Source organism: Impatiens glandulifera, chromosome 2, assembly GCF_907164915.1.
Source record: "Impatiens glandulifera chromosome 2, dImpGla2.1, whole genome shotgun sequence".
Taxonomy (NCBI): domain Eukaryota; kingdom Viridiplantae; phylum Streptophyta; class Magnoliopsida; order Ericales; family Balsaminaceae; genus Impatiens; species Impatiens glandulifera.
In genome coordinates, this window is record NC_061863.1 from 50,430,396 (window position 1) to 50,571,397 (window position 141,002).

General features: G+C 32.1%; 18 protein-coding genes and 1 non-coding gene across 23 annotated transcripts; 11 read left to right on the forward strand and 8 right to left on the reverse strand.

The window, feature by feature from the left end:
- The first annotated feature begins 4,297 nt into the window (after positions 1-4,297).
- LOC124927275 (aconitate hydratase, cytoplasmic-like) lies at positions 4,298-11,642 on the forward strand. The gene is made up of 20 exons (XM_047467665.1): positions 4,298-4,770; positions 5,007-5,111; positions 5,194-5,354; positions 5,428-5,520; positions 5,970-6,155; positions 6,325-6,486; positions 7,043-7,187; positions 7,644-7,786; positions 7,867-7,923; positions 8,023-8,102; positions 8,182-8,257; positions 8,555-8,740; positions 8,879-8,946; positions 9,031-9,149; positions 9,256-9,377; positions 10,060-10,158; positions 10,243-10,722; positions 10,810-10,908; positions 11,003-11,245; positions 11,322-11,642. Exons 1-20 carry the CDS (start codon positions 4,470-4,472, stop codon positions 11,388-11,390), a joined length of 2,994 nt encoding a protein of 997 aa, XP_047323621.1. The 5' UTR covers positions 4,298-4,469; the 3' UTR covers positions 11,391-11,642.
- A 1,087-nt stretch (positions 11,643-12,729) lies between these two features.
- On the forward strand, positions 12,730-14,582 carry LOC124926929 (HMG1/2-like protein). Of its 2 annotated transcripts, XM_047467261.1 has the most exons (7): positions 12,730-12,857; positions 12,975-13,082; positions 13,183-13,240; positions 13,553-13,597; positions 13,785-13,865; positions 13,966-14,055; positions 14,395-14,575. In XM_047467261.1, exons 1-6 carry the CDS (start codon positions 12,808-12,810, stop codon positions 14,053-14,055), a joined length of 432 nt encoding a protein of 143 aa, XP_047323217.1. In that variant the 5' UTR covers positions 12,730-12,807; the 3' UTR covers positions 14,395-14,575. The 2 variants fall into 2 exon arrangements, with proteins under 2 accessions (XP_047323217.1, XP_047323219.1); XM_047467263.1 differs by lacking the exon at positions 13,553-13,597 and having other exon boundaries at positions 12,755-12,857; positions 14,395-14,582.
- A 121-nt stretch (positions 14,583-14,703) lies between these two features.
- On the reverse strand, positions 14,704-15,645 carry LOC124926930. The gene is made up of 3 exons (XM_047467264.1): positions 15,473-15,645; positions 15,156-15,235; positions 14,704-14,982 (listed from the first exon to the last, which is right to left on the reverse strand). The coding sequence occupies exons 1-3, from the start codon at positions 15,605-15,607 to the stop codon at positions 14,913-14,915; spliced, it is 285 nt and encodes a 94-aa protein (XP_047323220.1). The 5' UTR covers positions 15,608-15,645; the 3' UTR covers positions 14,704-14,912.
- A 2,384-nt stretch (positions 15,646-18,029) lies between these two features.
- On the reverse strand, positions 18,030-19,632 carry LOC124926427 (cathepsin B-like protease 2). Its single transcript, XM_047466653.1, has 8 exons — positions 19,543-19,632; positions 19,294-19,450; positions 19,172-19,176; positions 19,008-19,082; positions 18,790-18,915; positions 18,490-18,708; positions 18,286-18,399; positions 18,030-18,125 (listed from the first exon to the last, which is right to left on the reverse strand). The coding sequence occupies exons 1-8, from the start codon at positions 19,567-19,569 to the stop codon at positions 18,054-18,056; spliced, it is 795 nt and encodes a 264-aa protein (XP_047322609.1). The 5' UTR covers positions 19,570-19,632; the 3' UTR covers positions 18,030-18,053.
- A 2,070-nt stretch (positions 19,633-21,702) lies between these two features.
- On the forward strand, positions 21,703-23,047 carry LOC124926908 (sigma intracellular receptor 2-like). The gene is made up of 2 exons (XM_047467232.1): positions 21,703-22,146; positions 22,694-23,047. Exons 1-2 carry the CDS (start codon positions 21,820-21,822, stop codon positions 22,868-22,870), a joined length of 504 nt encoding a protein of 167 aa, XP_047323188.1. The 5' UTR covers positions 21,703-21,819; the 3' UTR covers positions 22,871-23,047.
- A 763-nt stretch (positions 23,048-23,810) lies between these two features.
- LOC124927660 (delta-1-pyrroline-5-carboxylate synthase-like) lies at positions 23,811-28,711 on the forward strand. Its single transcript, XM_047468116.1, has 19 exons — positions 23,811-23,917; positions 24,726-24,797; positions 24,904-25,007; positions 25,088-25,190; positions 25,281-25,442; positions 25,546-25,823; positions 25,912-26,230; positions 26,513-26,590; positions 26,668-26,757; positions 26,843-26,929; positions 27,007-27,093; positions 27,169-27,265; positions 27,335-27,438; positions 27,521-27,596; positions 27,736-27,886; positions 27,974-28,042; positions 28,175-28,241; positions 28,331-28,401; positions 28,541-28,711. Exons 1-19 carry the CDS (start codon positions 23,867-23,869, stop codon positions 28,623-28,625), a joined length of 2,151 nt encoding a protein of 716 aa, XP_047324072.1. The 5' UTR covers positions 23,811-23,866; the 3' UTR covers positions 28,626-28,711.
- Positions 28,712-45,143: 16,432 nt separating this feature from the next.
- On the reverse strand, positions 45,144-49,066 carry LOC124925693 (peroxisome biogenesis protein 22-like). Its single transcript, XM_047465764.1, has 8 exons — positions 48,790-49,066; positions 48,199-48,435; positions 48,056-48,103; positions 47,518-47,574; positions 47,119-47,220; positions 45,882-45,947; positions 45,660-45,761; positions 45,144-45,563 (listed from the first exon to the last, which is right to left on the reverse strand). The coding sequence occupies exons 1-8, from the start codon at positions 48,892-48,894 to the stop codon at positions 45,459-45,461; spliced, it is 822 nt and encodes a 273-aa protein (XP_047321720.1). The 5' UTR covers positions 48,895-49,066; the 3' UTR covers positions 45,144-45,458.
- Positions 49,067-50,598: 1,532 nt separating this feature from the next.
- On the forward strand, positions 50,599-51,653 carry LOC124924848. The gene is made up of 2 exons (XM_047464837.1): positions 50,599-50,865; positions 51,048-51,653. The coding sequence occupies exons 1-2, from the start codon at positions 50,752-50,754 to the stop codon at positions 51,651-51,653; spliced, it is 720 nt and encodes a 239-aa protein (XP_047320793.1). The 5' UTR covers positions 50,599-50,751.
- Positions 51,654-51,689: 36 nt separating this feature from the next.
- Positions 51,690-53,785, forward strand: LOC124925691 (formin-like protein 3). The gene is made up of 4 exons (XM_047465763.1): positions 51,690-52,095; positions 52,164-52,363; positions 52,432-52,667; positions 52,750-53,785. Exons 1-4 carry the CDS (start codon positions 51,749-51,751, stop codon positions 53,698-53,700), a joined length of 1,734 nt encoding a protein of 577 aa, XP_047321719.1. The 5' UTR covers positions 51,690-51,748; the 3' UTR covers positions 53,701-53,785.
- A 625-nt stretch (positions 53,786-54,410) lies between these two features.
- Positions 54,411-54,483, forward strand: TRNAK-UUU. Its single transcript has one exon. It is a non-coding gene; the product is annotated as a tRNA-Lys (tRNA).
- A 7,175-nt stretch (positions 54,484-61,658) lies between these two features.
- On the forward strand, positions 61,659-63,197 carry LOC124923831 (STOREKEEPER protein-like). The gene has a single exon (XM_047463809.1). It carries the CDS (start codon positions 61,749-61,751, stop codon positions 63,012-63,014), a length of 1,266 nt encoding a protein of 421 aa, XP_047319765.1. The 5' UTR covers positions 61,659-61,748; the 3' UTR covers positions 63,015-63,197.
- A 294-nt stretch (positions 63,198-63,491) lies between these two features.
- On the reverse strand, positions 63,492-78,332 carry LOC124923870 (histone-lysine N-methyltransferase ATXR3-like). 4 transcript variants are annotated; one of them, XM_047463851.1, is made up of 20 exons: positions 78,100-78,332; positions 75,563-77,985; positions 75,378-75,434; positions 71,201-72,385; positions 70,717-71,066; positions 70,035-70,541; positions 69,850-69,950; positions 68,050-69,091; positions 67,850-67,921; positions 67,430-67,540; positions 67,264-67,364; positions 66,136-66,235; positions 65,951-66,046; positions 65,353-65,520; positions 65,142-65,267; positions 64,980-65,033; positions 64,591-64,838; positions 64,394-64,502; positions 63,997-64,302; positions 63,492-63,914 (listed from the first exon to the last, which is right to left on the reverse strand). In XM_047463851.1, the coding sequence occupies exons 2-20, from the start codon at positions 77,778-77,780 to the stop codon at positions 63,729-63,731; spliced, it is 7,137 nt and encodes a 2,378-aa protein (XP_047319807.1). In that variant the 5' UTR covers positions 77,781-77,985; positions 78,100-78,332; the 3' UTR covers positions 63,492-63,728. The 4 variants fall into 4 exon arrangements, with proteins under 4 accessions (XP_047319807.1, XP_047319808.1, XP_047319809.1 ...); XM_047463852.1 differs by having other exon boundaries at positions 75,563-77,047; positions 77,129-78,332; XM_047463853.1 differs by having other exon boundaries at positions 71,201-71,623; positions 71,705-72,385; positions 75,563-78,332.
- A 9,241-nt stretch (positions 78,333-87,573) lies between these two features.
- On the forward strand, positions 87,574-88,633 carry LOC124926587. Its single transcript, XM_047466837.1, has one exon. It carries the CDS (start codon positions 87,769-87,771, stop codon positions 88,444-88,446), a length of 678 nt encoding a protein of 225 aa, XP_047322793.1. The 5' UTR covers positions 87,574-87,768; the 3' UTR covers positions 88,447-88,633.
- Positions 88,634-101,111: 12,478 nt separating this feature from the next.
- On the forward strand, positions 101,112-101,968 carry LOC124924849 (transcription factor WER-like). Its single transcript, XM_047464838.1, has 3 exons — positions 101,112-101,244; positions 101,337-101,466; positions 101,554-101,968. The coding sequence occupies exons 1-3, from the start codon at positions 101,112-101,114 to the stop codon at positions 101,966-101,968; spliced, it is 678 nt and encodes a 225-aa protein (XP_047320794.1).
- A 15,613-nt stretch (positions 101,969-117,581) lies between these two features.
- Positions 117,582-119,060, forward strand: LOC124927910 (transcription factor LRL2-like). Its single transcript, XM_047468414.1, has 6 exons — positions 117,582-117,669; positions 117,757-117,894; positions 118,128-118,193; positions 118,471-118,536; positions 118,620-118,679; positions 118,763-119,060. The coding sequence occupies exons 1-6, from the start codon at positions 117,604-117,606 to the stop codon at positions 118,904-118,906; spliced, it is 540 nt and encodes a 179-aa protein (XP_047324370.1). The 5' UTR covers positions 117,582-117,603; the 3' UTR covers positions 118,907-119,060.
- A 1,073-nt stretch (positions 119,061-120,133) lies between these two features.
- LOC124926376 (uncharacterized GPI-anchored protein At4g28100) lies at positions 120,134-121,483 on the reverse strand. Its single transcript, XM_047466585.1, has 2 exons — positions 120,682-121,483; positions 120,134-120,591 (listed from the first exon to the last, which is right to left on the reverse strand). The coding sequence occupies exons 1-2, from the start codon at positions 121,300-121,302 to the stop codon at positions 120,271-120,273; spliced, it is 942 nt and encodes a 313-aa protein (XP_047322541.1). The 5' UTR covers positions 121,303-121,483; the 3' UTR covers positions 120,134-120,270.
- A 6,221-nt stretch (positions 121,484-127,704) lies between these two features.
- LOC124926986 (external alternative NAD(P)H-ubiquinone oxidoreductase B1, mitochondrial-like) lies at positions 127,705-131,632 on the reverse strand. Its single transcript, XM_047467320.1, has 10 exons — positions 131,469-131,632; positions 129,872-130,163; positions 129,573-129,779; positions 129,234-129,484; positions 128,939-129,158; positions 128,761-128,865; positions 128,428-128,691; positions 128,219-128,340; positions 128,024-128,143; positions 127,705-127,938 (listed from the first exon to the last, which is right to left on the reverse strand). The coding sequence occupies exons 1-10, from the start codon at positions 131,546-131,548 to the stop codon at positions 127,851-127,853; spliced, it is 1,749 nt and encodes a 582-aa protein (XP_047323276.1). The 5' UTR covers positions 131,549-131,632; the 3' UTR covers positions 127,705-127,850.
- Positions 131,633-133,203: 1,571 nt separating this feature from the next.
- Positions 133,204-135,453, reverse strand: LOC124925573. The gene is made up of 2 exons (XM_047465610.1): positions 134,983-135,453; positions 133,204-134,055 (listed from the first exon to the last, which is right to left on the reverse strand). Exons 1-2 carry the CDS (start codon positions 135,371-135,373, stop codon positions 133,367-133,369), a joined length of 1,080 nt encoding a protein of 359 aa, XP_047321566.1. The 5' UTR covers positions 135,374-135,453; the 3' UTR covers positions 133,204-133,366.
- A 3,215-nt stretch (positions 135,454-138,668) lies between these two features.
- On the reverse strand, positions 138,669-140,216 carry LOC124926784 (putative uncharacterized protein DDB_G0290989). Its single transcript, XM_047467081.1, has 2 exons — positions 139,874-140,216; positions 138,669-139,800 (listed from the first exon to the last, which is right to left on the reverse strand). Exons 1-2 carry the CDS (start codon positions 140,069-140,071, stop codon positions 138,712-138,714), a joined length of 1,287 nt encoding a protein of 428 aa, XP_047323037.1. The 5' UTR covers positions 140,072-140,216; the 3' UTR covers positions 138,669-138,711.
- Positions 140,217-141,002: the final 786 nt, after the last annotated feature.

The window sequence follows — 141,002 nt, forward strand, 5'->3', positions numbered from 1 at the left end:
ATAAAACCCACTTTTTATCCCAAAACCCAAACATTTTATCAACCATCAAATCAAATAATTTTATCATTTAAATATTAAAATTACCCTATAATTTTATCTTCTCTCTAAACCATCATTCTCTCACCTACACCATATCTTCTAAAGTCAAAAGGCAAATTAGTCTTTAAATTTTAAAAACCAGTTTTTTCCTAATTTTTATCAAATAAGAATCTTTTTGGATAAAACCCAGACAAAATCCAAAAAACCACCCTTCATCAAACATGGCTTAGTTAGTTTTAAATGTGATAAAATATAAATTTATATTCAAGTGAGAAACCTAATCATATTTATAAAATAAGTCATTACTATTGTACCAATACTTTTAAACAATTCTCCTTTTTTCACTCTTTTTTACCATATATAATATTAGTTATTTGCAATCATAAATAAATAAACTATACTTTATACTAAAGAAAAAAAAGTTTAGATCTATACCTACATATTCCTTCTTGTCTTAATTTACTATTATATTAACATACACAACACACTTCAATTTAAGGTGTTCTAAATAAGAATTAAACCCGTGATCAGGACATACTTCAATTTAAAATGTTTTAAATGAGAACTGAACATGTGACATTTGATCTTTTAATAATCACTCTTAACATTTTAACTTAAGACATTTTAAATGAGAATTAAACTAGTGACATTTGATCTCTTAAAAACCACTCTTAGACGTTTTAAATGATAATTAAAATTATGATATTTGTTCTCATAAGAATCCATCAACCTTGTGTTAAATTTAGTACACTAATTTAGTTTTTAATAAAATTGATACTTAGGTTTAACACATCCTATTTAAATATAAGTTAATTATATGATATGATGTATTATATTAGTCATTAGTGTTACCTTTTGGGTGTATGAATATTAGATAAAGTATATTTGGGTGTCCTTTGAGAATTGAACAATTTGTGTTCTATGCTAATATATGACTTTTTGAGTGCCTCAAATGTTAAGGCACTATGACCAATTTATCTCATTCTCAAGAGTCAACCCATAAAGAATAATATACAGCAACCACTAACAATGATGCCTGTTGCCACTTGAATAGATGTGAGGTCCAATTCTTGGATATTTTATTTATAGTGGTTGGTTGCAAAACAAAAATAAAACTTTTTTTTTTGAGTATTATAAAATAATTTTGTTTGAAATGTTGAATTGTGTTTGTTTCTCTTTTGATTTTGATGTAATTTAATTTGTTTGGTTTAATTTTTTTTAAATGTATTAAGAGATTATATATATAATTACACTAATTAGCTCAATTCACAAAAATATTCAATATCATGTCTTTAAATAAAAGTGGAACTGATGAGAGTTTCATTATAATTTCTTAAATTAAAAAAGAAAAATAATAATTATATATATACATATATAATTAATGTTATTGAAGATTAATATTTTTTTAAATAATTATTTTATTATAAAAAATAAGAATTATTTAAGCTTAACATAAAATAAAATAAAAATAAAATACATTAAAAATAAACAAAGGAGAAAAATAAAGACTAAAATAAGAGAAAAAAAACCTTAATGATTAACTATTACAAAAGTTATAAAAAATGATAAACAACTCTTCAACCAAATCAATAAAAGAACTCTTCAACCAACTCAATAAGTTTTAGGAACGAATTTCATAAAATATTATAATAATAACATTATTAATGGTACAGATCGATCAAATAGATTACTTAAAATAATTCGAATCTTTTATAGTAATTTTCTTTTAATAATGTTAAAATGAAACAAATATTTGGTGATTAATGTTCAAATATTTTAATTTTTCTTATGTAGAGAACCCAAATTTATACTTTTCATATTCTACCACACCACACTTTGACCGAACTTTAAATGTTTGAAAAACATATAAATTTTTATTTGTAAAAAAGCTATTAAATTTTAAAAAATTACAAAAATTACTTCATTTAAATTAATATTTAATTAATGACTTAACAAAAATAATTTTTGAAAATAATTTTTTGAATATTTTTAGTTCAAACTTATATCTTCAAGTGAATTTGATTTTGTTTTTTTTAATAAATTATAAAATATGAACTCAAGTTAGTTCAAGGTAAAAGTAGATGTGTCTATGTTTAAAATAGTAAATATTATGAAGTTCGATTTTCATTTTAATGTTTAAAATTAAAGTTGGTATAAATTTTAAATAAAAAAAATTTGAGGCAGCCGCGAAAGGCTAAAGCAATTAGGGTTTCAGCCAATGTTGACTTCCTCTTTATGGAAAGAAGAGGTGTGCTTGAATATAAAAGTATAACTTGATTGATTCATTATAAATATTATTCTGTATTTTGGAAGATTCATAAATTAAATGTGTTAATACATTTTATTGATAGATTTATATAAAGTAGGACTATGACGTTTGAGTTTGTGTTAGTTCCTCAATTCAAAAAATATATAAAATTAATCCCAATTAGTTATTTAGTTATTGAAAATAATATTTTTTTTATAAGTAATTAATTCGGATTATTTTTAATAAAATATAAATAATATAAAAAACATTTAAATAATTAAATGTGAATTATATCTTAAATAATATGATAAATTTAAAAAAAAAATCAATAAAATCCCCAACAATCAAACATTTTTTTTTATAATAACTCAAAGACAAACCAATTTAAATTTTACAAAGAAGGGAATGATTTAAGAATTGATAAAGAATTACATAATTTTTTTTATCAAGTAATAATCTACCATATATATATATATGTCTAAAATAAAAAAAAATCATATAAATTACAAAAGAATATATATTATATAACTTAAAAATGAAAGATAAAATTCAATAATTTTTATTTAAAAAAATAAAAACAATTTAAGATATGAAAACATCTCATTTTAATAGAGAGATAATGTATTTTAAACATTTTCCCATTGTTGTTGAATCTCTTCGAGATTGAAAGGGTCTGGGGGAATATCCATATGATGATATGAAGAAAAGTGATACAAACAAAGATGATAATATGGTGGAAAATTTCAGAAATTTTTTGGTGTCCAAATGACACAACGAAGTCTCTATTTATAGATCTCGAAAAATAAAAAATAATGATATATATATATATATTTTTGATCAATTATTATGCAAAAGTGTATTTAAAAAAGAAAAAAACAAAAAAGTAAACATCAGCGTTGCCACTTGGCACGTTGTGATTGGGCCACATCAATTTTGGTCCCGTATCAAAATTTGATACTCATATTTTAACACTTAATTTTGATACTCTGCTGCACCATTTGATATTATTTTAACACCCATTTGATACTTTATTTGACACGCTACTATGGGATAGTCTTAGAGTTTAAGAGCAATAAGAAATAAGAAGAGATACTAACCATAATTAGGAAAATTTACATGCGATACAAACGAATAAGAATAAAAACAAAATAAATTAAAAAATTCTAATAATATTTATTCAATGTTTAAAATTATTAAAATAAAAAATATAAGGCTCTCATTCCACATTTTATTTATTTCTATAAAACAACTTATTTCTCACATGTTTCATCACATATTTTTTCCGAATGAATCTCTCATCTCGTGACTTTACACTTTCACTCTGTCAATCAAATATTTGATTCATATTTTTTAATAATTAGCATCGTGACCTCACACTTTGGTCAATCAAATATTTGATTCATATTTGTTTAACCACTTTCAAATGACTAATATTCCTCGACAAATCACATCTCAATCACACTTGGTTAAAAGTTGTACCTGTTTTGTTAGGTTGTAAGTTTAAAACATACAAATAACATTTTTAATTTTATTTTTAATCGTTTTAAGTTTATGGGCGGGTCAACTCACAATCCGACCCAAATATTCATTTACTCTCACATAAATATCCAAATTAACCACAACTCTCGACCCGGTAATCCGGAAATTTTAAAAATTAAGCATCATTATATATATATATATATATATAGATGTTAGAGCCTGTTAGGCGTCAAATTCTACACCTAATTAAGTGCGTTTACGGGCTACATTATTTAATTAGTTGTCCCATTTTTTTTTTAACTTAATATGAATAAAAGTTTTTCAAAAAATTATTTTTGAATAGTCTCTTTAAAATAAAGACCAACGAATAATAATAATAATAATAATAATAAAAAAGCTAAAAAGGCGGGTCTGCAAACCCTTTCTATTGGTGCACGACTTGTGGTGTTTCATTTTGCTTTTTCACTGTTTTTTTTTTCTTTTTTTTCTTCCGATTACAGCATTCAAATATATATAGAGTCTACACTACAGGAACAAACCACAAGAAATACGAAAAGCCGAGTCAAAGCTCCGCACCGTTCTTCGATCTCATTCTCCAGATTGATTTCGACAAGCATTTCTACCTGTAAATCGATCTTCTTTCTTGTTTATCGATTCTCCGTTCCATATTATACTGAACTCATATGAATGCTTGATCGTCGCCATGTTTAAATCCGTTTACTCATCGTCTGCCCTCCGCCGGGCGTCAAGGACTGGAATCTCTTCATCGTCTTCGTTTTCTTCCGGTTCTGGAGCGGTAGCTTCTTCAACCGCCACTCATTCATCTCCAGCCGTCACCAATCAGTTCCGATCTTTTACCTTTTCTTCTGCCCGGCGTCATGTCAGATGCTTATCCCCGCGTTGGAGTCATGGAGTTGATTCTAGATCTCCGATGAGCCTCACTTCTCAGATCAGGGGTACCGCCCTTGCTTCTGCCCGCTTCGAACGGATGATCGCTACTAAGGGTACTGTTTCTCTCTTACGATCTTTCCTCGTCTAGTTGCAAAAGTATACTGCTAATCTGCTGTGTCTAATGTCTGTCTCTTGAATAATATTACTAGTCTCATCATATATTCTGTTTTGATCTCTTTCTCAAATGATATCCTTTCTGTGTGGTTTTCAATATCCGGACTTTACATCTAGTAAACTTATTTCGGCATCATATATATTGGTTTCTTACAGTTTCTCTCCACGTTTACAGCGTCGGAGAATGCTTTCAAGTCGATATTGACCAGTCTTCCCAAGCCTGGAGGTGGCGAATTCGGGAAATTCTATAGCTTGCCAGCCCTGAATGACCCAAGGATTGGTAAATATCTATGGGATGTATTTAGCACCTCACAGTTTTTTTTGTGCACATGACTTATGTATTCTTGTGTTGGTCTATACAGATAAGTTGCCATACTCTATTAGGATTCTACTGGAATCAGCAATTCGTAATTGTGACAACTTTCAAGTGACAAAGGAAGATGTTGAGAAGATAATTGATTGGGAAAAAAGTGCTCCAAAACAAGTTGAAATTCCCTTTAAGCCTGCACGTGTTCTCCTCCAGGTATATCAATGTTGTGCTTGTATAAAGCTTAACATGAAGCTTATAATTTCTTAAATATGTTGTTTCGTGACAGGATTTTACTGGTGTGCCAGCTGTAGTTGATCTTGCTTGTATGCGTGATGCCATGAACAAACTTGGTAGTGACTCAGAGAAAATCAATCCTTTGGTGAGTGCTAGATTTTACTCCATGAGTATGGTTAATTATAGTCATTGATAATTTCATTTTAATTAGATACGTATTGAAGATTTGTGATGACTCGAAACCAATTGTATTTAAAAAGAGTATTCAAATTTACTATGCCTCCAAAGAGAACCTTTCATGTTGCTTGTTGTCACTGTTATCTTTCTATAATCATGAAATAGAAGAAGTAAAGAAAAACAACTGAGTCAATATTTCAAAGAACTTCAACTGTTCCTTTTGGTAAAAAGCTAGAGTTTCCAGAAATTTTCTGAAATATGCAATTGTCTACTACATATACCAGTTCAATTTTACAAGATCAAGAGAGTTTATTTTCGTTGACATATACCTCTGCTATTAAGCTAATATACACGGAATTCCTGAGATAGTTTCCTCACATTTCATTTGTTTATTTCATCTACTTGTGGTATCTGCAGGTTCCGGTCGATCTTGTTATTGATCATTCAGTTCAAGTTGATGTTGCAAGGTCAGAAAATGCCGTGCAGGCCAATATGGAGCTAGAGTTCAAAAGGAACAAAGAAAGATTTGCTTTTCTTAAGTGGGGATCAAATGCTTTCCAAAACATGCTTGTTGTTCCTCCAGGCTCGGGGATTGTGCATCAGGTCTCGGACTGTGACAATATTGATCTTGTTTATTACAGCACCTTAGCATTTTAGACTTGTATCTCTATTTTCCTTTTGGGTTCAGATTTCCTGAAAACTATTTGTGCGGTGTTATTGATGTGCGTGACATCTTGCTATCATCTCAACAACCTTAACTATATTTTGACAGGTGAATCTCGAATATCTTGGGCGTGTTGTCTTTAATTCTGATGGCTTGTTATACCCAGATAGTGTGGTGGGTACAGATTCCCACACTACAATGATTGACGGGTTAGGAGTTGCTGGCTGGGGAGTGGGAGGTATTGAAGCAGAAGCAGCAATGCTTGGCCAGGTATAAAGATGATTGCTTCACTAAGTAGATGGTTGTGCCTTTTGAATTTACCAAGGCATTTGTTTGAGACTTGACTGATTTTAACTCCGTGCCTTTACAATATATGACAAAAATCAACATCAAATATTTAATCTAGTGTTGCTTACTCTTGCCTTCATCTTTAAGTATGTAAATGCTGAAGGAGGAATTGCACATCATTGTTTTGAAGCAAGAATGTCTTGTCTTCCATCATCTTACTTTTGCTGAGAAGTCACATCATCTCATAACCTTTGCATTTATGACACATCACACACTAAAACACATGTCTATATTGAACTAGTTTAGAAGTCACACATCCCTTATGAAGTTCTAGTCAATCCATAATCTGTATCTCCTCTACCCTCTGAATGCCTCATTAGCATCTTAATTGTTCAAGTCATTGACCGGTTTCCTTTACAGACACTGGATGCTACTGCTTCAGAAGCATATTCTGTGAACATTAATTTGTCAATTGTTTGAGAAGAAAAAACATGTGTACTATTCCTGTTTCTATGTGCTAAAAGTTTTATTATGACAGCCAATGAGTATGGTATTACCTGGTGTGGTTGGGTTCAATATGTCTGGAGCTTTGCGGGATGGTGTCACAGCTACTGACTTGGTTTTGACAGTGACCCAAATGTTAAGGAAGCATGGAGTTGTTGGCAAATTTGTGGAATTTTATGGTAATGACTTAGAACACTATGCATTTTTTCTTTCTTTCTTTCTTTCTATACTTCTACCTTGGCTGAATTATAGAATGACCATCTAGTGCCATGCGAAGTAAGTCGTGTGTTTCCTCACAACCCAACGCATTATACAACCATATATTAGTTTCTGCATTTGAAGTTGTTGCATCCTAGTAAACTTAATTGGAGTCACCGATCCAATGATGTCTATGTATTGAGTGTTTTCTAAATTTCATATGCTGCCTTTTGAGTTCTGGTTTAAGAAATTAGGAGTTATCCTTTGGTTAAGAATTAAGATCACAGTAGGAGTCCACGCTTAATTTCTTTGAGAAAGCCACAAAGAAGCATTTCCTTTCAGTGCTAGTTAGTTCGTAGTACCTGATTCTGTATGCAGACGATGCATTGTTGTCTCATCTATATTATGTGTAGGATGATATGCCTGTTTGTGTGCAGGGGATGGTGTTGGTAAGATTTCATTGGCTGACAGGGCTACCATTGCCAATATGTCTCCTGAGTATGGTGCTACAATGGGGTTCTTTCCTGTTGATAAAGTCACTTTGCAATATCTAAAACTGACTGGGAGAAGCGATGAAACTGTGAGTGCAAACATCCATTCCTTATGATTCTGATGACAGCTTTCATTTGATGATGTGGTATATTTATTATTAAAATTCAGGTAGCAATGATTGAAGCATATTTACGTGCAAACAATATGTTTGTAGACTATAATGAGGTACATAATCTACTCTCCTTTCTGGTAATATTTTATTTTGTAAATTCTGACGTTGATGGATTGCTTTCTCTAATATTCTAATGTTTCTGTACAATTTAGCCTCAACAAGAAAAAGTGTACTCGTCTTATCTACAACTAAACCTTGATGATGTTGAACCCTGTATATCTGGTCCTAAGAGGTGTGTGTATATTCTACTTGAATATAATGCTGAGAATTTTGTTCGTTCCTTCTAACTCTAGCTTGCTTTACGTTCACAGGCCTCATGACCGCGTTCCACTCAAAGATATGAAGTCCGATTGGCATTCTTGCCTAGAAAGCAAAGTTGGATTCAAGGTAGCTTCTTTCTTTTGGATTTTGATAATTGAAAGAAAAGAATGGACACATTTTCTTTATTACCTTTGTGAGCTTTATTTTTTGCCACATTACAGGAACATGCATTAGAGAGGAAATACATGAGATATATATTGCTTTTATCAAGTACAATATTGTGTCTATAATGCAAACTTTGATATTGGAATTTTGTTTTGTTGCTAATATGGATCTGAAATGCTTGCTTATGTGGCCTTTGTTATTCTTGTTTATTGATACAAATTCTGACGAAAGCATTCATAACCTTGAAATGTTATGCAGGGTTTTGCTGTTCCAAAAGAGGCACGGGATAAGGTTGCTAAATTCTCATTTAATGGGCAGCCTGCTGAGCTCAAGCATGGTAGTGTTGTAATTGCTGCTATAACGAGTTGCACAAACACATCAAATCCTAGTGTCATGCTTGGTGCTGGTCTTGTTGCCAAAAAGGCTTCTGAACTGGGACTGAAGGTTAGCTGATCTTAACAATCAACTCTATTGGATTTCACACCAAATTTGAACTTCTTATGCTCAACTTTCTTCATTCTGCTTATATTACAAAGGCTGATTAGGTATTGTATATGTTTGCACGTATGATTCTTTTGCCAGGTGAAGCCATGGGTAAAGACAAGTCTTGCCCCAGGTTCTGGTGTTGTAACAAAATATTTGCTCCAAAGGTTGTGTGAATTATGATAAGTCATCACCGTATTAGTCTTTTGTTTATTAGTAGACTCAATGCCTGCATATATTCTTTCATCCAGTGGACTGCAGAAGTACTTGAATGAGCAAGGATTCAATATTGTGGGGTATGGCTGCACAACATGTATAGGAAATTCTGGGGAGTTGCATGAATCAGTTGGTTCCGCAATAACAAAAAATGGTTGTTCTCTGACTATGTCTGGAGTCTCTATTCATGACCAAACTAAAAATTCCTCTCTTTAGTCTTATGTCCTTCTAATTTCGTTTATTCTATCTATCTTTAACAGACATTGTAGCAGCTGCTGTTCTCTCTGGGAACAGGAATTTTGAGGGTCGTGTTCATGCACTTACAAGAGCCAATTATCTTGCTTCACCTCCTCTAGTAGTTGCTTATGCCCTGGCTGGAACTGTAAGTGATGCAAGTAAATTTCCATGGGTTTATCTATGATTGGGTTGAAAATCAGTTCTTTGTGTTTTTGACATCTTCCCCAAAGGAATGGCTACATGACGTGAGATGAATATCTAAATACTTGTCTAATTGATCAGCTTTCATAGTTTCTTCTGTAAAGAGATTGAGGCTGTAGTATTCAGATAGTTAACCATGTCTTCCTTAGTGGATACTAGCCTCTCTATGGGAGATGAGACTTTTGTTGACCCATAATTCAGAATTAATAAGAGGACTCTTTAGTGAGATGGAAAAATGTCCAAAATAAAGGGAATCTATTTAACTTATCATCTCAACAACAATTTAAATATCAGTTAGGCCTTCAGGCCTTGGATTCCATGAATTAATGTCCTATTGCAGGACCAATTCATTATGGCCTTAGTCATTTGAAATATAGCTTGGAGATATAAGCTCCTTTTATCTAGTTATTAAGTAATGCTTGTTAATTATCTGTTAAACATGAATGCCGGGCCAATTTATTCTGGCATCTGTTATTTGAAAGGCCGGTTGTGTTAGCTCTTATTCATATAAGGATGGTTCTTAAGTATAGAGCTTCATTGTTTTCTTAGATCTTGTGTTCTAAATGAATTATTTATCAGTGCTTTTGTATTATTATCAGCATGTTTTATTGGTTGGTTTATGTTAGGTTGATATTGACTTCAAGACTGAGCCTATTGGAGTTGGAAAGGATGGCAAAGATGTCTATCTTAGTGAGATCTGGCCATCTTCACAAGAGATAGCCGATGTAAGATGAAGACAATGCTTCTAAACCTATTTCTTTGTCTATTTCATTAATTGAAAGCTAAATGATCCTCCCCGTGCTGTTTAGGCTCTTCAAACTTCTGTCGTGCCTGAAATGTTCAAAAGCACTTATGAATCTATCACAAAGGGGAATACCATGTGGAACCAGCTATCAGTTCCAACTTCTAAACTGTATTCATGGGATCCAAATTCTACCTACATTCATGAACCACCGTACTTCAAGAACATGACAATGGACCCTCCCGGGCCAATTTCAGTGAAGGATGCCTACTGTTTATTGAACTTTGGTGACAGTATTACGACCGACCACATTTCTCCAGCGGGAAGCATTCACAAGGACAGTCCAGCTGCTAAATATCTTCTGGAGCGTGGGGTGGAAAGGGAGAACTTCAATTCATATGGAAGTCGTCGTGGGAATGATGAAATCATGGCAAGAGGAACTTTTGCAAATATTCGTCTTGTCAACAAGTTGTTGAATGGGGAAGTTGGTCCTCAGACGATCCATATTCCCACAGGAGAGAAGCTTTACATATTTGATGCTGCAACTGTGAGTTAAATATGTTTTTCTTTAATTATGTGGTATACTGTTTGTTCACCCATGAAGCTTAATTATGAATTGATTTTGTCCCTCCAGAGGTACAAGACCTCCGGACAAGATACCATAGTTTTGGCTGGAGCTGAGTATGGAAGTGGAAGCTCTCGTGATTGGGCTGCTAAGGGACCCATGTTGCTGGTTAGTCAGTTTTGGAAATTACAAATAGAAATAATCTGCTTGTTGTCCATTATTTTTTTTTCAATCCTAGTAATTTCTGGAATTGAATAAACAGGGAGTTAAGGCAGTTATAGCAAAGAGTTTCGAGAGGATCCATCGCAGCAATCTAGTTGGGATGGGCATCGTTCCACTCTGCTTCAAGGCTGGTGAAGATGCAGACACTCTCGGATTGACTGGTCAGGAACGTTTCACCATTGATCTTCCCACCAAAGCTAGTGAGATCAGGCCCGGTCAAGATGTCGTTGTGAGAACCGACAATGGGAAGAGTTTCACCTGCACGGTTCGCTTTGATACTGAGGTATGTAATTTTGTGTTTCCAAGAAATCTGTTAGCTAAGTCCTGAAATAAGTAATTAAACAAACTTGCATCTGCAGGTGGAATTGGCTTATTTCGACCATGGTGGTATTCTGCCTTACGTTATCAGGCAATTGAGTAAGCAGTGAGAGAACAACAACCAATAGTTTGAGGTTTTTAATACCGAGGACAATAAAGGATGTAGATTATGCATTCTTACACTTTGAGAAATGTGGGGTACTGTTGATTTGTACTTCCCCATTCCAAACAGTCTTTACCAGCAACAACTGGAAGACAAAGATTGAGCCAATAAACTTCATTTTCCATTTCTACTCTCAATTCTATAGCAACTATTGTTTGAACTTTGAAGGCATAATTTAAATGTTACATTTATTGCCCACTATCGCTAAATTATTACTTGGTTCTTGGAATTGAATTGAATTCCTTGTTGATATGATTGTGTGATGTTTGTAGAATAGTCTTAGTTCATAATAGTGGTGCGATATATGTTGGTTTTCCTCTTAACACATCTCGAGAACTATTTATGAATACTTGAATAGTGTTAAGAAACGGATAATGAACTCGTTTGGCACTTTCAATTGAAACGGGTCAAACAGGCAGTGCTAACCGTGTTGTGTTGATTTATGTCAATTTGTAATGTTTTTTTTTATGGTATAGGAGTTATTACAATGTATAATTATTGTCACATGCTTTTTTGTTTCTTTATTTAACTTTTTTGTCTTTGTATTTTTAAACATTTTTTGGTTGAAAGAAAACTTTATTTTAAGATCTATGCTCTTGTAATTTATGTCATATTTATCTAAAATATTTGAACTTGTAGATTTTTAAACTGTTGTGCAACACATCACATTGGTTTAAATAATAATTATTTAAAATTTATCCTTTCCAAAACAATTGAGTATAATTTGTTTTATCACTCAACTATGAGTTTTCCAACATAATGCGATTGTTTGTTAGTATAAATATGATACAAATTATTAAATCATGGATACATTAAGGGCCAAACACACACCTCAGTAGTCCAAGGACTATATCAATAAATTCTTAACCATTTTTGTGAAAAGACTAATCTCTCAAAGATAGAGTACAACTAAAATCACTGTATATTTTTTTTAAATGTTAGCACAATCCATAATAATATAAGCTCCCATTTTTTTATTTAAGAACTTCTGAATATTTTGACTTCTTATACAAAATTCTTCATATTTAAACTATTTTAATTGATTAATAGTATAAAAATAAAACATTAGTAATTTCTCAACTATGTCTACATTATTATGTTTAAATAAAATAAATGTATGTTATATATTACTTTTTTTTTTAAAAAAAATCAATAATTTTGGTAATGAAAAGTGTGACTCGTGAACGGTTATCACTCCGTTAGTTAGCTTCCTGCACACTCCATCCTTCTTTCCCGCCAGATTATAAACCGCCTCTCTCTCTCCTTCCCCATTATAACAACATGCATTTTTGACTCTTTAGTTTGATCTCTCTCACTCTCTCTCTCTCTTCAGTTACAGCAGCAGTTCGAGAAGCTAGTTCACCATGAGAGCACCAACAGCCGGCTCCGTTGCTCATAAGAAGCTTGATTCATCGTAATTACTAGTTTCTCTTATTCAACGCTACCTCTTGATCGTTTATCCAGTTTTCATTGTACTGATTTGTGATTTTCTGTTGTTTCCGTTTCGTTCTGCTTAATTTGCTATATGAAGGTTGGTGAAGAAACTCAAAGCTGATACAGGCATGAAGAAGGAGAAGGTCAAAAAGAAGAAGGATTCTGGAGCTCCAAAGCGTCCTCCGTCTGCCTTCTTCGTCTTCATGTGAGTCTGTACAGACTGTACTTGTTGAGTTTGTTCTATTCTTTCTGTATTTTTTGTTAGTTGTATTGATTGCGATGTTCTTGTGGCGACTAAATCCTAGGGATGACTTTAGGAAGACATACAAGGAGAATTTTCCAGAAAACAAGTCTGTTGCAAATGTGAGACAAGAAATTCTCATCTAGCTTTTGATTTTGAGTTCTCTCAATTGAGTACATGATAGAAAATGCAGCAAAACTAACTGATGACAGTCAGTTCTTAAATTCTTTCAGCGCTTCCCTGTTTCTTTTGAGAAAAAATCTTAGTATCAAAATATCACTACATGCTAGCTAGTTCTTCTTCTATTCTACATTTATTCAGGTTATATATGCCTCAAATTCCTAATGCTTGTAAGTCTAAAGTAAATTTCGTTTGATTTGTCGTTGTACAACAAAGTCCATACATATCTCACATCTGAGATCTGTGTCCTTCAGGTGACAAAAGCTGGCGGTGCCAAATGGAAAACAATGTCTGAACCTGTAAGATCCGATCTTATAAACTAGCTAGTGAAGTTTGAAGAAACAATAATGACAGTTCAATAAATTGGTGAAAGTTGATTAGATAGTAGCTAGTTAGTTCACTGCCTTCTTGTAACTAAGTTGATTAGATACAATAATCATGTATGCATACATGTTTAGTTCTTTATCTTCTACTCTCACAAAATAGGACAAAGCTACATACATTGCAACTGCAGCTAAGAAGAAGGTAGAGTATGACAAACTGAAGGAAGAGTTCAACAGGAAACAGGTCTCTATTCTGTTGAATTCATTCTACAACCAATAGAATTACATTAATATTCTACTTACTCTGATGAGGTTTCTGCTCAACTACATCTTTGAACTTTCAGACTAGCAGCAACATGAATGTTATATCTGAGGATTATTCAAGATCAACTTCTGAGGTCAGCAATGAGATTGAGCAGGAAGGCAGCTCTTAGGTATATCTTCTTACCTTGATCTTTATACTCAAATGATACATCACATAAATTTAGGCCACTGTAGGTGCCAACATTTCATGCTAAAGCAATGAGCCTGCAGTTTATTGCTCTATATGATCATGTGAATCGAAAAGACTTGTATACAACTAATTTTAATTTGGCATAAACCTCTTACATTATTACATATAACAAATTAGGTCGATAATCTGAATCTGATTCTAATAGGCTACATAGATATTGAACTCCTGTAGTAGGGGAAGCCCTGCGGTTGGAGCCTGTTAGGCTAAATATATCTAGGTGCCTGAACTTGTTGCTAAATATTTTGGTATGATGGTGCAGGAAGAGACTGAAAGGCTTGGAATTATGGTTCAAAGGAAATTCCTACTTATATACCTGTCTTGCATAGTATAGTGCTAGTGGTTTTAACCTTTTGCATGTTGAGGGGGAAAAACCTTATTTCTAAGGTTTAGTTTAATTGTACTTTGCTGTGTAGGTTGTGTTTAGAGTTTACACTATGGTGACATTAGTCCAGTGTGAATTTGATTGAGACAAAGCTTAAGCAAAATGCAACATTTACTTGGTATTGAAATTTGAAACCAGCAAGCATGGCTTACCAATTTGATCTATCTGGAATAGCAATCAATAATGATGATGCAAAAAACAGATTGAATTCATGTAGTTGTTGTCTAGATGATTCCAGAGATGTAATTAGATCAGGAGTTAGGGGAGACACATTCTTTATTGACAATTCAAGGTCCAAATCATAATAATAAACCGAAGAAGAAGAAGAAGAAAAACATCCCCTCTTATAAAAATTGAAAAGCTAGGATCCAGTTATAGAACTTTGGAATGTGGTATTATTCAAGTTTGACTTCCCTTGTTGGTGGATCGTACTCCAAATAGTAGAATGGTTCAATTGGTTCTTCCCTGCAACAACAACAAGTTAAGATAATTAATTGGATTTCTTATAAGAAAGATGAAGCTGATCAATTAATTGTCTGTAGATGGTGTACAAACAAAGAAAGAGAGTTAAAATTATCTGTTTTCCACTAATTGAAAAATGAAATTTGACAGCTTGCAAAATTGGGAAGAGAACATACCCGGGTTTGGAACGCATACATTGATAGAACAACTTGAAAGGCCCAGGTACGGTCTTGAATGGGTTGCCCTCAAAGCAAGCCTATTATTATTATTATTATGCAACAAGTAATCAAATAACCTGATTATCAAAGTCACGACATTCATTGGATTCTCAAATTTAAAACTAAAATCAAAGGAAAGTCAAGAAGACTGTTGTCTTTATTATTAACTGAGATCTCCAGACTGAAAACCCAAAGTTAAAATCCCTAATTTTCTGGTAGTTGATAGATTGAAATAATAGCGACAAAATTGGATAAAAAGATGAATGATTTATAACCTGGATGACATCTTCAGCTCGATCGTTGCATCTGTGGGCCTTTGGTTCTCGTCCCTCCGGCGTTCCCCATGGACTTTCTCTCCTAGGTACGGGTCTCGTACTACTACTACTGCTTGTGTTGCTGCCGCTGCTCATTTTTTTTTCCCTCTCTATGAGCCTGCCGCGAGAGTGCGATCTCAATTGGAGTAAAATACCCGGGGAATTTGAGGAAATGACCCTAAAGAGGGGTCAAATTATGTTTGGTGCGAGCCCATGTTTTTTATAGCGCTGGTGACCCTTAAAAAATTTTCTGCCGAAAATACCCCTATTGCGTCACGCACCCTCCAGTTGCGTGACGCACCTGAGGGCATTGTGAAAAGTCCACAATGCCCTTACTATATAATTAAAAAAATTACAGTTTTTCTCAGTTCTTTCTTTCTTGTTCTCTCTCTTCACTTCTCATTCTTCCATTCTCTTCCTTCTCTCTAAAAAGACGACTCCCGACGACGAACTCCGACGACGACCCCCGACGAAGACGTCGGAATCCCAACGAAGGAGATGTCCGCTACTACTGGTATTCTTCCTCCTTCTTTTATTTCTTTCGCATTGTTTTGTTAGGGTTTAGGGATTGGAGATTGATTAGATAAATGTCACCGGCGGCGGCGAAATACGGGTACGTCACGTAGGTGCGTCACGCAGGTGCGTCACGCAGGTGCGTCACGCAGGTGCGTCACGCAGGTGCGTCACGCAGGTGCGTCACGCAGTTTGGATATTTGTTTGGTTTTTCTCCAAAATCAATGGAGCCCAATCTATGATGTAACTGCTATACTTACCTCCATCCAGGTATGGGTTTGTTTGATTTTGAAGTTGGAACTAACTAAACCAAGCTCACACTAAAAAATACAAAAAGTTATACCTAATTAGTTACATTGCTAACAACAACATGAGTCATGGATAGCATCTGATCAAAATTACATCAAAACTTATAAGGGTTCTATTTTTTCTGCAGTCGTTGCTTTGTGACCCGAACCCAAACTCACTTGGCAACTCAGAAGCGGCAAGGATGTTCAGTGAAAACAAATGCGAGTACAATATGAAAGTAAGGGAGGTTGTTGAGCAGAGTTGGACTGCAGACTACTTCTTTCCGAGGTGGTAGGGTGGTTTGTCCCTATAATAGAGATACTGAGATTTTATTAGAACTTGAAAATGTTTTAACACTTTGTGAACTCTTGAATGGTGAACTACCAACAACATCACATATTTTCTTGGGTTCATTTTAGGGTATTCAGTTTCAGACAAATCTTGTGCATATATTGTTGATGATCCCCTCTGCCTATTAAGGTTGATTGCTTCAATTCTGCTACTCATTATTGTACTGAATTCTGCTTATATCAGTTTTAGTGTTTGTGCCTTTTATGTTGGAATGAGATATTCTACTACAAATTTTAACTTCAAATAATAACAATTTAACTATCTTGGACTCTGTTAAAATTTATTTGTAAACTTTTATATTGTAAAGCATTACATTTACCTCAAATCACAACTTCTGGTTCACAAATCACAATTTATTTGTAACTATCCAGACTTGTTTAACCCTCTATAACTTGAAACTAAACCATTAAATCATTTCGTTCAAAATTCAAAGATTTACCTCAATCATACTTCTCTTATCAAATAACAAATAAAAAAAAATAATTTACTTTTCTGCTATTTCTCCAATTATCGTGACTATGATTGTGATCGAGATAAATAAATTAAATGCTTGAACCAACTTAAATGAAGAATAATCTATAACAAATGTGTTGTATATATACATAGTACAGAGTTTACAGCAAAACTCAAATTGGCACAACATATAAGACAATTCTAACAAAAAAAAAGATTTGTTCATCGTACTCGAGGCTGCTGCCGGTGGGCTGGTGATGGAGAGGCAGCAGAATGTGTCGTATTCATGGGCGAGCAATGATGCGTTTTTGGTGGTAAGTTACTTTTCGAGTCATTAGCAGTTCGAGTTTTGGATGTGTTTTTCAAGGACTGGATCTCTTCTAAGGTGGCTAAAACCAGTGACATTTTTGGGCGTACTTTAGGCTCTGATTTTAGACACTGCAGAGCAAGGTTAGCAGCCATAAAGGCTCCCTTTTGAGGATATTGTCCTTCTAATTTTGTGTCCATAATCCTGAAGTAGTGAACAATTGTTCATCAATCCAACCTTTGAATACATAACCGAATCCACCTTCGCCAAAAAGACTGTCAGGGCGAAAGTTTCTGGTGGCGTTCCTTAGCTCGTTATATGAGAATGCCTTAGCATGAGTTGATGAAAGGATTTCACTCTCTGATCTTGGAGATGGGATAATCATATCATTGTTTTCTCTGCAACAAGATGGGACTGTAATATTGTTCATAAAAACAAACAAACAAACCAATTGATTAAACCTCAAAAACAAATTATTATTATTATTTGGATCCTAAAAACAAACAAACAAACAAATAAATAAATTTCCTTTCTTGGACGCTGTTAGAGGTTATACCAAATCAAGAAACTACATAAAAGATTTCCAGATAACTAAAGATAAATACCATAATCAGGAACATTCTTAGGCTTTCAACTAAAACCAAGTAACCAACAAACAGAACTCACATCTCCCCAGCCTGTGTTCCATTGATTTGCTAGAAGCTGCAAATTATTAAGAAAGAGTTCAATTATTGCAATGAAAATCTAGGAATCGGAAAATTAGCATAAATTTAGGCTCATTCTTCCAAATTTTGTGATTTTATCCTATTCATAACACTAATTCAATGACATTTCATTCCAAATACAAAAGAAGAACATTTACCCAATAGTCTTCCCCATCAGCAGAAGTTCCCCATCCAATCAGCTTCACAGCATGACCACCCATAACATCACCCGTTATGTGTTTGTAAACTCCTGATTTGTAGTGCGCAAAATCCTGCATCCACGAAAGAAAGCAAATAAGCTTGTAGCAACATTACAACAAAAGTAAATCCTGATAATTTGAATTTCCTCCTTTCTAGTTTACCTCATAAACAGTGAAGGCAACTTCTACTGGTCCGTTCTTGTAAACTTCTGCCATAATACTGTGTGGGTCTGAACCGACTCTGTATGCGCTGACACTGAAGTGCTTTGATTTCTTCCAGAGCATGTTTGTGTTTACACACTTTCTCGAACACTTGGGAGTGTCATATGCAGGTTCACATCCCGGGTGGGAGCAACCAGTACTATCGAAATAAGGGTCACACTGCCAACAACAAAAATGATTAAAAAAAGACTATAGATAAGTTCTAGAACATTCCAGTGCACAGTAGGGGATAATCTCAACCTCTTCTGTGACAACACCATGATGCTTAAAGTATCTCCAAGCATAAATAGGATAACCGCCATCACAACCGCTACCGCACAAAAATCCACAGCAAGCAAGAATATCATTCACAGAGAGTGATATATTCTGTAATGAAGTAAAGTTCAGTTATATAAGATGATGATATAACGACTAAAACATAAACAAACTTTTCAAGATTGTCTGTGACAAAAAATCACCATGTTGTATTGGATACAAAAACGATCAGATAGGGATTCAACAGCACCAAAAGCCCAACAAGAACCACAATGACCCTATATATTAACAAGGAAGAACTCATTATTCAGTTGAAAAATCCACCAAATTTAATTGAGGAAAGCAAATAAGTAGTGTTTCTCATTACCTGATCTTTATATTGGAACAGTGCAGCAGTTATCACCACAATTGAGACAAGAGAAACATTAGAATGAATGCTTATAGAAAAGAAAAACATAATTTGGTAAAAAGACAATATAAGTGAACTACCAAGAATTCTTCCAATTGTGTGACATTGAGGCCAAGCTGTTCTAGCATCAAATTCAGCTGGCAAATCTGAAGTTCTTGGATGAACAACAATTGGAATTCCCCTAAAAGCATGTGCAGGTGTAGGTTTCACACCAAGAAGACGCTTAAATTGGCTAACCTAAAATAATAGTTGACATGATTAGAAAGGAATACATTCATAAATTGAGTTGGCAAATAAAGCACAATCTAAACTAAGCCCATAAAACTCACTGTGAAATTATAAAATTTAGGATTCATGTCCGCTTTCCAGCCAGCCTTAGGATTTCCATTAATCAGTTCTATGATCGGCTCCTGAACAACCACAAAGATTCAAGATTCCTGCGTGACGCACCCTGCGTGACGCACCCTGCGTGACGCACCCTGCGTGACGCACCCTGCGTGACGCACCCTGCGTGACGCATCCAACCAACCAACCTGCATTCAACGAATCAGGGCGAATCAATGATGTTCTGTAAAAGAAATCAACACAAACAATCATATGTAAAGGAAATCAACACAAACAATCATATGTAAACGAAATCAACACAAAATATAAACGAATATAGTGGAAATTTTATCTTCGGTCGTCGTCGTTCGCCGTTGGAAGTTCTTCGCAGCTATAGGCCATTGAATATGGTGGAATGGTCCACGGTGCCTCTTCGATCGGTTCTTCAGCGATGAAAAAGAGAGAAAGTCTTCTCCGCCACCATTAGGGTTCACGGCGGAGAAGAAAGGGAAGAATGGATGAGAGAGAAAATGAAACGAAAATGAAAAAAAAATTAAGTCTTTATAGGGTTCAGGGTGCGTCACGCATCTGGAGGGTGCGTGACGCATGGGTAAAATGGTCATTAAAAAATTTGGGGGTCACCAGCGCTATAAAAATTAGTGGCCCGCACCATCGGCTATTAGCCCCCTTTTTGGGGTCATTTCCTCAAATTTCCCAAATACCCCCTCCCCTATCAAAAATAATTATATATTTTTTTTATCTCTCTCCAAAATATAAAATGAACCATTTAAAAACAATTTTGAGAAAATAATAGTTATTTTTTTTATTTGATTAAAAACATATATAACTTTGAGCTCAAAGTTTGTAAAAATATATACATTTTAATTAAATCAGAAATAATATTTTTTTTTTTAAAATGGTTAAAACCATTTTATTAAAATTTTAAAAATAAATCAAAACCAAACAAACCTTAGCTATGATTAAGGATGACAATAAAGAACTATAAAAAACTTATTAGTATTATTAATAAATTCTAAAAAAATCAGAAATTAAAAAAAACAAAGACTACATTCAAATCTAACCGTCTCAACTTATAATTTTTGCATTCCATCCGTTTTCATTGAGAGGTTTTCTTTCATTTTCTCTGACGATGAAATGAGATTCTATTGAAAAGGATGATGAGTATTGTTGTTTCTCATTTTAAATCCTCTCTTTGTACGAGCTCGTTCTGATTTGATAAAAATAATTGTTTTTGAGAATTTTAGGGTTTTAACTTTGTTATTTTCAACTTGAATTTTTGTGTTCTTGTCTTTATTATCTCCGGCTTCAGCCTCAGACTCCATATCGGTTTTGGAATCTTTTTTATCAGCTTTGTAATTCTGGGTGTTTTTCTCTTGAATTTTCTCAACAACAACCTGATGTTCATCTTATATTTCCATCTTGATCATTTGCATTATAGCAAATTTTCTTTTCCTCCTCACCTTAATTCCTTTTACTTTCATTTCTTCGTTACTTTCTTTTTTCCTAGAATTCTTCTTGTTTTCTTCTGACTGTGTTTTATCTTTCAGTTTAGCTTTTTCGTTTCCTTCTATAAACTAATTTTAAGTTACTCAACATTGAGACTTTTTATTTGGGTCATTTAGAATTATGGATTAATTTTTTTAAACCTCACAATTTAAGGTATTTGCTTACTTGTTTATATCAAATTAGATTTTGTATCATTTATAAATAGATAAAAAAAATATCACTAATTCAACTACCTAATTTTAGGTATTTTGATTACTGATTCTCTAAAATTTGGTATACAAACCTTCAATTCGTTGAAATTCGGTAGTTAAATTAGTGATATAAATATTTTATTTATTTATAAATACAAAGTAGATAATAAGTTAACGAAGTTTGAAACCGTTAAAGACAAAATTTTGTTAATATAACTTTAAGAATTCTTTAAGGGTGCCATTTTAAAATTTTGAACCAGCTTAAATATGAAAAATATTTTTATGTTTTTGTTTAGTTCAAATTTAAAAACTCATATACATGTATAAGTTTAATCATTAACAAATATAAAAGGGTAAAGAAGAAATAATATAGAAAAAGAAGAGGAAATAAAGGGAAAATGTGGGGGCTATAATAATGTTGAATTTGAGAGGTCTCCCCCCAATTAGATCCCAAAAATTGGTTTGGTTTGGTTTGAAGAGAGAAAGAAAGAAAAAAGAGATCCATAATTTTGGTTTGGTTTGGTTAGAGAGAAAGAAAGAAAGAAAGAAAGAAAGAAAGAGAGGATGGGGGCCATAGTTACTACTATTGTAGATGTAATACTGTTGTTATTCTTCACGATCATCGCTGTGGCAGCGCCTCTCCTCGACGCCCAGACTTTTCTATCGCCGCACTACTTCCCTGAGATTCTCGTCGACTTTAAACTCTGGTATGCCCGTGAATTCGGCGATTATTTGGTCGTCGATAAGCCCCATTTCTTTGTCGGCCTTGTTTGGCTCGAGCTCTTCCTTCAGTGGCCTCTGGCGCTCGCCAATATCTATGGCATTCTTGCTGGCAAATCCTGGTTGCACACCACCTGTTTGATCTATGGTGTCTCCACTTTCACTTCCATGGTACTACTACTACTACTACTACTACACTCTTCTCTCAATTTTTGTTTATTGTCTGGGTATTCAATTATAATTACAATTATCTGTTGGTGAATGATATAATGATATTACAGTAGTAGATTCATGTGTTGCATAAAGGCAATGGATTGGACTGACTTTGTAGCTTGAATAACACTGAAAAGTAACACTCACTTAGGCCTTGTTTGAATAACTACCCGGGTTGTTTCAGATAATCCCGTTTGTTTGATGGAGATGGTTTAGAATAATAACCTAGGACAAACAAAGACATTAGTAGAGGAATAAGGGATAAATAATATTTAAGGAATGAATAGAGTTTTCAAGAATGATGTTATATGTGTTTGTTTGTTTGTTCTTCACAGAATGTATTTTCTTAAATTATTACCCCATATGTTCAGTAATTTACTTTTATGCAAAACCCTCAATCATATATCTCTATTAATTATTATTAGGGTTTTTAGTTAGATATCTCTTCAGTGATTGTGATTTGTGATTGTGATTGTGATTGAAGTTTAATTATAATATTTTTCAGGTTGCTATACTGTCTGAAATAGTTGGTTCTCCAAAGTCATCAGATAAGCTAATAAAGACATATGCCCCTTTCATTGGATTTGCGACTCTAGCCATCTTGAGGGGCCTATTTTCACAACCTATCAAGAGCACCATAATTGGAAGAAGACCTTTTCTCAATAGGAAAAAGAAAGCTTGATGATGTTTAATGTTTGTTTGTTTGTATGCAAACTTTTTTCAATACATATAATATAGTAATTAAACTTGCAGTATAATTGCCATGCCCGATGACAACTTTTTAATTAATCTCTGTATGTATGACATTGTTGATCATTTACATTGTTGTTTTCTTGATATTAATTATATATTAATAAACCCCCCTTACTTTAATTTAAAGCTTTAATAATAATAATAAAAATTAAATATTCTTATTTTGAATGTAGAAAATTATTAACATACTTTACACCAATTCTTAAACAACAATCTTTCTACTTAGTGAAAATTATAATTATCAATAGATCTTTTATACAATACTCTTTATTATAATTCATTTTTATTAAACCAATCATTTGTATAGATAGAGTTTGTATCATAACAAAAAAAAAAAATAGAATAGAATGATCATAAAATACTAAAACCGATTCTTTGATCCTATTTTGTTAACTTGAGAAAAACATCTGTTTAATAATAAAAGTCAATTCAACCTTGACTCCTATTGTTAAGCATGAAAAATTGGATCTGAAAACAAATTTAACCAAATTAATAGAAAACCCAGTCAACCTTGTTTAAGTTTGTTTGTTTGTTTGATGATTGATGTTGGCTTTTAAAAAAAAAATACATATTTTTATCCTCTCATTAAAATTATTCACCAAAACAAATATCTATATTTATATGAATATATCATAATGTTAATAATAATAATAATACATGAAAGTGAATCGACCATTCAATAATTGAAAAACTCAAAGCAAGCTCATTAATGTTAAAATTATATATAATTATTTTTGTTGAGGAAGCCAAGTCAAAACTGAAGAGATTATATACACGTGTACATACATGATGAAACTTAGTCAATCCTAATTAAGCTATAATTATTATTATTGTTAAATCTGCATTTATGACATCTCGCTCACTCACTGTTTACCTTTATTATTCCTTAGCAAAACCTCCTGACTCATAAACAGATTCTTTCACCATGGATTCTGCTCGTAGCTTACTCAACAACGTTAAACGTGTCGTCATTAAGGTATATAATTAAGGTTCCTATTCATTCTTCACCCTTCCAATGTTATTATGTACAACCACCTTCGTTCACTGTCTGTCTCTATATATTTTATCTTGTATTCATTCATTGATTTGATCACCTTAAACCATTGGACAACTGATATAATTGCGATTAACAAGTAATATCAAGGTTGATTGCAGATCGCATTCTGTTTAACGTTGGCTTTTATATGGCATTTTGAATCATTTTGATAATGTAAGACGAATTGGATGTATCATATACATTGAGTCGATCTAGAATTCAACTATACAATCAAACAAATTCAATTAAGAAAACACAAACATAATAATAAATTCAAATAAATTGTTTTATTAAATTAAGACCGAAGGAATCAAGTTTGGTACATGCGTCATTATTTGAATAGACCCATAATATATCATTTTTTTATTATCTCAAAATCATAGATCCAATTGATCAATTTTTTTCGGTATAACATATTAAACATATATATATGAGAGAGTTTGATGTGCAGCATTTGTATTTGTAGCTCCTTTGATAAATAACTTTAACAATATATATATATATATATATATATATATATATATATATATATATATATATATATATATATATATATATATATATATATATATATATATATATATATGTATGTTGGGTGATTAACAGTTATTTGGAGATCGATGAATGTACCTACCAAAAAAATTTATTAGACTAAAACTTTTACATATAAATTAATTATTTCAGTTACAGCAAATTACAAGCAGATAAATTTTCAATTTCTATTATAATTTTCTAATCGAAACAACAGATGGGGACAGCAATCGTGACACGGGACGATGGACGACTGGCCATCGGCCGAGTAGGTGCTATCTTTGAGCAGGTATTGAGACTATTATTATTATTATGTAAATGTTGATGTCAAAATCTTCATCAATGTACAAGTAGGGGAACTTTTGATGTTTAAACCATTTTCAATATTTCATCAGATTGAAGAGCTCAGTTCTCAAGGATTTGAGATCATCTTAGTGTCCTCAGGTGCTGTCGGAGCTGGCCGCCAAAGGCTTCGATATAGAAGATTGGTCCATAGCAGGTGGTTTTCCAAATATATGTGTCTGTCCCACATTAACTAAACACAACATAAGATTACCTACTTTGTCCTGTCTCGTGTAGTTTTGCGGATCTCCAAAAACCACAGCTTGAGATAGACGGGAAGGCATGTGCGGCTGTTGGGCAGAACGGGCTTATGGCGGTTTATGACAATTTATTCAGCCAGGTCAGTACTCTAGCTGCTGCTGCTGCTATATTTGGAAGTGTCGTATTCATGTAAGGCTCACATTTAAGTTTGTTTGTTTGATTTGGGCAGCTGGACATGACCTCTTCTCAGCTTCTGGTGACCGATATTGACTTCAAGGATCCAGATTTCAGAGAACAGCTTTCTGAAACAGTTGACACTTTACTAGCGTTGAAAAGCATTCCCATTTTCAATGAAAACGACGCTATAAGTACTAGGAGAGCTCCTTACACTGTAACTACTCATCGATGAACTACCTGAATTGTTTGAATTCCAAACATCCAAATGCATTGTTCTTTTATATAGACATTTGAAGCTTAATGGTGTGAACATGCAGGATTCTTCTGGTATATTCTGGGACAACGACAGTTTGGCTGCCTTACTGGCCCTGGAATTGAAAGCCGACCTACTTCTTCTACTGACGGATGTGGATGGCCTTTACAGCGGTCCACCTAATGATCCGAATTCTAAGCTGATCCATACTTACGTTAAGCAAAAGCACGAAGGGGAAATCACGTTTGGGGATAAATCCAGAGTGGGAAGAGGAGGCATGCATGCGAAAGTCAAAGCTGCCATCAATACTGCTCTTTCGGGTACCCCTGTTATTATTGCCAGGTACAAACATACACATACATTCATACATGCATGCAAAAGTTTTTCCATATATATGTTTTAGCTGAATCTGCATCGATCTCTTTGGAAGTGGCTTTGTGCCGCAGAATATCACAAAGGCAATAAACGGGGAATGTGTTGGCACTCTCTTTCATGAAGAAGCGCATTTGTGGGTTCCTGACGTTAATGATGTTAATGGTCGAGAGATGGCTGTTGCAGCTCATGAGTGTTCTAGAAAGCTTCGGGGATTATCTTCAGAAGAGAGAAGGAAACTTCTGTTAGATATAGCTGATGCCTTGGAGGCAAATGAAAGCTTAATCAATGCGGAGAATCAAGTAGATGTTTACACTGCTGAGACACGCTGTTATGACAAGTCGCTGACATCGTGTTTGATCCTGAAACCTGGGAAGGTGAGTATTTTAACACTGCACAATAATGTTTGGCCCATTTTTCTTACATCATAAACTACATGTGAGATTTTTGAGCTTCGAGGTTGAGGTTGAGATCTCAAGTTCGATTCTTCCTACTAAAACACCTTATGATGTACTGGCTCCTCGAGAAAAAAACAAAAAAAAACTATGGTCTAAAAAAGGACTAGATGATCCTTCTTCTCCATATGTGTTTAACAAGAAGAAGATTTTTACTTACAGTTGTGTTCTCACATGGAGGCTTCTTTGTATTATTGTATACAGGTATCTGCCCTAGCAAAATCTATACGAGTGATTGCTGACATGGAAGAACCAATAGGCTGCATATTGCGGAAGATGGAGGTGAGGAGGGATTTTGCATTATCTCATGCGAAATCATTTGGTATTTCTAAAAAATTAAATTGTGGATCTTTTTGCAGCTTGCAGATGGACTCATCTTGGAGAAGAAAACACATCCTTTGGGAGTTCTACTAGTCATCTTTGAGTCTCGACCAGATGTGTTAGTACAGGTGAAGAAGACTCACTCAACCTTCTCTTCTGTCTCCTTAATTAATCTATCTCAGATGATAAGGAGAAATTATAATGGTTGGACAGATTGCTTCACTGGCAATCAAGAGTGGAAATGGACTACTGTTGAAAGGTGGGAAAGAAGCTAACCATACAAATGCAATCTTACACAAGGTTTGATTTCATTCCTATTTGTCGATTTTGTTTGGGACTCTGACTTGAAAGCTAAAGCTAAATTTGCGTCACTGTAGGTTATAACAGAGGCAATCCCGGATTCTGTGGGGAAAATGCTCATTGGCCTCGTGACTTCAAGAGATGAAGTTTCTGACCTGCTTAAGGTAATAACCCTTTAGTCAAATTGTTGGCATTTAGTAATTTTTGTTGATTCTTGATGGTGGCCTTCTGTCTTTCAGCTTGATGATGTGATTGATCTTGTGATCCCTAAAGGAAGCAACAAACTAGTTTCTCACATAAAAGAGTCCACAAAAATCCCAGTTCTGGGTCATTCTGGTAAAAAAAAAATCCTTTGATTTATTGTACCTTGTTCGACGGATTAAAGTGACATTTGTTTTCCTGCAGATGGAATATGCCATGTTTATGTCGACAAGTCAGCAAAGATGGATATGGCTGAGAAGATCATCTTGGATGCAAAGTTGGATTACCCGGCAGCTTGTAATGCTATGGTATTTTTCTAGTTGAATGTGGTATTTCAGAAGTTCAGTCATCTTGATGATATTAGATTGATAAAGTATGTCTTTTGACCAGGAAACACTGCTAGTTCACGCTGACTTGGCTGCCAACGGTGAGCTACAGAAGCTTGTTGAAGAGCTCCAATTGGAAGGTAAAAGATAAAACCGGCTAAATAAGATCAAGCTTTCTGCTACGAATCAAACAAGAATTTATGGTTAAGGAGAGCTGATCAAATTTCTAATATTATTCATTTTCTAACAGATTCAAATGGCGTGTCTGTTATTTTGCAGGTGTTCATCTGTATGGTGGACCAAAAGCAACTGGTTTACTGAATATCGATGAAGCAGAGACACTACATCATGAGTATAGTTCAAGGGCTTGCACCATTGAAATAGTAGATGATGTGCATGCTGCTATCGATCATATCCATCAGCATGGAAGGTATGTTTTCTGATTGATTATTTTCTTATAGTTGTCTACAGAAAATGAATATAATTACCTGACTTTGCTGCCTTATCTGTTTTCCAGCAACCATAGTGACTGCATCATAGCTGAGGACAAGGAAGTTGCTGAATATTTCCTGAGTCAAGTAGACAGGTAGTTTTGAGTTTGCACAAAAAGAAAGAATCATTGAAGGAAATAATTATCATGTTAATGACTTCACACATTTTGAATTTTTTGCGAAGTTAAAAGCTCAGTACTGACTCACAAAAATAAATGTCTTAACAGTGCAGCAGTTTTCCATAATGCAAGTACAAGATTCTGTGATGGAGCTCGGTTTGGACTAGGAACAGAGGTTAGACATATTTATAGCAATTGTTTGTTCATGAGTGCCTAATTGATGTTTCTTAACCTTTCATCACATTTTATCACGTTTCATGGAAGGTTGGGATAAGCACAAGCAAAATCCATGCACGCGGCCCTGTTGGAGTTGAAGGACTCTTAACGACAAGATGGTATGTGAAATATGTCTTATTCCACTTCAATTTCTCATTGATATACAAATTTCATTTAAAAAGTTTCAATAACTTTGATTTCAGAACATAACATGATCAAAAAAGAGGTTAATGTTTTTGAAAAAAAAATGGTATGCAGGATTGTAAGAGGCAATGGGCAAGTGGTAGATGGAGATAAAGGGGTTGTTTATACCCACAAAAACCTAAGCCTTAACTTTGAGTGATAGTTAAACGAGAAGGCAGATGCTTATCACAGACAGATGGTTATTTGGAAGATTGGTACCTTAATTCTTTAGTGTCTTATTCTTAGTTAGAGTCATTTTCTCCTTAAGGCACATGCATACTTTTATGCTCGTCACTGCTATTTTATTTACGCAGTGTCTATGTTGCCATACCTTCTTCTCAAACACCTCTGCCTTGGACATACAGGCAGATAAGCTTCAGGTCTATACTAGACCAAAAGAAAGGAAATTAGACAGGTTGTGAGAGTTAAACTTCATTGTGAAATCTCCATTGATTTTATTCTTACTCATTCGTGCATATTTATTCTATTGTTACCTTCGCGTTCAGATTAAACAAATCCAATGAAGTTGTTACCTTGAATAGGGACTTTTATTGAGCTTATTTGTCATCTATGATTGAAACTACAAGAGTTTCAGGTAAAATCAGAAAGGAATTAAAAATAGTCTGAAATATGGTTTTCAGAATATTCATTCTCAATTTGACCAAAAGAGACTATATGTATTAGCAACACTAGCCATAGCAAAGCACTAAGACGGTGTCAACCAACTATAACGTTTCCCAGAGGAGATGGTGTCAATTTAAGAAGGCAACTTGATTCTATTTGTTAGTATTTTTCCCCATTCAATAACCAGATGGCCTTCGTCAGAGGAAGACAAATCTTTGATGTGGCTCTTACCGCTGATTATATTCAGAGAAGGTGACGAGTGGTTGGGGCCTTTTGTAAACTGGACATTGAAAATACGAATGATCAAGTTAACATGGATTTTCTTCTCTATGCCATGAGAAGAATGGGGATTGACGGATAAATGTATTATAGTTATCAAGTTCTTCATCTCTATTGCGTGTTTCTTAGTTCTTATAAACAAATTTTAGAGACTTTCAGTAGGGTAAACCCTGTCTCCCTTACTCTTCACTTTTGTTGTGGAGATGTTTAACATAATTATGTCCAAAATAGTTTTCGGGTCTTATTAAAGGTCTGAGTCTGACTATTGGGAATCGTAGAAGCATCTTCGGGCCTCTCACATTCTGTTTGCAGATGGTACGTTGTGTATAATCGAAGCCAATGTACAGAACTTGAGGGTGATGAAACAACTTTTTGTCCTTTCCAAGGCTTGTGTGGGTTTGAAAAGTTAACATTTATGATGAGTATGAGATGATCATCACCAGAAGCTGCAAGAATGAGAATCCTTGATTGAAATTTTGGGATTGAAGAAGGCTTCTCCCATCCATATCTTGGGTTGCCCCTTTAGGATTGCGGCTAGGGCCTAAGAAGAGCAAGGAATAGGGTTCTCTTAAAAATGGGTAGCAAATTGAAAAGGTAGATTTTTCTCAGAAGGGTGAAGGTTAGTTCTTCTGATCAAGAACTCATTGGCCTCTTTATCCACATATATGTTGTCCCTTCTTTTAGCATCCCTAAGTTTGTGAGAGCAATAATAGAAAGCATCATGCAGAACTTTTTCTCCGGTAATGCTAATAATTCAATAATAAACTTTGTCAGTGACTGATAATAAGAAAAAACATAGGAATCTTAGTAGTATAGCGTTCACATGGTCGTATATCCCTGTTAAACCACAACTATATAAGCTGTGCAAATAGTTTCAAGCATATCATTGGCCATCGCCATGAATCCTCAACTTTGAGTTGCAAACGAAATCTTAAAATGATTGGTGGATTAATATAATATGCCATATATACAGAGAATGAACCGAGCAGATTATTGGAAACAGCTAATGAATGCAACTAGATTGACAATGCATAAATATGATAAGCGATATGCAAGTCGGATGCATTAAAGTAAAATAACAGAGATGGAGAGATAGGACAACCTTGATGCTTGATGGCGACACCGATTGAGATCAGTCCTAAATTGACGGAAGGAATCATAGCTCCGGATGCAGTTGAAAGATGCGCCATCAATCTTAGCTGTTATTAGTGAAATCGACCATTTGGATAATGATCTGCTTATGCGCGCCCTTATAGAGTGATTCATTGATAGCACAAAGTGACCGGAGCTAGTATGGAGAGATCGTCGCTTACAGGCAACAAACAAGATCCATTCATGACGATAATTCAAACTAAATCAACTAGTAAAATCTCAATCAAAGATTCAAAGTTGCAAAACTAAATTGATCGATGATAGACAATTTAATTAATTTGAATTTCAATATTATACACATAGCGCGAACCCTAATAATTTTTGGGAAATTTGACGAAATGACCTTGCAAACTTGTTTATTTGACCCGGTGGAATTTTATAATTTTTTTTGCGCTCGTGGTGTTCTATTTTTTTTATACGATTTTGCCCTTGTCGCGAAATGCTAAGTCACTTAGCGTTTCGCGAAGTGGATTAGAGGTTTGTATAAATACCCAAATAATTTCATTTCCCTAAATTTTTTTCTCTCTCTTCTCCAATTCTCTCCTTCACTCACGGTGGCCGGCGACGACGGCGGCCGGCGGCGACGACGTCTCCGTTTCCTCCAATATCCATACAAATCAAACCCGATCAGAGCTCTTCTAACCTAACTAATTCATTTATGTTTATCTATTGCCGATTTCTAATCCTAGATCTATTTTGCATGCAGGTTTCTTATACTAGGGTTTATGTGAGTTCTCCGATTCTAACTATTTGAACGGCGTCGAGGTAGATCTTCATTCTAACAGTTATGTTCTTGTTTACATTTTCTTCATTTCAAAAACCTTTTCATATTTCCTTTATGTCCATCATTTTCTCCGTTTTGTTGATTCTTATTTCTTATATGGTTCATATTGGTTCATGTTTGAGCATTTCGTTAAGTTATTATTTGTTATTTGTTCATATTTGCAGAAAATCTTTGTCTGATAAAAGCGTATGTGTTTCCGTTTCAGATCTGCTTACCGTTTCGCTACGGACTTACCGTTTCGCTACGGACTTACCGTTTCGCTAAGTATACCTCGCGATTCGCTAAGTATAAAGATTTTTTGTTATTTATAGTTAATCATGAACTTCATTTGACAAGGTATTTACATCACTTCATGGTTATGAAGAGAACATGTGTTAACAAAACAAACCTTCTAATTTTACATTGGAAACATTTAGATTCTTCAGAAAATGCCTTTGAAGAATCTATCATTGACCTCCAGATAAGCAAAGATTGGCTGACTTTGATTTCGTTAGTCGTTAAGCTAAAGAAATAAATTTCAAACAATTTTCTCTTATCTGGAGTTCAACGATCGCTTCTTCAAAGACTTTTTCTGAAGAATCTAAATGTTTCCATGTAAAATTATAGGGTTTGTTTTGCTAACACATGTTCTTTTCAAAACCATGACTTTGTTGTTGATACCTTGTCAAACGAGATAGATTACCTATGAAACCAATAAAAAATTTTGTACTTGACGATTCGCTAAGTACTACGAGCTCCAGCTAGGAGAATGGTTTGAATTCGATTTCGTTATTAAAATATAGTAGCGAAAACGTATTCAAACCATCTTCTCTTAGCTGGAGCTCGTTGACCTCTCGTTTCGCTAAGTCCCTCCCGATTCGCTAAGTCCCTCCCGATTCGCTAAGTGCCTCCCGTTTCGCTAAGTCCCTTCCGTTTCGCTAAGTCCCTCCCGATTCGCTAAGTGCCTTCCGACTCGCTACGGAAGTTGAAGAGACGCGCGTACTCACACGCGCTAGACCTTATATATTCAAAAAATTCAGAACATTTCATTTCAACCGCCCGACTCTCTCTCTAACCCATTTTCTCTTCACTGAATCTTGTCAAGCCCGATCATTTCTGCTTTCTTCTCGTTCGTCATTAAGGTTAGTTCATTATCATTTTCTGCTTTTTTGTTCATTGGTGGTTTTTGCATGTTAGTGTAATGTTAAGTGTTTCTGTTCAGTATATATTTTTTGCCAGTAGGGTTTCTGTTCAGTATATTTTTGTTGCCATTAGGGTTTCATCAGGGTTTCGCTAGGTACCTTCCGATTCGGTAAGTACCTTCCGATTCGGTAAATACCTAGCGATTCGCTAAATACCTAGTTGTGGTCGATCATTTTCTGGTTTTTTGCTTATGGATTTTGGTCTTTGCATGTTAAGTTTAAGTGTTTGTTTCAGATTTTTTGTTTAGGGTTTTTGCATGTTAAGTTTATTGTTTGTTTCTGATTAGTTTCGTATTGTTTCCGATTCGGTAATGCTGTCTTATGTTCAGTTAACGGTTTCGCTCGGTACCTCTCGATTCGCTAAGTGCCTCCCGATTCGCTAAGTGCCTAGCGATTCGCTAAGTGCCTCCCGATTCGCTAAGTACATAGCGAATCGGGAGGCACTTAGCGAATCGCTAGGTTCCTCCCGATTCGCTAAGTTCTTACGTTTGTATGTGTTTGTTCTAACATTTTTGATGATGTTGTTTCCTTTTGTAGATGGTAGAAACAACTGTTACTGAGTTTCCCGGTCGGATTTCGTGGAAAAGTGCCCTCACCCTGAAGAAGATTGTGAATAAGTTCGAGGAAATGGATCTTCTGGAGAGTGTGTACAATACCCAGTTCAGATCATTATTCACAGCCCCCCTCTTGCAGTTCTCAGGAAGTATTGTACATCAAATGTTGATGAGGAGGTTAAGCTCAAACTCCAAGGAGATAACTTTCATGGTGAATGGGCAAAAGCTTGTATTTGGTATGAAGGAGTATGCGTTAGTTACCGGCCTATGTTTCGGCGTTTATCCTGAGTTGGACCAAGAAAAATTGCGCTGTTGTCCACCTCTCTCGGTTAAATACTTTAAAGGGAGCATGAGTGTGAAAATGTGCGACTTCAAGAAGGCTTTTTTCAAATGCAAAGACAAGGAAGATGCATTCAAGATGGGGCTGGTATGCCTGATTTGCCAGTACCTATTCACATTTGACCCAAAAAGAGTTATATTTCCAAAAATACTCAACATGGTGGAAGACAAGGACACTTTCCTCCAATATCCATGGGGGAAGGTCACCTTTAGAGCCACCCTCAAGGGTTTAAACAAGAACATGAAACATCTCTGTACCACATTTTTTTGACAAGAAGGAGAAGGCTGAACAACCTTATGCTCCTTTTGCATATAACATCTATGGGTTCGCATTGGCACTTCAAGTGTGGACGTATGAGGTCATCGAAAACTTTATCCCTAAATTCGCCAGAAGGAATCAGATTAATGACCCTCTACGCCCAAGGTTGTTACTCTATCATTCCAACAGGAAAAACACATCGATGGAGGTAAAGACTGCCCTAGAGACCACGGATGTGACTGAGATGGAAGAGTCCTCCATGGAGAAGAGGTTATACAGTGGTGATGTATTTGAGCAAATCGACGAGACAGCTGATGATTTTTTTGAGGGATTTACTGATGGGAAGGTAATAAAAGATGATTTTGATGAAGATGATGAAAGTGAAGATGAAGAAGTTACTCCGATTCCCCCCAAACCTGCCACGAGGAAGAGAAAGGCTGATGCTACTCTTAAAGAAGCAGCCAACTTGAAGAAGAAGCTTGCTTATGAATCGATTCCGGCCCGCATTCTTACTCCCCCATCCGCGACCTCAAGTCCTCGGGCTGACACACCTTCTCCTCGGGCTCCAACACCTACTGTTGAATGTGATTTTAATGAGATGGAGGAGCTGAAAATAGAGATGAAAGAGGAGATGAAAAAGATGAAAACAGAGCTCATCAAAGAGCTAAAAATCACAATCCAAGAAACTCAACAAGAAAACATTGAGTCGTTCAAGAAGATGGTTTTTAATATGTCCAAACAGTTGTTAGAAAAATCCAACAAAAGGATGTCCATATTATTAACCAGATTAGATGATATGGAGGAGAATATAAAGAAGAAGAAGAGTAAGAAGAAGGATTCTAAGAAGGCTGTGAAGGTCGAAGAGGAAAAGAAGGCTGAGGTATGGAGATATTTAATTTTGCACTTTACATTTCATTTCGTTAAGTACATATCTGATCTGACCAGTACCTATTTTGCAGGTTAAGGATTGTAAGAAGGATGTCGAAGTTGAGAAGAGCAAGGTTGAACAGGAGGAGGAGAAGAAAGAGGTATTCTGCGAACTTTTCGTTTCGCAAAGTAGTTTCCGTTTCGCTAAGTTAGTATTTTTCGTTTCGCAAAGTAGTTTCCGTTTCGCTAAGTTAGTATTTTTCGTTTCGCAAAGTAGTTTCCGTTTCGCTAAGTTAGTATTTTTCGTTTCACAAAGTAGTTTCCGTTTCGCTAAGTTAGTATTTTTCGTTTCGCAAAGTAGTTTCCGTTTCGCTAAGTTAGTATTTTTCGTTTCGCAAAGTAGTTTCCGTTTCGCTAAGTTAGTATTTTTCGTTTCGCAAAGTAGTTTTCGTTTCGCTAAGTTAGTATTTTTCGTTTCGCAAAGTACTTTTCGTTTCGCAAATTACTTGTTGTCGATTCGCTAAGTGTGAATTTTGTCTATTTTGTAGGAGATGATAGCGATGCAGGAGACTGTGGGGGATGATGAGAAGGTGAATGATGGGACTGATGGGAAAGACGATGTAATGGAGGACAATGAGAAGGTGGAGGATGAACAAAAAGAGGACGTTGAGAAGGTGGAGGATGCACAGAAGGTGGAGACCGATGAGAAGGTGGATGATGATGAAAAGATGGATGAGGATAAGGTGGAGAACGATGAGAAGGTCGATGATGATGAGAAGGTGGAGGATGAAAGAAAAGACAACGATGAGAAGGTCGATGATGATGAGAAGGTGGAGGATGAATGAAAAGACAACGATGCGAAGGTGGAGGACGTAAAGATGGAGGTTGAGGCTAAATTGGAGGACGGTGAGAAGCTGGATGGTGTGGCTAAGGTGGATGATGTGGAGGTTGATCTGAAACTGAAGGTGAAGGATTTGAAGGTGAAGGATGAGAAGACTGTGGGGGATGTGAAGGCACAGACAAATGATGTCAATGATGACAATGACGATTTCCAGTTATACAATACTCCTCCTAAAGGAAATTATGGGAGGAGAGTGAGGAAGCCGAAAAAGATGACTCGTACACCAACCCTTCCTCGTCAAAAATCCCCAAGACGAAGGATCCTATGAAAGTGAATCACCTTCAAAAATTTGAAGATGAGCTGCTGGATAAAGTAAAGGCGTGGTTGGATGATCCAAAAACCGATAATTCGACAACGGATTTACATACGGTTCAAGCAAAGAAGGAAGTGTTGGTTAGAGTTGTAACAAGGTTTACATGGATTGAAGACACTGTAAGTCGTGCAAATCAATTCATTAATCTTCGTTTCGCTAAGTACTTGTCGTTTCGCCAAGTATTTGTCGTTTCGCCAAGTACTTGTCGATTCGCTAAGTTACTCTCGTTTCGCCAAGTACTCTTCGTTTCGCTAAGTACTTAGTCAATGTTGTTTGATATGTACTGAATGTATGTTGTATGCTCCCATTGTGCAGGAAATCGATGCATTCTGCCATCTTCTGCGGAAAAGGATTTCCTGCTATCCCAAGACATATAAAAATACACATGCGGCAATTGGGGATTGCGTATTGTCGGATAGAATCAGGCGACTGCACAGGGCTTTTATTAAGGATCCTGCCAAATTTCCAGTCGACGAATTCAAAGACTATTATATGGGTGCACCACATAGATATATTCCAGAATGGTCAACAATTGACGATGTCTACATGCCAGTGAACATTAACCAGAAACACTGGATTTTGTGTGTAGCACGTCTTCAAAAGTACCGCATTGACGTGTACGACTGTGATGCCTATCTTTATAAGAATCTGGATCCTTATTTGAAACCCTTCTGCGACATGATTCCAATTATATTCGCCAAAACAATCACTCCCGGTGAGAGGGTAAGGTATCCTAATTTCAACTTCGAAGGCCCCATCCAACCAATGACTTACAAACGATTTCCACACCCCAAAGTGAAAACCGCTGCTGCTAAGGTTGGAGAAGTCCCACGGGCAACAGAGAGCGGGGACTGTGGGGTCTTCATGCTAATGTACATGGAACACTTGACCGCTAATCAACCCGTGCACAATGTGACCTCAGAAAACATGGGGTTTTTTAGGCAGAAGATGGCGGTCCGGTTATTCCATCAGATTATGGAACCTTAAACATTATTTTGTGTAAATTGGATAACTTATTTTGATGTATTGTAAACCTTGATGAATATTTTGGAAGTTGGATGATGTATTGTAAATTATTTTGTGTAAATTGATGTATTGTAAATTGACCCTTCAACCTACAAAAAAGATAAGTTAGTAGCCTTCGTTTCGCCAAGTACTCTTCGTTTCGCCCAGTACTCTTCGTTTCGCCAAGTACTTTTCGTTTCGCTAAGTTATATGTGCACGCACCGTGGTCTGCTTCTGGGAAAACAGCACACAAGGCATTAGCGATGCTTGGGTGTCTGTCGGATACGAAGACGAGATCATCAACTAATCCAATTGCGTCTCTCAGTTTTTGCATGAAATAAGTCCAGGAGTTATTATTCTCTGAATCAACAACGCCGAATGCGACAGGATATAGTTGCTCATTCGCATCCAATGCAATAGCCACCAATAATTGACCACCCACCTTGTGCTTAAGAAAACTAGCATCAACACATAATACAGGACGGCAAAAGGATTTGAAACCCCTAATTGAGAGGCCTAGGGACATGAACATATACTTGAAGTGACCGAGCTCGTCTGTCTGTATGTCGGTTATGGTACCAGGATTACACTTCTCCAACATGTAAAGGTATGATGGCAGTATTCCATAAGAATCCTCTACCGTCCCTCGCACCGCTATTAAAGCATTTTCCCTTGCCCTCCATGCCTTATTATAAGTCAAAAATATCCCATAAGTTGTCTGCATGTCTTCAATTATTTTCTTAGGCAAGTGGTTATGATGATGGTTCATGTACTTGCTCTTCACGCACTGCCCAATAACCCATGCTAGTGTTTGCATTTTTTTCTTGGGCCTCGACAAAGTTGAGCATGAGTGTTGATGCTCAAATTTCCGGATCTCAAACATCTCAGAAAACTTACCTTTCACAGCCCGCAAACTCCACTTGCATGTCTCATCCAAACATTTGAGTTCCCAAAGATTTTTTCTTGACTTCTCCACTTTGAATTCAAAATGATTGGCCATCGCATATTTATATAGAGCAAGTTGATGTTCTTTTTTATTTTCAAAGAACGAACCAACTTCCAATACGGTTTCACTAGTTAATGCCATCGCAAATGTGGGGTCTGGCGCTAATGTGTCTGTCGGGTCTGTCGATGGTGTACCCATTGAAGATCGTCTTGCACTAGATGGTGTACCCATTGATGATCTTCTTGCACTTGTTGGTGTACCATTTGATGCCTTTCTTGCACTAGTTGGTGTACCCAATGATGATCTTCTTGCACTTGGTTGTATAGGTATTGATGCTTTTTCACCACTATTAACATGCAAGTCCTGAGTAAGTGGGATGTGAGGCAAAGAGGTTTCTCCGGCTTCATTTTGACTTTCAACAAAGAATTCCAAGGGTACAACAGGTGGAACAAATTTCTGAGTAAGTTGTGGTGGTAGTATACTTTCTTGAGTTGGGTATGAAAGTAGTGGTATCTTTTCTTTACTAAACGCTGACTTCTCCACTACAGATACACACAATGGTGACACTGTTCGACCCAAAATCAAGCGTGATAGATATGTGTTCAAATCCCCATCATTATCAATAAAAACAGGTTTTGGATTTCTGATATTCGGAATATCATACTTCACTTGGAGCACTAAATCGTATGCTGATATCTGGAGATTAAGTCTATCGTAGAGTATATCAAGTAATTCAGCATAACGAGTATTTTGGGGTAGATCAAATGTTTTGATTGAAGATGCATCAAAATACAGTATTCCATCAGCATCAAGTTTCCACTCTCCATTATAGAAAACGAAAACTTCAGCTGCAATATAAAAACATGATTTGATTTAGAGACGGATAATTAATACTTCGCGAATCGCTATGAACTTAGCGAAACGGGAAGGCCTTCGCGAATCGTAAGGCACTTAGCGAAACGAGAAGTCCTTCGCGAATCGCTGGGCACTTAGCGAAACGGGAAGTAAACCCTAATCAATCTCAGAAAACGAACATCAATAAAACATGCTTCAAATAGACGTACCTATTGGAACAGTGCTCGTGCACGTCGTCGAGCTCATAGTGGATTTCGAACGAACTTCTCCGTCGAGATCTCCGACGAGATCGCCGCCGCCGGAGTTTAGAGAGAAGGAGGAGAAGAGCGGGAAGAGAGAGAAGGAGAAGAAAAAAATGAAAAAAAAGTACGGAGGTTATATTAAATAGTAAGGGCAATTTGGACATTTCACATGTCGTCACTTCGCGAAACGCTAAGTGACTTAGCGTTTCGCGACAAGGGCAAAATCGTCCAAAAAAAATAAAATCACCACGAGCGCAATAAAATTATCAATTTACCATCAGATCAAATAACCTCATCTATCTTTGAGGTTATTTGATCAAATTTCCCATAATTTTTTTCTTTATTAAAGAAAACTAGATATATTTTTACTCATTGTCTATCTATTGATACATTTATTTAGTTAAACAAAATATTTAAATAATTATTATTTATAGATTTAAATTTTATTTATTTAATAAAAACTTATTCTTTTATTATTATTTTTTAAGTTAATTTTATCCAATTAATTTTTCTAAAGTTTTTTTTTTTAAAATATGTATATTAAAATTGAAAAAAATTTGTTATAGACAAAAAAATTACATTAAAATAAATAAATAAATAAATAAACGGTACTTAATAAATTATTGAACTCATAAATTCTCGAAAAATACGATTAACTCCTTGACAGATTCTATTGACTTTTTCAAACTAATTTCAGAAAACGTCATAATAATAGTATTATGAATGTTACACATCGAACGACTACGATTATTAAAAATTCGACAATTTCTTTTCAACCAGATAATCCACCAAAACATAATTTATATGGTAACTCAAATATGTAGATCTGTCATATCAGACTCATTAATCTAAATTTTTCATCAACTACTCAAAGACTCGGGTATCACCCAATTAATCTCAATAATACTACACAAAAGACTTCAAATAATATTCACTCATCGACAATGCAAAAGTAAATGAATTATCAATTCAACCTCTTTATGACATATACGACTAGCAATAATATAATTTTTTTCATGCACATATCATCCGTTAGAATTCCACCGTTAATAACGCTACATCCAAAGAACGAGATCTTATATGAAATTTTTTACTCTTAAAGTTTTTTCCAATAAAAATTATATAGAATTATCTAAACAAACAATTTGTAGCAATGCCTCACATGAAAATTATCCATATTTTACCAACACATAACATCTTGTTTAGACGGTGACACTTGATTGCGTCATACTAAAAGTAAACTTCATTATAGGACGAAGTCTCCATAATGATTAATCTTCTTCTATATCTAATTCGGCTAGCGAAACCACTAGACCGATGATCATACATGTCATTAACTGTGGAAACATATAACAATGAAAACAAACTTAGGATACGTCGTAGCTAAACTTTTGACACTAAATCAAATGTCGTCCCAAAATCTATCCAAATAATTATCCCCCACAATTAATCTAGACTACTCACGAAAACTTTTCCACATAGAATCAATTTTCTCCAAATGTTACATCCCGCTGGATAATTAGACATTTTTTATCTATCATATTTACATTTTATTATCAATGAACAAAGACTATTTAACTCCATTGCAAATCTACAACATAATTTTGATAAAAGAGTCTTATTAAAATAAATAAGATCTCGAATATCTAGACTTAATTGATCTTTAAAATATTTAACATTATCACAACTAACTATATGATAAAACGATAAGTTATATGATCTCCATAGAAATTTACACATTATTCTCTCCATTTTTATCGGCACACTCTTGAGAAGAATGAATAATAACATTATATATGTAGGTATATATGACAACACATTTTTAATGACGATTAACTGACCTCCCTTTCGAGATTATTTTACTTTTCTATCTAGACAATTTACATTTTATTTTAGTGATAATCGGGTCTCAAGAGACATTAGATCGTAATTTAGCATTTTATGGCTTACCCAGATATATTGACGGAAGACCACCAATTCTGAACCGCAACACATTTGTAACCTTATCTTTCTTTTATTCGAAACATGATTTGAAAAAAATTATTTGACTTATTAAGATTAACTCAAAAACCGAAAATGCGCCAAATAACTATAAAATATTTGGAATGTGTTTAAAATTCATATAGCTAACTTAACCATTTTAAAGTAAGTATGATAAGGTAAAATGATATCATCTTCACCCTTAAGTTATTCCACGGAAAAATTGTTCTAAAGTTTATTAGACAAAAAAAAATTAATTATTTTAATAACTAAAAACTATTAAACCGATCAAATATTCAAATAATAAATCATCAGATATAAAGTCAAATATAGTGTCTTGATAGGTATGTCAAACCGAAATTATATTAATTTAAAAAACTTCATAATTTTATATAATAGTTATTACTTATTTAAAATACTTTATTATATCTTTTTACAATTATATTAAATAAATAAACGACTAAACAAATTTTAAATTAAAGCATTAAAATACTTATTTGTTATAAAAAAATATTTTGTTTATATAGAAAAAGTGTAAGATCTCTGCATCACAAAGTATTTCCTTGTTATAAAAAATTGATTAAGATTCTTTTTTTAGTTTGAATTTTAAGAATTTATCAAAAAAAAATAAATTTTTTATTTACTTTCCCTCTATAAAAGTAATTTATTTTAATAAAAAAATTCTTACTAAATCAAAACAAAATCACTCACTTTTTGTTTTATAAATTTTAAAAGGTATTGTAATTAATTGATTTATAACTTGCAATTTCAATTTTTATTCTAATTATAAGTTTTAATTTTTTATTGAAATAAATGATAAAAATATTATTATTTCGTCTCCCAAATCTGAAAGAGATAGAAGTAGCATCAATAAAAAAAAATAACGCTAAAGTGACAAAAATAAAAAAGATTAATTTTAGCTTACGTTTTGTAATCTTTTAATTTATATTTTTTTATAACCATAAATCTCATTTCAATTTTTTTTTCAAGGTTTTTAATATAAATTTTCATTTTATAATATTTAAATAACTTAAATAATTCAACATCATTACAATTCCTTCTTTATTTTGATCCTATCATTCAAATCATAAATAAAATACTAATATATTTTAAATTATTATATATTAATATATTGTAAAATTTTTACTTAAAAATTTTTTCCTCCACAAATCATCAAAATCATAATTGATAATTACTTTATTTTCTCCCTTTAAATTAAAAATAAATAAATAAATAAAAAACTCAAACAAAGCCAATTGATGTGGATCGGGCAATTTGAATAAATTTGAGTTCAAATATTAATATAAATTGGTATCTTGTGATGTAGATAATTACAACATTTACCAAGACATTGACTTTTTATTGGAGTATATATATAAATTATATGATATGATGAATAGCACTCACTAACTAACTATATTTATTTTCTTTCTACTTGCATGATTATATTTTTTTAAATAAACTTACATGATTATATTAACTATTTATTAAATGAAGTTGACTAAAAATGAGTTGTATTAATATAGATATAGCATTTGAAATAAATGAAATATTAATTTGATATATATATATATATATATATAATTCATTTTAAATCTTATAAAACTAGATTAGTGATTGAATGAAAACTATTAATAAATTTATGAATATAAATTTAATTAAATTATTTATATAATTTTATTTCAATTAAATAAATATTTAAATAAAATATTAAAGTCTTCCACAACTAAGAACACGATTCTAATGAGGATAACAAAATTAAATAAAGAAAATGCATGGATATAAATCCAAATCAAACTTTTAGAAAAAAAAATTGTAATGTGTTTGATATTGTTGGTGTTGACAATGGACAATAACTAAAATAAGAGTTAATTTTATTTTTCTGAAAATCCTTCAAAAAAAAAAAAATACAAAGTATGAGTTATTTTATTTGAAAGGGAATTTTTTTTATTACTCTATTTTATTATCAAGATTGTAAAACCACGATAAAAATAAGTTAGTACAAGATATGACACAATTAATTTGTCATAAATTATTGATGAATCAATTTAAAAACATAAAATTTTCATTAACAAAATATAATTTATAAGAAAACACTAACTAAATCATCATTTCTAATCACAAACTATCTAAGCTCATTCCCCAAAGTTCCTACTAAATAATTAATATATTTAAGCAAATCTTTAAATCAAACCAAATATCAAATCAAACTAAACCGAATTCATTATTGTTTCTTTTTTATCAAATCGATCCCAACGTTTTGGTTTGTCGGTTAAACAGTACCACTGAAATCGATCAAATCGTTCCAACCGACAAAATATTTAAAGCTAATATTTAAATAAGACAAAAATAAAAATCAAACTTTAAACCAATAATAATAATAAGTAATTTATTATATGTTTAGTAAAAAAAATTAATATAATGCATCTGTCTTTTAAAAATTATGCTAGCTATTCATAAATTATGTTATCGGATCTTATTCATATTATATGTAAATAATATGAGTTTTTATTGAATATAAATCAAACCGAACCGACGGTTTAAAATTTAGTAAACCGAAGTTAATAGTTTAAATATATACCAAACTGAATCGTTTACCCTTTTATTTTAAATAAATAGATAACTCTTCTTCATGACTGTCATTACTAAGAAATTATATTACAATAGTATTTACATATATTTAATCTTATTAAAAATAGTGCCACAACTTGGCCTCAATAATAATAATATATGAACGAGTCAACTAGTTATTGTGTATTATAATTATTATCTTAGTGCCCTTTGAGTTGGGAGAAATAAAAAATGAATGATGCTGAATAAGTTATTATTTATCATATCACCCTTCTCTAGGTATTATAAATTTTAAGGTATTTTAGCCTGAATTAAATTATGAAGGGAAGGTAGTTGAAAACAAATATTAATTAAAGAAACATTCAAAAATAAACCCGGCCATACCCATATTTTAGTTGGACATAGTATATATGAAGCTTCGTGATGGGTCTATATATAAAATATTTGTCAATTTGTATGGGTACGAGAATCATTCAAAACTTTGAATGGGGTTAAATAATCCTTTATTGACTAAATTGCATCATTTTTCTGCCTATATATATATATATATATATATACCATTCTTTTGTATCATTCCTCGTATATATATCCTCTCTCTTAAAATGGGCAAGACGACGGTGATGGTGGTGGCGATGGTGATTATGATGAGTTCATTATTATGTATATCAAATTCACTTGAGCAAGATGGAATAAGGAAGATGAAGATGGATCTGGGTTGTTACAGAGAATGCGAATTTGAGTGTGGAAAAATTAGGATATTTACTGTGTTGGAATGTGCTAACGAATGTGGGAAAGCTTGCCGGAATATTCCTGCACTACAGCCCGCCGCCGCCGGAACCGGCAGGAGGATGACGTCAGTACTATTTCAGTGAAATTCTTGTTGTATTATCGATCTTTGCTCTATGTGTATTGCCTTCTTTTGTACAGAAAGTTGAATCAAGAGATTTCTTTATTTTTATTTATTTTTTTAATTAATCTCATTTTTTTATTTTTCGTGTTATTTTGGTTGATTTTTTTTTATAAATAAATAATTGGTAACACATAAAACTGGGTTGTACAAAAAAAATTTATTAAATTTATTAATATATATAATTAATTAAGGTATATTGCATAATATTATACCATTTAAATCAATATTATATTGAGATTTTTGAAAAATAATAATAATAATAATAATAATAATTCAAACTCAAATACGGATGACCACATCTTATACTTTGTTTGATAACACTTAAAAGTTGAGTTGGAATGAGTTTATAAAATATATATATATATATATTAAATTTGTTATTATTTATATATATATATATAACTAAATTATTTTAAATTAAGTTATAATATTTTTTACTAAAACCCAAATCACAATCAAACAAAATTCACTATTTTTTAAATCACAAGTTTAAGATTTGAACTCTGTTTTTACCTTCTAAATATTCACCTAAATTAAGACCCACTACACAAAATATTTGACAATTCAATACTCTATATTGATAAACAATAAACAAAATAACTATAACATGTTCTTACACTAATTGGTAGTTAATCACTTCTAAGAAATGACAATTAAGATGTTAATTGTTAGTTAATTTCAATATCTTAGTAAATTATTAGTAACAGTTATTATATTTGATTTTCGAACCATTCTCGTATTCTATGTAATTAAAAACAAGATAGCATCAAAAGGGATTCTCTTGACCTGTTCATGTCATTTTCAAGCTGTCTCTTGTTATGTTTATAATTGTGAAACCTTAATGTTCATCTTCTTGTTCTTCATTTAATATCATATAAATAATATAATTAATTAATAAGCAAAAGTTACCAATATGTAGACGGTCTAAAGTAGTCTCCCCAAAACATACTGAAGAAGAAGAGTAACTTTTGGTTACTGTAGTTTACAAATTACAGGCAGGCTGACATTTTATGGAATTTTACATGTCAAAAACCAACAACAATTAAAATTAGCTAATCTTCAAGGAAGAAATAAAAAAAAAAAATAACACAGGAAGAGGGGATTGGGGGAGACTCGAACAAGGTTTGAATGAAATAGCGATTTCTCAACATTCAAAAGTCTTATAACTCAACATACATGATGAAGTCCAGTCCAGTCAATCAATGCATAAAAGCATTTGACGGATTTCGCATCAAACAGATCCGAAAAACTGTTCCAAAGATGGAGAGCTGGAAACATTAGCAGCAGTCCTTTCTATTCTAGTAGGCGCAATATGAAGTTGATATTTGATGAATCGCTGAAACCAATCAACCAACCAATATAAATCAGGAAATTAGATGAGTACATTGTGAGAGGCTGCTTATATACATACATACAGGAAGAATAATCTTACCGATAGCTGGGTAACAATCTCGACATTTGAATCAATGTGCCAGTCCGGTTCAAGTTGCCTAACAAATGATGTCCGGCCAATCTCAGTACCACAAAACAGAACCTACAAGAAAATAGATAATAATAATAATAATAATAATAATAATAATAATAACTATGTCAAGAACCCAGAATGGTTATATTTACACAGTCAAAACCAGAAGAAAAATGAACAACTAATTACCTTGTCTTTAACCAAGCCTCCAGATGTAAAGACCCCAGCATCTTCTAAAGCAAGAAGAACCCTTTTCTGCAGAGAAAGGGAAAGAACAGAGTTTGCAGCTTTTCCTTAATCTATTCTCTACCGATAGGATGAGTAAATGTAAATAACAATTCAAACAATTATATGGGCAGTCCTATTGACAATACACAGAAACTTCCTTCTTTTAGGGTGTATTTGAAAAACTGAAAATTAAGTGTTGAATAGTAAATTTTAAGTGCCCATCCATTTAGTTAAATGTCTAGAAAACAAATGTTGAATAAACCAATCGAAAATATCGTGAAAGTTCTTTACCCTTATAATAACGTAGTTTTATGAATTTACAAGGCTTATAGTTGTCTTCTTTTAACTATTTAAGTCATTTATATTGTATCGAATTAAACCTGATTTTTTAGCTTAATTTGAGTTGAATCCAAATAATTAAGTGATTTTATATAAGAGTTAATGAAATCATTAGTACATGGAAATTCAATTCAGCACTTACTGGTTCTGTTAGAATGAGAAAAAAATGCAATTTAGGAGTTAAGAACCAATTTCTCTAAAGAATTGTATGCTTAATCATGATGGTTTTGCAGTTTGTGATGTATTGTGGTCAAAGTGAAGTATATCTTGCAAGCTGGTGATCCCATGAAATTGTAAAAGTATTTCTTTCTGTATTTTTCCTTTACTTCTAGAGGAATGGGGGATGACTTTAGGTAAAGCTCTAAACATCATTATGTAGCAAATATAAAAGGTTTGGCATGATCAAATAGATAAGTTCAATAGAAATGACTTGCATTCATTCAAATCAAACGCAAATATGCACATGCAGGAAACAAAACACAAGTTGAATGATGCAATCAAGAACCTGCATATCAAAACCTAGAGTAAGCAAAACTAACTAAATTGAGTATTAAGATTTTGCAGTATCCACGATAAGTGCCCCTAGTTTCGACATACACATGTATAAAATGGATTCTGAAATGGGATGGCGAGAATTGGTTGTTTAGATTATCTTATAAGTCCATTTGACTAGAAGGGGCAGTGGTTGGTAGAATAGGTTTGCATGACATCATTTCAAATTTTAATCCACTTTTGGAGCAAAAGCTCTAGTGTTAAATAAGGAGATGCCCAAATTAGCACATAATGTTGAGCGATGACTACAGGACTAGTTTAGTTTTGAGAGAAACAGAAATGCCAATGCTATTAGACAAGCACTCACCTCACTTTCATCATCCAGTACTCTTTCCATTAGATACAGATCACAAAATTTTGTTACTTCAAGCAGAACTTCCAGAACAGAGGATCTGACAGTGGCGTGTTTCTGCACGAAACAAGGTAACATTAGTATAAATATTCTTCAAGGCCCCCAAAACACTCTTACAAAAAATTTAGGGCTTGTTTGATATGGCTATCCCATCATGAATCCCTTCTTCCATCAAATTATTCAAATCATCAACAAAAATATAAATACACTTTATTTTTATAACAATCTAAAGTATTAAATACTAAGGATAGTTTGATCGTTTGACCCCAAATAATTTACTTTTTACATTAAAAAAATATTTTTTTCAAAAATAAGAGAAGAAGCTCTAATACAAGTTGACAAAGGACTTTCTACCTGAAGCTCCTCTGGAGTGGTTTCCTCAAGGATGACACCAAGCAAGCGGCATGTTACCTATATAACAGGGGAAAACATTCAATTCTCCACCAATTTGCACCGAAATTGTTGTAACGCATCGGACCCATTGACAAGCATGTAAGAATATAGACTATAAACATTTTATGGTCACCACAGCTGAAGCCAAAAAGGTACCTTATAAAGTAAATATAACCTAATAGCCTCACTTTATATGCAGATAATATTTCTTAAAGTTTCCCCATTTGTGGCACCACAATTGACCTTCATCTAATAGATAGAACTGTCTACTTCTGATGCATAAATAAGAACTTCAATCACCATAACTCCGTAGTCCATGGAGAAGACACATTACAATTAAGTCCTAAACTTAGAGACTTAGAGAACAACTAGAGACAATATATAGTCCTATTCGATAATAGGTCAGGAGGATGTGTCAAAAACAAATCATTGCAAAAAAAAGAAGAAGAAAGATTAAATTGCATCAACAGCATCAAAAACTTAAATGTATCCAAATTACCTTCCTTCCTTCACTCAATCTCTGCCTAACGATTTGTCCTAGAGTTGGCTACAAGACCAAAAATAAACAAATAGAAAGAAAAAGAGAATTAGAATTATGAAAATAGAACACTAATAGTCCAATGGTTAGTTAAGTTTACTAACCTTAACAGGTTGAAAAAACTCATCAATAACATCTTGTGCTCGTGAATCTTCCAAAGATGGTGAAAATCCAGGTGGGTTCAGATTTGCATTAGAATGAGAACTAATACCAGATGAACTAGGCGCGTTTGCTTGCCTCTTGGGTGGCCGTCTCCTGGGTGCACTCGGTGTCCTCATAAATCTCCAAGTAAATAGTACTGCCAAAGCAAACCCTGCTATTGCCCCAACAGTTTGTGAATCCTATCACAAAACACAATCACACTCCTAGAGTCATTGAGGAATCATAGCCCTAAAATCAGAATAGTACTCAAATACGCATTCTCTAGCACTTGCATACTTATGTGCCATATAATAACAAATTGGTCTTAACCTCAGTAACAGAGAAACTCACTATAGATTTATACACAACAATACAGCTAGCTCAATTACAAAGAAAGGTTTTTTATAGACTCAGATCAGAAAGTAAGTTTAATGCAATTATAGAATCATCATCCCAACGAAATCCCAGAAAGAGAACACATAAACGGACAGTAATTTTGTGATTCGAAATAGGGCACATAAAAAGAAGAGGAGAAGGCGAGTTGGTGCACAAACCAAATTGCGAAGCGAGATGGGGAAGATATTAGACATTTTGACACTGAGATAAGCTCCAAATCTTTTGATCAGCTGTACAAAGTCTTCCTTCGAGTAATCAGACATGGTTGAGAATAAATATCCCGACGGCTCTTTCCTCTGATAAACCCTCAAGCTGTCATCGTTCCGATTCCACCGTTCAATTTTGTGCAGGTTCCAGAGAGAGACTTCGTGGGCGAGCCGCGGAGATCGTCACTGTCGATCGATCAGAGGAAGATAGTGAAAAATCAAATGCTAATGTGCTAATTGTCTTCTGTGGTCGGTCGTCATCGCGCGTCTGGGTTAGGCCTTAAACTTTTTAACCCCTGAACCTTATATATATATTCATTTCCATCCATCAACTCTTTTTAGTGCTATGCAAACTCTTTAATTTGTACATTATAATATTTTTTATTTATTTTTATCAACTAAAATATTAAAATAAATTTATTTAATAATTCAATCAGTTAAAAATTTAATACATTATTCTTTATTTAACAAAAAAAAAATTCTTTTGAGATTTTTTTTTAACTTTTATATTTATTTGAATTATTCAAAATATGTGTCAAGCTTATCTTTTATATAATTCATTTCAACCTTAAATTTCATCTTTCAATTATTTTCTCCTATAATAATTCATCTTCCATCTTAAATTCTTAATATATAGCATATTTATAGAGATTTGATTTTAATTTGGAGGTTTAATTAATTATACATTAGTGCAATGAAAAGTAATTTTAGAATCCAACTATAATTGAAAACCCAAAAGATAAAAATAAGCAAGTATAAATTTATAAGAAAACATTGTTAGAAGAAGACAAAATACAAAAAGGTAAGAATATGACTTAGGTTTCAAGTGAGGATTAGGATGGGGAACATGCAAACAAACTAACACTTAGTTCATTTATGTTGTTTTGTTTTTTTTATTATAACTATTAAATCACAATTGACTAAAATATCAAAATATACTTATTTTATTCTTAATAAATTTAAATTTTAAATATAAAAATATATTTTAATAATTTATCTTAAACAAATTTTCAAATAATTATTTTATATCAAACAAATATTTTTAAAAATAATTATTTATCTTTCTCCGGAAAACCAGCATCACCCAAGTGACGCGGGACTAACAGAGCTAATAGAATAATTCTGCACAAACAGAACGAGCGTTTTCTACAAATTTCAGCTTTTTCCGGCGACCGACGACCGCCGTACCATAATCTCTCTCAGTTCAGCTTCATGCCTTAGACCAGCCGCAGCAGGGGATTAATTAAGGTGTTATTTGGGTGTCAAAAGAAGAGGGTGGGAGGCAGCAGGGGGGCAAAAATGGGGATCAAATTTTGGGTGTCAAAATTTGATATGGGTGTCAAATTTTGTTTGGCCAATGAGACGCTGCCATGTGGCATATTTACTTTTGATTTTAGTTTTTTTATTTTAAAAATACATTTTAATAATAATTGATCAATAAAAAAAATAAAAAATTATATCAATATTTTTTATTTTTCACGATCTATAAATAGAGACTTGGTTTGTGTCATTTGGACACCAAAAAATTTCAGAAATTTTCTACCATATTATTTTAATAATATTGTTTGTGGTTAAAAAAAATAAAATTATGTATATGTTTAAATGATGTGGAAGTGAGAGAAAGTGAAAAAGTAATTTTGATACCTTGAATAACACGCTGCTGTATGACATGTTAAAAAGTGGGTGTTAAAAGAGGTGTTAAGCTGACGTGGCAGGGTGTTAAATGAAAAAATTTGACACCCTGCTGTGGGTAGTCTTATACGTTATCATCATCATCATCATCATCTTTTCAGAGCTTATATTATTACGTTTCACTCTCCAATCTTCATACATGTATACACATGTAGATTGATGTTTATCTATCAGATGAAATGAGATTACTTCTGCACAACTGGAGCAGTGATTTTGAACGCAATGGTGCGTTGTTATCTCATTCTTTGCGTCTTTCTGCTTCTTCTCGCCTCACCACTTCCTTCGGAAGCCAACCGGAAAGTTTTAGAAACCCTCGCCGACGCCGTTGAATTGGCGGTACGTTATTCATTCCTTCCTTCCTTTCTCCATCTAAACATATTACCAAGTTTTGTTTACTGTTGTTTCGTTGCTTGTTGATTGTTCGGTCATTCAAACATGACCAAATTTCACGATCCTTAAGCCATGATATGATGTATATACCAAATGAGTACAGATTATGGATTGTTTTCTTCTCATAGGTGGATCAGGTGCTTATTGGTTGCAGCAAAGAGAATATAACCAAGGAAGAAGACACACATTGTGAATCCTGCCTTAGTAGTAAGATACTATTAGTAAAGAAAAGAAAGCCAAAGGAGTCTATACTTGATCTTCCTCCACAAGCGAAACGAACTCTTCTTGATTGCTTGAGGAAACATCATTCACTTCATTCTCGGACTTGGTTCTCTAAATTCAGGCCAATTGTTTCCAAAACCTACATAGTTTGTAACACACATGCATCCAAGCTATTTAGAGCTCGACGACTTGGTGACTCAAAATCTGCACCAAATCCAACTGAGAGTGACGGTCATCATGCCCGTGCTCCTGCTCATCAACCACGTCGTAAGAAAAGGGATAGCCAGAAGCATGTTGCCATTGTATCGACTATAACTGCAGTTGCTGTAATTATCCTTTCTCCTATCGTTTACCTATGCTGTCTCAGGGGGGATAGTAGCAAAGCTAACACCAGGAACAGACAAAGAGATAGGCAATCTCGTCTGAATGCTTGTTCATACGAAATATCTGCTGGTATTTTGTTAAAAGAAAACAAAAACAATTCAATCTCTGTTCATTATGTCTCCCTCTGATATGATGATGTCTCATCTTTTACCATTCAGGTTCTTCGTCCGAGACATCTCATGGTTTAGGAAATCCATTTCACAACGATTCCAGGGTTTCAGAAATGGTTGGTGGCCATGGAACATCTGTAGTCCTCTCTCAATCAGCTGAAAGTATGGTTTGTGGGACAGGAAAACTGTTGCCACTACCTCCAGGGAGAATTGCTCAATTGCCACCACCTGCACCACCAGCTCCTATTAAACCTCCGGCTCCTGCTCCTCCACCCCCACCGCCCTCGAGGCCTGGAAAGGTAACTAAACCTCCACCTAATTGCGGCCAGTCTTCTTCAGGTGGGGGCAGCAATGATCCAGACTCTCAAAAGGCCAAGCTCAAGCCATTCTTCTGGGATAAGGTTATGGCTGATCCTGATAGTTCAATGGTCTGGCATGAACTTAGAGCAGGATCATTTCAGTAAGTGTGGAGATCTAGATCTTCATTTGTATTTTGGATGCGCATTGTTGAAACTTTTATGCTCGCAGGGTAGACGAGGAAATGATGGAATCTCTGTTCGGGTATGGTTTAGAAAAGGGGAAGGGCATCCGCATGAAGGATCTGTCTTCCTCTGAATCCCCAATTCAATACATTCAGATAATCGATGCCAAAAAATCGCAGAATTTGGCCATTCTCCTCAAGGCGTTGAATGTATCTACAGAAGAAGTCTGTGATGCGCTAAATGAAGGTGACAATTCATCTCTATTTCGGTGCAATGTAGAATATGAATGATTTTATATTTCAAAACTCAATTAGGGAACGAACTACCTGGTGAGCTTGTTCATACTTTACTGAAGATGGCACCAACATCTGATGAAGAACTGAAGCTCAGATTGTTCAATGGCGATATTACTCATTTGGGACCAGCAGAAAGATTCCTCAAAGTCATGGTTGACATCCCCTTCGCCTTCAAACGTCTCGAATCCTTATCCTTCGTAAGCTCGTTGCAGGAGGACGTTTCTTCAATGAAGGAGACATTTTCAATCTTGGAGGTTAAATCATAATTAATATCCACAATCCAGAACCAGTATTATATCAGTCTTATATATTAACCTTGTTGCTGTATATTTACAGGCAGCTTGCATGGAACTCAAGAACAACCGATTATTCCTAAAGCTCTTAGAGGCTGTTCTAAAGACAGGTAACCGAATGAACGATGGTACCTACAGAGGCGGCGCGGAAGCGTTCAAACTCGACACACTCTTGAAACTATCAGACGTGAAAGGAGCCGATGGCAAGACGACTCTCCTGCACTTCGTGGTACTGGAGATTATTCGATCGGAAGGGGTGAGAAGTGCGCGAGAGAAACGTAAGAGTGTTTCGAGTGTGAGAACAGAGGAAGAGAATTCAACGACAGTTGATGTTGATCATGCGTCGTCTTCAACAAGCGCCACAGAGACAGAATATTACAGGGGACTAGGACTTGAGGTGGTTTCGGGGTTGAGTAACGAGCTAGTGAACGTAACGAAGGCTGCAGCTATAGACGGGGATAATATAAGTGCGACTGTTAGTAAGCTTATTCAGTCGCTTTCGAAGACGCAGAGTTTCGTTCGATGCGAGGTGGCGAGTCTGGAGAAGGAGAATGAGTTTAGAAAAACTCTGGAGAATTTTGCGGAGAATGCGGAGGAGGATATTAGAAAGGTGGAAGAGGAAGAGAAGAGGGTAAGGAATGTTGTGAAGGAAACTGTGGATTATTTCCATGGTGTATCAGGAAAGGAGGATGGATTGAGACTGTTTATAACTGTTAGAGATTTCTTGGTGATATTGGAGAAAGTTTGTAAAGAGGTAAAAAACAACAACAGTAGCAGCAGCAGCTCTACTACAACTATAACAATGTTAAAACAGATTCCACCACCACCACCACAGAAAAGAAGTATTCAATCTGAGCCTGGTTCCCCAGATTCTCATCAATCCAATGATGTATTAGTAGCCCATGTTCGTCCACGACTCTTTGATCATGAACATGATCATGTTCATGATAATGATAATGATCATGATGATGATGAAGATGAATTGTCTTCGTAAGAAGATCAAACTTGGGACACTCTGGATTCTGTTCTGATCATCAAAGTTAGGTACTACGTATATGAACATTTTTTTTTCTTTTGTAAAACCCAAAATTACATATGATTATTATTATTATTATTTGTTAAAAGGGATTTTAAAGGGGAAATTTGATTAAATAACCTCAAAGATGAGGTTATTTGATCCGGGGTGAATTGATAATTTAATTGCACTCGTGGTCTTTTTGTTTTTTTTTTACGAAATTGTCCTTGTCGCAAAACACTAAGTGACTTAGCGTTCCGCGAAGTGAAAATGTGTGAAATGTCCAAATTACCCTTACTATTTAATATAACTTCCCTCATTTTTTTCATTTCTTTTCTTCTCCTTCTCTCTCTTCCCGTTCTTCTCCTCCTTCTCTCTAAACTGAGCGGCGGCGACGGCGAAATCCACGACAATGAGTTTCACGACGAGCACGAGCATTGTTCCACTTGGTACGTTTATCTTATGATATTTCAAGTTTATTGATGTTTGGTTTATGCATCTTCGAATCACTGTTGTTTAGGGTTTACTTCCCGTTTCGCTAAGAACTTACCGTTTCGCTAAGGACTTCCCGTTTCGCTAAGGACTTCCCGTTTCGCTAAGGACTTCCCGTTTCGCTAAGGACTTCCTATTTCGCTAAGGACTTCCCGTTTCGCTAAGGACTTATCGTTTCGCTAAATATTTAAACATGAGTCGTCTTAGCTCAGCTGGTAGAGTGCGTGACTTTTAACCATGTGGTTGTGGGTTCAATTCCCACAGATGGCGTTTTTATAATTTATTTTTTTTACTTTTGCATAAATCAAATGCTCATTTGTAGAGAAATGGTTATGTTTTAATTTGATGCATAAATGAAATGGTATAGAAAATGTTTGTTTGTTTTTTTTACTTTTGCATAAATCAAATGTTCATTTGTAGAGAAATGATTATGTTTTAATTTGATGCATAAATGAAAAGGTATAGAAAGTAGTTGTGGGATAAAAAAAAATCTTAAACAAGATGTAAGAGCTGCTTTTTTTTAATTTAATTATACTTTTTATTAATATAATTTAATACCGTTATTAATAATAAAAAAAAACATTTATAAAAATAGTTATTTTAAATATTTTATTTTTTAAATGATAAAAAAATTGAATTCACTATTGTTAGTGATGAAATTTCTTTTGACAAATTTATTGCAAATGATGTGATTAGTTACTTTGTAATTATTTACTTTTATCAAGGTTTTACTATAGCGAGGAACTCAAGTATGCAAGAGACCTGGGCTACAAGGTATTACCAACCAATTTGTGGGTACCTCTTTCAGAAGATGGAAAGCCCATTCAAGGGGACTACGTTAACTCTCTCTTTGAAAGCAGATCCAATGCTAAGAAGCAGGGTAATAATGCAATTTCTTACGCGGTCGAATCGTCGGTTCAATCGGTCCGACCGCGAAACGGTTGAGAGAACGGTCCGGTTTTTGACTTTAATGCGGTCATCTTTCGAACCGGGCAAAATCCAGTCCAACCGGACGGTTCAACCAAAAAAACAAACCGGAAATATCCGGTTCGTAAGGTTTTATTTTTCTTCTAGAAGGAGCTCTGATGTACAAGTTAAGGATGTTGAAATCTTCTCAGGCCAGACAGATTGGCTTTGAATACATGTGCCTTCGGTGTCTCCTTCCAGTTGATCCTTGCATTGGGGAACGAGAAGAGGTCTTGAGGACGGAGGATGCAATATTATTGATTTTTGAACGGGGGAGAAACTAGAAAGGGAAACCTTGAAGATGTTATAGAGTGGAAAAGGAGTCGAAGATGTTTCTTGCCGCTGAAAATGCTTGATATTAGCATTAATGTATTGGATTCATTTGGATGATGGCAAGTAATGTGTTCAAATGTTGAGGAACCCATTAAAGAGATAAGGAGCTGGTAGATAGTTCTAGAACTTTTCATTATTCTAATTTATTATAATCTTATTATAATCGGCCTAACTCTATATTACACGTGTCCTTTTATTATATACTAGATTTTTTTTATAATTTTCTAACACTTCCTATTTCATTTTATTGATCATCATTTAATTTTAAATTTGGTCAAATTTTATAAAATTCCCATAAAGGTTATTTCAGGTAAAGAGTTATGAATATAATTAATTATTAAGTTTAATTAGTATTTATTTAATTATTTTTCATATTTCTAATAATTATATAATTTGTGTACTAATATATTTAAATTTATTTAAAATAAAAATAAAATTAAAATCCGGTTCAACCGGTGGTTCAACTGGTTCGACCGGTCGGACCGAAGTACGCCCAAAAAACCGGGTTGATGACCGAAACGGTTTTCAAAACCTTGACTTTTATGCTATTACTATATTTGGAAAAATTATCGATATTATAAATATATCAAAAATACTGTATAGGTATAGTAATATATCGAAAATATCGATTTGTAAGGTATGTTGAAAAAATATAAGATATGATTCCGATACCAAAATTATTGTTACGTTAAAGATATAAAATTTTTAAAATTTTGATATACCGAGATATACCGAAAATTCAAAATAGTATTTATAAATTAAATATATAATATTTATAAGAAAATAAATAAATTTATATTAATTTATTTATAAAAATATAATTTTTGAAAATCATATCAAAATATAATTATACTAAATATAATTTAATATATGCAATTTCTACCAATTATATTAAAAAAATATTCAACTAAACTTTTAATCTCTTCAAGTACTAGAAAGGAAGTAAAACTTGGTATCCAAATCTTTCAATTATTGTTAAAAATATTTGTGTAATCTTATCCTTAACTGCTTTCGCCTAGCTTGAGTAAAAGGATATATAGTTGATTCTTTTATGAGTAATTTGAGTCCTAAAATGACGAAAACATTAGTGTGCACAAATGATTTTAGTGAAATATCCTACAAACTACGATGAACTTGAATTATTTAAGAAAATTGAAAAAGTGAAAAGAGTGAATTTTTTTTATTATTTAAATCTAAATTAACTAATATTTATTATTATTATTATTTAACCTAAATTGTATTATTAATTTATAAAATAAATTTGTAAATATAAATACGATTAAAGACCTTAATTTCACTCTCTCGCTTTCACTTTAGTCTAACTTTAAAACTATATTTATGCTTATTTATGTTAACTCCAGTTTTTTTTAATTAACTTTAATTTTTAACATTGGTTAGTTTTTACAAATGTTGGATTTTATTTATATTTTATTTTATAATAAATATCTTTATTTTTTAATTTTGTGTAACGTTTAAGTATTAATTATATTAAATTTAATTTTTTGTTTAAGTTATTATGTTTTTTATGTATCAAATGCATAATACTTATACCGTATCGAAATTAAGTTATACCGAAATCAAGGTAAGGTGAATATATAAATTTTTGTATGCCAAAATTTCGATAATGTATAAAGTATACTTAATAAAACATTAAAGTATACAGAACCGACCCATACATAATTATTGTGTTCATGAATAAAATAGTCGCTTAACAAATTAAGCTAACTATAAATCAGTTTTTTAATAAACACTTTTAGAATAACTCGTTGCTATTATGATAACTTTGAGTCTCAAGTTCTTGTTTAAAAAGGTATCAAATCTTAGTTTTACTAAAATAGTTTGAATAAAAATATAAATGAGTGATCTCATATTATTAATACCTTAAAATAAATGGATCAAAAGAAAAGAATTATTATGTATTCATAAAGGGTGCACATACCTACTATTTATTCATATAAGTGAATTATATTAAGAAAAATATTAATATAAATTATTTTTTAGAACAACAATGACATATTCAAATTTTGGATTGAATTTTTATTTTTATTTTTGTAAACTCATAGGAAGAAAAAAATAATAATGGTAGATAATTTTGAGTAAATAATGATTATATTGATAAAAAATATTTAAAATATTAATATATATAAATAAAATAAAAAATAATAATTTAAAATAGAGAGTATTTTAATATTTTGGTTAATGATTTGAGTAATGTAATGAATGAGAGAAGAGTGAAATCATGTTTGATTTTGTTTCGATTATTTAAAACATCCAAATCAAACAAGGCCTAAATAAAATTAAAATGGTTAAATATATCCCAGTCTACTTTTAATGACATACTATTTAAAATAAGAGGAATGATACATATTCTTTCTCCTCTTATTAATTAATTTATCTCCTCTTATTAAATAATTTCTCTCTCTATCTCTACAAATTAATTTATCTCATTTATCTCTATTCTTACTATTATTATTTTACTCATTTCTTTGATATTTATTATCTCTCATTGGTAAAATAACTCAATAATTTACAACAAATTCTCAATTAAATATTTTAATAATATATTTAAATAAACCCTAAACTTTAAACACTAAACCTTAAATCCTAAATCTTAAATTCTAAACCCTAAACTCTAACCCTAAACAACGGTTTAAGATTTAGGATTTAGGATTTAGAATTTAATGCTTAAATAAATTAATTAGTTAGAGATAAAAGAGATAAATTAATTAATGAGAAAGAAAGAGAGATAAATGAATTTATTTTTTTAATTTCACTCTGTAACTAGCCATTCATCATTTTTTTTTAAGTTTGTTGCAACATAAAAGAAAAAGAAAGGTTGGGTTAAGGTTTTGTTTGGATGTTATATTTTTAATATAATTAAAAATCATTCAACTAATTTTCACCACAATCACATTATTGAATTTATTAATTAAGTTATTAAAAATTCTTTATTCCTTTTTAAATTATTTTATAAGTACATATAATTTGTAAATCTTTTTACTTCAATATATATTTTTTTTAAACTAATATCAATTCAAAACTTTAATAATTTAAGATTTATTCATGAATAAATTAATTTTTATAAAATTTTATTTTAAAATTTAATTAAAATAATTTAATAAATAATTTTTTTTAACTATTATTAACTATTAGTATTATTCATCAATTTTGATTTATTTATAAATAATTTTTTTATCAAAAAAAATATATTTATTTATATATAAAAAATTATCTTAAAAAAATTATCATAACCATATTTTTTATATTTAAAATGTATTTTTTTTCTAATTTATTTCGTTTAAGTTGATAGTATTAGAGGTTTTTTTTGTTGTTGTCTACTTAACTTTTTTTTTTCTATTAATTTTATATAAATTATTATAATAATATATATTTATATTTAATTACATTATATAAACTTATATAAACGTTGAAATAAAAGTTACGAAAACTTATGTTTAATATCATATTTCTACCTCTCACAATGTCAAAGTATTTTATTTTAATATTTTATTTTATTTTAATTTATAGTATTTATTTGAATTATTTAATTTATTATATTTATAAAATTAAGTAAAGATAAAATATGTTTGTTATATTAATATTTTATATAATGTGTTTTATTTTAATATTTAAAATTTATTTTAATTATTTCATTAAGTAGTATTAATTTAAAGAGAATTTTGGGTATTTTAAGAAAGTAAACGAGAATAAAAAAATATTTACTTAAATTAAATTTAGAATAAAATCAAGAAATTAAAAAACTCAATGAATAATGTAATTATTTTATTATTTAAAAAGTTATATATATATATATATATATAAATATTTATATTTTCACTATAAACTAATGTTTACATATATTTATATTAAAATATAAATTTATATTATTATAATAAATTTATATAATTAATATGTATAATTAATTATTAAATAAATTATATGAAATGGAAAATATATTTTTTTAAATAAATTGATAAATAATAGAAAGAGAAAAAAAATTGAAAAAATAATAATAAAAATATAATAATAATATATATATATATATATATATATATATATATATATATATATATATATATATATATATATATTAACTATCAGTTACAAACTAAATATTTTTTATATAAATATTAATAAAATTATAAAAACCAACATATTAATATAATTATTTAAAATAAAATATTTTTATTTAAATAATTTATTAATATTTAAAATTAAGTTAACAGTTACAAACTAAATATTTTTTATATAAATATTAATAAAATTATAAAAACCAACATATTAATATAATTATTTAAAATAAAATATTTTTATTTAAATAATTTATTAATATTTAAAATTAAGTTAATGAAAATTCAAATTATTTTAAATTAAAAAAATTAAAATAAATAATATGTAAATATCTATCCCCTAACTATCTAATCATTTTTCTATATATTAAAATACCAAAATTATATTTTACTCAATTTTATTTTTAATTTAATATTAAATTAAAAATATTAATAGTAGAGATTTATAAAATTAATATTAATATTTTTTTAAAACCAATATATTTATATAATCAACATATTTATATAATTTATAAAAGTAATTTTAAAATTACATATTAAAAAAAAATAATTAATATTTTGAATTCGTATTAAATTGGATTTATGATAAATTAAAAAATATTAAAATACCATAATTATATATTAACTTATTTATAGTTTTGTAATATTTATTTTATTATATTTTAAAATAAATTATTAAATTATTTTATTTAAAATATTATATAAAATTAAAAATATAAATTAAATTTTAAAATATTATATTATCTAATCTAACATTACAACATCTTATTAAAAATATTTTATTATTTAAACAAAATTATATATATATATATATATATATAATTAATATAATATATCCAATAATAAAGATTACCACCTTCTTCTTGAATACTTGTTTTCTTGCGTTAAATAAATAATAAAATAAAATAAAAAAAATAAAAAATAAAAGTTTAAAAAAAAAATTAAAAAAAATTAACTATATATATATATTTTATTTATAAATTAAAAAATAATTATAATTCTTTTTTATAGTATACTAATATTTACAATTATATATCAGTAATTTTTTTTAATTAAAATTTAAAATTATAATAAAATTTTATAAAACCAAACATAAATTCTTTTTTAATTTATAAATATTAAAAATTAATTTAATAAAAAATTAATTTATTAATAATTTATAAAAAAATTATTAAAAAAATAATATTTAAAAATAAATAATATCTAAATAAATATAATATTATATGAAATGAATTGGTTTATATTATATTATATTATATATATATATATTTATTTATATTTATAAGATGAATATTAGGTTTTATTATATATATATATATATATATATATATATATATATTATAATATAATAAAATATTATATCTTATATAATATTTTTAAATAATTTCTAAATTGTCTAAATCTTAATCCCTAAAATTAATTGGTTTATATTATATTATATATATATATATAAAAGATGAATATTGGTTTTCATATATATATATATTATAATAAAATAAAATATCTTATATAATATAAAATATTATTATAATATTTTACATAATATAAATATTTATAATAATATAAATATTTATAATAATTTTATAAACTATAAATATAAATATAAATATAAAGTTAGAGTTGGAGAAAATTTTACCAGTATTTTTCTAATATTTTTATTTATTAAAATATTAAAATTATTTTTTATTATTTATTAATATTAATTAAATATTAAATAAAAAATTAATATTATTGTTTTATAAAATTAATATATATTTTTTTAATTTTATATTAATAAAAATTAATATTAACTTATATATACAGTTTTCTAATATTTATTTTATTATATTTTATAATTTATTTTAATATAAATTAAACTATTTCATTTAAAAAAATTATATTAATTACATTAAATAAAAATAAAATTATAAAATACTGTATTTTCTGATGTTTCCAAACAATATTACTTTTTGGGCAAAGCCCAGTTAAAACCCAAATAAAAAACAAGACCTAAACCCTAAGTTAACACATTCCTCAACATCAACATACTTAAAAGAAACAAAACCCTAAGTAGCAATATAAAAACTAAACCCAACTAGTAGCTTATCATATTCTCTCCACCACCACACTAACCTTAATCGCATTCTCTCTTTTTCTACATATCAGCTTGCTTTAGTTGTTTCATTAATGGCACCGAGTCGTCCGCCTCCGGTAGATGAACCTCCATCTGCTTCGTCTTCAGAAGAAGAAGAGTCTGACGACGAAACAATGCTTAACCAAAAGCCAACGAAAGATTTATCCGAGGACGACGAAGAAGAAGTAGAGGAAGAAGAAGAAGAGGTTGAGGAGGAAACTGACGACGATGAAGAAGAGATTCCCCAGACAGTAGTGAATAAACATAACGATAAGAAGCCGATTCCAACCCAATCATCTCTTCCAGTAGAATCCGAAGAAGACGAAGAAGAAGAAGGTACTGAATCGGATGATTTTGACATGCAGGCTGTTCCCTCCCCATCCATCTCCAATTTCACCATCAAGCCCAATACTACTACATCTAATAAGCAGCCAGTAGATTATTCTTCGCCCAAGTCTAAGAAATCCTCTGGTAAGGCCGATCCTTCTCCTACTACTTCTACTACTATTACTCTGGCTAGGTCTTCCACCAAGCGTGCATTGGAAAGCAGCAGCAAAGAGAACGGATCACCAAAGAAGAGGAGGGGAATCACGTCGAATGGAGCAGAGGAGAAATCTGGAACTAATCGATTGTGGAGTGAGAATGATCAAATCGCTATATTGAAAGGAATGATTGATTATCAATCAAACAACGGATCTGATCCACTAACTGATGCAGCTGCTTTTCATGACATGATGAAGAAATCTCTCAATGTGGATGTATCAAGAGGTCAGATGGTGGATAAGATCAGAAGGATGAGGAAGAAGTATCTAAACAATGCAGAGAAGGGTGAGAATGGTCAAGACCCTGTTTTTGCCAAACCATATGAATCACAGTCTTTTGAACTCTCAAAGAGAATTTGGGGAGTCAATAAAGTCTCTAATGGAAGCAGCAGCAGCAGGAAGAGGAAGGTAAAGAAAGTTGAAGTTGAGAATCCTCAGACCTCTTCTCAGGAAAACGGAATTATGGATGTTGAAATGAAGGAGGAAGAGGTGACAAAGGAGAAGGAGGTAAAGGAGGAGGAGGAGAGTGATGAGGATTTTTGGAAAAAGTATCCACTGTTGGAAAGATCTCTTTCAAATTGCGTGGAGAGTCCAGTTGTGAGAGGGGAAGATTGGAAGAAAGCATTGAGGTCGATGGGAAATTCAAATGCTAAGGTGTTGGAAGATAATTGGAGGAAATTCAGAGTGGAGGAACTTGAATTGCACATCAAGAAGATGGACTTGATCTATCAGCAGACCAAAATGATACAACAGACATTCAATCAGACAAATGGGTAAATCTTTTTGGTCCACTCTCAACTGGAAAACTTGATGATTTTTGTTACTACTATATGTTTGTTTCTTAAACTTATCAAATGGGTAAATCTTTTTTGTCCACTTTCAATGGGAAAACTTGATGCTTTTTGTTATTACAATATGTTTGTTTCTTAAACATATCAAATCTTACAATGTCTTTCTTTCTTTCTTGTTAATGGGATTGCTTTTTTTCTTACTTTCTTTGTGCTCTCATTCTCCCTCAATCTAGTCATAAAGGTCAATTCAAAGTAACATAGGAGGAATTAGACATCATTAATTTGGTTTTGTATTCTCTATGTTTGAATGTAACACAACTTTTCAAATAAAGGGACTGACTAATGTGTTTTCTTCAACCTTTCTTTACATGAATGATCAATAATGAAAACATTAAATTTATTATCAATCACCAATTTTTTTCACAATGCTCCTCAAATGTAAGATGAAGATAAACTATATTGAACACAACAATCAAAATATTATTAAAATTAGCCTCCTTTGCAATAACAAGTTAACAACAATGACTAACTAACACTAACCATTTACATTTTAGTACTTTTTTAAAATAAGACTAATCAACCTTATAAAAACACTAAAAATCACTCTACACTGTACATAAGAATGGATCCCTGAACTAACATATGCTATTCTGACCAATAATCTATCACATAATGTGGTGGAAAGGTTTATTACTATAATCTACCGTTGATGGTCCCACATTCCTTGAAAAATAGCCGGTCTATTTTTCAACCAATTCACCATTTCTTTGTCTAGAGGAGAATTCTGAACCACAGAGTCGAACATTGGGCTTCCCAACACTTTTGGCATTTTCTTATTGAATTCCCATATCTGATCATCTGGCCATGCTCTTTGTGGTTGTTTCTCCTACAAATGAGACTCACCCTTAAACTTAAACCAAGAATATGTTTAGTAGATATATATATATGTTCAATCAGGCAACACTTACCATTCTTGCAAGCATGGATTTGATAGTTCGTCGTCCATACACCCGTTTTTCAGATGGCTTGTGAATCTTGGCATAAAAGGACTCAATATCAGGCAAGGACAGGCAACCCTTGTATGCACATGTCAATTTTGAGTCTGGGTCAGCATTAGCCTGAGTATGCCAATACATCAACTGTCCTAAACAATAATTTTCTCCATAAGTCTTGCAATATTCGTGTACTTCTCCTGGCCCCAGTTTGTCGCTGTACTTGGGGCCAAGATCAAGCGGACTAATGTTAACAGGTTCAGATGTTACACTTTCGTACACCTGTTGTTGGCAAAAGGTGAGCAAAAGTTGAGAGAGGATATACAAGAACTGAAATAAACTTGAAAAATAATAATATGATATAACAACATACCCGAATTCTGAAAAAATACTTTGTATATGCATATATGTGAATTAAATCTGCAGCAGCATCATGACGGCATTTATTTGTACATGGGAGATTTCTCACCTCATCCCTTAACCTGACAATTTAACGAGGAATTCTAACAACATTTAATTATCAAGGCATCTGGATAAATAAATTTATAAATTAATGTTTCTTTGGCATACCATATTAAAGATTTTTTAAGTTCCTCCCGGACATCAGTAGAGCCAGAGGGATCATGGTCATGGATCTTTGACTTCAGGTCATTTAACATGCCATCATCCATATAAGGAGCTATACTCGCAATAAGATCCTCAACAAAAGAGCCTTCTCTATTCCACAGAAAGGAAACTGCTGCTTCAGGACTCAGCTTTTCTAGCAGAGGCGGTGCTTCCTTTGGATCACTGTATAGTCGTCTTATCACATATCCCACCTGTATTAAGGTGTTAAAATGTCATCAGAAGGAAGCAACCAAGTGAGCTATCTTGGAGGGATTCAACATTTACTATCAGAAAGTGATAAGCAAACAAAATGAAATAAGGAATAAAAGTTTCATTAGATTAATGGCAGTCACCTTGTCAAGAGTAAGGGCTAAGTTCTGAAGCCTTTGGTTATAGACCCCCTCAGCCTGTCTCGTAACAAAGTATAAACATTATATTGTACTGTGGCGTGGGCATACAACATTAGACCAAGTACCCATTCACAATTTTATTCCACAGAAGGTAAGAAGACCCACCTGAATCTCAGCATCATTTTTCTCAACATCAATGGAGATTTCTACAAAATATTTCTGCTTTTCTTCCAAATTATGCCTTAGAATTGCATCAGGAAGTTTGGTCCTTTCAAAATTAATAAACCTTACCTTCACGCAGAGATCAAAATGTCAGGACCGAAAAAGAGTAGTTACAAACCAATGGGAAAACGAGGACACTGTGATAAGCACTAACCAAACGAGCTGTATAAGCAACAAGCCAATTTGGTAACCCGCCAAGTAAACAGCTACCCAGACCAGCCCTGCTCAAATCTAAGTAATCTTCTTGGGTAACAGCATTCAATTCACATGCCTCTAGCATCAAGTAGTGGCAATCCAGTATTCCATGCCACTCTTCCAAAATCTGGTGTACAAAACATTATTGAGAAAAGATCTATAAATATAGTTTCAAAGCATAAAACCCATATCATGAACCATGGCTAAATAGGCAGCAGCTTATTGCATGAGAAATAGTGGACAATGCCCTGTTTGGAAACGCGAACGATTTTATTTTTTTAATTTACTTAGAAACTGTTTTTTTTAAATATCTTATTGAGGTAGTGATTTAGATGAAATAATGTTCTGAAATATACTTTAATTATGTATATATTAACAAATTTAATAACATTTGCTCGTTCAAACCTAGCTCAAAACCAGCTCAAGGTGTTTCCAAACAGGGCTTATTGCCCTAACACTCCACATTAGATCTTATATAAAATGCCTATAAAAAAAACATCTTCAAAGATATGGAGAAAAACACTCTTCACAATGAACAATGTGTCCAAAGCAGGTACCTTTTGAAAAGCACCTTCTCCTGTAAGATTCAAGTAGCTTCCACGACAAACCCTGCTGCCACATAAACAAACGGAAGCTTCATACTCTTCCTTACTCTGCAGTACATCATTCATCGTTATCATACTATCAACAATAACTGTAAACATTTCTTCTATCATAAATAAAATTATGTTCAAATATGCACCTCTGTAACAGAGTTATAATCGAACGTGACCTCTTCACCATATTCAATTGGACGAACAGTGTATATTCCGATCTGGTAATGACCATTGACTGCAGTAACTCTGCATTTTATTCAAAGTAGAATGACTGCTTCAATAAAAAATTTCCATTCATGCAGAAAAAACAAAAATAGACCAACTACCGAGTCTAACGTATTAAATTGAATGAGATGATATACAGTTTCTCAATACTTGAGTTCAAAAGCATACAAGAATAATCTAGGAGTGGCTCAAGTGGTAAGTGTCTTGGACTTGAGAGGTTGATGTCTCAACTCTCAAGTTAGAATACTAAAACTTGAGGTTGAAGTCTATAGCGGTTGAATTTGTGCTAGCCTATTCCTAGTCTCAAAGAAAAAAATATATATATCCATGACCACCACTTTCACGACAACATAGCCCTCTAACTATCTCAAACTATTCCACCACACCTTTATAAAGGTGTTCTGCATGAAATCGTTACTTTCATAATATGCCAAACAAAATCTACCAAAAAGAGAAACAAAAGAAGCATCCGTCCATCACCAAGAAAAAGGGAACCAAGAGAAGAAGGGTTAACACTTTTTGAAGTCAAATCCAACTGTAACACATACAAGAATCTTGTTCAAACATCAATACAGTTGTAGTAAGGGCCCACCAAATCCTTAATGCTAGTTTTGGTGGTTCAATCTCAAATCATTATCATTATGCCATCTTCATCCATGTCATTGGATTAAGTTTGTCAACCATCTTTGGACAAATTACTTATAGACAACCATCATCCACCTTTCATGACACATCCCACCATCCACAAGATACTTTCGGAAATGATGGTCATATTTCAACTTTGACCCATATTTCCTGGCTTAAATAGAATGGAGTGATATCCATCACTGAATAAAATGCTTCATAGGGTCTACTACCATGCCCTCAGCAGATAATATAGAAGTTTACCCTCTTTAACTCTAAACCCCATATTAATTTACTAATAATCGACGCCAAAAGCCCGTGAACAGCAAACATTAAGATTCTATATAATATCAGTCTAAACAATATCCTAATGAATACAAGCATTATCTCAGATAAGAAAAGACAGTTGAAAAGTCAATACTAACTTTGCTTCGCAGTTTGGATGACATGAATGACAAATTCTGCTTGCATAGTTTGCTTTGTGCATTGCATCAACTATCACCAAGTCATATCCATCAGCATCGCCCTGCCAGAAGAAATCTCAATCAGAACTGAATGAAAAAAGTATAAATAGGCTATACAAATACAAACCTTTGGTCTTTCAAGATTAATGTTGTAGAATTCTGGTGCTGGTTCTTCGTTGTTTCTTTGTAAGGAACGAATCCCATCTTGCTTCTCAAACCATTTCCAAGCAGGATAGACCTATAATTACCATGATACAAATGAAAGCTCAAATGTTATTATTATAACAAAGTGCTAGTTAAAAGGCCTTTCTCATCTTAGTTAAAACGTACTAAAAGGGACCACAAAGAGCACCCAACAAGCAGTATCTGGAAGGGCTAACTTGTTTAAATGAATAATTTCATTAATACTATGGTAAACACAAATATCGTGTCCACCACAGAAATGATACAACCAAATACAAAGAAAAAAATAATGGATGTTGGAGCACGAATATATGAAGTTCACAAGAACCTAAAAGGACAACATTAAGCTAAAGGAGCGACATACCTCACCCAAAAACTCAACCACAAAGTCATCTTCACTAAAGCCTCCTTTCTTGTTGCATACAACTCCGAGGCCCTAATCAATACATACATCACACTGGGTATTAGACAAGGAACCATGAACATAAAGAAGTTATCTTTCCATGAAAGTATATGCAGGAAAAATGAAATTGGCTAGTTGCCTCAACTAGTTAGGCATCACACCTTTCTATATGCGATGTACTTGTCCCCTGAACGAGAATCAATCTGTTTTAAGATGGATTCACATAATCTCATAGTTGGCATATCACAATTTTCTTCGGCCTTTTTCAGGATATCCTCAATAACAGGCTGCAAATGATACATCATAGGGGTATTTCCTGTGCCAGTGTAGTTCTGAGCTTGCTTATTGAGAGTGCGAAGAAGCACTTCTTCTATAAATACATGTTTATCAGTAAGAGTCCAATCTGATTCTTCTGGCATGGAATCAAGTAAAAGGTTGTGTGTGTGAGGGTCTATTCCATAAACTTCTTGTTCTATCACTTCGGTTCCAAGATATTTTCTAGGTTTGTAAACCTTCACTTCAGGGATCTCCATATCAGACTCCTCGAGACCATCTTTCTGGGCTTTTAACTTATCAGCATAGTCTTCAGGCAGAGAAACACACATTTTCCTTTTAACTTGTTCTTCATCAGCCACAATCACATATTGATCAATCAATTCGTACGTTCGGGTAACAGGAGGAACTAGGCTGACCTTTGTCATGCGAGCACCCCACTCACGCTCAGTCAAATAATCTGCGTCATCTATGGAAAGGGTTCCATCCCCTCTTGACTCTCTAGTTCCACTTTCTAACGTGAATTCCAAGTCACTTTCTGCATCTGAGGCAGCACTTTCACCATCACTCTTGGTCTCAGATGATCCGTCAAGGCCATCAGAGGTTTCACTTCCTGAGTACATGCATTTCTTGCTCAACCTGGATAAACACCTTCTAATTTCTTGATCAGAGACACAATCTCTATTGTCGGAACCTCCATTAATTAAAGAGATAATGTTATGCCTGGTCGTGTGCTTCCTTTCTCCAGTCTTCTTTAAATTTTTATATCTGGATGTAGTTGAGGAAAATCCTGCAGTTGAAACATCTTTCCAGTTCTTGATTAGGACATCTCTTTGATGAGGTCTGGAACTACTCTCTAAACTAGTGGCTAGTTGGATAAAGAGCTTCAACATGCGATTCATGTCCGCAGCATCACTCCGACACCTTGCTCTGTAAAATAATTTATCCCACCAAAAGATTAAGATAAATATTGAATAGGGGACACTGTACAAAAACCAACTTTTCCAAGAAGCAACATGCAATCAAGAGAAATGAGATAGATATTGTGTACTGTAGTTCTTCCAATGACACTTAAATACAATAATCAGATAAATGGTTGTGATTTAAGTGTCAACATCTTAACCCTTCCCTTCCCTCTCCTACATTCTCCTCCAAATTGGATAATCAGAAATTTTAAAGAGAGGGAGGCTTTATAAATCCTCTATTCTCCCCCCTTCCACTCAAATTTAAAAGTAAACCAAATAAGAGAGAAACAGCCTCTCCGTTTTTTCTGGCCAAACATGAAGAGGTTGTTTGCTCTCCGCTCCCAACCCCTCAATGCAAATGTAGGGGAGGTCAAACATGTCTCTATGCCATCTCTTATGGTCAACTAAAAAATCAACACAACCAGGGCATAGAAAAAGGGCTAGAACATAGCTACACACAAAACTCTCCAATTTTAAGTTATGGGAGGTGATGAACATTACCTATATTCCAACACCATATAATAGATATTTTATTTATGTAATGCATCCACAAGCAATGTCCACTAGAAGAGTATCTAGTCAAGATTACATATTCTGCCTCGTCATCCATATATGTGATGTGATTACAGAATTACTAGAAGTATATTTTCATCAATTATCAAAACAAGTAAATTAAGCATGACATCAGGTAAAGGTAAAGAAAGGGATCAAAACAAAGCTTACTTGATAGCATCTCTGCACAAGCGAATAATATCCTCCTTGACAGAGTGCAAGCCCCGGACAGCATAGTAACCCTTCCTTATTCTGTCCACAATATCAGCCACCTAGACAGCAACAAATAAATTTTGGTAGAAGAATAATAATAAAGGAATTAATTAGTCCAAACCACTGTAGCAGAGCAAACAAACCTTAGGCACAAAAATATCGATCGTATTCTCTTTCATTATGTCTTTCAGACCTAAAGCAAGAACTTGCTCCATCCTCTTGTAACCATTTTCAGATTTCTTAACAGACCATTGTCTCATGTGGGCATCCCTAGGTAGAATAGAAGAGGCCTTTCTAGCATCAAAAAGCTTTGACCTTTTGTATAAGCTTCCACGGAACAATTGATTAGCTGAGTCCCTCTTCTCTGAGCTCTCCAGATAATCCTTGAGTTCTCCATGTCTAGTCAGACCATTATGACTTGTATAAGCTGATGATGTTCTATCATTCACGTCCTTAAGGCTCCTAATTCTTCTCATGATCCAATTAATCCTTGGATATTTTTTGGGCAAGTCACCCAGCTGATTACACCCCCGAATATCTATAAAGGATAGACAAGGAAATGACCTAATGATTTCTTCAAGTAGAGGGGAAGAGACGTTAGTACAGCCTAGTAGTATCAGTGAAGCTACCTTCTCTCTCTTATAACCACTCTGCAAAAAGAAGATATTATGGGCTTTCAATGAACAGTAAGTTTCTAGCATAGCACACCAAACACCATTGTTTACCAGCAAGAAACACCAAAGTAAAGGAAATTTAAGGAAATGGAAAAGATATAAAGTTAAAAGGAGTGAAATGCCAAGAAAGAAGTGGTCGAAGAAAAAATACCATGATATTCCGAGCCATGGAGTCGGTACAACTGTGCCCAAGAAAGGACAAGTCGACCTGTTTGCAGATATCCTTGTATACTTTTACTAATATTCTCCAGTGCATGCAGGTCAAAGCAGCGTGGATAAGGGATTTCATGTCTGATCGGAGGAAATGAAATATACGTGCCAGCACCTGACCATCCATTAGACCCCAGCTCACAGGAACGGCCCCAGTTCTAGCAACTTCTCTGTGAAATGTAGCATCGCAATACAAATCATCAAACATGATGTCACCAATAGCTTCTCCCACTTCATACTCTTCAGTTTCATCCAGGAGAAACCTTGCTCTTTTACCAGGACGATAATCATCTGCACCCATGAAAAGTATAAGGAATAAAATATGATAATTCCAACTTCTTTTAACTCCAACAACAAGACCAGATCTGAAATCAACAAAGACTCGATGCTCCCAAAAACTGGAAAACCTTGGTTTAGGAACTTACCACTATTGTTGCAAACAATTTTTTCTGTATCCTTCCTAGGCTGCTTTGCATTAATCCAAGGATCCAGAACCTCATTTATCGCTGCAGTAATTTCCCTACTCTTGTATGACTTCATGATCAATTCATGCAGCTTTCCCCTTGTAAATCCAATGAACTGTGGATGTAAGCTATGAAACAAATTGGAAGCCTCAATTTGGTTTGGAGTAATGCCCTGTGATTGCACTGTAGAACCACCAGGACCACAGCTAGATGTATGATTAGTCTCTCCTTGGGCCTTCTGAGAGGCTCCAAAAGCCTCTATAGTTGAGGTAACTGGAACCCAGATGCAATCACTCTTTCTGAAAATGCTGATATACTTTGGAACAATATTTTGCTCAACCAATTTCTGGATTTCTGAAAATGATGAAGGCCCTCTCTCATGCCCTGCACCATCAAGGTAATACCACTCACCTAACTGTAAATGTAAGTCATCTATTGTGGAAAGGTGATCTTTCAGTATATTCCCAGACAAGATACTCTTATATGGAGCTAACACCTCTTGCTGATGAATATGTTTAGATTGAGAGACAGTTTCTTCAGACAATATCCTCCCTTCACTGCCCATCGAATAGTGCCTGGACGACCTTGAAGAACATATCTCCTTCAGTCTGGCTTTAGAGAGGGACTCTGAAACAAATGAACCACGATCCTTGACTACACATGCATTTATTCTGACCACTGGGAGCATGGCTCCTTTCAGGCCCCTTGTAACCACAGTTTTAGTTGGACCTACCCCACTTTCACCTAAAGGATCATTGCACTCATCAGGTACAGATAAAGCCCAGTTTGGTAGATCAAGTCTTCTATTGTGGGAGGAATAGAATAATTCATCTTTGTGATGCCACCGAGGGTCTTTGTATCCAGAACTGGGCATCTGGCAAAGTGGAAAGCCATCATTGAGGACAAGTTTATTTGTCATGGAAATATCTGAGAGAGTTTCACCATTCCTCGTCCAGTCACCACCTTTGCATGACCATGGACCACAGAACGCATCATCAGTATCACCAGAAGTTATAGAGCAATCCCTAACAGACAGAAAGACGGACTTTTCTGTAGACTCTTTGATTGCAAACTTATGATACCAAAAGACTTCGTCTTTACTTTCATCATCTTGTTTCCTGGAGTGGATTTGGTAGCTAGCGAAACCTGCATTAAAACAGAATACGTTCTTTTCAACATCTTGAAAATGTAGCACATTCAATTAAAAGGAATGTACGTTAAGATACTACAAAGAATCAAGTGCCCGGCGGCCTCTACAAATACAGCGTATAAATTGGAACCCGCTGGATATATGCAGGACAACACCTCACATAAACAACAAAACTGAGGCTATAAAGAGTGAAAGGGAAAAGACTGCATCAAACACTTAAACTAAGTTTAGTCTGCTGGCAGGAAATAGTTGAATGGAAAAAAAAAAGCAATTTCAAAGAAACCCAAATGTCTGACAATAGGAAAAGGAACAGAAGGTACAAAACATCAAATCAGGTCCTACTCAATAGAAGAACAAAGCATTTCTTTTTAGTGAGTTGTGTTTGGCTTGCAGTTACTAAGCCAATGGAATGATAAAATCTTTTAAGCATAAAAGTATGTGAAGTCTTCCAAAAAGCAATTACAATTTATGAAATTTAGATCTTATCTACAGTATAACCAGACATATTGCTTGTAGTATAGAACTTGAAAGAGTTGTAGGACTCCACAGAGTTTAAGATTGGGTTTGAGATTTAATGAAGAAATGGACAACACCAAAAAACATGAATTTATCACTAACTATTGAGGTTCTTAAACTGTCTTTTACAGACAGAAACTCTGTTACTTGACAGGCTGACATTTCACTATTATGAAGAAAGACTCACTTACCTGTTTTCTTAACAGGCTGATATATTTATATGAAGAGATTTTCCTTGTGGATTGTAGAAAAAACACCATATACCAAATGAAGCAAAAATCACACTATAATCTAGAAAATAAATAAATTCTGTATCAAACAAGAAATATTCACTTTCAATTTAAACTTCGACTATTTTCAAATCGTGATTATGTAAGATGTTAAAAAAGAATATGGACAAACACCGGATCAACACACGGAAATATAGATGAGTGAAGCAGTGAAAGTGAAGGGCAGACAGCAGATTCGAAATAGATGAGACGTACAGAACAAAGGTGAGATTAATAGATTGATAAGGGGAGGATAAAAGGACTTTCGGCTACAAGGTTCACACAATTTTTGTAATATAACACCTCACTAGCTTAAATACCTAAATCCTAGTCTCTCTCTCAGCTAACGGACGTAGCAGACAGAAACGACAAAAGAGCAATTTCAGCAAAAGCAAGGCCAGCTGGCCAACAAGAAATAAAACTAAAACATAAATAAAAAGTCAATAACCAGCTGCTTCACGGTCCACCGTAAGGCTCTAGAACAACTCATGACAGATTATGACAAAGATTGTGACAAAATAGGATTTTCCAAATAGGCTTAGTCTTCTCGGATGAAAATGAAGGAACTAATGAGTTGGTTAACATTAATGATTATAGGGTAATGCATAATTAGAATAACTACTAAAATGGTACTTATATACTTTGTTGTTTGAAAATTGTGACTTCAATGTGATGTTTACAAATTTGTTAAAAAAGTAAAAGTATTTTATCTCAATATCCTTTAATAAATATCATAAATGAATAAGACAAAGAAAAATACAAAGAAAAATTGATTATAAGAAAAGAAAGTGGAGGAAAATAGATAGTTGGAGATACCCATACTCTCCAAGATTTGAGCAAAAAATAGTTATGAAAGAAGTCGAGACGAAAATAATAGTTGGCAGCTTGCTTTTCAAATTAACTCTTAAGATATCCAATCAAGGACAATCAACCAAGAATAAATACGAGCATCTCTATTCTTGCTCCACAAAATTGTTGCTCTCAAACAATCGGAGGCTGTATCATCAAACAATTGTTGAGGTTCCAAGAGCATATTAATTTGTATGTTCCAAATAAGTCCAAAAACAAATGGAACTTCCCATAATATTTTCCATGTTAATATTTTAATATTATTTTAACTATTTAAAATAATTCAACTTAACTTTCTTATATATTTCCATATTCAGAAATAATATTACATAACTATTTTATTTATTATGAAGCATGTCAATTTTTTTTTTAACAAAGATGGACAACACGCGAGGATGTACTATGAATGGTCCTCCATCTCATTATTGTTCATTTGTCCTCGCACAAGACGTGGAAAACAATTAGATTAAGTCTATTCGTTAACAACAAATTAACTAGTTAACTACTTAGAGCAATTTCTCTTTAATTGTCTACCAAATAAAGAGTATAAATTGGAACCCACATGATATATGCAGGACAAGACCTTACATAAACATCTGAGGTTAGTGACAGGGAAAAGACTGCCTCAAACGCTTAAAATATGTTTAGTCTGAAGGCAGGAAATAGAAGGCATACAGTTGAACGTAAAAAGAATATCCAGTTCTAGGAAACCCAAGCCTGACAATAGGAAAAGGAACAACAGATAAGTCCTACTCAATATAGCAAAAAGTAAATTTCCTTGTGGATTGTAGAAGTTTCTTTATAGGGATTTGTGTTTGGCTTGCAGTTGACTAATTTAATGGAGTGATTGAAACTCTTAAGCATAAAAGTGTGTTTAAGTCTTCAAAAAAGCATATGTTCAGTATAACCAGCCAAATAGCTTGTAGTACAGAACTTTAAAGAGTTGTAGAACTCCCCACAGTTTACATTTGAATTTGAGATTTAAATGTAGAATGGACAGTCACATGCAGACAGAATTAATCACTAACTATTGGGTTCTAAAACAGTCGCATACAGACAGAAGATATGTCTTCTTCACAGGCTAACATTTCACTATTATGAAGAAAGACCTCAATTAAAAACTCTAAAATGCTACATCATGGAAAACATGGCTTCTTATGGAAACACCATTTCTCCCAAATTTATCATCCAGGTGTGATCCAGATGGGATTACATTTGAAAAGGGGATATATATGAACTTAGTATGACAGATTCAGATATTCATTGGCGGTTTCTATGCCGGATCCGGATCTAGAAACAAAATTATTATATATTGCTGACCATCATTTAGTAAGGGGTTACTAAAAGAATGTACCTTCAGAGTCTCCCCACATCTCCCAGTCTACATGATCAAATGTCATTTGCAGTGCTCCTGCAGCACAAACATTCCAAATGATTATCAAAAAAACTTTTGCATATCAGAAGATGGAAAACCCGCATAATAAAATGAACAAATGAAATCTGTACATGTGATAAAGATAGTGAAGGATTGAATATTACCACCAATTGCCTCAAGTTCCTTGCCAGGAATTACAGAAAACCCCTCCAACAATGTTCCAACCCTTTCTTCAATGTAGTGCTCCTCTAAAAGCTCGTCGATAGCAGAATTATCATCTTTGAAGCATAAAGTTCCCTTAATGGTAGTTATTATTTCGTCAGCTTGATGAATTATAGGTTGAACTGTATCTCTTTCATCAGCCAATATATTGCCAGAAGCCACAGGGGGGCTTACCAGCTGAGTAACAGCATCTGATTCAATATTTGGAAAATTCACAGTAATCAAAGGAGAAACTGCATTTTCAACGGTGACCCACCTATCACTACCTGAGTGCTTGATCAAGTGATCAGATACAATGAAGCCTTCTTCAACAAGTTTCTTGAGGTCATACAGTTTGGAAGGCCCACGTTCTACACCAGAATGATCAAGGTATAACCATTTTCCTGGGGTTAAATCTGTCATAACTGGCAGATGAGGCGGAGTGTCACAGATATCCATGTCTTCTTCCATAGAAGGAAGCTCCTCAGTAATTCCATTAATCTGTATCGTATTATCTATGTCATTCACCACCTGGCTCTCTAACTGTGCTTCCTTGTGAGGTTCTATGGCATCCACTTTTTCTGTCGTCTCATCACCATTCTGCAGAGTGGTTATTTCTGTACCTTCTTTAGACGGATGAGATTTCCTACCACTAGAGTTGTTATCAGGCATCTCTTCATGGTCTTTGACTGCAGAAGGACTATATAACCTTTCACTTGCTCCATTTATTCTATCACTTTCCTTATTACCAGGCCTAAGCCTATCGATTGGAGAATGCTCCTTGGATATAGAGGCACGGACTCTGTGATCATGATATCGAGAACGATCTTTTAGGGGCTTCTCATAATGATTAGGACTCTTATTTCTATGATGATTATCATAATGACCTCTTTCTGGTGGGGACCTCTCAGAATAGCTTGGACTTCGATTCCTACGACGATCGTGAGTTCTACGGTGATCGTGATTATGAACTCGGTTTTGTGTAGACCTCTCAGAATAGTTGGGACTTCGATTCCTATGATCATGGTGATGACCTCGCTCATAAGGTGACATGTCATGACGAGATGAGTGGGCCCGATCAAGTAGGGACCGCTCTGACCTACGTGGACTAGTACCATACCTGTCATGAGCTATCCTGAAACCTGAAGATTCATAGCTTGTGGTGGAATACCTGCCAGATGAAATATTCCTGGATGATGAAGGAGACCTGTATGATCTCTCCACGGACCTGTAGGAGGAGTGATTACCCTCAACGGAAAGTCTGCGACTTTTTGAGGAACTCAGATCAGAATGTTCGCCATAATGTTTTCGCTCAGTTACCTGTGGATTATCCACGTGCCTCTTGAACCGGTTTCCAGATTCTTGTTCTTGGTTATTCCCATTGCTTGGTTTGTTTTTTAAGGAAGGTTCCCTATTTACTATATTTGATCCTAATTTTAGACATTTATTATCGTCAGTTTCCCACCTTGCAGCTCTATTAGTGTGCTGACCTCCATTTCTGAAATCTCTGTCACCTGAACACTTACCATAAGGTGTCCCCTCTTGTTCATATTTCCATCTCTTGCCCTTATCTGAATCCCCTTGGCATTTCTGTAATTTTTTCTCATCCTTGATCACATCTTCTCTATTCCATCTTTCAGGAACAAACTCTCCTTTTTCTGTTTCAGGTTTAGCATTTCTACAAGATACAAATACTCTTTTCTCAAGCTCCACTTTTTTTCTCTTTTCAAGTATATCATAGGCTTTAGACCTTCCATGATGATAGTCTCCGTTATCAGATAAAACTTTTGGCGATTTCCCACGAACGAGCTCCCCCTTTTCAAATTCATCTTTGCTCAATTTATCAACTGGAGACTCAAGTTTCTCAATTTCCCTTTTTATTTCATATTTACGCAAACTCTCTGGAGCAAACTCCACATTCTCAAACTCACTATTTGGCCAAACAGAAGTCAATTCACCTTCCTCTACTTCCTCCTTCACCAACTCAACGTCTCGACTACTTTTTACCTTGTCCAAAGAAAAATCTCCTTTCATCTGGAAATATTCTTTCATAGCCTGATAAACAACACTGAGCATTTTACTACTGAACTCGCCATTGTCACCTCCGTATAAATTCTCAAAACCCAACAGATACTCAAAAATAGGCTGTAAACGCATGCATGCAACGTCCCCATCGCCCATGGAAGTCCATCCACTGCCCTGAAAACACGCACAAACCCTAATTATCCCCTTCACCTGGATTGTCAATGCTCATGCTTCAATTACTTTAGCCTTTCCCAGTTTCCGAAGACAGAAGCCTCGGAAAATCCTAATTACTTCCAAAAACAAAAAGACGTGCCGAATCAGCACCACGTGTAGTTAAGGGAAATCAAAATGGCGCGTCCAACTTGCGAAGTTTGAACCGGGAAGATAAAGGAAGAGGAGAAGAAGAAGTAAATAAGCCGGAACCTGAAACACTAGGGTTTTGAACCGTGAAATGAAAAGAAGAAAGAGGACTTACTATGCAATTGATGAGAGGAACGAACAGATCGACGAAGGAGCAGAGCACGTAGAGTTCAATTCAAAGGAGAAATGGAATAATCATGAATAATAACCGATGGATCGACGAATTCCAGAGGAATTGGAGCTGAAGGAGACTCCGTATAAAGCTTTGAAGAAAGCTGATTTGTTCTATGTATATCTCTCAGATGTTATCAGATTATTTGATTTCGTGTTTTCATTTCTCATTTTCTTCTACTCTTTATCCATTTTTCTTGATGAAGGCGATGAGAGAGGAATTTTAGACCAATTAGGGACCTGTTGGGAAATAAAAACTATGGCAGGGATAATTTCGGTAAGGTACATCTAGTTTCTTTTGGCGCTCAAGTTGCGATTGCTGATGCTATATAACTCAGAAGAGACTCATAAATCATATTATAGATTGTTTTTAAACAATAATTTAATACATTTTAAGAAAGAATTTGAAGAATTACTTTTTCATTTTAATTACAATTAATGGGTTAATTAATTATAGAATTAAAGAAAATAATTTAAAGTGAAGATCAGCCTTCAAACATATAAAGGGCTAGTAACTAGTTTGATGTAGTGGTTATTGGGGATTAAACTTTCTAAAAATCAGTTTATTATAGTTAAAAGTCAAAATAAATTAATTTTATATAATTAAACAAAGAATAATTTTAATATTTAAATATATAAAATGAGTTATTAGATAATTTAAATAATGGATGGTTGAATTTTGTGATAAAATTCTAAAAAATCAAAAAAAGAACTAATAAATCAAAGAGTGCTAAGTAATAGAAATTTATGAATAATATTAGTTTAAAATAAAATTATGTACTAAATAAATACCATTCACTCAACAAAATTGAAGGTTTTCAATTGAATAGAAATAATTAAATTATTTAATAAATATATAAAACTAACAATTAACAGCTTAAATTTGTTTTTATTCATTTATATATTTTATAAGTTGTTTGTCATACATCACAATATTGATATATATTCAACTATAATATATGGATTTTGATATTCTGATTATATGCCCTAATTTGTTTGTTTAAATACATCAAATAGGGATTTAGTTTTTAAATTATAATAGAATTAAAAAATTATATTTTTTAAGTCTCAAATCACAATTCAATCATTCATACTTTAAAATTATAATTATAAGATTTTTTATATGATAATTATTAAGTTATATTTTAATAATTGAAATTTTGTTTAACTAAATTTATAAAACTACAATTTTTATAGTAAAAATTATAATTCAACTTGGTAGTAGAGTGGTCATAACTAATGTTTTCACCTGAATGATTGATAAAATAAAATTATAATTCAATTAACAAATAACAACTATTGAATAAATCTCAACAAATTAAACTAACTCTATTGCCTAGAAAAATAAAAATAAAAATCATTCAATTTTTTGGTGTTAATTTCATAAATCCAAACAAAAAAACATTGAATAAAACTTAAATAATATATATATTTAATTTCTTTATAATTCAAATTTCATATTTAAGTCATCCACCAATATTTTTTAAATATAACGGGTCCCAATTTCAATTCCAAATTTAATTTGTTCCAAACCAATCATAACCTCACATTTTAAAATATTATTTTTTAAAGATACATACATGCATGTGTTAATAATTAATGAACAACTAATTAAATATCTACAAAAATCGTCATATGCAATCAGAAAACAAGTGACAAACAAACATAAATTCAAGGACAAAAAGTTGTCAAGTAATCCTAAAAGTGGCAATTGAAAAAGTTTAATTTCTGCCCAAAAATTAAATAATTGTAGATTATAAAGATCTGATACTAACACTTCAATTCACATTAGGGTAATATACAATTTTTACTTTCCAAAGTAGCCAAGAAAACAACTATAATTTTACACAGTTGGTCTAATTATTGTCCAAAATTTAGGATTATTTAAAAATTAACAAAATATATATATCTGAATTAAATATATAACAACAATATCTCATATATAAAACATTTCATTATAAATATCAAAAACATTAATATAATAAGTTTTAAATGAAAAAAAAATACAATAATAATTAACAACTATGAAAACACACATATGGATCTAAGAAAATAAACAAACTATGAAAACATATTTCTCCTTAACTTAAAAGTAGAGAAAATTGATTTTTAGCATTGAACAATTTCGAAATCGAACCCACTAATAATTCGGTCATTGTCTCGTGTCGTTTCTTGATATTTTTTTAGAAGCACCAGACTCATATTTCCGAAATCTTATTAGATCTTTATCATTTATATTTCCAATTTAAACTAATTTTTAGTAAAAGTATTTAACTAGATCTAGACTTCAAGAGTTCAAAAATGGAAGAAAAAAAATACCTGATGGGTGATATATTTTTTGTAATAGCCTGATTTGAGATAATATTGATGATATAATATCAATACTCTACAATAAGAGTAGAATAAGAAAAAATATAATGATTGATATTTTAATTTTTAAAGTAGTAAAGATTAAAGATAAACAATAAGAATAAGAAAAAATTAAACAAATAACTGAATAAGTAACATCATTACCTCAAAAGATGATTGTTGATTTGTTGTTACGAATTTGTAAACTTGAAGAAATAGAAAATGACCGGCCGCGGCGACGATTTAGTAGGGATTTAGGATTAGAAAATTATTATGTGAATTTGTAGATCGATAGAATCATAAGATATGAAATAGAAAATGACGGCTGAGATTTAGGGCGGCTGAGATTTAGGGTTAGACTTAGAAACTTAGAATATAGATGGAAACTTAGAATATAAAATGACGGCCGCCCGATTAGGTTAGGATTTATGGTTAGACTTAGAAACTTAGAATATAAAATGATAGTCTTCGATTAGGTTAAAAAAGGTTAGAAAAGAGCGGCGGCCTTATCAGATTAGGTTAAAAAAGGTTAAAAAAGAGCGGTGGCCTTATCAGATTAGGTTAAAAAATTATGAATTAATTAGATATTATGTTAGAAAAGCAGCCCAAATAATAGCCTTTAATATAATTAATATTTATATATAATATAAAATAAAATTAGATATAAATGAGTAAATAACATAAAAAGAGGAAAAAATATTAAAAAATAATAAATATATTAATATGAAAAGAGAAAAAAAAATATTAATAATATAATATAACTATTTTATAAAAAAATAGGGCCCAATAAAATTAAGGGCCCTATGCCTTACCCTAAGGCCAGCCCTCTTAGTCCAGCAAGCCATCGGGCTAGGGAAGCCCACTCTCACCAAACACGATGTTTTTTTTTATAAACTAAACCTAGGAGAACAAAAACAAATCCATCTTTTGTTTACGTGTAGATGTGACAGCTCAAAATTTGGGATAACTCTTAGTACATCCCTTAGGCCTCGTTTGATCTTTGGGTTTTTGGGATAAAACCCAGGTTTTATCCCAAAACCCAACAATCCCATCATCAATCAAATCAACACTTTTATTAATTAAAATACCCATATTACCCTTACTTAAATATTTTATTTTATATTTATAAATATATATATATATATATTATTTTATTACATTATAAAATTTATTTTCATATAAATTAAATTAATAAATTCATTTATTTTAAAAAATTATATTAAATATAAATAAAATTATAACATTCTATATTATCTAATATACCATTTAAATTTTAAATAGTGTAAATAAATAATTATGTTAGAAAATAAAGTGACATATATTTAAATAAAAATATTTATAACATTAATTTTATGTAAAAAAATTATATTAATTATATTAAATAAAAATAAATATACAATATAAATAAAATTATAATCTATTATTATTTTATGTAATATTTGAATTATAATAATAGTTATTTATAAGTATTTATAAAAAAAAATATTATTTATATATTAATAAAAGTTAATATTAATATATATATATATATATATATATATATATATATATATATATATATATATATATATATATATATATAGTTTTTTAATATTTATTTTTTTATATTTAAAATTTTATTTAATATAATATTATTTTATTATATATATATATAGAGGGAGAGGAAGAGGGAGAGAGGGAGAGAGGGAGAGAGGGAGAGAGGGAGAGAGAGAGGGGAGAGGGGTATAATAGGAATAAAATTAAAAAAACCTGGTTTTTTATCATTTTCATCACACAAGGGTTATTTGGAAAAAACCCAGGATTTATCCAAATAACCCATACATCAAACGAGGCCTTAGGGATAGGGTTTGTATAAGTATGTGGATATGATAACTAAAGACAATTAGCCTGACAAAACGTATTGACTCTATCTGCTACCCCTTCGAAATCATAACCATTCCAAAACAAAATAATATCGTATTTCTTCAATCGATTGGTGTTTGATATTCTAGTTGTGTCTTTTTAGTTATTTTTGTTCATGTTTTTGGTGTACCTTGTTTTTTTTTCACAACACCATTAGTGTACCAATTATGTTAATATATATAGTTCATTACTCGTTTAGGAAAAAATAAATAAGAAACCTTTATTGTAAATATTATTTATTAAATGATATAAGACAATTGAAGGATATAAGTAACATGTAATCTAGCAATTACTTAAGGTATTCGTTGAATTATATAAATTTATCTAACAAGATATTGCATCAAATCAAACCTAATAACAACTCAAATATAAGTGATTAAAACAAAAAAACCATATATGTTAAAATAATAAATGAGAATAATTATTTTCATCCATAGTAAGAAAATTTGCTTTGTTTGTTTGTTTCAACCATTCCCGAGAGCTTGACATGGGTTTGAACTTTGAACCGTTTTTTATAAATTTATTTATTAATTATATTTGTTTATAATATTTATTGAAACACTTAATTTAAGTGAATTAAAGCCTTGTTCGGATTGGGGTTATTTAAAAAACCTAGAGAGAGAAAAAAAATAATGATTGGTGATGATTTTGAGGAGGTGATGATTATTTTTAGGGTATTGGTATATATAAATAAAATAATAAATAATAATTTAAAATAGAGGGTATTTTAGTATTTTTGTTAATGAAATGAGTGGTGTGATTGATGAGAAGTGATTGATTGGAAAATTGATTTGAGTTGGGTTTTTAAAAAAACCCAAAGAGAACAAGCCCTAAGTTTTAAAATATTTGTAACTATATATATTTTCAAATTTAATAATATTTTTTACTGTTTCCAAACAAAGTACAATGAAAAAGACCTATTATTTCACATCATTTAATTAATTACATGACAGTTGTCTAGGGTTGAGTTGTACAATGAACTACAATTACATGAATGAACCCTAGCTATACAATCAATTTCAAATTAACTCGAAATCCATCACCATCATCAGCAACAGCAACAATCTATCTTTGGCCTTCAAAACAAGAATGGTGTCGGAGAAAATGCTGGCATCGCCATTGATAAATCAATATCATCACTAGTCTTCCTGCAATTATATATAATGTTCATTTCAGTCAAACTACGTGTTAGGATTTCATTATCCGAAATTATAAGATTTTATTTTATAAAATGGTGAAAATCTAAAAGATCATGCATATACCTTTTGTTGCTGCTGCCGCCATAAACAGGATAGTACTCATCCGTCTGATCTTCTATAGATCTGGAGGCACCACCACCGGATACAGATATTTTCTTCTGTCCTCTGCGATGATTTGAGTCATGATGGTGTGGTACGATTCCGTCCTCTGATATTACGGAAAGAGAAGGTCTCCAATTCCCCGATGATGAAGGCGTTTTCCTCTTCTTCAATGGATCAATTATAATGGCGCCAGAATTTATCTGATCAGTCGTCGCCTTCTTCGATCGCGTTCTCGGTGGATGATTAGCAGCTGCGAACCGATCGGGAGTACTGCTAGAAGAAAGGCCGAAACAATAGCCGAAATCTGAGAAACTCCACATCCACTACCAGCTAGCTAGAATATTCTATTCTATTCTATTCTTCAAACTTTCTTCAATTCTCTTTCTTTCTTGCAATTGCTTTTACCTTTGCTACTATATATATTAGAGAGAGAAAGATTTGTCCTTGTGTATTTTATATTTTATTATTATTTTAACATTTATTAATAATACTTCACTTTGAAAAAAAAACATATAAAAAATGGGTTGAATCTATGGGTTTGTTTGGATTTTAGTTATTGAATGATTTGGAAAAAAAAATTGATAATGATTTTTTTTTGGGTAAAAAAACTGAAAATGTATTTTATATATATAAATAAAATAAAAAATAATAATTTAAAATAGAAATTAATATTTTAATTAATAAATTGAATAATATAATTGATGAAATGAGTCAAGTGTTTTAAATTATTTAAATAACTCAAATTAAAAAAAAATATTTATATATTATAATTATATATTTTAGCTATCTTAATTATTTATAATAAGGTTTAAATTAACTAATTAAGTAAAAACATACTAATATATTAACAATTTCAAGTAAAAATCAATTGATATATCTATAAAAATTGATTTGTTAATCGTAATAATAATTAATATATTTTGAATAAAAAGAGTAAGTTATTTATATATTGGACTCTAAAAGATCAAACTTTTTTATATCATAATAATATTTGGTTCTGCCCTATAACTAGCTGGTCAGATATTTGAATAGTCAATAACAAATAAAAATAATCTATTGCATTCAAATTGAGTCAGGATTTGAATAATCAAAATCGTTTACAGCAAATAAAAATAAACTATTTGCAAGATTTGTGACTGATTTATTTATCCATACTATAACTAATAGATAATTGGAAATATCTTAATCACTATATCTATATTTCATCATTAATTAGGAGGAAAGTCAACCATCTTACAATTTACATCGGTCTCTTTCTTTAAATACTTGCAAGTTGCAAATATTTAATATCCAATTAGTGTTTATATATTCAGGTCAATAAATTTAGAGATATATTTGTAAATTACCTCATCAAAAAAGTCAGATTTGTGTGTAAAAGAATACAAATAATAATGCAAAAAAAAGTTAAATAAGATGAGATTATTTTTTTAATAGCTAAATGATTATTTTCAATTAATCTTATTTAGGGTAAGAAGTTAGTTATTTAAGTAAAATATTAAAAATCATTATTACATTCTAAAATAATATGATTTTGAAAGTAAGAAATGGAAATTGATACATTTTATGTGTAAAAGACAAAAACTGTAATTTTTATTTTATTTTAAAAAAATGATTAATCCTTTTTCTTGACAAAAAAAAGATATATAGTAGATTATAAATTTATAAACCAAACAAGAAGTAGTGCTATGGGATGGGACCATAATAATTACCTATTTCACAAATGTTGCCATACCTTATGCCGTGAAATATAGGGAAAAACAGGCAGGCTCTAGATCCTCTCTAGAAAATTCTCAAACCACTCTAATTAATTAATTGGCTTGTGGTTCCTTTTCTCTACAACTTTTGGGTTTCTTTCACTCATTAATTTTGGATTTAGATCACAACCCACTTGACCCAATACATTGTATGCTACTTAAAAATAAAGATCAAATTAAGTCGACAAAGTGTTAGGTCTTTGTTCGAATCAAACTTTAAACTATAAAAGAAAAGTAATATGAGTTTGTCTTTCGTCTTGTGTCTAGTTATACTATCTCAAATCACATTTTTTGGGAACAATTTTATCTTAAAAGAAGTTTTAACATTTCAAATCTCATCCAAATTAAGAAAAATGAATGGATTGGTCCTCTTTCATAGTCTCGTAGCAAGTATAACACGTAATATTTTGAAATCCACAATCCACATCATCTCTCTTGACCATGTATAAATGGTTCACAGAAATATGGATACCCTACATCTTTATGATCTTTTGTTGCTTAGTTTTCATCTCAATTCAATTGACATATTCATGAACCTTGTAGAATTAATGTTCTATTAATAACATTTACCACTACTCAATCAGCTTTGAGTCAAAATATTTTTGTTTACTAGTAAAGTCACACAAATATGTATCCCCTACCAAAGGTGATTTTATTCTTTAAAATGATAGAAGAAAAAAAATTGAGTCATGATTTTTGTGGAATGTAATAACTATAGAATATATTCTGATTTAAAATAAAATAAAATAAAAGTTTCAAATTATTAATTTACGAGCGGCTTATTGAGACGAAGAATTGAAAAATACATCATTCACCTTTAAAATGAATCAAAATAAATTTTTGATCCACATTTTTGTTAGGAATAAGAATTGAGAGCTTAAAGTTAGTGTAATAAATTATATATTTATATAAAAATGATAGATTATATTATAATATTTAAATATGTTGAATTTTACAAAATTTAAAAACATAAAATTCATATATAATAATAATAAAAATATAATAAGTTAAATTTTGTTCATAATCAAATAATCGTTAAAAATTATTATCTATTTAGACTATTTTATTGCGGAGTGTAGTCTTCACCTTCTAAATCTATTATACCATTTTTTTAGATAACAATATCTTTTATTTATTTAAAAATAAATAAAACACTTATTTTATCAAATCAGTTTTAAAATTTTGTAAATGTTATAGTAATAAAAAAAATAGTATTCAAACAAATTTTAAAATTATTTTATAATGTAAAAATATTAAAACTTACTAGTTAAAAGAAATATGTCTTAGTTAACTAGCATATATCCCTATGTAAATATGTATTTCAAAATGGTTAACTAACTAGCATGCATTCTAAGTAAATGTGATAGCATTTTTTATATAAAAAATTGTGAAAAAAATATTACGATAAAAATATGAAAATATTATTTTTTTAATTAAATTAATAATTTTAATATATATATATATATATATAATTGTTAATGATTTTTTTCATATTATAAAATCATTTTTAAATAACTGTTTTTTAATTCATTATAATATTAATATATTATAAATAGAAATATTATATATATATATATATAAATTTATAATTATTAATCTTAATAAAAGATTTTAAAATAAAATAATTATCTTAAAATATATTATTCTAAATTATTACAATTGACATGATTTGATTAGTATTTATTTAATAAATATTTAAATAAAATATTATATATATATATATATTTAAATTAAGAAAAAATAAAAATATATAATTTTTCTAAATTATCCTTAATTTTAATAATTATAAATATAATATATATATATATACAAATAATTAATTTTATTAAAAAAAATTAAAAAAATATTTCAAAATATTTTATTTTATATTAAATAATTTAGTTAAAAATATAAATAGTATTTATTAAAAATATATTATTGGTCTAGTAGTTTGAAGACAAATATGACATTTTTATAAATTGATGCGCCTAGATGAAAAAATAAATAATTTAGGATTTGATTTGAATATATTCATAAGATTTATATTAAATATTATTGAAATAAAACATAAGGATTATTTTAAATATTTTGTTCAAGAGTAAGGTCAAATTGGGAATTTTATGTAGTCTCTCTCTCTCACAAGTTAGTTAATTACGGGTTTCCTTGATTCATCCGATCCGACGAGCAAGATCGGATTCATTTTCTGCTACAATTGTCAGTGAAGAAAGGAGATCTACCGATTCTTCTTAGATTACATTTCCATGGATTGATAGAAGAAGAAGGAATCGGATTAATCCGAATCAATGATTTGAGCACGCACCACATTCGATGGACAAACACATTCGTGTTCTTCTCAACCGTATATCCTGCGGATCCGTAACCATCGCCACCATCATCTTAATCCTTCTATTCATTCACTCCCCCGAAACCTGCCTCCCTCACGGTTCCGATCAAAAATTCCCCAAATCCACCTGCGATTTCACAACCAGACAGATTACTTCAATCGACAAGAAGAACAAGCGTCTATGGTCCACCAACGACTGGAACAACAAGGTCCAATCATTCGCTACCTTCTTTATCGAAATCCGAAACCTAAATTACCTCGGAAATCACAGCCATGTCCTCTGCGTTTCCGCCGGCGCCGGCCACGAGGTCATGGCATTGAAGCAGATAGGCGTCGAGGAGGTTACTGGTGTCGAGCTTGTGGACTCGCCGCCGCTCGTCAGCCGCGCCGATCCTCATCATCTACCGTTCTTCGACGGGGTATTCGATCTGAGTTTCAGCGGTCATTTGAAGGAGGCTCTGTTTCCGTTTCGATTTGCAGCGGAGATGGAACGAACGTTGAAGGTGGGCGGATTGTGTGTTTTGGCTTTGGATGAATGTGGGAATGCAGAGGTGGAAGGGATTGGTAAGTTGTTCAAGAAATCGAGGTTAGTTAGTGCCAAGAATGTTACATTGATTAGGTTGAGAATGACTAGAATCATATTCGAAGTTACTTCTGCTTAAACTTGATTATTTGATATATTCCTCCTTTCATTCATTCATTTGATTGATTAACTTGTTGATTCTTATGAATTCTGATGATTATGATTAGCACTCCAAATTGTTGAAATATGAACTATTAGAAATTGTGCTTGCCTGCTTACAGTCCTTCCATTGTTGATATTAATGTATATTTGGTCAAGTTCTTGAACTAACTTATTATGAAATCGGGATTTATTCTAATAAAATCAAATTAACTAAGTTATCAGCTCTACTATGATGGCATGCTCTAATTTCTTCTTCCCTACATATAAGGATCAAATTGTTAATAATATGAATCGAAGAACTAATATCATACGCAGAGCTCTCATAAATCGCCAATGACATTAATTTCATTACATAAATCATTGAATTTAACACATATTATATCACGATTCCCATGAACCAAGTTTTGATCACGCAAATTCCTTAGATTCACACAGAGGTTATTCGACGGATACGTAATGTTACATGTTTATTTTTTTAATATACTTCTTTTTAGCATTCTGGACTCGAACTCATTTTCTTACAGAGAGTTCAAGTATATTCATCAAAAAATAATTGATAAATAATATAAGTATATATCTAAATTACAAAATAATAATAATAATTAATTTAACTGTAAACTTATATTTTGATTTATTATTATATATATATTTAAATAGTATAAATTTGAAAACTTAATTAATAACTGTGAGGGAGGAAAAAAAAATCATATGTTTTACCACTGAATTTTGAACCTGCTCTAGGATAAACCGACCAGTGGCAGTCCATTATAATTTTTTTAACTAAAAATGTTTATTTTATTTTAAAAATTCTTTAGAGTTCGGTGCTTGGTTAGACATAAAAAATGGTTCGGTGTTATATCTTACGTGTCCCGTCTATAAAAATAGTTTCTACTCCAAAATTGTTGATGTTTTTGTTTAAGACATGTCAATTTTACACTTTAAAACATATGCATACTTATATGGTTAAAACTTATTTTTAACCTATGACTAAAAGACCATATTCAATCTAATCATATTCATGCATCTATATATTAATAATAGTACATGGCTAGAATAGGTAAAACAAACATGAAGTTACCTATTGAGACGGTAAAAAAGTGGTGAAACTTAAAACCATTCAAAAAATTAATGTTAGCACATAAAATATAAAAGTAATGTAATTTTTTCTTCACAGTTTTTTGAGTTATAGAACTAAGTTATAGGTACTGTTTTCTTTTTTATTTCAGAATTTTAGAAAATCAATAGAGTCATCTACTAAAATAGAAAATAGATTAAAATTGTAGTGATTCGCAGTCAAGGAGGTTGAGATGAGGAGGCCTGGTCCAGGATTGGGAACAGGGATGTAAGGATGTGCCAAAGGCTCAACTATTTCTAATACAATAAGGAACTCAAAGCAAACAATTAAAAACCGTTTAGGACCTACTTACCTTAAACATTTTTTTTTTCCTGAAAACTCGAAATCCCACATTCATCCAATTTTTTTTTACAGAATCACGTTAAAGTGATTACAGTTAGTAAGAATTGTTCCTAACCGGTTACAAAATGAATATATACCATTTTTCGATCATCCCTTTCGCGAAATAACTTGAGAAAGATGATCCATAAACGTTGATTTCTAGATAAAAGAAATAGGCCATTTTTATTTGGTTTGAATTATTGAATTCCAATTTGATGGTCATCTGCTTTATTACATTTAAAAATAAATACACAATTAAATTAACAAATCAAGCACATAAATAACAGCTGGACAAAAAATTCAATCTAAACATATAATAAAAAAGATATAGAAATAAAAGTGGTAAAAAATAATAAAGAACACAATTGATATAACGAGATTCAGCCAACAATATAAACCGTCGTCCATTCTATTTATTCAATTCAATAATGGTTCAAATAACCCTATGTTACAAGTCTTTATTTATAGGAGTACATTAAAAGTCAAAATACCAAATTATTACTCTAAATCCCAACAAAAACTTAAAACCAATTACAATATACAAAATCTAATAAAATATGAACCTATAACTCAACAATAACTTGTATAAATTAGTATTAATGGATAAAGAAATTGTATTATAAATTTATAATGATAAATGAGAACTTGCAGCAGGTCGCCTTGGACACGAGTGGGATGCAAGCTCACGTTCCACTTGCTTTTCGGGTGTTCCATCCAATCGAGCTTGGGCTCTGTATAGTTGAACCGTCCGTCTGCAACCGCTTTAGATTGTTTCCGGCCTTTTTTTTCCTACAAACATGAAAACACAAAATAACATATATTTAATATAACTTATTTATTTATACCATATTATACTTATTTAAATTGTCCAGAATTTAATTAAATTAAAACAGACGTATATGAAATTATATATTTTAATCTCATTTAACAAATCCGTACAAAATTTTAAAATTATAAATTAAGGTAAAAAACGATTATCACTCCCTATTTTTTTAAGAGTTAATTTAATTAAAAAATGTAAAAATTATCTTGGTCTCCATTCATGTAATTTTTTATTGTCACCTTATGTGTTATTTAATTTAGATTAGGGGAAGTAATCAAAGTACTACGTGTACAATGACGTCACGATATTAATTCATCATATTTGATCGGCTTTTTGTATTATAAGTTGAAGCTTATTGTTCCGTTTGGTCTTACAATGATTATTTTACTAAATTAATAATTAAATAATAATATAAAAAAACATGTGCTTAATTTTAAGAATCTTAAATTTACAACTGTAACATCCACCCATTACCAAACTAACCTTGCTGAATTGTATTTGAAAATATTTAAATTTTGTTTTTCCTTTTAGTTTTATTTGGTGACTAAAAATAATTAAGGGCTTATTTATAATAGAGAAATGATAAGTAGCTAGAAAATATTGACAAGAAAATCAATAGAAATAATGTGTCATTTTTTAAATAAAATTTTCTCTCTTCTATTAAATTTTTAATATCTCATTCATAATTTTTTTTCTCTTATTATTTCTCATAAATTAATATTATTATTACTTTTTATAAATTTAAACTATTAAATACAAATAATTCACTTCATCATGAAATAAATAAAATTTTATTTAAAAAACAGTCTACATAAAACAAGCTAAATCCTTGTGATTATTTTTTTATGTGGTTTTTATTTTATTTTCTTGTCTTCAGCCGCCCTATGAACAGAAACGTGTGGAATTGACCCTTTAATTTGAAAGTCAATGGGTGCATTGTTGCTGACCATCCCTAAAATATAATCTCCAAGTAGTACGGATTATGTAGTTTGGTCTAGAAAAATATTTTAAAAAAATATTGGCACCATTTATTTTTATTTATTTTATTTTAATAATATTTTAATCATTTAATTCAAAATTAACTTTTTATTTTGATAAAAGTTTTATTCTTTTTTTAACTAGCCAAATTAATGAAGGATGAGATCATTCATGCACACAACCTATAGGAGCCACACAAGTTTAGGTATTTATTTTTAAAACAATTAATTAATATAATATTAATAATAGTTATCTAAGTTTAACAACAAAATTAATATAAAAAACTAGTGGTCTAAAATAACATCAAACTCACCCGAAATAAAATTAAAATCAACAAAGAAAACAAATAATAATCTACGATAAGCATTAACTTCACTTTTATTAGTCCACCTTTAAGTGAAAATTGCATATATATATATATATATATTATGAAAAAATTTTGCAAATCTTAAAAATGATATTAACATATTTGTACATTCGAAAACGTTTAACATAAAAACAACTAACGCTAAATGTTCTCTATTTAAGCCAAAATGACTCTTTTTCTCATAATAATGTACTCAACTTCTTACCTATTGTTACGCTAAATATTCTCTATTTAAGCCAAAATGACTCTTTTTCTCATAATAATGTACTCAACTTCTTACCTATTGTTCCTTAATTTTGTAATACTCCTTCTTTTTCCCTCATTTTAATAAAAACTTTTACTGTTTAACCATGAATTAATCGCTAACAATTTCTCGAGTTCATGATGCGTTTTTATCGAGGACGATGCCCTTCGTCCTAAGTCATGTCACTCTCAATCCAATTTATCAAAGAATAAATTCTCTGGTTTTACAAATAAAGCGAGTCAACTTATTTGAAAACTTGTAAAAAAAATCTAGGTCTTTGTTATGAACAACATTGATTGATTAGCCCACAAAAACTATCATAGGAAAGAAAGGTCCTTTGACAAATGTTGAGCAGTTGGAAAAACAATTAAAGCTTTGGTGTTGGAGGCAGCTGGAGTACAGTAAATTTTTTTTATTACTTATTAAACCCTTAATTATGTATCCAAATTTATTAAAATCGTACATATAATATTGAAATAGTCAATAATTGGTGTGAGGGTGTCACACCCAACTATACTTTTTGGGGGAAGTTTCGTGTAAAATAAATGTAAGTTAGAATTTGTTATTATTATTTTTTTGAAATTTTGTATGAATAACTTAATTAGATTTTCTATGTTGCAATGTTTTATTCTTCTTTTAGGGGTTGAGTGTAAATGTGTACTCTTCAATGATTATTATTTTTTTGGTTCTTTGCTAGAGTAATTCTACAATGGTTGAAAAGTACACACGTGGGAATGCAAATATGTCTATTATGGATTAAAGTCTATTGCGTGTGAAAGATTAAGAAATTAAGTAGCTACTAATTGACCCTTTTTTTATTACTATTATAATTAAATATTCTAATTAATTTTACTTTCTTACTTACAGCATTGAAAATTCTTCCCGACATTTTTTCAATCTTTTTTGATCACTCTCTTTCAATGACTACTGACCTTAATTACTTTTAAATGAATTGTTTTCTTCCTAAAAATACTATAATAATTAATTTTTGAAACAAAATAACAGATGAGAAATTATCTTTCAGATAGTAATTATGTCATAACTTAATAAGGCTAAATTTAAGTAAGAAAAAAAGCCACATGTTGTATAGTGCTGTTGTCTTTCATTTGTATATATATTCAGATTTTAGCATAACTAAATTGAAATAAACTTCACAAACAGCCCATAAAAGGGGTAAAAAATGATGTTTTAAATTACACATAATTTATAGAACAATCTCTGCAACACAAATTAAGGTCGTTTTATTCTAACACTAATATTAATTAATATAAAATGAGACGGAAAAATGAAGGTTAAAACTCGTTAAGGTAACTTAAATAGCAATTCGTAAAAGTGATTCCCAAAAAACTTGCAGAGATTCAATTTTCAATTAAACGTCTTAAATTAGAGTGGAAATTGTGTTCGAACTAAACTTTAACGTTTTTAAAAAATAAAAATAAAATAAAATTATTTTTCTTAATCAATCGGTCAAATTTCTGATGCAAGTAAAATCCTGCTTTGTGGTAAACACGCGTAGACTCTCTATTCATCATTTGGCATGTAGCTGATACCGGTTTAACCTACTACTTAGATCGGTTTTAAATTGAAATTCTTTAAATAATGTGATGAAATATTTGTTAATATTTTTAAATAATATATATATATATATATATATATATATATATATATATTAATTAATAATATTTTAAAAGACTCAAACTGTAGGGCATAAAAAAGACTACAGTAAAGTTAATTTGATCTTGAGTTTTTTTAATTTGGATTTTTAAGTTATTGTTTGATTAAGTAAAAGTTTTATTTGAGATTTTTGATGAATAAATAATTTGATGTTTTGAAAGATAATGATAGGATAAATATTTTTTAAAAAGAAAAAAAATCTTTTTAGAACCCTATTAGTTGACTAGACTTGACTCACAAAAATCATTTTCAAACATAAATTATTATATTATTGGTTATATTGGGCAAAACTTTTAGCCCTACTTTAGATGAGATTTTGTTTTTTTAATTAAATGATGTTTTGCAATTAAATGAGCAAGTGATCAGAAAAATAAAATAATTTATGATATTTTTTTTTGTTTAGTGAGAATCAGCTTAAAATATATCTAGCTTCAGTTATTTTCAGCCACTGTTCATAAAAATATATAATATTAATAATATTTCATAAAATATTAAAAATAAATTTGAACCAACATTAGGCTAGTTTGATTCCGCTTATTGACACAAGCTTATTTAAGCTATTCGCTACAAGTAAGTTTAATATAATCTCAACTTATTTAATTATTTAGCGTGCAAGGTTTGATTAGTAACGTTCAACTTATTTATTTTTTATATTTATAATATTATTTAATAATTAATATTAGATATATGTAAGGTTATATATATATATATATATATATATTTATTAATTTAATTTCAAATATTAATAAATGATTTAAATTAAAAAAAATAATACATTTGAAAATAATTTATACTAATATATTAATTTTTATAAAATTTTGTTAATATATAATTTTAAATATTAAGAAATGTCATAAATTAAAAAAATAATATATTTTAAAATAAATGATGTAAATATATTAATTTTTATAAATATATAATTTTAAATATATTTAATATAAATATGATATAAAAAATCTATATATAATTATTTAATAACATTTTAAAATTCTCATCTTCCCTCTTTTTAAAATCTCCCTTTTTCTTCGTTTCAGTCAAGTCACGTTTGATTTAGGTTAATTATAAAGAGTATTTTTAGATAATTAATTAATTAAGCCTAGTTTAATTTTTAAAATTATAATTATAAATTAAAAAAATAACAGTGTATTTATATTTCATATTTTTATTAATTATTATATATATTAATATATATATATATTTTAAATAATAAATAAAAAATATACTGTATTTAAATATATATTTTATTATTATAATAATTTTATATAATATATAAAAAATAATTGTAATAGATGAGATAATAAATAAAATGATTAGAAAAATATTAAATAGATGAGAGAAAATTAACAAAATAATAAAATAGATGAGAGATAATAAATAAAAAAATATTTTAAAATGATGAGAAAAAACTCTCAGATTATAAGTTTAAACGCTGAGTAAAGAGGTAGAGAGAAAATTAAGTTTAAACACAAAAATGTGTTTGATTATAATTTTTTGCGTGAATTTATTACGCAAAATTACCGTAGCAGTTTATTATGCAAACGCTCAAACACGATTTATAAACACCGAATAAAAAACCCTAATCTTAGAGAATCCTGTTTAGTTAGTTTCACATAAATTCACAATTTAAAAATATATATATATATCCTAGTTAAGTATTTACCTTTTACAACAAATATGAAACAACCATCAAACAAACTTGACATCAACTAGCCTTGTCACACCAAATTTCAATTAGGAACACATTTTTTTACCATCTATTATCTATTGTATTGTATCAAACTCATATTTGTCCCTAATCAAACAAAATATTTAGTGCTATCATTCAAGAAATCATCAACCCTATTTTGATAATAATGAAGACTAATAACTTAAGGTAGCGTTTGTTATATGGTATTAGTTATATAGGTATTAATTGTATGGGTTATAAGTTATAAGGGGTATTAAGAGGTATAAGTTATATATGTTATTTGTATTTGGTTGAAAGTATAAGAGGGTTATAAATTGTATATATTTTATAATTTTTTGTTTGGTTGGTAGTATAAAATATTGTATAAAATGTAAAAGACATTTTTGCCCCTTTATATTTATATAAATTTAATTTAATTGTTAAATTAATATTTACTTAATTTTTTTTATTACTCCTCTTTATTAATTTTACTTATTATTGCTTGTAATTTGTGAACACATTTTGTGTTAGGTTATAAAATAATGTTACCATAAATTCGTGAACACATCTTGTGCTATGTTATAAAATAATGTTATCATAAATTTATGAACACATTTTGTGTTATGTTATAAAATGATGTTAACAAAGATAGTTCTTTATTCAGGTTCAATATTGAAACTTTGTTTTTCACCTATAGTTTTTTTTACTTATTTGTTCATGGAAAAGTCTTAAACTCTTTAGATCTCATTTAAAAATTAATTTTTTTACCACTATATTTAATCATGACTATAGTAATAAATAATTTTCTTTTACCTCATTTAAGAATATATATCTAGTTGATAAAATAAAATGATTGACAACTAAGTTGCTCACACTACTCACATAATTAATAAGATTGACACCATATATTATTTTCTTTAATAACAAAGTTAAATAGATTTAGCAAAGTATAATTAAAAAAGTGTATTTAATATAACATGTCAAATACAAATTATTTATTTATCTTATCCGATTTTCCTTTTTCTACATCATTAGTTCTTGCATGAACTGACCTCGATGTAGGCTCTTTTCCAACATTTTCATACTCTTCATACTCTATATCATTAGCTCGATCTTTTTAAAATACAATACACCAATCTTCGTAAAATGAAAGATACTTGTCTATCAATCAATAATCAATGTACATTAGATTAACCTATTCAAAATAAAATTATAAAGTATAAAACTAAAATATAAAACAAAATAAAATATAACAGATTTAAATATAAAAACAGATTTAAATATAATATGGAAAAAAAATGAGGAACTAGAGAGACAAAGAGTGGGGTAAATTTGGAAATAATTTTTTATACTGCTTTGTAACTGGTTTGACTAGGTACAAATTTGTACCTAGTTTGATATATAAATTATATAACCTTTAAACACTGTTTATATAAAAAATTCAACCAAACACTTAATCAAATATACTGTTTGAATTAATATACTATATATACAGTCTAATACTGCTTAACAAACATTGCCTAATGGTAGAACAAAAAACTCACATCTTTAAAATTATTGGTTCAAGTTTTTACATCATAATCATAAGTAATATTTAGTTTATATATATTTTGTGAGTACTATAAATTTATATACCTAATTTATAAATTTAAAATTAATTATTTTAATTATTTTTGAATAAATCAAAATAAAATAATTAAAACAAATGCCTAAACCTAATTAAATGATTAATTGAAATAATTATTATGATATTTAAATCATAATTAATTAAAGATAATGATAAAGAATAATAAATAAAATAATTTGGGATGAAATATTTTACTCATTTTATCTCAAATTAATTTTAAAAATATCAAAAGAAGATTAAAATAAATAATATAGAATAAATGTTATATCAATTTTATCTCAAATAAATTATTTATTTAACCCCAAAATATACAAAAATAAAAATAAATTGATAAAATAAATGTCATATTTATTTTAAATATTTTGTATATTTTAAAAGATTTAAAAAAACAATGCCAAAATGGTGAAAGAAAAACCATTCCTTAAAGTTAAATAAAATAAATAAATATGTGATCCAGTGCAACCGAAACCAAAGGAATCGTTAAGTTGCAGCATGAGTCACAATCATCGGATAGGCACTGGATTTTCATCCAACGCCTAGGAGTTGCCCGCGTAACGGAGAAAAGACGCACTTGCAAAGCATAAGATTATCTAACGCGCGCCCCAACGCTGATAGTTGAAACGCGATAGAATGCCCAATCGTAGACGGAACGTGGACATAACGCTAATAGAGCGCCCCTTCTTCGAATTTACGCCCGGAACGACGTCCTTTTACACCTAGTTTGTCTTCTTCTTCGTGAAAAAGAACATGATAAGAATGAATCTCATCTTTGATTTGTCAAAGATGGAACTTCGTCGATAGTCCACCAAATTGACTAATTCGAAAACTAAAATGATCACCCTACCATAGTGATCATTTCGCCTACGATCATTGACTTTATCATGGCCTGATCGGGTAAGTTGATCAATAATAGCCAAAATGTCATTGATGACTTTTAAATAAATCTGACCCACTTGTTTCTCAAACTGACTTCGAGAGGTTATAAATAGCCTTCCTAGATTGATCTGAAACCAAGAGATCAACTCTTAAGCCCTCAATCAAGAATTTATAGAAATTTGCCATTAAAGCTTCAAACTTTTGGATTTTTAGAATTTTCGGAAAAAGCCTTAAAATTTGGATCTAGGAATCCCAAAAACTTAAGATATAAGGAATGTTCTCCTATCCTTAGTAAGTTTCCAATCATCCTTTAATTCTATCTTCCAATTTGAATTGAAATTTTTAAATTTCAGTTTTCATAAGTATAAGTTTATATACTGCCTGGTTGTTGAATTTATTGATTGGAAAACGATCCTAGGATCATTTGCAAGATTTCTGTTGAAGCTAAAACCGATCAATCGATCTAAAATAGAAAATCTCAAATTTGATGGAAAATTCCAAATTAGGCTTTTCTTGCTTAAGAATAGCAGCCTAAAAAGCTTCCCAACATGTTTTTAATGATGTTTAGAACCTATTTGAATCATTTTTAATCCATCTCGATCATCTTTGAATCAAAATTTTCAGAAAAATAAAAATTTCAAGTCTTGAATTGGTCAAAACGAACAATCAGGGTTCTTGTTTTGGTTTCAATCAATCATGTGCAGCATAAGAAAGCTATTGTAAAGCTCCTTACAATTCATTAAAGCCTAAAAATCAAAAACTCGATTTTTACATCAAAATTGTTTTTGTTAAATGCAACATCATCCCGATCGAATTACACCTAGGGATGATGTTCATAATGGTCCTGAGAGTTATGTGAAGCTTGTCATTTCCTTGAATCAAAAAATCAAAGCCTTAATCAAAACTACAAAACCTGTAGTTTTGATGTTCTTGAGGACCGAGAAGTTCGATCGAAGAATTTTGATCAAGACTGAGAGGTCCAACCGATGAATTTCAACCAAGACCGAGAGGTCCTGCCAATAAATTTCAACAAGGACCGATAGGTCCGACCAAAGATTCTAACATAGGACCGAGGAGTCTCGCACCCAATCGAGAAATCCCAAATTTAGGACCGACGAAGTTAGCCCTAGGCTAACCCAAGACCGGTAATTTCTGCACCTCGACCGAGGAACTTCAACACCCCGACCGAGGATCTCCGAACCCCGATTGAGGGACTTCCGACCCTAGGACTGAGGATTTTAGCCCCGAAAGATAAAAAGCGCACCTAGGGTCGAGGACAACGGTCCTAGGGTCTGTTTGGTTGCACTTTTAAATTTCCAAAATGATGTTTTATAATTTGGGAGACTTCAAACTATTTTCTAAAAATTTCAAAAAAATAAAAATGATTTCAAAATATTTTTAGAATATTTTCCACAATTTTTTTTTGATAAGGGCTTATTTGAGAATTATTTTTAAACCCTAATGTCTTTTAAACTGATATTTTTCAGATATATTCTTCCATGGTCATCACCATCAACAAATGTACTAGCATTTAAATATTTTTGTTACAATTTTAAATACACAAAATGCGTATGTCTAGGATTGGAAGAATAATTTGTTAAAATAAAACGTTATACAATTTTTAAAGCCAATATTTTATAAAGTAGAGACCGTTTACAAACGGGTACGAAGGATGAAGCGCAAAAGCCCTTTCTTGAGTATCATTAAACTACGAACCAAACGAAACTCTAGTGAAAAATACGTTTATACGTATATTTTTTTATTGATTTTAAACTAAAATTCATTTGACGACACTGTTTCAAATAAATAATCTCTTAAATTAATTATTTTTAACTAATTTTAATATAAATTTTAAAAATTAAATTTTGATTTGATTATTTCAAATTTTAAAATTATTTAAACTTAACCCAAATTAATTAATTTTAAAATGACATAATTTGTTTAAAATTTTTAAAATAATGTTTTATTTAAAAAAAATTTGAAATTTAAATTGACATTGAAATTTCTCGAATTTCGAATAAGATTTTTTTGTTGGCAAACTTAAATTATTATAACACAATGAAAATCACTCTAAAAAAGTAAAAAAGTAAAAGACAATCAACACTTGCTTGGAAACTTGAACAAAAAAAATAGGTCAAAAATTATTGTGTAAAGTGATAAATTTAAGATCAGAATTGAAGTTCAATGAGTTTACTATTATCTAAATATTCAATCTAAGACTAATTCCACATCTGACTTTTTTTAATTGATAAGAAGATGTATTTTATTGAGAAAATACACACCCACACTCTAATCCTTCAATCATAAACAAAATGTCAAATATTTTAAATTGTTAATCTTTTTATAAATTAAAATTATATACAACATTTCAAATAAATCTTATATATGCTCAATATTTTAATTATGATATTTTTTAATACTCTATATAACTTTGTCTTAGAATTCTTTTTTATAGGTTGTTCTCAGTATTTGTTTTGTATAATTTTACTTTGAACAAACATTCCTAAAATTTTCATTTGTAAGCATTCAAGTTTCTTTTATATTTATTTTATTCAATTTTAAATTTGATTATCAATTATAATACTATATATTACTTTAAAAACAATAATTTTTTCACTTTATTAAATATTTTAACTAAATAACTCAATTTTTTTTTATAATCTCAAACCAAACATTAATATTATTTGAATTCAAACAATGAAAATATATTAATTAAGTAATTATTATTAGTTAAATGGTTCCTTTGAACGATCAACCAAAACCAGAAGAAGACAAAGACTAGTGAAGACTGAGTGTCACCCCTCATTGGATAGCTTTTCATTTGGTCATAAACAAATAAATAAATATTTCAATATATAGGTTAGATTCTGCTTCTTCAGTTTTATTCATCCAATTATTCAACCACAGTATCTGCAAAACAAAGAAAAGGAAATGGTGAGAAATCCTTGCTTTGATGAAAATGGGAAAAAGAAAGGAGCCTGGAGTGTGGAAGAAGACAATAAGCTGAGATCTTACATCCAGACTAATGGCACCGGGAAGTGGCGTGAGATTCCCAATTATGCTGGTATATGTAATATATATATAGAAGCATGATTATAGTTTACCAGACGATTTAAATATGAATTGATCATGCATCATTTTAATCTATAATTCTAGGTCTAGCTCGATGCGGAAAAAGTTGCAGATTGCGATGGATGAACTATCTTTCTCCCGATTTGAAGCTAGGGAATTACACCAAAGAAGAAGAATGTCTACTCATGAAATTACAACAAAAACATGGGAATAAGTAATCAATTGGTTTCTTGCATATATACATCTTCCTTCCTTATCTTGTATAGTATATAACATATATATAATGCATGCTAATGTTTAGATGGGCAGCTATAGCTAAGGAGTTACCGGGAAGAACTGATAACGATATAAAGAACTATTGGCATACACATATTAAGAAACGCTCTACGAAACGAAAGCATGATATCGGACGTCGCAAGAGTTGTGAGTTTAATGGGGGAGGATTGAAATCTATTAACCTACCACCCATCTTGGATAGCTCTCAACTCGCAATGGAATCTTCATTGCCATTGGAGATTTCCTCATCACTCTTTGGTTCTGAATTAATGTTTGGAACTGATCGTTATGACCCTCCTAGTAATAATCATTTCTCTGAATTATCTTTTAAGGATGAATTGGATGATTATATTAGGTCCCAACTCTTGAGTTTTGATACACAAATCTCGGAGTGTAACAACATTTGCTCCATATTCAACGATATCGAGAGGATTGGCTAGCTTGTGGGGAATCTAGTTTGATTTAGTTTGGGCACACACATTTATAGTTACAATTATCAAGCTACCAACTTTTTCCTCTAGAACATCTATAACAAAATCATGTCTTCATGATTCACTATCTAATACTTTTTTTTTTTTGAAATTACTATCTAATACTTAATATATATTCTTATAATTGCAATAAATAAAATCACGATTGGGGACATATATTTTAAGACCTTTCTTGTTTTATCGTTAAGTTTTAAGTTCATTCTACATATTAATTACTTGTATTATTTTTTTTATCAATGAGCTATTTGAACTTTTGCTTATATTTAGGCTTTGTATGGTTATTTTAGGGTTTTCTAAACCTTCTATTATTTCATTTTATTAAATCATTACAACTCATATAGTTATGAAACAATCTTGTTGGTTCTTTTAAGTCTGAATATGTTGAGTCAATTTTGTTTTCTTCAACAAAAAAGATTATATCATTCCCTATTTTGAGATACATTTTTTTTTATGAAAATACTACAAGTAATTTATTCTAAAAATAAATATAATTATTATAAAAGTTTTTATCATTAAACTTAAATGAATCTACATTTATGTTTTAAAGAAACTCATGATTAATAATAATTACAATAAGAACTCTCAAAATCATTGAAAAATAGATTTAGGTTATCTTGTTCAGTTTATTGATACATAGAAAAATCAATTATTATAAAGTTGTGTGATGAGTCTTTATGTCCAATTTAAAGATGAAAAAATGATGCTATCTCAATATAGTTATTTCACATAGTGCGATTTTATCTAAATTTTATTTAGTATAGATAAGGGGAAGATAGGTTCATCTTCATTCTCTTGATTTTTACTATCCACCTCTTTTAATTATCATAAACTAAATTTTTAATATTCAAAAACTAATTCCTATTTTAATAATTTAATATTAAAAAAAAATATATTAGATCAACGATAAGGTTAAACTTCATTCTCACTTTAATCAAAATTTTCTTTACTAGGATTCAATCAAATAACTTACCGTTAAACTTCTTTAAAGTAATACCTTGAGACCGGAAAAAAATATTACTCTATCAATATAATAGTATTTTATTATTTTATCGATATTATAATATTTTATTATTTTACCGAAATTTTATATAGTCTTTATGTATAGTACAATACAGCACATTATATTTAAAATCGAGAATCAATCGCATGCCATGATCTAATTAAAATTACTTTTGGTATGATTGATTATTTCTACAATCATATTATATTTGATCTAGAATGATGCGGTTTTGAGTCGGTAATGAACACGGATGAAGGGATTATCCTGCACCGGACGATAGTAATGTCATCCAAGCGTGTCATCAAATGAATCATTTTAAGCAATCAATACTTTGAAGAATTACTTATTACAACACGAGCAAAACATATCAAAAAATTATTTATGCTTAACTTAATTTTGGCTTTGATAAAAAGAAGAAACAAGCTATTATATATTCATATTTAAAAAAAAAATCAATTTGTAACTCATATTCAATATAAATATATATATATATATATATATATATATATATATATATATATAATTATGAAATTATTACTTCACATATCACTTTTCCTTAATATTTTTTAATTTTGTTTATTATAGTAGGCTTTTAGTAAAAATATTACTTTACAACATTAGTCTAAGTTGGGACCGACAAAATTTACTATTTATCGAATATTACTTTAAAGAGATTTTAAAGAGGTTTAATATATTGAAATAAATTGTAAAAAGTAATGTTTGAGATATCCCCATTTAGCTTGATATATGACTTTTTAGATAAATTCAGTTTTTAAAAATAAATAAAAAATCATTTTATTAAACATTTATAATTTAATAATTTAAATGTTTAAAAAATAAATAAATAAGAAATATTTTAATATTTAACTGTATCTGTAATTTATAAGCTTGTTTGATGTTAAGTTATTTGAGTTAAAAAAATTATTTGAATTTTTAGGTGATGAATTATTATAATATCTTATTATATATAAATTAAATTATTATTTTTTTAATAAAAATTATTGAATTGTCATAAAAAAATTAAGAAAGAAAAAAGTGTGCATGTATGCATTTAAGTTTTATATGTCATTTTTGTGACAATTGCATATACTAACAAAATAATTGAATGGATAACTAAAGACATAATAAATGTAATTCCATATTTAGATTCTTCTAAGTATATAGTAAATGCATGCATTCCATTGAAATTTTATATATTTATTTAATAAATAAGATAGAGATCCGGAATTCGGTGATATAAATGATATCTAAAATGATTTGAAAATTTCGTGATTGAATTATAATGATATTTATTTATTTATTTTTGTGATTGAAGAACGGTTTTTTAAACAATATCAAACTGTTCCTAAAAAAACAAAACAAAAAAACGTGATAAAAGGTTTAAAAAAAAGTTAGATTTATAGTAAAGGAAAAAAAGGGAAATTTGATGAAATGGCCCCCATAACAGGGGAAATTCCAAAAAGGGCCCCCGTCCACTAAAGTTGGCAAAAAGGGCCCTTTTGCCCTGCGAAATGTCGGAAATACCCCTTCGGCGCCATTTCTTACGCTCAAAGACGCGAATTACCAATCACGCGATTCATCTAAATCGCGGTCATTAACTCACGCGATTTAGATGAATCGCGTGATAGGTAATTCGCGTTTTTAAATGTACGCGATTTACCATGCACGCGATTTAACCTAAATCGCGGTGATGAACTCACGCGATTCAGATTAAATCGCGTCCATGGTAAATCGCGTCTTTAGTCTTATATATAATTTTCACGCCCTAATTTTAAACAAAACCTCCCCGATTCTCCCTCCCACTCCGACTGCGGCCGACTTTCCATTCCCACATCCATCAAGATCATCGTTCCTCAACATCAGCGTTCCTCAACATCATTGTTCCTCAACATCATCGTTCCTCAACATCTTCGAGATCCTTCCAACATCATCGTTCTTCAACATCATCAGGTCAGTTTAGGGCTTAGGGTTTAGACTTAGGTTTTGATGTATATTTACCGTTTATATTCATGGATATGGATGTATTTAGGGTTAAAGGATTGGTTTTGATGTATATTATGCCGTTTCCTATGTATATCGAAGTATTTAGGTTTAGGGTTAGGTTTTGATGTATATTTACCGTTTATATTCATGGATATTGGTGTATTTAGAGGTAAAGGTTTGGTTTTGATGTATATTATGCCGTTTCCTATGTATATCGAAGTATTTGGGTTTAGGGTTAGGTTTTGATGTATATTTACCGTTTATATTCATGGATATTGGTGTATTTAGGGGTAAAGGTTTGGTTTTGATGTATATTATGCCGTTTCCTATGTATATCGAAGTATTTGGGTTTAGGGTTAGGTTTCGATGTATATTCTGCCATTCATATTCATGGATATTGTTGTATTTAGGGTTTAAGGTTTGGTTTTCCTATATATACTGATTGATTGTTGATTTTCAATTACATGAATATTGTATGGTTAGCTATTGATGTATATTCTGCTGTTTATAATGATGGATATTGTAGTATTTAGATCAGGAGCTGCCGTTGTGGTTTTCTCAGTTCGTTCAACAAAATGGTATGTATTAAAATGGTTGTTAATAAAATTGTTTTCTCAGTTCGTTCAACTCTTTTTTTTTTATAATATGCAGGCAACAAACACTGTTATGACCTTATGTCCCAATCAATTATCACCTGAAAATAATGTATGTTCTATTCTCTCTACTATGTCCATATTAACTAGTTTTGTATGTAATAACCATTATATTATTGTTTTACACAGTTGTTGATAGTTGAATTTGCTCGCACTTTTGGTGCAAGGGTGTCTCCGAAGTGGAGAGAAGATGTAACTCATGTTATTGCTTACACTGATCCCAATGGTGCATGCGGCCGAACTCAAAAAGTATTGAAGGCAATTCTGAACGGGAAATGGGTCCTTACTATTGATTGTGAGTCTCTGTTAACACGATTATTTTCATACATATGTCTGTTAAATTAGATTAAAAATTATTTTCATACACATTTGTTTAGGGATAAAATCATCATTGAAAACCGAAAACTGTGTTGATGAGGAACCTTATGAGGTTAAACAAGATAATCATGGAGCCCAAGGTGGTCCTAGAAAAGGCAGACTTCTGTTGTTGAATAATGTGAGTTTGGTATTATTCCTCCTAACTGTACTTTTAATTTTTTTTGCATGATAACTGAAATTATCTTCTTTGTTGGTTTTTCAGCGTTCGAAACTGTTCGACGGTTACATTTTTATATTTGTAGGGAATTTCAACACACTTTACAAACAGGATCTCATTGAGTTAATAGTTGCTGGAGGTGGTACTATTAAAGAATCGGATAATCCAGATTATCCATTTGCTGAGCCAAGGGATGCGAAAACTATAATAGTATACTTCGAGATAGACAGCAGGTATCGATCAATTGAAAGGGATTTTGATGTTCTCCCCGACAATTGGCTTTTTGAGACAGCGGCTGCTTTGTCAAGCATATTGGATGAACATGTTGTTCCTCATACAAAGTTGCTTCAATCTGTTGCTGCTTGTGATTTGCAGCATTTGCTTACTTAATTTGGAGTTGTTTAGACTTACTGTTCTTCTTCTATTTATGGCTTATTTATGATACTTATGATATTTATGGTTTATAACAATACTTAATTTTGATATTTATGATTTATGGTGGTTTATATTACTGAATATTCTTCTATTTATGCTTTATTACTTATGTTAACAATATCATAACTTATCCTCATAACTCACGTGTATTGGGTATAATCAAACAACAAGGAACAATGTTGTTATTCACGCATATTCGCCACATAACTCAAACAACAAGGAACAATGTTGCTATTCACGTACTTCATCTAAAACGCGTGAATAAACTCACGCGTATTATATGAAACGCGTGAATGCATTTCACATTAAAACGCGTGAGTTTATTCACGTGTTTTAGATGAAACACGTGAATGCATTTCTCAATAAAACGCGTGAGTTTATTCACGTGTTTTATATGAAACACGTGAATAACAATTCACGTCTTTCATCGTATATATTATTTTTGTGCCCTAATTTATAACAAACTCACGAATCCTTAATTTCCCCTTCTCTCTTCTCTCGCTTTCGCCACTCCGACTCGACCCTCCCCTGAAGAACTCCACCACGAGCAGCAGCAGCGGACGACTACGACGACACCACGATACCCTGAAGAACTCGACCACGAGCAGCAGCAGCTTACCCACCACTCTTCGTTCTCAAAATGGGTATGTTTATTTAATATTTAAAATGCTATTCAAATAAAGTAAGGGTAATTTGTGGATGATTGAAATGATTTGCTTAAATCTGAATAACCCTTCCTCAAACGAGGCCTTGATTTGGGTATTAGCTTCGTTTTAGTGCATAGAAAGTCTTATTGAGTTATTGTCTTGGAATTTGTTTATCAGGACGTTGTTTAAGTTCCACAGTTCTTATAGTTACAAGACCTTTTTGTTTAGGTTCCACAGTTCTTGAGTTATCTTGTTATTCTAGTATTAAGGTTTAGGGTTTGCATGCTGGCATAGTGTAGCTGATTTCACTCAATACTATCTTGTTATTCTAGTATTGAGGTAGAGTTTACTGGTATGTTTCGTGGAGATACAATGTTCCAAGAATTAACCACAAGTTTGCTTCAATGGACCTATTGTATAGGGAGCTCTTATCCCATTAGATTCATTGAAGCAAACTTATGGTAAAAAGTTGCGGCATTGGATTTCCTGAAACTCTACGAGCAAACTCTCCTCGGTTATGGTAATGTTGTTGAACTGTTTTCAATTCTTGTGATGTTGTTGAACTGTTTTCAATTGCAGCTCAAGTACCTGTACTTCTTTACTTTGATGGAGAGTGGAAAACTACGGACGATCTTACTCATTTTTCTGCAAAGTCAAACAGCGGTATGATTGTTCCCCAAAATTCTACTTATGCCCAATTAGTTGATCAAATTTATTCTGCTACCGATGTTGACAAATCTAGATATGATTTATTGCTTCAAGCCAAGTATAATGCTCCTGGCATGATTGCCAAATTTTCTTATATAACTGATATAAAAAAAGATGTGGATGTGGAGTTCTTTTTACATGAAGCAGTTTCAGTCCACAACCGCACTCCATTGTGTGTATCCTTAGTAGAGAAGTCACTACCAACTCAAGAAAGTGTAGCTGTTCCAGAAATTGATGACCCCGACGTCTTCCCGATGCAGCGTGAGGTTTTCTTTGAAAATGACATTGAAGATGAACATTTGCGTCTGAATGTGGGGGATGATGCTGATGATGATTGGGTTCCTATTACCCAACCTAGTAGTTCTGATTGGGTTCCTAGTACCAATCCAAATCCAAGCGGTTCTTGGGTTCCTAGTACACAACAAAACAATGTTGTTGTTCGTACTCAACCAAGCTGCAGTGAATGGGTTGCTAGTAGCATACCAAGTAGTGAAAATCCTTTACATGAGGCAGTAAGTACCGGAATCGGATTGGAAGTCGGTTCTTTGTTTGAGAATAAAAAAGAACTTCAGCTGAGGTTATATAAATATGCCATGACTAATCATTTTGAATTCAAAGTGTTGAAGTCAAAAAAAGAACTTTGGGTTGTGAAATGTTTGGATAAGAATTGCAAGTGGAGACTGCGTGCTGTCAGAGTAAATTCCTCGGAAATGTTTGAGATTCGTAAATTCGTAAAAGATCATACCTGTTCAATTGTGACGAGGCAAGAGAATCAAAGGCCAGCACCAGCATGGGTGTTTGGGGAATGCATGAAGAGCAAGTACATGGACCATCACCATGACCACATGCCCAAGAAAATAATGGAAGACATACAGACTACTTATGGAATAAAGTTGTCTTATAATAAGGCTTGGCGGTCTAGAGAAAAGGCCCTAATGGCGGTGCGAGGAACTGTAGAAGATTCTTACGGTAAATTGCCATCATACCTGTACATGTTGGAGAAGAACAATCCGGGTACCATAACAGACATCCAGACGGATGAGCACGGTCATTTCAGGTATATGTTCATGTCCTTAGGCTGCTCAATTAGGGGTTTCAAAAACTGTTGTCGTCCAGTATTGTGCGTCGATGCCAGTTTTCTTAAGCACAAGGTTGGAGGTCAGCTATTGGTGGCGATAGCATTAGATGCGAATGAACAACTCTATCCTGTTGCATTCGGCGTTGTTGATTCTGAAAATAACAACTCCTGGACTTATTTCATGCAAAAACTTAGAGATGCAATTGGATTGGTTGATGATCTCGTGTTTGTATCTGATAGACACCCAAGCATCGCCAATGCCTTGTGTGCTGTTTTTCCAGAAGCTGACCACGGTGCGTGCACATATCATATCAAGATGAATATTATGGCCAAATTCAAAACCGATCACTGCCACGCCGAGTTTGGTTTGGCTTCTCAAGCATACACAATCTTGAAGTTTAATCAGCATTTTGACAAGATCAATGCTAAGGACCCTCGTATTGCTATGTATTTGGCAGATATTGGGTTTGAGAGATGGAGTCGTGCATTTTTTCCGGGTAAACGATACAATCAAATGACAAGTAATTACGCTGAGAGCTTCAATAGTCAAAGTAGGGAAGCTAGAAAGTATCCCATATCAATCTTAGCTGATTATTTAAGATTCACATTACAAGATTGGTTTAACAGTCGAAGAGAAAAAGCTTCCAATCACAATGAACGTTTATCTTTTTATTATGAAAAGTTCTTACGTGATCAAGCTGAGAAGGCCAGATTATATAACGTTCATCCACTTAACCGTTTCGAGTTTTATGTCCATGACGGTGAATCTGATTATAAAGTTGACTTGAGAGGAATGAGTTGTAGTTGTAGGGTATTTGATGTATCTGGTCTTCCTTGCACTCATGCCCTGGCTGCATCACGTACCCATAGATTGGATGCCTATGAGTTCTGCTCAAGGTTTACTTTAGATTATTTGCTATTGAATTTATCTAACTAACTTTATTTCTCACATGTTCAATTGTTATGTTTCAGGTATTACTCAAGTGAAATGTGGGTCAATGCTTACGCGGAAACAATATATCCAGTTTGTCATGAAGAGTATTGGGATATTCCAGAACATATCAAACAACGAGTGTGCCTTAAACCACCTGTTAAGGTTAAGAAAGGGCGTCCTCAAACAAAGCGTAGGTCATCCCAAGGTGAAATTCGTAAGGTGCCGAGAAGATGTAGCTCATGTGGTGGTCAGGGTCACAACAGGGCAACATGCAAATCTGTAATGCCTGCACCCTCTACTGCAAGAGCTGCAAGAGCATCATCATCTCAGCCGCCATCATCTCAGCCACAAACATGAATATTGTCTGTGCAAACATGAATATTGTCTGTGCAATTTTGAATATTGTATACTGATTATTGTTGTTGGTTTTCGAATATTGTATGCTGATTGATTGTTGTTGGTTTTCGAATATTGTATGGTGATTGAAATTTGTATACAGATATTTCCATACAGGTTGGCCATACAGTGAGTGACTCACGCATATATATTGCACAATGCTAATTCACGTGTATTGTATTGTAATACGCGTGATTCATAATTCACGTGTATTGTAATGTAATTCACGTGTATTGTAATATTACAATACGCGTGAGTCATATTGTAATACACGTGAGTTATGAATCACGCGTATTACAATACAATACACGTGAATTATATTACAACCACGTGAATTATATTGGGATATTCCAGAACACAATACACGTAATACACGTGTTTATATAATTCACGTGAATTATATTACAATACACGTGAATTTTATGATACCTATTACAACCACGTGAAATAATTCAGTGTTTACAAAACAATATACTGAAATAATTCAGTGTTTACAAAACAATATACAACAATAATTCAGTGTTTACAAAACATGTTACAACAATAATTCAGTGTTTACAAAACAATATACAACAACAATATTCATGGCTCTAAAATCTGGTGGTACAACCTGACTGCCCACTTTTCTCTATATACTTGCATATTCTTTGATATGCAATTTTCTAGACCAAGTTTAGCAGTCAGGTACTCTAAATACATTAATACAAAAACGCCACAGTCCCCACTCCATTCTGCTTTTGGTACTTCAGGGTGTGGGATTCTATGAAATCTAAAAGTTTCATTTTTCATGTTAGGATACCTGGCCATTTCAACTTCAGACATTGCTTTATGAAGGAAGGGCGGCAACATCTCACAAATGGCTTTCATGTATTTTCCTAATTCTTCATCATTGAAAATTGTCTGATCGCAATCATAAACATCAATTCTCCATTCTTGCAATCGAATAACACACAGTACCCAGTGTAGGTTGTTGAGGTTGAGGGGGAAGTAAATAACATCAACACTGCTCCAACCGGGCATATGTTTATCTTCTCTACCCCAGTGGTAGTTGTAAAAGACGTCAGAGAAAGTATGGCCATGTGGTTTTTCTGGATCAACCGAGTCAGCAACAAATTCGTCATAGTATAAAGTAACCAAAGGGCCAAACTGGCAATCTAAGATGGTGAAATCCTCCGGGTACGACTTAGGGTAGGCGACTGCTCTTGCTCTTAGCAGACAAATTGCTGCATTCATCTCTACATCAGTTAGCCACTTATTTAACCTCAGAATTGTAGTGAAGAACTTAAGGTCTCCAGCACCATCAGGGAGTTGAACATCTTTAAATTTAGCCCCTTTCGCAAATTCTTTCCTGAACTCTTTCCTCAGTTGCTCATTACAAGTCGACATAGGATCGACAACAATCGTCTTCTTTCTTGGCCGAGGGACGACGTAGGGACTAAGTACAGCTTTCGACGCCGTCCTCTTTCTCTTAAATAGGATGTGGGATGCATCTTCCAGTACCACCACATCCTCATCTATCCGCTTGTCCTCCTTCTTCTCTACCTTCTTCTGCACAACGAAATGATCGTCCACCTTCTTCTGCACCACCCTCCTACCCCTCTGCACCCCCTTCCTACCCCTCTGCACCCCCTTCCTACCCCTCTGCACCCCCTTCCTACCCCTCTTCACAACGAAATCATCGTCCACCTACAAAGAAATCATTGAATTAGGCAACAAAAGTCTTCAATTAGTCCAAATGCAAGAATTGCATACCTCATCTTCATTATCCTCCACCCTCTGCACCACCCTCCTACCCCTCTGCACCCCCTTCCTACCCCTCTTCACAACGAAATCCTCTTCCACCTCCTCTTCAACCTTCTCTTCAACCTTCTCTTCAACCTTCTCTTCAACATCATCTTCATTGTCTTCCACCTGCTTCTCCACCTGCTTCTCCACCTGCTCCTCCACCTGCTCCTCCACCTTCTCCTCCAAATTCCCAACATTCTCCATTTCCTACAAAAACCAGAAAAGCCCTTCAATTAGTCCAAAGGCAAGAAATAGGTAAAGTGCGCGAATTGCACCAAATGCATACCTCAGTATTGTGACAACCAACTTCAACTGTCTTCTCAATTTCCAACAAAAGCCCATCCTACAAAAACCAGAAAAGCCCTTCAATTAGTCCAAAGGCAAGAAATAGGTAAAGTGCGCGAATTGCACCAAATGCATACCTCAGTATTGTGTTCCCCATCTTCAACTGTCTTCTCCATTTCCAACAAAATCCCATCCTACAAAAACCAGAAAAGCCCTTCAATTAGTCCAAAGGCAAGAAATAGGTAAAGTGCGCGAATTGCACCAAATGCATACCTCAGTATTGTGACAACCAACTTCAACTGTCTTCTCAATTTCCAACAAAAGCCCATCCTACAAAAACCAGAAAAGCCCTTCAATTAGTCCAAAGGCAAGAAATAGGTAAAGTGCGCGAATTGCACCAAATGCATACCTCAGTATTGTGTTCCCCATCTTCAACTGTCTTCTCCATTTCCAACAAAATCCCATCCTACAAAAACCAGAAAAGCCCTTCAATTAGTCAAAAGGCAAGAAATAGGCAAAGTGCGCGAATTGCACCAAATGCATGAAATGCATACCTCAGTATTGTGTTCCCCATCTTCAACTATCTTCTCCATTTCCAACAAAAGCCCATCCTACAAAAACCAGAAAAGCCATTCAATTAGTCCAAAGGCAAGAAATAGGCAAAGTGCGCGAATTGCACCTAATGCATGAAATGCATACCTCGAAATTTTCTTCCACATCTTCAACTGTCTGCTCTTCATTTTCATTGTCCTCCCCCTCCCCAACAGTGTTCTTCTCCAAGAGACCAACAATGTCTTTTTCCTGTCCATCCTACAATAAACAGAAAAGCCCTTCAATTAGTCCAAATGAAAGAATTAGGAAAAGTGCGCGAATTGCACCAAATGCAAGAAATGCATACCTCGAAATTTTTTTCACCATCTTCAACTGTCTGCTCTTCATTGCCATTGTCCTCCCCCTCCCCAACAGTGGTTTTCTCCAAGAGACCAACAATGTCTTTTTCCTGTCCATCCTACAATAAACAGAAAAGCCCTTCAATTAGTCCAAATGCAAGAATTAGGAAAAGTGCGCGAATTGCACCAAATGCAAGAAATGCATACCTCAGTATTTTTAACACCATCTTCAACTGTCTTCTCTTCGTTTTCATTGTCCTCCTCAACAATTTTTTTCTCCACAAGCCCAACATTGTCTTCCTCCTGTCCATCCTACAATAAACAGAAAAGCCTTCAATAAGTCGAAATGCAAGAAATGCACCAATTATACAAATGCAAGGAAATGCAAGAAATACATACCTCAACTTCATTATCCTCCACAAGCCCAACATTGTCTTTCTCCAAAATCAGCACATCATTGTCTTCCTCTTGTCCATCCTACAATAAACAGAAAAGCCTGTGCAATTAGTCGAAATGCAAGAAATGCACCAATTATCCAAATTCAAGGAAATACAAGAAATACATACCTCAACTTCATTCTCCTCCACAAGCACAGCATTGTCTTTCTCCAAAATCACCACATCATTGTCCTCAGTGTTCACCACATCATTCTCCCCTTGCTGTAGTTGCTTTAACATCCCTTTAATGAGAATTATGTCATCTCTCATTTCGGTTTTGATGAGCCTTATTTCATTTCTCATTTCAGTTTTGAAGAGAGTCAGTTCCTTTCTCATTACAGTTTTGAATTCATTTAGCTCCTTCGAAAGTTGATCCAATCTACATCTATCGTGGGGAGTTGTTGCTGTTGGAGTTGGGGGAGAGGATTCTTCGTCTTCGTCTTCTTCTTCTTCTTCGTCTTTTCTACTCGTGGCGCTCTCGACTGAATAAGAGCTGCTGGTGCTGGTGCTGGGGGTAGGGTTGCGGGTTCTTCTTCTTGTGGAAGTTATGGCTTTGGCTGGAGTAATTTGCCTTTTCTTCCTCATGACAGTTTTTTTATGAGGAACTCCATCGTCAATATCTCCAAATTTCCTCTTTCTGCAGTCAAGATCAAAAAAGACATCATAAACATTACCTCCCATATCTTCAAAGTCATCCCCAGCATATAAGATCTTCTCTTCTTCAGACAATTCCATTTGCTTAACAATCGTGCCTTGCAGGGCAGTTTGAAGATCAGAGGCAGTGCTCTTCCTCTTTGATTTGTACTGTATTATTCTTGGGCAGACAGGATCTTCAGTTTGAAGCGTCGTTTTAATTGCAAGATTGGGGACAAAAGTTTGGATCACCTCATAAGTCCACACTTGTAAGGCTAGTGCGAACCCATATACGGTATAAGAAACATCGACATCTTTTTCTTTGTCTTTGTTCTTCTTCTTCCCCGAGGCGGCATCCTTCTTCTGCAGATACAGCGTCCTGTAGCGATCAAGGTCTCTGCTCAAACCCTTCATGGTTGCTCTAAAGGCCACCTTTCCCCATGGAAAATTGAGGAAGGTGTCGATGTCATCGACCATGCTGAAGAGTTTCATATTTATTATCCTCCTCGGGTCAAGGGCAAAGAGATAATGGGAAACAAGGTATACCAGCCCCAATTTCCATGCATCTTCCCTATCAGAGCAGGACAGGAATTTTGAATGAAGGTCTGCTATTCTAATAAGTGGAATACGTTTAAAATATTTAAGAACCAAAGTTGGAGATTCTTCAACCTGGTTGAAAATTGTTTGCTCATTAGGGAATCTCCCAAAATTGAGACCTGTAACCAATGCAAACTCCCTCATCCCGAAGCACAGCTCTTCTCCATTCACAAGGAACTTCATCTCCATAGAATTTGAGCTGGACTTCCTGAGGAGCATGTGGTGTATAATCATTCCTGAGAAACGCAGTAACGGGTGCCCTTTGAATAAGAATCTGAATTGGGTTTCCTCTACCCTTTCAGTTAGATTCATCTTGGCAAACTTGGCAGCAATATTTCCCATATTGGTTTTCCAGGATACCCTCCCAGCAAACTCGGGTATTGTAGTGGACTCCATCTACAAAACAAGGAAGAAGATGGGATCACCATGATAATTAGCAAAACAAAATAAGTATTTAATTAAATAGTAAGACCAACAACAAAAATGGAACAGAATAAATCATGACAGAAAATAGTTTGGTCCAGTTCAATCATAGCATCTAGTGTATAGATGCACATATATATTCCCGAGTCATCCACTCATCAAAAAGGATTTTACAATCAATGTATTCAATATAAGAACACTCATCTAGATGCAGCCTCCAATTAAACATATTAACACTTGATCAACTTTTAGAAATGCATTCAATCAAGGTAAAAGTGAAAGATATATTTGCTTCCTATAGCAAGTGCAATATGGTCCAAGAAAGTGAACATACAGTGTGGATCATTTATGGCTTTTGATTCAGCACGGCAAATTAGGAGCACGTGTTGACTAAATTTCTTAATATAACATCGAAACCTGTCTCATTGGCATTCTAATAAGGTGCAGTAAAGCAGCAAAAGTTAAACCCTAACCCTAAATACCATTTCTTCAGAAGCACATAACAAACACGAAACCTGTCTCATTGCCATTCTATTAAGGTGCAGTAAAGCAGCAAAAGTTAAACCCTAACCCTAAATACCATTTCTTCACAAGCACATAACAAAAACGGAAATGTCATTTCTTAAACGAGAAATGAATGAATAAGCGTGAAATGCATGCATGCAGAATAAGAACACTGATACAATACTCGTCATATACCCTAAAAGCATTTACACACATAAACGAAACCAGAACCAAACCCTAAACCCTAAATACATCAATATAAATCAATATAAACGGAATAATACACATCAACACCTAACCCTAACTATTAAGCCCTAAACTCACCGGAATATGTCAAAAAGACGGTGAAAAGACGATGATGTCGAATAGACGGTGGAAAGTCGAAGATGTTGGACGAGGAACGATGTTGAGGAACGATGATCTTGATCGATGTTGAAGGAAGTCGGCAGTTGAGAAGACGTGGTTTTGGAAGTCGGAGTGGGAGGGAGAATCGGGGTGGTTTTGATTTAAATTAGGGCCGAAATATTATATATACGACTAAAGACGCGATTTACCATGGACGCGATTTAATCTAAATCGCGTGAGTTCATCACCGCGATTTAGATTAAATCGCGTGCATGGTAAATCGCGTACATTTAAAAACGCGAATTACTAATCACGCGTTTCATCTAAATCGCGGTGATGAACTCACGCGATTTAGATGAATCGCGTGATTGGTAATTCGCGTCTTTGAGCGTAAGAAATGGCGCCGAAGGGGTATTTCCGACATTTCGCGGGGCAAAAGGGCCCTTTTTGCCAACTTTAGTAGGCGGGGGCCCTTTTTGGAATTTCCCCTGTTATGGGGGCCATTTCATCAAATTTCCCGGAAAAAAACACGTTCTAAAACCCTAGGCCAGACCAGACGTGAGAAAACTGTGCAGCACTCTACCAACCTAGAGCGAGCGCGAAGATGAAGAAGACACACCAGTCCTCATCATCCTGAAGCTGCCGTACAACATGGGCACCGCCGTCGCCGTCACAGTCACCGTAGCCTAAGACAGTACGACAACCATTGTTCTCTTGACCTTATCATTTTTCAAACGGGAAACATCTTTCCTTACACGCCACCACCAGCTGTTCGTCGTCAGGTGCGAATAACCTCTTCTCTTGACCTTATCCTTTTCAAACATTATGTTCCAAGGTTTAGTACTTATAAAACTTAATCATCTTACTCTGTTTTGATACGAGGTTAATTTTGATACGGTTTATATATGCGTAGATCAAAATGGAAGGTGAATCTTGCAATGAGAGCCTTAGGCAACTACTAGCATTAACTTCTCCTGTCTATGGCGATGAACTCTCTCTTCCATATGAACATGTTCAGAATCATGAATCTCTTACTGTTTCTGAGAGCAGTTACGCACCTCTTACCCTAAATTCATCCCAGTGGATGGATCACCAGAATTACATGAACTATCTCATTCAAAACCAGACCTCTTTGCTCCACACAGAAATGCCATATAGTAGTAACCCAGGAAATGTATCTGGATCTGATTTTGGTATTTGCTCACTTAATGTTCAGGATCTAAAGGTAAACCCTAATGCATCAAATTGTGATTGTTTATTATCAATTGAATGGACAACAATATACTAATTATTCCTTTGAATAGGTCGAGCATCCTATGCCTTGTAGTGAAGATGACATAGTAACCAACATCACAAGTGCTGAATATCTGGGCCATTTTCAGGTTTGCTTAGTGTCATTTAAGGGTCATATTTCATATTAAGAAAGTTCTATCATGACATTGTGATTGGTGATTATTTGTGTCATTTAGGCTTCTCAGAATCAAGGGAAGAAAGATTCTCGTAGTCCTCCTGTAAAGCGTTCAAGAGTTGCACAAACAGTTCGAGGTTTTTCATCTAGGTCACGTGGTGGATCAAGTTCAGCTCGCAAAGCTGGAACAATGGATCAGGTAGGTTAATGCAAATACTTAATTAGTTGATGATGGCTTCTCAAGTTAGTAGCAGATCAACACATTAATTTATCTTTTGCTTGTGTAACTTCAAACATTTCCCTTTTATTATATAATTTGCCACAACACCTGACCAAGTAATAGTTAATGTTTTTATTGTTCTTCTTTTGGTTGTTGTCATTGATATTAAATGTTCTTGATTATCCTCTATACTTTATACCTTTTTTATACAGCAACGCAGAGCAAGAATTGATGAAAGACTCGAGGCCTTGCAGGAGTTACTTCCTAGTCCGAAAGAGGTAATATGTTGTAACAAGCAGACAATCATGTTGTTCCATGGCTTATGTTTATTGCCTGCTCTTGTTCCTTATCTGTGGATTAAATTAGGTCACAAAATTATTGAATCATGATCCATTTCACATGTGTAAGCACATGCTTCTGGTTTCTTAGGGAGTATTGAATCTGTCTTGTACTTAGTTTAGTTTTGCAAACGTTTCTATATCTCGATCCAGGTACAAAATAATATAAAACCAAGTTTCTCTTAAAACAGTCATAAATCGGATGCATGTGTTACAGGGTGGTCAAGCATCTGTACTGGATGATATAATTGATCACATTAAGTATCTGCAGTTTCGGATAAAGGTATAGTAAGTATGATTGTTTCTTTTGTTATATAAAGGTGCTAGAAACCACAATATCAATCTGGATTCAAACTCATCATGCAGGACTTGAGCCAAAACAGACTGGCTGGTGAACCTTCATCCTACCCATTTGTTTTCCTTGAGGTAAATAAAATATTTATTTATTTATTTTGGTAAGTGTTCGGTTTGATCGTGATGCAACAAACGTGTAATAATATGACAAACAGGGATACGGGCATTACACGACCCAAGACAACATGCTGAATGAGCCTCTTGAGGAGCTGATAGGGAAGTTACTTGAGGTTAATCCTTTATCAGTAAGCGAATTGTTGCAGACGAGGGGACTTGCAATCATGCCCAATTGTTTTTAATGATGGAGTATCGAGTCGAGTTGTTGTTTTACTAATTCAATCTTACTGTTTGTTTGTTTGTTCGTTTGTTCTTCGTATGTAATATGCTTTTGCCCCGTGAAAAAACAGTTATGTAGAATCTGATACATAACAGGGGATGCTTTTGCTTGTTAAACAATTAGCCTATTAGAAGTTTTTCATACGAAATTAGAATCTGAGTATATTAAAATACCTTAATATAAGAAAATATATTAATAAAAAAAAAAAGGAGAGAAATGAGTAGCTAGCTACTTGACAAATTAAGGAGACAGACATTCATGCGTGATTCTCTCCACCTTGACAATCGAACTCTACCTTTTTGAAATTGTCAACTTATACTCCCCATACCATTTAATTATTCAATTGTAACATTATAATATATGTTTTGATTCGCTCGGGAGTGTGTGCACTTATATTTTAATTAATTCTCATTACTTCAATTCACATTATTACTATTGAATTCTTATATATATGGTATGATCTGAATCAAAATAATGAGATGAAAAACATTTGGTCATCCTTATTTCTTTTGAGATAAAAGGAAGTTTTATATTTGGATAGGTTATATAGCCATTCAAGAAAATTTTCACATGTTGAGGATGAGTATGTAGAGTTACATATGAAAATGCCACTTTTTTAGGTTAAACTAGGAAACATGAAAAATAATTTATCATTGTAGAAAGGTTATGCTAGCTATCCAAAAATAAATAATATTAAAAAAAACAATTTTTTTATGACAAAATATTCTCCCTTTGATAAGGTCAAAATATACAAACAATAATTAAAGTGGGATGGAGTACAAATATACAAAAAAATCAAAGAAATATATGGAAATGTGCAATACTTTAAATTATGAAAATGGTAAGTAAATATGAATATTTTTACAAGCTTAATTTTATGATTGGTTCCCACATTTAAATTTTCCAGACAAAGAGTTTCCAAATCCCAACACTCTAAAAAGCTATAAAAATAATTAAAGATAAATAAATCTTGATAAAATCTTCACAAACTAAAGTTATAATAATACTTTTCAAATAATTAAAAACATTAATATCTATAATTTGTTTTGAAAATATTGAAATCAAAATTTGTTTAATCTTAAATAATTCCGTTAATAAGATTGGTAAAAACAAAATAATAATAATAATAAAAAGTGTGACCGAAAGAAACAAACAACGACAAACGTACAAAACAGAAAATGCCGAGCCGGGTAAAACATATTTTCTTGAAAAAGCATATCAGTACAAAAAGACCTGTCTAAATTTACAGTGTGCCAAAAAGACAAATAACTCCCTCTATCTAGCTTCACGACGAAATAGATTCCTGCTCCTCTTCTAGCCCGTGTTTCAAAGTAGTCTTAGTAGATAGATAAGGGGCAAAACTGTAAACCAAACATGTCTAATAATCGTCGCCGTCGTCGTCGCCGGAGAACCTGACTTGTCAAATTGCAATGAATTGACGGCGAGTGGCATGTTTTCCTGATCAGGACTGCACTTAGATTGATGAGGTGGGTGCGCACTATACATCAATGCCCGGAGCACCGCCGATACCGTCGGAATATACGCCGTCTTATTCCGGGCAAGTAGCCACGTCAAACCCATCAACTGACAATCCTTACTGAATATCTTGCTCGCCCGGTCGCCACCATTTTTACTTCCACCCTTCAACTGTGCAAAGGGTGTTTTAGTCAATCAAATATAAAGTGGTAAATTAACTTGTAAATAGAAAGAAAGGGGGGGCAATTGTTAATTAATTACCTTCTGTAAAGAACCGAGACATTTGGTACAGCCGGCGTAGGAAGAGTTATGGCAGTTACGTTCAAGTTCTCTGACGGCGGCGGTGGGGGTGGGAGTGGCGGTGGCGGTGGCGTTTCGGGTGGCGGTTAAGTTAAAGGCGGCGGGACAGCTGAGTGAACTGATTTGATGTAGACGGATACCGCAGAAACAGAGGGCGGTATCGCAGGTGGCGTTTGGTTGAGCGATATGAATGTTGCGGTTTTGTAGAGAGGTTTCTAGAGAATCGATGCATTTTTGTGAGTCGTCTGGTATGAATGGTAAATCGGAGGATTGTTGAAGTGATGCTGCCGGAGCAATCTGTAGGGCGGAACGGGCGTGTGCTGCGAAGAGCCAGGCGGCGAGAACAGGGCAGCAACGGCTGCGGTCGAGATTCCGACCGCATGCATCTTTTACGCCGCCGAATAGTTCTTCGGAGAGGTCGAGACGGCAGATTTGTGGCGTGGTTTGGACTGGGAATGCTGGGACTGTGTTTGGAGTTGTGTCGTCGTCGAGTGGTGGTTTTGCTGGTTCGGCTAGTAAACTTGCTAGTGAATGATTAAAGAGGCATAGGAGTAGTACTACTAATGAAGAAGAAGACGCCATTTGTGTGTTGTGAGGTGCTGCAACTACAACTATGGAAGCTTTTTAGAGATGAATTCAGAACTGTGCAGTTTCTCGTTCACGTGTTTGGCGTTTGAAGCTGAACTTCTGACTCTCTCTCTCTCTCTCTAGGGGAGTAAAAGTAACAGAGGAGAGAGAATGGGGGGTCACAAGTCACAACGGGGAAGAATGATGATGAGAGAGACGACTCCCCTATTTAACCTTGGTTAGCTTAAAAATAAGCTGATTTTTTCAATTGTTTGAAAATAATGAAGTTATAAAATTGAATTTGAACCAATGCTATTAAATGGGTTAATATATATATATATATATAATAATAATAATAATAATAAAAAAATTGAAAATATTATTTTATTTAAATTAATATCTAATAAAATATTTTAAAGTATATTTTTAAGGTAATTTTTTATTATTTTTCCAAAACCCAACTTGGGAACTGGAATTTCCAAATGACATAATATATATAACTTGAAAATATAACTCAACAATAGTAAAAAGTTAAACATCTATACTTTTTTTTATACTTAAAACTTTTATTGTATAAAATAAAAAATTAATATTCAATAAATTACATCATATCATGTTAATTAAAATTAAAACTTTAATTTAATATTTTAAGTTGATAATTAAAAAGATAGGAGTGATAGGCCAATGAAATTTGGGGAAAGAATTATTTTCCTTTACATTTTCTCTCCCAATTATTTTTTAAAAAAATATATAAAAGTACATTAAGATAAAGATATTTTTAGATTGATTTAACTTTCTAAATTATTATTATTATTATTATTTTGAAAAAGATATTTATATTTAAATGAAAAAAAATAACAATTGACATGATTTTTTTTTTATTAAACTAATGTTAGACAATTTCACAGCAGCAGGTACCAAAAATTAATTGGGATGATAACTCAAGTTTATCCGCATTCATTCAAATTTTACATCAACTATCAAAAATTCAAAAATCACCTAATAAATCTCAATAATTATATTACACAAAATTGAAATATAATCCCAAATCTCAAATCCTAATAAAACAATTCCAACCATTTAGATTTCCTAATACTAGTTGGAGTATGATGGATTGACAAATATTAAATAATATTACAATTATTTTTTAAAATTATACAAATGTTAAGAATTTTTTAAAGACTCCAACTCTTTATTTAAAAAAATAATAATAATAACCCGAAAATAAAGATCAGAACTCTATTTTTTTTTATTATAGATCAATTGCAATGAGAACTATATGTTATTACATTGCAACTATATGGATGCACCTAAAGAACAAACAACTCTAGAACTATTGATCCATTATTGTAGCCGAGATTTGTGCATTTTTTTGTAAAATTATTCTTAACCTATGTCAATACACATCACATGTTTTTGACTTGGAAATCTTATTATTGTATGGTGGATTGATTATAAGAGTCTAAAAAAAGAATTAAGTGTATTTTTGAACATTATTAAAAGAAGTGATTGGGATGTTAATTGACGGGGTGCGGAGAAAGTGGGTGGTTTAGACTTTAGAGAGAAAAGAGAATGTGGGGGAGTAAGTAAGATTAAGATGGGAAGGATACTATTGTTACATGTTGCTTGTCTCAACTCTTTGGCATCTTCTAATGTCCTTTTCTTCTCATTTTCCATCTCTTCTTTCAAAACTCAATACTAATTAAAAACCATTTTCTTATTTCTAATCACATGTATAGTTTATAGTTGTCAAAATCCTCATCATTGAAGTTAAATATGCAACCAATACATTATAATATCCCCAAAGATTGATCTCGGGTCACCGGTTCTTTTAGGGCGATGTTCTTGTGGTCCTTTCTCATTTTGCTTACTATATATGTTGTTTGCTTAAACAAAAGGATTCATTTTTTTTAATGGTATAAAAATAAAAGAAGTTTTTAAAATACACATTTGGCATTTACTAACTTGGAGTTTAGTATAAAAATAGACATGGCCTTGTGTGCATGACAACATATAGCCCTTTTCAGGTAAAGTGGGTAGCCATGGCCTGACCATGTATTTGAGCAAGAGTGGTCTATTTGCTTGACAGCCTATAAACATATATACAAAAAAATATATTATTAGTTTTTTTTTTATTTCAATGTATTGTATGCTACCACTCACTTTTATTTTCATGGAAAAAATAGATAATATGTAAAGAAGTCAATAATTAAGTCCACCCACGATTGTCCATTTTTCAAACCCACAAAAAAAAGTAACAAGTTAATTATTATATATTGTAGGTTAAGTTTATAACCTAAATCTTACTTAAAAACTTAAAAAAATTAAATCTTACTTAAAAACTTAAAAAAATTAATTATGGAAAGTTGTACTGGTTTACTCCAAAGAATAAACTCTAATTTATAATAAAATAAAATAAAAAGTTCAATGATTAAAATATAACTTTGACAACTCATTTATAACATTTGTGGGAAGCCTTATTATATGGGTGAATATACATTAATATACAAATTCTGTTTTTATACGTCTTAGACAAAAATTATTTTGTGGGCAATCTAAAGTGTAATTTTATATTGAATTATTACCCAAATGGACAAAGATTGGTTGCTTTAGAATTTGTGTTAATCTGCAAGTCATATTGTTTCTATATGCATGAATGCGACTACACCATGAGTTTATTTGAAATTAATAATCTTTAATAAATGTGTTATCGATGATGTGTCTTATCAAAAACCTTTTTCAATATAAAAGTATATGAATATATAACCCAATGTATTTTATTATTAACTTGAACACAAAATAATATGCTGACCACATTTTAGTGATTAAATAAATAGATTAGAAATATTTTTATAAGAGTGAGAAGGGAAAACCTTGTTAACATGACCGTATCCACTATTCATGCATTTGGGAATTAAAAATAATATAATAAAAATGTTTGAAAAATAATTGGACTTTGGAAAGGTTGCAAAAATATTGATGGTCCAATTATGTTTAGAAAATAAAATAATATATATATATATATATATATATATATATATATATATATATATATATATATATATTTATATTGATGGTCCTTTCTATCTCCAACTTTCAACTTTTTCAGAGTAGATTCCCAAAGGTTACATTCTTATGCTTTTCTTAATTATGCTCCTATCATATGTTACATTAAAGGTCATAGGTTAATTACTCTTCACCCTTCTAATTTTGTATGACTAATTTTTACTTCAATTTATCTCTCTTTTTATTATTTTTTAAAATACATGAATATATATATTTTTTTAATTATTTATTTTCTTTCTCAATACTTTTAACATCATTATCAAATTATTTTTTATTTTGATTCAAATTTGACAATATATACCCAATAATTTTTAAAATTTTCAATATAATTCAATGTTTGTTAATTTAATTATTAAAAAATAATTAAACTTACTTTTATCCACTCTTTTATTTAAAATTTTCTCATTATTTTTCTTTAAGCTCACCTCAAATTATTTGGGATTGCGGCAAACCGTACCTTAAATCATAAGTCTATCCATCATCATCATCAATGATTTTGCAAATAGTTTTTGTCCTTGGATTGGGTTATTTAAAAACTTATGGAGCTCGTTTGATCTTTGGTTTTTTGGATTTTTACTGGGTTTTATCCTAAAAAACCTAGTTTGATGAAATTTAAAAAAAAACTAGTTTTTTCTTATTGAAAGACCAAAATGCCCTTAATTATTTCTCTCTCTATTTAGAAAATAATTGAATAATTTGGATAATTTTGGTATTTGATGGATAAAAAGAGAGATAAGATTGATGAAGTGATGGTTGAAATGATTGTTGGAATTTTGGATAAAATCTGGGTAAAACCCCAAAAACCACTAGATCAAACAAGGCCATGGTATAAATATTTACAAATATATATATATATATATATATATATATATATATATATATATTTGAAAATAGATAAATATTTTAATAATTTGAGTGATAAATGACCAAGTTACTATTTTGGCACATGAATTTATGGCGTTTTTTTTTTATCAAATTGAACTCGAACTTTTAGTTGAGTTATTTGGGGCTCGAACATTCAAATGTTTTGTCATGGGAGGTTTTTCCTTAAACAAACGTTTATTCCGTCTATTTTAATTGACGTAGAATCAGGAGTGGATCTAGCCCACCCCGAAAAAAATTTTATTTTTACGATAAAAGTGTGACATTACCCTTAAAATTTTTAATTATTTCAATTTAATTCACTATTTATTTTTCTAATTCTTAAAAAAATGACATAACTTACCTTTATCCACTCATTTATTCATAATTTTTCCTAAAAAATTTCAAGTTCACCCCAATTAAGATTCTTGAATTCGTCAATGTGTGGATAAGGCCGACAATTTTGGACCCGACACGAAAACACGACCCGAACTGAACACAGAAAAATCAGGTTAGGGTCATGTACTTTTTTGTCCGGGTTAAAATTAGGTCGACCTATTTAACCTGATTAATAAACATGTCAAAATCGGGTCGACCTGAAATGATCCAAAGTAAACCCGATAACCCGTTTATAAGTTTCTTTTGTTGAGTTTTTTGTTATTTTTTCCTGCTAACTCACTCATTTTTTAAAAAAAAAAATTATAAGCGGATTTGTGATTTAACTTTATTTTTTTGTGTTGATGTTATTTTAATTTGAAATAGAGATATGCGAATTAATTACATCGGGTTTGGTTCGAGTTGAGTTAGGTAAACCAGGAATCACAAATAAACATGTCAGGTTTAGGTTAGAGATTTTGACCCAAATTACTAAACAAGTCAGATTCAAGTTAGTATCGTTCAACCCGTTAACCTGCCAATCCGAACCCGCAAACCTGCAAACATGAAACTGACCCAAATTGCCACCTTAGCGTCGCATTACATAGTTTTAATAATTCTAGAATCAAATACATTATATTTTTCTCTTCCTCCACATCTCTAATGGGTTTTCTTTTTCTCCGACCAACGGGTTTCACTTCCTCTTAGTTTGAGAAAGAGAGAACTCATTGGAGATATGGAAGAATATAGAAAATATGATGGGTTTGATTTAAGAATTCAGATGACAATAAATTAAAATTATGTAATGTCCCGTCAATTAAAATAGACGGAATAAACGTCTCTTTGAGGAAAAATCTCAAATGACAAAATGTTTGATAGTTTGAGTCCTCATGACTAACTTAAAATTCGAGCCTCACACGATTAAAGCGCCCCAAGTTCGATCCTAAATATTAATTGGGTAATTGATTGATTAATATATAAGTAAGAGAATAATAAATTATTTAAATTATTCATAAAAAAAAAGTTAATCAAATAAGTTTTATTAGTTATTTAAATATTTTAACCTCCAATTTTATTTATATTAATAGTTGATATAAACAAGCAAATTTGTTGATCATAATGACAAAAGAGAGAGGATATACAGCTATAGAGACCATAATCATCTAAACAAGAAAAGAACCTTGTTAAGAACAATGAAGCCGGCAACCATAAACATGATTTGATCTTCTTCTATCCCTATAAATATTTGCATGTTATATTCATAAGAATCAACCTGAAAAATCAAAGCTTTTTGAATCCTCTCAATTAATTATTCAATTAGGTGCTTGATCCATCGTTTCCACATGGCTAAAACAATCATTCCATTATTGTTTGTTCTTTCCATCATCATCATTGCTGTTGCTTCCACAGCTGAAAGCAGACTGATCCATGGAAGTAATATATATAAATATTAGTTTAACTTTATCAATATAATTTGTTTAATTCATATGTTTGATTTGCAGTTGGATTTGGGAAGCAGACCAGTCCTGTTTGTGATGAAGTGTATGGAGCAAAGAAAGGAGACTCTTGCTTCACTGTTACCAAAAAGTTCAATCTAACCTCTGAGTTCTTCAGTGCACTAAACCCTAATCTCAACTGCACTAGCATTTTCGTCAATCAGTGGTTATGCGTCGATGGATACGTTAATTAATTCTTAATAAGTAATTAATTGCTCCTGAATAAATGATTTATAAAGATCATGCAATAAATAAATATGGATCATCCTTATTCCTGTTATTATGTTCCAAGGGTATACCTCTGTTGAGTTATGATTAAATATTGTAACACCTACTATAATTTAAATAAACTTCCCTTGTTCATCATTTAAAATTTTGTTATTTTTTTTTCTTATCCTAGTTTATTTTCAAATTGGTTAACATGAACCATTTTTAAATCAGAAGAACAAGGATGATTAGTTAAATTAACTTCAAGTTCACCTCATTATAGTCTAAATTTCTAACATTTTCTTTAAAAAAAAATTAATTAATGGGATAGCACAATAAATCATCTTCTCGAATTTCACCACAAAGATTTGATCAGAATACACAATGATGATTCAAAGCAAATTAGAGTCTGGGAAAACATCATATAGTTTTGCTAACAATGAAATATACATTGGTTCAATCTTGACTGCATATGAACCTGAATAATGTCATGTTTTGGGGGACCAATCTTGGCTTAAAATAACCATATGCATATTACAAATCGATCAAATTTCAACCTCAAATACGGCTTGAATCTCTTCCGAAAATAAACCTTCTCGTCCAATCAGATACAACAAGAACTCTCGTCCTCCAGCTGACTTGTTTGCTATGCATCACAAATGACCAAAATTCTCATTGTCAAAACCCGAAAGCAGAGCAGCAAACAAAATATAAAAAAAAAAAAAACATACCTTGCATATATAGAGTACCAAAGCCACTGAGTGCTGTGTCCCATAGACACCCAATCTCCTGGAAGTTCTGCTGCTGCCTGCTCTCCACCCAATGGAGCAAATTGTCCTAAATGCTTGTAGCTAATTCCAAAAAAATATATTAAAAAAACATTGTTTTTGGTCTTAAAGTGAATCAATCCTGGAAATTTAAGTTACCAAAAAGGACGAAATTGATGGCGACCAGTGCTGCTAAAGTGTCGTGGCCCTTCTGGATTCTGTTCGCAATGAGTTTTGCGGTTAAAGCAACTAGAAAGATATGTTCCTTGTTGAGCAGCAACCTATAACAGAAGAAAATATCATCATTTATTTGAAATAACCAGCAAATGTAAAACAAATCTAAGTACATGTTTGAGAATCCACAACACCTGAGCAGTTGCTGGAAAACTCTTTGTTTGAGAATCAACTTGAGAAAGGGCGGTTTTAAACTGTTCAATTGTTACTTCCTTCCTTTCCTTTCCATCACTATCTTTCAAGAGATCTTGAACTTCGGATATATGATTGTTCTTCAGATAAAGTTCAATTTGCGGGTACCTTATAAGGATATCTTCAACAACATCTTGAAATTCATACTTTGTGAGGGTACCCGATTTATCTTTGTCTGCAGTCTCGAATATATTCAAGATGTCTTCCTAAAACAACACATGGAGTCGAAATTAATTGTGGGCGACAGATCAAATTTAAAAGTATATGTTACACACCTTGATTTTTCGTTGATCCACTGTAGCACAATCGCCTATAGCATATACGTGTTCACTGCCCTTTACCCGTAACCACTCATCAGTTGCTAGAACTCGTCTACTGCCCTGAATTGAAAAGAAGAAGAAAAAGCTATAACAGAAAGACAAGAATGTAGTTATGAAAAACAAACAAACAGACTTGGCCATTTGTTTTCATTAAGTCTTGAATAACAGGACGGCTGCCTATTCCAGTAGACCAAACCACCATTCCATGAGGAACAGAGAAATCCTGCCCGTTTGCTTTCAGCTTCATGTCAATATGTTTATCAGAAACATTTACAACCCGCGATCCTGTTAAAACTTCTATACCATCTCTTTTGAATTTCTCTTCAGCAAATGAACTTATTCTTGCATCAAACCTACAAACAAACAAAAACATGATAAGGAACAAGAGTGAAAACATAAGAGGTTTATGTTAATGTTCTTCTCCTTACGTGTTCAGAATATGGTCACCAGATTGAATAATAGTTATCTTCACTAAATCTTTCACTGAAGGATAGAGCTTAAACAGATCTTCCTCAAAAAAATCATGTAGTTCAGCTGCAAATTCAATACCAGTTGGACCGCCTCCCACAATTACAAAATGAAGATTCGTCCTTCTTTCTTCCTCGGTTAGATCTGGAAGGACAGACTTCTCGAAACAATCTATTACACTTCTACGGATCGATTGAGCATCCTCTACTTCCTATAAAAGAATCATATTGCTTATTGCTCTTCCTATTACACATTTTAGAGAAGATGAAGAAAAAACATTCATGTTTTAATTGATCTACCTTGAGAAAATGGCAGTGTTCTAGAACACCAGGAGTGTTAAAGGTGTTTACTTGAGCTCCAACAGCAACAACAAGGTAATCATATTCCAAAGAGAAATCGTTATTTCCAGCTAGATTATCGTTTATATTAGATCTACAATGGATTCTTTTATTCTCTGGATCAATCTTAAGACATTCTGCCTCCCAAAAGTGAAATTCTCCGCTTTTCTGCCAAGTAAAAGAATGGCTGCTGCTAATTCAGCAAACAAAGAGAACATGATAATAATAATAATAATGAGAAGAAGAAGAATCTTGTTTACCTTCATCAAAATGTTCCTGATAGGTTCAACAATACTTCGAGCTTCAACAGTCCCACATGTTACACTAGGCAATAAAGGAGTGAATGCGAAATAGTTACGAGGTGACACCACCTGAATGTCGTAGGAGGAGGTATCGATATCCTTTAGGAAACTAATACCTCCCCATCCAGTTCCAAGAACCACAATCTTCTCCTTCTTCTTCGTTGTCGGATCACTTTGCTCTGGCCCAACAATGACAGGATTTGCAACATCTTTATGTGACTGTGCGTATGCCAATAGGCTCCCACTGCCACTGCAATTGGTTTAACCAATTCAAGATTGTTAGTTAACGTAGAACTTTTATTGAAAGAAAGAAGATTTCTTCATGCATTTCTTTTATCTAAATAAGGTAAAGCAAAACAAACATAATTTAAAAATTCAAACAAGAATTTGAGAGGAAATTCACTCATTCCTTGTGCACATATTCTTCTGTTGTAAAAGGGACATTATTTTTTCATCTAAATTACCTGGTTTTGTGGACAAAAGATAAAACAGAGAGAAAGAGAAAAATAAAATTTAGGTTTTGGGGCAGCAGCTGGAGACTATTTCCGTAGGTCAAAATTTGGATGGTTAGTTATTTCTAGGGCTACGTTCTTCTGTTTCTTTAGGCTTCTAAGTCGGTTCAATCGAAACCCCAGAATTACAGAATTGGTATGGTTGGTTGATGTTGTTTTTTTTCAAAAAAATTGTATAATTTTGATGTAATTAATTAGACTTTAGTTTAATTATATATAGAATGAACCTTATTTGTAAGGTTATTGATGACAGTGAGTTGTTGAATAATTTATATTTTTACTCTTGATTTAATAAAGTTTTTCACGTTAAAATTTATTTTTTTATTATAATTTTGATTTCATTCTATTTTACTCATTTTTTATACTCAACTAATATGTAAAAAGGTACTATTTTAAAGAATACATTTTCTTATCGGATTGACTCTTACAAATCAAACTATATAAGTCGTTCTTATTATATTAGTTTCTTTATTATATATTATACCTAACTTATTAATTAAGTCTAAATATAATATTCAATGCAATTTCTAACTGTAAATACAAGACCTAATTTCAAAAAGAGAAAACAATTTATATTGGTTATAATCCGAGAGTTGAGTTCAGGACGAACAAATCAGATCTGACTTCATAATGCTACAGTTAGTTAGTTAGTTCAATAGTGACTAGCATATGAATTCAAGACGTCGTGAAAATTCTCTAATCATCAGTTCATCTAGAAGTTTATTCGGGGGAAGAAGTTTATCATCTTCCAAATTGTTTGTAGAAATGTCGATGGATCAATATCCAAAATCAGTCAATGTTACGGATCTGAAAATGACTTATTCTTCTTCTTTTTTCTAATGCAGAATCTATATGGAAAAGCCTTGAAAATGATTCTACAAGCATATATACCGAAGACATAGGTAAAAAATAATCCTATGTCCTACAATTTGTTACCAAAAACCTTGATCCCGATCCCCGAGAGATAGCGATTCTACTTTCCAAAAAAGTAATACAGATAGAGAAAGCTAAGTTTAAGAGTGAATAGAGAGAGAGATCCGAACCTGACGGAAAGGAGAACTAGAAGCTTGGAATATGAAGAGTGATCATTGATGAGTCTGCTCAAGCTTGATGAAAACCTCATTGTCAATCATAAACAGATAGAGAGATAGAGAGAGTGTGTGTGTGTAATGTGTATGTATGTGAGAGAGAAAAGGATAAGGAGAATGAAGATCAACCGTTGGTGCTTTAGTAAATAGTAACAGCTTGGATGGATGATTATAATAATAATAATAATAATAAAATAGTATTCTTTCTTATGGACCAATTATTGCAGTCGACTTCCCATTTGCCCGGATTTTGAATTTTTTAAAATTAACTTTTTTTTTGTCATTAATATTATATTTATTAAATAATACCATTCCAATTTCAATTAATTTATTACCAAATATAATCAAGTTGCGTTTTATTTATTTACTAATTTTGGAAAGTCAATAGTTAAGCTGAATAAGTTCGGATTGAAGTTTTCAAAATATATATATATATTTATCATTTAAAAATGAACATGGATAATAATTTTAACTACATTTCGATTTACATAGTGACTAACGACAAGTTTTTTAAAACTAGTTATATTTATAGTGCGTCTCTAACAAAAACTTTATCTCGGTATCTATAGAAAGAGGTGTAGAAATAAAACATTTCATTAAAAATCTCGTTTTTTGTTTTATTAGGAAGCTATTGATGGAGGAGTCTTCATATTTAACAAATTGAAAAGAAAAAAAAAAGATTTCATCTCGATGCAACATTTGTTTGAAGAGTAAAGAATTCATTAATCACATTCTTTTTTATTGTGACGAGAATGTGGACTCTTATGCATAACCTCCTTCCATTTCAATGGAATACATCATCAAAAGTCGCCCACTTCTGGGTCAAATTGATTGAATTGAGTTCTTGACTTTTAGCAACAAAATCGCGGACGATTGAAAACCAATTTCCCTCATCATGTGGTGGACACTATGGAAAGAAAGAAACAGAAGAGTTTTCGAAATGAAAAGTTATGGATACTAGCGTCTCAAAATTTATGTTACACGTGTTTGCCTCAATTCGAAAAAAAGAGACTTGTACGGGATGGGATGAGATTTTTCGATCTTATTGATATTTAAAATTATTATGTTGTTTCTTTTTTATTATTTTATTTTTTTCCTTCTCTCTTATAACATTTGAACGCATTTTACGTTTTTTTAATAAAAGTTCATATTTTAAAGAAAATAATAATGAAAAAAAATTATTGTTAAAATTATTAATAAATAATGATAAAATAAAAAATATTTTAATATTTATATTTTTAATAAATTGAGTAATGTATTGAAAGAGAGTGAGGTGATATTTTTTTTATCAAAAAGAAATGAAGAACCCATTAAAGTATAAACTTTGAAAGAATATTTTGTTTTCTTCTAAAAAAACTTGTTTGATTTGGGATTTTCTTGTTAAAATAAATTATTAATTTTAATGGGACAACAAATCAAGAGAAGCCGGGTTATACCCTTTCAAACATTTTTTTTATGATTAAATCGTAGTTGAATAAATGCTTTTCTAGGTTAGAAAAATAAAATCCCATACAATTTTAATTTAATTAATGCGAAAAATATTTGGGTATAGTTATAACTGGGGAGAAGACAATAGGTTGAAGAGGTCATCAAATGATGTTTAAAATGTCATAAATCTGAATTCTATACTATTGTCAAAACCGTCCATATGGGGATTTTTATAATTTACCAATTTTTATAACTTAAAATATCAATAAATTATATTAATTAATATAATTTTTAAAACATCATCTTCCAACCAAAACCAAATCAAAACTACAACAAAGCTCAACACACAACTAAAGCACCTTCTGGTTTCTAATCAAAACTAAAAACACAGAACATTATAATAAATAAACTAAAAGAGAGTCGAGTCAAGCTACCATCCATCTCAAATGTCGATACCCAGCCCATTTAGCAGCAACCCGAATGCCAATGGCCATAGCAGCACACAACAAAGGAACTGGCACCTTTCTTCCGCCTTCAACTTCCTCCTCCTCCTTTGAAGGATTCCTGGAATGTTGAATAACCGCCAATGCAGCATACGATGCGATCACCACCACTCTAACCCATGGCTGTCCAACCGCAGCCATCACAGCTGCACCGGGGAGTAGAGAAGAAACTAGGTCCCTCTTTTTAACAATTCGGGCATAGCCAAACAGTCCAAATAGAAGTGTCCAGAAGAAAGGCTCTGATATATAGCTTCTCACCGCTGCATACCCAAACAGGCCAGCTGCTGTTATAAGATAAGGTTGGCGGTTTACTGAATCTGGAACCACTGCTTCTCCAATGGCGAGTACAGCAGATGCTAGAATTATACATTTCGTTAGCTCCCCAACTGGAGTATAGGCCAACATACCCGAGTAGAAAGCTCGAATAGCATACAGACTCGTCTCTACTCCTCTTATCAGACTAATGATTGGATCCCCAATCAACTCCAAAACAATGGCTAAAGCAAGTTTTAGGAGGGCTATAAAAAAACCAGCAATACTTGCCAAAGCTTGTTTCCAGTTATGTAACTCCCATATTGTAGCACGCCAGGCGTATAAAAGGAAAACCAGAGCTGCAAAATAACAACAAATCAGAACAAGTACAGGTATGGTTTAGAAATTCGGGTATTCGGAACTTGTATAGAAACTAGACATAATATTTTCCAGAATTTCACTAGGTGTGCAAAAGGAAATTGGATTACTTTTTGGCAAATGTGACATATTACTAAGCTACACTGGACAAAAACCATTTCATCCGGTTTCTATCAGAATGTGGGTCCGAATCAGATTTTGTTTGGTAACGGGGTGTATCCAACCTTTTAGACCAGCCCAAATCCAAATTGCTTTCTCGGTTGGAGCTGGAGGCGATGTCTAATTGCGCTAGGTGAAGGCTAAAAAATCCATCTTGGAAACTGTACAAAGTTCATAGTAATCTAATCGGACAGTTGGATAGATCGTTTCACACCAAACATATTTGGATTTGTATCAAGAAATTCATCAATTTCTCAGCTAGATCAGGATCCAGGTGAAAGCTGCTCTAGATAGAACAAAAATAGGTGAATTCCAGAGTTAAGGAAACCAACCTCCCATTAGTCTATACTAATTCATCTTTTTAATGAACACACCAGGAAGTATCTCCTTTAAATTCAGCCATAGAGGAAGGTTAACTAATAAATCTGCAATTGGTAACAGTTGGAAGCTCTTCAATTAGAACAAGCAATAAACTTCAGTTGCAAGCATGGTTGAATGGTTGCTGCTGTATTGCACATTACATGTCCAATTAGAAAGAAAAAGGAGTGGTTACTGCAAAAGGAGCTCATGGGAACTCATAGAAGCTGATTTCATCTGATGGACTTCAGTGAATATGAAACAATTCAATTACACAAAGGCATGTAAGCCTTGGCAAGTTAGCTTAAATCATATCATTGTTCTCATTTTAATCGATCAAATTATAAATATATGCAAACAGCAGCGAGCGACAATAGAAAGTAAATCAGTACCTATGAGCCAAGGCCATCTTACAGGGCGGTCGGGGGCTTCTTTGGTCAGATACCTGAACCGTTCAGGCATGGTGCTACCTCTTCGACGTTCTTCCTCGACCTTATCAAAAGCTGTCGTGTTTTCAGTTTCTCCATTTCCTGCCACGGCACAAAACCCTCCTCCTAGCCTCCTGCGGAACAATAAAGTAGAAGTGCAGCCACTAAATTCTCTTGGAAAACCATCAGCGGCGGCGGCGGCATTGGTATTGATGGATTGTCGGGGGATTGAATATGCGCATAACGGGAAGGCGATGAAGCGAGGTTGATTGTTGAGATGGGTACGGGAGGCGAATTGTTTACAGCGATTGAGAGAAGGGTTTGGAGAGGATAGAGAGGCAATCGTGAACGACATTTGATGTAATTTGCTTGCAAGGTTTTTAACAAAAACGCCGCCGGAGATTTAAGACCTCTCTATCCATAAGGGAGGAGGAGGAGGAGAAGTTGTTTTTCTTGCTTCATTATCTTTTTAAGGGCCCTGTTTGGTGATTTGAAAAAAATGACTATCATTATTATTTTATTGTACAATTTATTTGTTTTTTTTTCACTACAAAGGTAAAAAGTTTATTTACCTTTAATTCAATTTTACATTACTAATTTTTTAACCAGGTTAGTTTTAAATGTTCAAGGATCTGGTGCTCGTGGTTTGATTCATTTTCACAATTTAAATAGTTTTACAATTCATTAGTTTATATGAATTGTCTGTCCCGCCAAATAATTTATACGGGTTTGGTTGAAACATTAACAACCCATTTGAAAGTGGGCATACACAGGTCAGCCCGCTCGGGCCGCAGACCTATGCGGGTCGAGCATGGGTTGGCCCGCGGGTTGACAAAAAAAATCTAATCTAATTTATAGCCTTATAGACATATGTCGCATAGTCCTAGTTTTTTTTCTCCCCAGGCAGTGCAACAGTCAATACTCAATATTTCGTCCATCGGTCGCCGGCTACTTATTTGTTCCGTCTCTCTTCTTTTCGTTATCGCCTTCAAGGGTTCGTGGATTCAAACTTGGTTCCAGTTTCAGAAACTTCACACTGAAAGTCTAAAACTTAACATTCTCTTAAATAACAAATTCATTTTCGAAATAGACTCCTCTCAAAATCAAGTTATTAATTTTGATATTGATGAATTTGAAAGTGCTAAGAATTATGATATTTGAATGTATTTTAAGAAAATAAAGAGTATTGATAATATAGAAAAAGATGAATGTAATAGAGGCAAAAAAACAATATAAATGTGAGGCAAACATTATGGGACTTCTACATTGTGGCGCATGCTAAAACTTTATTTTCAAATTTTAGTTACTTTGTTGAATTATTTGGTCAATTAATGTGTATTGATAGAAAAGACTATTGTTTGGTGTGTATTTGACTATTTGATCATGTTCTTGAACTCTTGTTTTCTAGAACTATTAATAATTTTTATTTGTAGTGAAACAATCTGCGGGCCAGTCCGCATAACCCGCAACCCACATTGAGTTGGGATGGTTTCCCAAAGTAACCTTATTTGACGTTCACTTTCCCAAACTAACCTAGTTTGTTCATTCATTCTCAAACTAACCTAGTTTACTATTCAAACTCAATTTTTTTTTTTTTAAATTTAAAATTCATTATATATAAACTAAATTATTTATAATTTGTATATATTTTAAATTACTATTTATATAAATTAAATTATTTATATTTTGATATATATTTTAAATTATTATTTTGATAAATTTGATTATTTATATTTTGATATATAATTTAAATTTAATTATTTTTTATAAATTTGATTATTTATATTTTAATATATATATATATTTATATAGTGTAATAATTATTAAATAATTCTAATAAATAATTGATAAATACTAATAAATTTAAAATATTTTAACCATAACAATATAATAATTAAATATTTATAAAAATATTTTTAAATTTATCAATTATTTATTAAATATAATAAAAAAATTACCATATTTCTATGGTTAAAATAGGGTAATCTTGTTATTATATTTAACTAAAAATGTTATTATATTTAATAAATAATTGATAATTAAAAACATTTTTATGAATATTTAATTATTATATTGTTATGGTTAAAATATTTTAAATTTATTAGTATTTATCAATTATTTATTAGAATACTAAAAGAAATATTTATTACACTATATAAATAATAAATGAAATGTAAATATATATATATATATATATTAAAATATAAATAATAATATTTAAATTATATATCAAAATATAAATAATCAAATTTATAAAAATAATAATTTAAAATATATATCAAAATATAAATAATTTAATTTATATAAATAATAATTTAAATTATATATCAAAATATAAATAATTAAATTTATAAAAATAATAATTTAAAATATATATCAAAATATAAATAATTTAGTTTATATATAATGAATTTTAAATATAAAAAAAATAAATAAATAAATAAATAAACTGAGTTTGTAGGTTAATTTGGGGATGAATGAACAAACTAGGTTAGTTTGGGAAAATGAACCCCAAAAAAGATTACTTTGGGAAACCATTTCATTGAGTTGAGTTAAGTTGAGGATTTTCAGCTCGCTGGAATGGGGTCGGTCCGTCGTCGACCCATCAAACGATGAGTTTTTGATGGATATGTCCGCCCCGCCATGGGTTGGCCCGACCGCTCTATTGGCAATTATAATCTGTTATGTGTTTTTCAAACTGAATAATTTTTTCTCCTTTGACCAATATTTGACTAGGAAAAGATGTTAGTTGTGTTCTCATTTCTGCATTAAATACTAATAAACACAATAAAATATATAACATCATTATTATAATTATTTATTTTTCATATTTTATCAGAGTTAAATTTATTTTTTTATAATAATATAAATTTTCAATATATAGAATTTTATCATTTTATATTTTTTTAAATAATATGGTATAATGTTGCCCCACGGGAATTTCTCAAAACCGAATGGGGGTGTGAACGATAGTAAAACAAAATATTATGAGTAGAGTGGAGCAAATATGGTAAATGCATTCCCCACCCTAACTCGCATCATTGATATCCCTAATTCTAAGTAAGAATCAAATTTGTGACATTTAGTCTCTTCAAAATTATTCTTGTCACTAAAGTTAAGTTAGTTCAATTATATAAAGTTTATATTTACATTATTTGTTAGATGATCAAAACTCTTATTCAATCCTCTAAATCTAAGGCTTTTTTTTAATTTGGGTTTTTTTAAAATAGATGCATAAAAATAATAATGATTATTGGTGATTTGAAAATATATGAATTTTTTTGGTAAAAGTATTACAAAAAATATTAATATATAATAATAATAATAATTTGAAATAAAAATTATTTTAATATATTAATATATAATAAAAATTTGAAATAAAAATTATTTTAATATATTAGTTAATGAATGAGTTAATAAAAAGTATAAATAAAATAATGATTAATTAGTTCAAATTATTTAAATAACTAAATCAATGTAGACCTAAATTAACAAATTAAAAAATAGATTTAAGGTAAGCCCAAAAGACCAAAACTCATATCGAATATTTTATAATAGAATATTTATACATGACCATTTAAAAAGAAAACAGGTTGAATTGAGATTTGAGAGGGAGATGTTTAATCAAATGGTAATGATAATAGAAATCAAACAAGATTAAAGTGTTTAAATTCATATAATTTTTTTGAGTAATTAAAACTCAGGCTGTTCTTCTTCTTGATGCTGTTGATCATCATCATCATCCTCCCCACCACCACCATGTTCTTGTTTTGAATCCACATCCTTTCCACCTTCTTTAATGTCTGCATTCACCGATTCCACAATTTCAACAGGCTTAATGAAATTATTCTCTTCGTCGTCAACCACTGTAACTTCTGAGTGTTGATAATGATCAGAATCTGCAGACTCTTCTTTGCTGCTAATAATAAGCCTTTGTTCTTCGTCGCCATTTGTTCCCGTATTCTGATCTCCACCGCCATTCCCATCTCTCTTCAACTGTTCGATACTATCTTGCACAGTACTACTCAACTTAACATGATCTTCACTCCTTCCAGCAGAAATAATATCATCGTTGTTTCGTAATTTCCCGTCTTTTAATCCAGCTTGTGACCTCCTCGATTTGATAAGCATCTTCCATCTCTTCTCCTTATTCGAATGTCCTGATCTCCTGCTCCTGTTTGCACTACCCTTCTTCGACGTCGCCGTGTTTGCACTAGCCGATTCCAGTTTCGTCGCCGGGATTTCTTCTCCATCGCCACCGCCTTCAGCAGCTCCACGAGCTTGATTGTTGTTGTTGTTTGATTCGCTCAAGTCCTGATCTGGTTCTTTAGTTTCGATTATTGTGTTGATAGATCCAACTTTTTCCAATTCAGAACCTAATTCCCTGTTTACAACGTCGTTTTGCTCTTGAGTGGAATTGACGACAATATTGGACTTGGATTTGGATGGATCATCTCCGCTAGCTGACCAGACATTGACAGGAGCTGGATATTCATCATGATTTCTCAAATCCATCGAGGAGGAGGAGGAGGCGGTGTCGTTCTTATCCATGGCTTGTTGCTGTTGCTGCTGTTGTTGTTGCTGCCGGAGTTGATTGATTTCGCTCTGCTTATCCACGATTAATAATTCCATGGCTTTGTGTTCTTCCTTTATAGATGAAAACAAGGATTGCAACTCTAACAACTTGCCATTGAGGTCCGATTTTTGAGCACGAAGGGAGTTTATCTTTAATTTAATCTCCTCTGTTTTGTGCTTCACTTCTTTGGCGTGCTCTCTTTCCTTCTGCAACAACAATAATGATCAATTCAGATCCAGTACTCGTATATGAGTGAGTATAATAAAATGAAAGAGATACCTGGATAAGGAACTGAAGAGTGATGATCTGAGCGTCTTTGTCTTTGAGGAGGATAGAGAAGATGCGGCGTTCTCTGAACATGTGGAGGATCATGACGCCGCCTACGGCCGCCGCGAATGCCAGAAGCAGCATCACCACATATCGACGAGCTCTAGTGTTCTTGATGTGATTGATCGGATGTCCTTTCATATTATTCATTGATAGTGAAAATGAATCGAAGAGAAATTGATTGATCAGAAAGAGGAAATTGAAATGGAGAAAATGACGCTTTACTTCTTCTTCTTCTTCCTCTAGCTGTTCTTCATACAAAATGTACCATCAAACTGCTCTCTCTCTCTTGAACACTTGTAGCAGACTTACAGAGAGAGAAACAAAATGCATGGAAAGTGTGTTGAGGACTAAGCTTAGCTACCCTACGCCCTTCTTCTTCTCTTTCAAGCTCTAATAACTGTCACCTTCAAGTTCTAAATTAACTTAACACCTTTTATTAAATAAATTATTACTAATTACTTTTTTTTTCTTAGTTTACACATGTTTTCATTAGAGATGATAATGGGTCGGTTCGATACTGGAAATATATTTACAATTTCAGCTCTATTTTCCTTCGAGGATTCTTTTAATAATATCCCTGTCCCATTTGATTTTAAAGAATCGAGGTGAGGTCGGGACAGGAACACAAATACATTCCCAGTCAACTACAGATTAAACCGAAGAAAAACCCCAAACAAGATAATTCTGTTTGGTTAACACGAGAGGTTTTTAATTGATATTCTTACCATTACTTTGGAGTTACTTAATCATCGTTTAAATTATAAATACTTCATTTTAATGTTAGACGAAAAGAGGTGGAAACATTTGTAACCCCTCTTTTAATCTAGTGACAAAAGAAGACGAATATTCCCAAGTTTCCAAAGATTTTGGGTTTGAGTCTGTTAGACAAAAAAATTTCACTCATTTAGTTAAATTGGGAGTAAATTTACGAAATATGTATTCACAGGAATTAGTGCTCAGAACCATCGTTCTCAAAAATAAAAAATACTTTACAAACTCAAATTCTTTCAATGTATATAAGTTATTATAAAATTGAAAAAATATTAATAATACAATATTAATTAAAATAAAAGGGTAA

What these genes read in the sequence shown, in the direction of transcription:
- LOC124926929 (XM_047467261.1), top strand. Translation starts at nt 12,808, where the DNA reads ATGAGAGCACCAACAGCCGGCTCCGTTGCTCATAAGAAGCTTGATTCA. An exon ending in TCTGCCTTCTTCGTCTTCAT is followed by an intron (nt 13,083 to 13,182) that starts GTGAGTCTGTAC and finishes ACTAAATCCTAG; the next exon opens with GGATGACTTTAGGAAGACAT. An exon ending in AAGAGTTCAACAGGAAACAG is followed by an intron (nt 13,866 to 13,965) that starts GTCTCTATTCTG and finishes TTGAACTTTCAG; the next exon opens with ACTAGCAGCAACATGAATGT.
- LOC124926908 (XM_047467232.1), top strand. Translation starts at nt 21,820, where the DNA reads ATGGGGGCCATAGTTACTACTATTGTAGATGTAATACTGTTGTTATTC. An exon ending in TCTCCACTTTCACTTCCATG is followed by an intron (nt 22,147 to 22,693) that starts GTACTACTACTA and finishes AATATTTTTCAG; the next exon opens with GTTGCTATACTGTCTGAAAT.
- LOC124923870 (XM_047463851.1), bottom strand. Translation starts at nt 77,780, where the DNA reads ATGGGCGATGGGGACGTTGCATGCATGCGTTTACAGCCTATTTTTGAG. An exon ending in TTGTGCAGAGATGCTATCAA is followed by an intron (nt 69,092 to 69,849) that starts GTAAGCTTTGTT and finishes ATTATTTTACAG; the next exon opens with AGCAAGGTGTCGGAGTGATG. An exon ending in AGTATTTTTTCAGAATTCGG is followed by an intron (nt 64,303 to 64,393) that starts GTATGTTGTTAT and finishes TGCCAACAACAG; the next exon opens with GTGTACGAAAGTGTAACATC.
- LOC124927910 (XM_047468414.1), top strand. Translation starts at nt 117,604, where the DNA reads ATGCCTTGTAGTGAAGATGACATAGTAACCAACATCACAAGTGCTGAA. An exon ending in TACTTCCTAGTCCGAAAGAG is followed by an intron (nt 118,194 to 118,470) that starts GTAATATGTTGT and finishes CATGTGTTACAG; the next exon opens with GGTGGTCAAGCATCTGTACT. An exon ending in ACCCATTTGTTTTCCTTGAG is followed by an intron (nt 118,680 to 118,762) that starts GTAAATAAAATA and finishes TATGACAAACAG; the next exon opens with GGATACGGGCATTACACGAC.
- LOC124926587 (XM_047466837.1), top strand. Translation starts at nt 87,769, where the DNA reads ATGGACAAACACATTCGTGTTCTTCTCAACCGTATATCCTGCGGATCC.
- LOC124925693 (XM_047465764.1), bottom strand. Translation starts at nt 48,894, where the DNA reads ATGTCTGATTACTCGAAGGAAGACTTTGTACAGCTGATCAAAAGATTT. An exon ending in CCATCTCGCTTCGCAATTTG is followed by an intron (nt 48,436 to 48,789) that starts GTTTGTGCACCA and finishes GTTTTGTGATAG; the next exon opens with GATTCACAAACTGTTGGGGC. An exon ending in GAGGCTTGGTTAAAGACAAG is followed by an intron (nt 45,762 to 45,881) that starts GTAATTAGTTGT and finishes ATTTTCTTGTAG; the next exon opens with GTTCTGTTTTGTGGTACTGA.
- LOC124927275 (XM_047467665.1), top strand. Translation starts at nt 4,470, where the DNA reads ATGTTTAAATCCGTTTACTCATCGTCTGCCCTCCGCCGGGCGTCAAGG. An exon ending in AAGCAGCAATGCTTGGCCAG is followed by an intron (nt 6,487 to 7,042) that starts GTATAAAGATGA and finishes TTATTATGACAG; the next exon opens with CCAATGAGTATGGTATTACC. An exon ending in ACAAAATATTTGCTCCAAAG is followed by an intron (nt 8,947 to 9,030) that starts GTTGTGTGAATT and finishes TCTTTCATCCAG; the next exon opens with TGGACTGCAGAAGTACTTGA.
- LOC124926427 (XM_047466653.1), bottom strand. Translation starts at nt 19,569, where the DNA reads ATGAATCCTAAATTTTATAATTTCACA. An exon ending in TTGCCTTCACTGTTTATGAG is followed by an intron (nt 18,400 to 18,489) that starts GTAAACTAGAAA and finishes TCGTGGATGCAG; the next exon opens with GATTTTGCGCACTACAAATC. An exon ending in CTGATGGGGAAGACTATTGG is followed by an intron (nt 18,126 to 18,285) that starts GTAAATGTTCTT and finishes AATAATTTGCAG; the next exon opens with CTTCTAGCAAATCAATGGAA.
- LOC124927660 (XM_047468116.1), top strand. Translation starts at nt 23,867, where the DNA reads ATGGATTCTGCTCGTAGCTTACTCAACAACGTTAAACGTGTCGTCATT. An exon ending in ATGACAATTTATTCAGCCAG is followed by an intron (nt 25,191 to 25,280) that starts GTCAGTACTCTA and finishes TGATTTGGGCAG; the next exon opens with CTGGACATGACCTCTTCTCA. An exon ending in GCATATTGCGGAAGATGGAG is followed by an intron (nt 26,591 to 26,667) that starts GTGAGGAGGGAT and finishes ATCTTTTTGCAG; the next exon opens with CTTGCAGATGGACTCATCTT.
- LOC124926784 (XM_047467081.1), bottom strand. Translation starts at nt 140,071, where the DNA reads ATGAATAATATGAAAGGACATCCGATCAATCACATCAAGAACACTAGA. An exon ending in CTCTTCAGTTCCTTATCCAG is followed by an intron (nt 139,801 to 139,873) that starts GTATCTCTTTCA and finishes TTGTTGTTGCAG; the next exon opens with AAGGAAAGAGAGCACGCCAA.
- LOC124925691 (XM_047465763.1), top strand. Translation starts at nt 51,749, where the DNA reads ATGGTTGGTGGCCATGGAACATCTGTAGTCCTCTCTCAATCAGCTGAA. An exon ending in CTTAGAGCAGGATCATTTCA is followed by an intron (nt 52,096 to 52,163) that starts GTAAGTGTGGAG and finishes TTATGCTCGCAG; the next exon opens with GGTAGACGAGGAAATGATGG. An exon ending in CTGTGATGCGCTAAATGAAG is followed by an intron (nt 52,364 to 52,431) that starts GTGACAATTCAT and finishes AAACTCAATTAG; the next exon opens with GGAACGAACTACCTGGTGAG.
- LOC124926376 (XM_047466585.1), bottom strand. Translation starts at nt 121,302, where the DNA reads ATGGCGTCTTCTTCTTCATTAGTAGTACTACTCCTATGCCTCTTTAAT. An exon ending in GTCTCGGTTCTTTACAGAAG is followed by an intron (nt 120,592 to 120,681) that starts GTAATTAATTAA and finishes CCCTTTGCACAG; the next exon opens with TTGAAGGGTGGAAGTAAAAA.
- LOC124925573 (XM_047465610.1), bottom strand. Translation starts at nt 135,373, where the DNA reads ATGTCGTTCACGATTGCCTCTCTATCCTCTCCAAACCCTTCTCTCAAT. An exon ending in AAGATGGCCTTGGCTCATAG is followed by an intron (nt 134,056 to 134,982) that starts GTACTGATTTAC and finishes GTTATTTTGCAG; the next exon opens with CTCTGGTTTTCCTTTTATAC.
- LOC124923831 (XM_047463809.1), top strand. Translation starts at nt 61,749, where the DNA reads ATGGCACCGAGTCGTCCGCCTCCGGTAGATGAACCTCCATCTGCTTCG.
- LOC124926930 (XM_047467264.1), bottom strand. Translation starts at nt 15,607, where the DNA reads ATGAGCAGCGGCAGCAACACAAGCAGTAGTAGTAGTACGAGACCCGTA. An exon ending in GAGCTGAAGATGTCATCCAG is followed by an intron (nt 15,236 to 15,472) that starts GTTATAAATCAT and finishes TAATAATAATAG; the next exon opens with GCTTGCTTTGAGGGCAACCC. An exon ending in TGTATGCGTTCCAAACCCGG is followed by an intron (nt 14,983 to 15,155) that starts GTATGTTCTCTT and finishes TTGTTGTTGCAG; the next exon opens with GGAAGAACCAATTGAACCAT.
- LOC124924849 (XM_047464838.1), top strand. Translation starts at nt 101,112, where the DNA reads ATGGTGAGAAATCCTTGCTTTGATGAAAATGGGAAAAAGAAAGGAGCC. An exon ending in TGAGATTCCCAATTATGCTG is followed by an intron (nt 101,245 to 101,336) that starts GTATATGTAATA and finishes CTATAATTCTAG; the next exon opens with GTCTAGCTCGATGCGGAAAA. An exon ending in CAACAAAAACATGGGAATAA is followed by an intron (nt 101,467 to 101,553) that starts GTAATCAATTGG and finishes GCTAATGTTTAG; the next exon opens with ATGGGCAGCTATAGCTAAGG.
- LOC124926986 (XM_047467320.1), bottom strand. Translation starts at nt 131,548, where the DNA reads ATGAGGTTTTCATCAAGCTTGAGCAGACTCATCAATGATCACTCTTCA. An exon ending in CTAGTTCTCCTTTCCGTCAG is followed by an intron (nt 130,164 to 131,468) that starts GTTCGGATCTCT and finishes AACCAATTGCAG; the next exon opens with TGGCAGTGGGAGCCTATTGG. An exon ending in GTTTTCCAGCAACTGCTCAG is followed by an intron (nt 128,341 to 128,427) that starts GTGTTGTGGATT and finishes CTTCTGTTATAG; the next exon opens with GTTGCTGCTCAACAAGGAAC.
- LOC124924848 (XM_047464837.1), top strand. Translation starts at nt 50,752, where the DNA reads ATGGTGCGTTGTTATCTCATTCTTTGCGTCTTTCTGCTTCTTCTCGCC. An exon ending in CCGACGCCGTTGAATTGGCG is followed by an intron (nt 50,866 to 51,047) that starts GTACGTTATTCA and finishes TTCTTCTCATAG; the next exon opens with GTGGATCAGGTGCTTATTGG.